Source organism: Rhinolophus sinicus, chromosome 18, assembly GCF_057876585.1.
Source record: "Rhinolophus sinicus isolate RSI-liver-muscle chromosome 18, RSI-T2T, whole genome shotgun sequence".
Classification (NCBI taxonomy): Eukaryota; Metazoa; Chordata; class Mammalia; order Chiroptera; family Rhinolophidae; genus Rhinolophus; species Rhinolophus sinicus.
In genome coordinates, this window is record NC_142518.1 from 78,440,655 (window position 1) to 78,570,628 (window position 129,974).

The 129,974-nt window shown below is 38.0% G+C and overlaps 1 protein-coding gene and 1 pseudogene across 1 annotated transcript; both read right to left on the reverse strand.

The window, feature by feature from the left end:
* Nucleotides 1-9,099: 9,099 nt before the first annotated feature.
* Nucleotides 9,100-11,703, reverse strand: LOC109438300 (eukaryotic translation initiation factor 3 subunit M pseudogene; annotated as a pseudogene).
* A 40,072-nt stretch (nucleotides 11,704-51,775) lies between these two features.
* Nucleotides 51,776-121,539, reverse strand: IL13RA2 (interleukin 13 receptor subunit alpha 2). Its single transcript, XM_019718095.2, has 10 exons — nucleotides 121,444-121,539; nucleotides 68,186-68,312; nucleotides 66,259-66,410; nucleotides 64,695-64,848; nucleotides 64,036-64,156; nucleotides 60,492-60,676; nucleotides 58,854-58,996; nucleotides 57,322-57,466; nucleotides 53,319-53,434; nucleotides 51,776-51,917 (listed from the first exon to the last, which is right to left on the reverse strand). The coding sequence occupies exons 2-10, from the start codon at nucleotides 68,277-68,279 to the stop codon at nucleotides 51,867-51,869; spliced, it is 1,161 nt and encodes a 386-aa protein (XP_019573654.1). The 5' UTR covers nucleotides 68,280-68,312; nucleotides 121,444-121,539; the 3' UTR covers nucleotides 51,776-51,866.
* Nucleotides 121,540-129,974: the final 8,435 nt, after the last annotated feature.

The window sequence follows — 129,974 nt, forward strand, 5'->3', positions numbered from 1 at the left end:
GCCTTCTCACACCTTCCAATAATCCAGTGCCTCATATTGGCCCAACCTGCTCAGAAAGGAAAGAACAAAGATACCTAGTAAAGATTGTTTTGACATAGACTATAGCAAGGAAATGAATTCTACAGCATATAGGCAATTGACCAACACACAGACCAGGGTAAATACTCCAATTAATGAATAGTTGTACCCAAATATGGAGTGGAGAAGTCATCAAACTTTTCTATAATGTGATTAGTTATCATTTAATGTTTATAGATCAATATTCTACTTTATTGATTTGACTTTAGAAATTCTTGATACCAGGAAGATAGTGTCCCAGGGAGCAATCATAGATTTTCCTGTATTGGCAAGCTCTCCTAACAATTGAGTATTAATAAATTGCCATTAGAATGTTAAGTGAGAAAACAGTAACTGAGAAAAGAAGAGAGGAAAAGAAAGAGTAGAAAAGAAATTATTGCAGCATAATTGTCACAGAAGAATTTATCTTTTGGCTAAATACTTTAGTAAATTATTCTGGTGCTCAAATTACCATATTTCCAAATATAAACTCACACCACCTCCTAAAAAGGAATGATTGTAACTGAGGATGACGCTCCCTGAGGCCTCTGGTTTAGATGGGCTTGTCTTATGTGTTTGTACTTGCCAAAGCTGTTTGGCATATGTATTGTCTGGAGAATAGTTAGATAGACAACTCATCAGTGTTTATCATCTGGCATTGAGTTGGTTAGGAACTTGCCTGAACAGTATTTTATTTTCTTGGCTCTATGCTACAACATCCTTCTCAGCACAAAGACATTTTTTTCCTCATGACATTATCTACAATTTTATATGATTGTTGAATGACAGAAAATGATATCCAGTCTGATAATACTGATCACAATTCAGGATTTAAATTCCACATGTCTTTCTGATTTTAGTTGGAGGACTGAGTTATTTCTTTGTTATGTGGACAGATACACCATTATGGAGGCATCGATGGATGTTCAGTTCATATGTGTGGAAGGAATTACATAGTTTCATCTTTTATCCAATAAGAATCTTGTGGCAATATAAGCAAACTGCATGCTCCATCAAACTTCTCCTAGCCATTAGGTAATGGCAATGAGGGAACCAATTAAAATGCAGTAAATCTCAAATACCTGTCTGCAAACCTGTGCTGGATGAGTGGTCTCATAATTACCAGGGGAATTTGTTATACATACATATATACATGCATACATACATACATACATACATACATACATACATACATACACAAAAAGGCAAACTAAATTCCTGGGTCACACCCAAATCACTCCCCCAGGAGATAACCATTTACTAGGTCTGTGTTGGACCCAGGGATTTGTGTTTCAAAAGAAGAGGGAAAAGGGGTTCAAATATATGGTGATGGAAAGAGAACTGACTCTGGGTTGTGAACACACAATACAAGGTATAGATGAAGTATTATAGAAATGTATACTTGAAACCTATATACATTTACTAACCAATGTCGACCTAATAAATTTAATAAATTAAAAAAATATATAAAAAAGAAAAAAACTCGGGGCGGCCTGGTGGCTAAGGCGGTTAGAGCTCCATGCTCCTAACTCCAAAGGCTGCCGGTTCGATTCACACATGGGCCAGTGGGCTCTCAACCACAAGGTTGCCAGTTCAATTCCTCAAGTCCCGCAAGGGATGGTGGGCAGTGCCCCCTGCAACTAAGATTGAACACGGCACCTTGAGCTGAGCTGCCGATGAGCTCCCGAATGGCTCAGTTGGTTGGAGCGTGTCCTCTCAACCACAAGGTTGCAGGTTCGACTCCCGCAAGGGATGGTGGGCTGCGCCCCCTGCAACTAGTAATGGCAACTGGACCTGGAGCTGAGCTGCGCCCTCCACAACTAAGACTGAAAGGACAACAACTTGAAGCTGAATGGCACCCTCCGCAACTAAGATTGAAAGGACAGCAACTTGACTTGGAAAAAAGTTCTGGAAGTACACACTGTTCCCCAATAAAGTCCTGTTCCCCTTGCCCAATAAAATCTTAAAAAAAAAAAGAAAAAGGAAAAAACTCTCCTCATATTTCTGATAATCTGCCAAACTTGGAAAGTAATGTTCCAGAGTATCTCATACAGCCTATAAAGGTACTCAGAATGTGCTTGTTTAGTTACAAGACATTACCAGTATCAAAAGAAAGGTAAATTTTCTGCACATATGCAGAAAATTTTTTCCAACCACATCTAAATTGTCACAGCCAAGAGGAGATTAAGGAGACATGGTGACTAAATGTAATGTGGTATTCTTGATAAGATCCTGGAACACAAAAAGCATACTAGGTAAAACTACAGAAATCTGAATGAAGTATGGACTTTAATAATAATATATCAATATTGGTTCATTATAACTAATGTATTATACTGATGTGAGATGCTAATAATAAGGGAAACTGGGTATGAGTATATTGGAACACTGTACCGTGTTTGTAATTTTTCTATAAATTCAAAACTGTTGTAAAATTTAAAAGTTTATTTTTAAAAATACATCTATATATATCATAATGTACAGATTACAACGTGTCTAAACCTACATTATGCATTTTTAATTCCCAAAATCTTAAAAGATGTATGGGACTGTTAACATTCCCATTTTACAAATGAGAAAAGTAAAGTAAAGATTTAAAAAATTAAAGGACCTGCTTAATAGCATAGCTAGTAAATACCAGAGTAAAGACTCATGTCTACAAGGATTTTACAAACTCCCATCCAGTTTATTATTATAATCTCAAGTCAGTATGGTACATTTGTTACAATTAATCAATCAATACTGTCACATAATTGTTAACTAAAGGCTGTACTTTATTCAGATTTCCTTAGTTTTTACATAATATCCTTTACCTTTTCCAGGATCCCATCGAGAATACCACATTACATTTAGTCATCATGTCTGTTATGGGATGAATTGTGTCCCTCCAACATACATATGTGGAAGCCCTAATTCCCAGTTCCTCTGAATGTGACTGTATATGGAGATAGGGCATTTAAAGAACTGGTTAAGTTCCAATGAGGCTGTCAAGGCGGGCCCTAATCCAATCTGACTGGTGTCCTTATAAGAAGAGGAAATTTGGACACACAAAAGACATCAGAGATGAACAGAGACAGAGAGAGAGAGAGAGAGAGAGAGAGAGAGAGAGAGAGAGAGGAACACACAGAGGAAAGTCTATATGAGGACATAGCTGAGGGCCAAGAAGAGAGGCCTCAGAAGAAACCAAACCTGCCTACATCTGGACCTTTGATGTCTAGCCTCTAGAACTGTGAGAAAATAAATTTCTGTTGTTTAAGCCACCCAGTCTGTGGTATTTTGTTATGGCAGCCTTAGCAAACTAATACAATGTCTTACTTTAAAAAATTCACGTGTGTACACTTTTTAATATTAACATTGCAATGTTCCTACCCATTTTTAGATTCAGTATGTGTTGTGGTGGTGATTAAGAATCTGCATTTCTTTTGTTTTTTTGTTTTGTTTTGTTTTGTTTTGTGGTTGGATGATATTTTATTTTATTATTTTTCATTTATTTTTTAAAATTTATTGGGTGACAATTGTTAGTAAAATTACATAGATTTCACCTGTACAGTTCTGTATTACATCATCTATAAATCCCATTGTGTGTTAACCACCCAGAGTCAGTTCTCCTTCCATCACCATATATTTGATCCCCCTTACCCTCATCTCCCACCCCCCACCCCCCATTACCTTCTGGTAACCACTAAACTATTGTCTGTGTCTATGAGTTTTACTTTCTCATTTGTTTCTCTTGTTCTTTTGTTGTTTTTGGTTTATATACCATATATCAGTGAAATCACATGAGTCTCTGATTTTTCTCTCTGACTTATTTCGCTCAGCATTACACTCTCAAGATCCATCCATGTTGTCACAAATGTTCCTATATCATCTTTTCTTACCGCCGAATAGTATTCCATTGTGTATATATACCACAACTTCTTTATCCATTCATCTATCAAAGGACATTTTGGTTGTTTCCATGTCTTGCTCACCATAAACAAAGCTGCAATGAACATTGGAGCACACGTGTCTTTATGTATAATTCTTTTCAGATTTTTTGGGTAGATACCAGGAGAGGGATTGGTGGGTCATATGGTAATTCTATTCGTAATTTTTTGAGGAACCCCCACACTGCCTTCCATAACGGCTGCACCAGGTCTGCATTCCCACCAACAGTAGAAATAAGGCCATTTTAACTATGTTGATTCTTCCAATCCATGAGCACGGAATGTCTTTCCATTTCTTTGTGTCTTCTTCAATTTCTTTCAAAAATGTCTTACATTTATCAGCATATAGGTCTTTCACATCCTTGGTTGTTTATTCCTAGGTATTTTATTCTTTTTGCTGCAATTGCAAAAGGAGTTGTTTTTTGTATTTCTTTTTCTGAGATTTCATTGTTAGTATATAGGAATGCAATTGACTTTTGTACGTTGATTTTGTAGCCAGCGACTTTAATGTATTCATTGATTGTTTCTAATAGCTTTTTGGTGGAGTCTTTAGGGTTTTCTATATATAACATCATGTCATCTGCAAAGAGTGATAATTTAACTTCTTCATTCTCAATTTGGATGCCTTTTATTTCTTTCTCTTGCCTGATTGCTCTGGCAAGGACTTCCAACACTATGTTGAAAAGCAGAGGTAATAGGGGCCAGCCCTGTTGTGTTCCTGAACATAGAGCAAAGGGCTTCAGTTTTTCACCATTAATTATGAGATTAGCAGAGGCCTTGTCATGTATGGCCTTTATTATCTTAAGGTATTTTCCTTCTATACCCATTTTATTAAGTGTTTTAATCATAAATGGATGTTGTATCTTGTCAAATGCTTTTTCTGCATCAATTGATATAATCATATGATTTTTGTCCTTCCTTTTGTTTATGTGATGTATCACATTGATGGATTTGCGGATGTTGAACCATCCTTGTGCCCCTGGGAAGAACACAACTTGGTCGTGATAAATAATCATTTTAATGCATTGTTGTATTCGATTTGCTAGAATTTTATTTAGGATTTTTGCATCGCTATCCATGAGAAATATTGGTCTGCAGTTTTCTTTTTTTGTGCTGTCCACACCAGGTTTTGGTATCAGGGTAATGTTGGCCTCATAAAATAAGTTAGGGAGTATTGTCCCTTCTTCAATTTTTTGGAAGAGTTTGAGCAGGATTGGTATTAGATCCTCTTTGAAGGTTTGGTAGAATTCACTAGTGAAGCCATCTGGTCCCGGACTTTTGCTTTTGGGAAGGTTTTGGATGACTGATTCAATTTCGTTACTGGTGATCGGTCTGTTTAGATTTTCCAGTTCTTCATGGTTCAGCCTTGGAAAGCTATATGTTTCTAAGAACTTGTCCATTTCTTCTAGGTTATTGCATTTGGTGGCATATAGTCCTTCATAGTAGTCTTGGATGATCCTTTGTATTTCTGTGGTGTCCGTGATGACTTTCCCTTTTCCATTTCTAATTTTGTTTATTAGTGTCTTCTCTCTTTTTATCTTAGTGAGTCTAGCCAAGGGTTTCTCAATTTTGTTAATCATTTCAAAGACCCGCTCTTTGTCACATTACTTTTTTCTATTGTCTTTTTGTTCTCTATTTCATTTAGTTCTGCTCTAATTTTTGTTATTTCCTTTCTTCTGCTGACCTTGGGTTTTACTTGTTCTTCTTTTTCTAGTTTTTAAGGTGTAACATGAGGCTATTTATTTGGGAGTTTTCTTGTTTCTTGAGATAAGCCTGTAATGAGATAAATTTCCCTCTTAAAACTGCTTTCGCTGCATCCCAAAAGTTTTGGTAGGATGTATTTTCATGGTCATTTGTTTCTATGTATCTTTTGATCTCTCCTCTAACTTCTTCTTTGACCCAGTCATTCTTTAAAAGAATGTTGTTTAATCTCCATATATTTGTTTTTTTCCCCCTTTCTTTTTGCAGTTGATATCCAATTTCAAAGCCTTGTGATCAGAGAATATGCTTGGTATGATTTCAATCTTCTTAAATTTGCTGAGGCTGATTTTATGTCCCAATATTTGGTCTATCCTTGAGAATGTTCCATGTACACTAGAAAAGAATGTATAGTCTGATGTTTTAGGATGAAGTGCTCTATAAATGTCAATTATGTCCATTTCATCTAATGTGTCATTTAGGGCTGCTATTTCGCTATTTATTTTCTGTTTGGATGATCTATCCATAGCTGTCAATGATGTATTTAAGTCCCCTAGTATAATTGTGTTTTGGTCAATTTCTCCCTTTAGTTCTGTTAGTAGTTGCTTGATATATTTCGGTGCTCCCTGATTGGGGGCATAAATATTGATGACTGTTATGTCTTCTTGTTGTACAGTCCCCTTCACCATTATGAAATGTCCATCTTTGTCTCTTGTTATCTTTTTCACCTTGAAGTCTGTTTCATCTGATATCATTATGGCTACACCTGATTTTCTCTGGGTACCATTTGCTTGGAGTGTCAATTTCCACCCTTTTCCTTTCAGTCTATGCTTGTCCTTGTAGCTGAGATGTGTCTCTTGGAGACAGCATATGGTTGGGTTTAGTTTTTTGATCCAATCTGCTACTCTGTGACTTTTTATTGGTGAGTTCAGTCCATTTACATTTAGGGTGATTATTGGTATGTGGGGATTTCCTGTCATTCTATCTTTAGTTTTCTGGTAAGGCCGTGTCTCCATTGTTTCTTTGCCTTTTTGTTGTCTATTATTTCTGTGTGGTGGTATTCTATGATGTTTCCCTCTGTTTCTTCTTTTATTACAGTATATATTTCAGTTCTGTATTTTTTTTAAGTGCTTACCCTTAACTTTATGTAAAAGAAAGTTTGATATTTAAAGTATTCCATTTTCTGCATCACGCTTACTTTCTCCATTCCCGTATTCCGGTTCAGGCCTTTACTCTCCCCCTTTTTGAGTTTTGGTTGCCACAAAATGTCCCTGTTGATGGTGGTCGAATAGCCTCCTTTAGTATTTCTTGTAGTGCAGGTCGTGTACTAGAAAATTCCCTCAGCCTCTGCATGTCTGGAAAGGTCTTTATTCCTCCTTCATATCTAAAGGATATCTTTGCTGTATATATTATTCTTGGCTCATGATTTCTCTCTTTCAATAGTTTCAATATTTGGTTCCACTCTTCCTGGCTTGTAGAGTTTCTGCTGAAAAATCTGATGATAATCTAATGGGCTTTCCTTTGTAAGTTACCGTCTTCTTTTCCCTGGCTGCCTTGAGGATTCTTTCTTTGTCGTTGATTTTAAACAGCTTCAATACAATGTGCTTTGGAGAAGGTCCGTTGGGATTGAGGTAACTAGGTGTTCTATTTGCTTCTTGGATTCGAGGATCCAGTTCTGTCCACAAGTTTGGGAAGTTCTCATCGACAATTTGTTTGAATATATTCTCTGTTCCCTTCTCCTTCTGGTATGCCCATTATTCTTATGTTGCTCTTTCTGATGGAGTCAGAAAGTTCTTGTAGAGTTCTTCATTGCTTTCAAGTCTCAAGTCTCTTTCTTCTTCCATCCGTGTCATTTCCAGGTTTCTATCTTCGATATCACTGATTTTTTCCTCCATCTGGTGAACTCTATTACCTACGCTGGCTATTTTATTCTTAATTTCTTCTATTGAGTTCTTAATCTCTAGAAATTCTATTTGGTTCTTTTTAAAATTTCAATCTCTTTCGTAAAATGCTCATGTTGTTCTTTCATTGTGTTTCTGAGTTCATTTAACTGCCTATCTGTGTTTTCTTGCATCTCGTTGAGTTTTTTCAGAACTGCAATCTTGAATGCTCTGTCATCTAAGTCACATATTTCCATATCTTTAATTTCCTTTTCTGGAGCCTTTTCACTTTCTTTCTGAGCATCTTGTTGCCTTGGTTATTCATGGCAATTGCTGATGTATTATTTCTCTCCCTACACATCTACAGGAGTGGCTTTTGCCACAGGTTGATAGGAAGAGGTTTTTCTTTTGTTTTCCATACTTCTTGGTAGAATGTTTTACTTTCTTTCCGACTGCAACCTTTTTTTCTCTGTCACATTGTAGTCTTACATTTTTTCTGCACTATTCCTCCTTCTCACACAATGGGGGAATTCCCTGGACGGCGGGCGTCTCCTCTGTGAAGATTTTGCCTGGGCCATAGGGTGGCACGTCCGTGTGGTGATGCAGAGAGTTTTTGAGTTCCAATGTCCTTTGTGCAACAGATTCAGAGCCCGTGTGTTTCAGCAGTTCTGTTTACTCTTACATGGATCCACCCAGATAGGTGGGGACAGGGGTAGGGTTGGTTGTCATAAGTGGCCCAGAGCAATGGCAGCGACCACGAACACAGCCAGTCTTGCTTCCTTAGCTCCCTCCCCTTTGCCAGAACTAGTTGGGCTGTGAATCTGTTTCTGTGGACCACAGTTCTTAGAACTGCAAATATTTTGTTCTTTTTATCTGACACTGCTATTTTTCCACTTGTAGCACTGGTCTGGTGGGGCAGGGCAAGGTCTGGGAGGGTAAGAAGGGAGCAGCTAGTCTCAGTGCCTAAGGCTTCTGTTCTCTGCTGGGCAGTGAGGGCTTAAACCACTATTTTCAGCCTTCTTCCCTCAGTCTTTTCTCTGAGGTCTCTGCTATGAGCGTTGGATTCAGCCATGTTATATGCTGCCCCCTCAGCCCTGTAGGCCATAAGCGGAGCCCTAGCACTCCGAGTTCTTTTGTCTCCCACAGCTGCGGTAGTTCCGAGATGCAGTGAGCTCAGAACACTTAGCTAGGGCTCTGTCCTCCACCCGCGCATCCTCAGCTCCACACTTCTCCCTTCCCTCCTCCCCTGCTCATGCAATTTGCCCACCTTTAGGTGAATTCAGTAGTTATCCTCTTCGTCTGTCTGTCTGCTGTGCAGGGAGTCCTTTGTGGAGTTATAGTTGTTCAATTTTTTGTAAATTCCAGGGGAGATTTCGAGAGGCTTGCCTCATGCCGCAATTTTGATGACGTCTCTAGGATTTTCTTTCAACTCTTTTGTTGATGAGTGTTTAGAACGCGAGTTATAATTTCAGTAGTAAAACAAATTTGGTCTTTCGTAGGTGAAAACAAAGCCTCTGAAATAAAAAGTCTACCACAAAGCCATTTTCAAGTATCTTTAATCACGATTAAAGTTACTACTGATTTAGCTGTGCATTTTACTGGTGAGGATGACTGGCAGAGCCTGATACCAAATGAAATAAACAAAATTGAAAAGTTCCTAACTCAGAAAATAACAACCAACCTAAATAAAGAAAAGCAGAAGAGATGTTGAAATAGACAACAGATTTAAATAATGCTTTCAGTGGTGAACTGAAATATTGTTGTGGTTTTGACCAAAGCAAAATGACTGTTACATCTAAAGTTTTACAGACGTACTCACTTTCCCAACTTTTTCTGATGTGATGAAATTGTATTACTATTATGTTTCTGCCCAACAAGTGTTTCATTTAAGATTACTCACATTGCAAAGTTTTCTGTTAGCATCCAATTCCCCTTAAAATTGTCTTTCCTCCATATATCCTATCATCAAATCTTTTGTTGCACCTTCAAAACCCTTCCTTACAGAACACAACTTATGTATTATACAAGATAGACACAGTGACACTTTGTAATTTATTACTTTGTACCCTCTGAAGACTGTGATTTCTTTTATTTTTTTTTTAATTTTAGACAACAAATGTTCAGACTATAGTCAAATTTTGGGTTATAATGTTTTAGTATGATTTAGTATCTTTCCTGAAAAAAATAAAACTATATTTATAGCATAACAAATGAGGTATCAGAAACACTCAAAAGGCTGTCTGTCATTTTATTCAAATTTTGTTTCCAGCCATTAAGTGTGTCATACAGTTTTTGCTATTGCTGTTTTCCAAATGTCCAATATGTGCTATGACTGACAACTACTTTTTTCTGGGTGTGATCAATTTTTAAATAGACCATTTTTGTTTTCACTGTACCAATAACAAATGCTTTAACATCGTCAGCTCCAATCTGAAGTTCTTGTTGCATTGTATCAAAAGAAATTTCCTTATTTTCCACTGCCATTCCTATAAAAGTAAGTAGTCTCATTTTTGCCCTCTTTCGTTCATGTAATAGTCCTAGTGAATCTATGAAATATTTATTATTCTGATAAAACTTGACATCTGATGCCAATTCAGCCCTCACAAAAATGTTTAAGAGATCACGAATAAGCTTCCAGAAACTTTACAGGATTTAAAGTAAGAAGATGAATTAAAAGAAATGCATTTGAATCTTTCAGCGCTCCTACAATACACCTGTGAGCATCAACTCAAGCCTGGGAAGCATTGTCCCCCATGTAACATCCTAGCAATTCACCCTTTACTTTTGAAGCAGCATCACTTTTCTTAAAATCCAAAAGTGCCTCACAAAGTAGCCTTGAAAGGGTGTATTTTTTTTCCAGTGGTGAGATTCTAGTCATAAATCCATTTTCTAACTAGATCCAGATCAGCTGGAATATACTGGATGGCCCCACAAGATGCTGCCACTTTAATGAGCCTGAAATATATTTTATATCTTACAGTAGTGTTCTTATCCAACACATGGAAAAGGTTGCTTTTTAACTGTTGTCTCAGAGATGGGTATTCACCTTCCCAAAATTTGACCAGCTTTTCCCTGGCCCTTTCTTTTTTTTTTTTTTTTTTATTAGTTTCAGGTGTAATAGTTAGACATTTACACCCCTCACAAAGTGATAATCTCCTCTCCCAATCTACTACCCCTTTGATATTGTATATAGATGTTACAATTCCACTGACAACTATTCCCTATGCTGTACTCCACATCCCATATATATATATATATGATATTCCATATTATTCAGCTTCAGCTTCAGGTGTACAGCACAGTAGTCAGATATCTACATAGTCCATGAAGTGGTCTCCCTAATAAGACAAGTGCCCATCTAACCCCCTACAAAATCTTTACAACATTAATGATTATATTCCCCAAACTGTGTCTCATATCCCTATGGTTATATTGTGATTAATAATTTGTACTTTCTAATCCATTTACCTTCTTCCCCATCCCCAGCGCCCTCCCACTTAGCAACCCTCAGTTTTTTCCCCCTATATCTCTGTGTCTATTTCTGTTGTTTGTTAATTTATTCTGTTCTTTAGATTCCGCATATAAGTGAGATCGTATGGTATTCATCTTTCTCTGTCTGACTTATTTCACTTAGTATAATATTCTCTAGGTTCATCCATGCCAAAATATATGCACCCCTATGTTTATTGCAGTGCTATTCACAATAGCCAACATATGGAAACAACCAAAATGCCCATCAATAAATGACTGGATAAAGAAACTATGGTATATTTATACAATGGAGTATTACACAGCCATAAAGAATGAAATATTACCATTTCCCTGAACTTTTGATTCGGAGATTCTTGCTTATCCTGTTCCACGATCAATAGGAGGGATACTAAGTTGTTCATCACACTTTCAAAATCTTTATCATCTTCTTTCACACATTCATCACAGGTTTTAATAACTTGGGCTAAATCTACACAAAGTACACCTTCTGAGTTCTCCTCTGAAATTTTAGCTTTAAATTTCAGATAAGCTCGAAGCTCAGTAGCCTGATCATCCTCACTAATGTCAATGAAGGCCAGGACGCTCACGGTGAAGGCCAGGGAGCAGCGGACCCTCCACTGGAAAACCACGTTTGCTGGAAAAGTCCAAATTAATTATTTTTTATTGTTTTATTAAGGGGGATTGTACAAGAGGGCAAATTAATTTTTCAACAAATATTTTTAATATCATAGAAGCATTTAAATAATAACATATTGAAAGCAAAACACTTTATTCATTTAACATGCAATATTGAAATTCACTGTTAGGGAGAAATATGTTGAAAAGCTATTGGGGTGAATCTAAAAATGTACTTGCTGAAGTACAAAAATTGGTCCATTAAAGGGTCTTCTAAGATGAGTGGGTCCAGATAAAAATGAGCACCTGGATGAGCTTCTACAAAGATGTTTATGATATAACAAAGAATAAAGTAACTGAAGGCGATATGGGTATACTTAGTCCAAGAAAGATAGGAGCAAGAAACTTCCCAATATGTAAAGAATTAAAAAATACAGAATCCAATACCAAGACGGCATGGTAGGTAAACTCTGTGCTTACCTTCTCTCACAACCACATCAAAATTACAACTAATCTACAGAATAACCATCATTGAGAATCACCTAACATCTTAACTGAAGCCCTTCAACTAAGGATGCACAGAAGAAGGCACCTCAAATCTGGTAAGAAGGGCAGAGATGCGGAAGAGGCTGGTCCCACACCTGTGCATGACCATTAAAGATTGGGAGGGATATTTCAGCTATAGGTTACCCCCTCCAACCTCCCAGAGGAGTAAGACATCCCAGCCACACCCCAACCCAGGGTTCAAGTGCCGGGGAGAAAAGTCCCCATAATTTCTGGCTTTGAAAACAGCAGAAATTGTGTCTGCATGAGACTGAGAGGGGCTGCACTCCCAGGCAAGCCTCTTAAAGGGACTGTGCACGGACTTACCCACCAATAGAATCACTTGCTCTGAGCTCCAACACTGGGACAGAAGCTGGAAAGGCAGCAGGAACATATGGTGGGAAACTGAGTTGTCTGGCTTGGGATGGGGGTTGCAGAAGTGGCTTTCTCCTGGACAAGAAGCTGATGGAGGCCATTGTTTCTTTGTTGAGCCCTCTCCCTTCCCCACATGCAGACACAGGCAGCCTCCATATCTGAATCTCCATTGTTCTTTCGCCATGCCCTGGTGATTTGAGACCCCACCCCCCCAACTTACAGACACACCCAAACTGCTTCCAGTGGCTTTTTCATACAAACCGCCTGCCTTGGCTCATGCTGCAGACTTTCCTAGGGTCTCTCAAAGGTTTTTGGAACCCAGACAAGGAGCATCTGGTTTGAGTGTGTCCTGTACCTCTGGCTGAGCAGCCCTAAGTGTGGTACTACTAGCAGCCAGCCTTGGTTCATGGCTTGGCCTCTTAAGGAACCTCCCAGCATGGCACAGGTGGCAGCCATCCACAGATTTCTTTGTGGCTCCTGCTGGGTGGCCCCAGGTGGGGCACAGGCTATAGATGAATTTGACGTACAGTGGATCTTTTCCAAGGTGTCCCGGTACTGGCATCCCCAGTGGCCAGCTTCAAAACGAGCTGGAGCATCACCCAGCCACCTCCAAGAACAATACATGCAAGGGGAAGACTGGGCAAGCATGAGAGTCCTGCTGAGGCAGATCCTGCTCTGTAGGATCAGCCTCTGCACAGGAACTCTTCCACTGTAGTCAAGGCCAGTCCTCACAACCAGTGAGCCCAAGGGTCAGTACCTCCCATTTATGTGCAATTATCAACCAAGGCTCAACTACAAGAGGAGGGCACACACACTTGGAGTGTGTGGCTCAGGTGACCAGAAAGATGGTGCCACTGACTGCACAGCACACCTACTACATAAGGCCACTCTACTAAGTCTGGAAGACATAGCACCCCTACCTAATACATAGCACAAACACAGGGAGGCAGCCAAGATGGGGAGACAAAGAAACATGTCCCAAATAAAAGAATAGAACAAAGCTGCAGAAAAAGAGCTAAATGAAATGGAGATAAGCAATCTATCAGGCACAGAGTTCCAAACACTGGTTAAAAAGATACTCAATGATCTCTGAGAGAACTTCAACAGAGAGATAGGAAGCATAAAAATTGAGATGGAAAACATGAAAAAGAACGAGTCAGAAATAAAGGATGCAATAATGGAAATGAAGAACATATTACAGGGAATCAACGGTAGTAAGATGAAGCAGAGGATCCAACCAGCGATGTAGAAAATAAGGTAGCAAAAAACACCCAACCAGAACAGCAAAAAGAAAAAATAACCCAAAAAATTGAGGAGGGTTGAAGGGACCTCCAGGACAATATCAAGTGTACCAACATTTGCATTATAGGGGTACCAGAAGGAGAAGAGAGAGCACAAGGAATTGAACATCTGTTTGAAGAAATAATGACAGAAAACTTCTCTAACTGGGTGAAGGAAATAGACACAAGCCCCGGGAGCACAGAGAGTCCCACATCAAGACACATCATAATTAAAATGCCAAAGTTTAAAGACAAAGAGAGAATCTTAAAAACAGCAAGAGAAAAGCAGTTAGTTACCTAACAGGGAGCCCCCAGACTGTCAACTGATTTCTTAGCAGAAACTTTGCAGGCAAAAAAGGATTAGCAGGAAATATTCCAAGTGACGAAAACCAATGACTTACAACCAAGATTACTCTACACTGCAAAGCTAACATTTAGAATTGAAGGACAGATAAGGAGTATCCCAGACAACAAAAAGCTGTAGGTATTCATCACCAGCAAACCAGTATTACAAAGAATCTTAGAGGGACATTTTTAAGATAGGAGGGGTGTTAAGGATGGGTAAAAGGGAAGGGATTAAGAAGTACAAATTGGTTGTTAAATAGTAGTCATTGGCTGTTATACAGTAGTCACGGTATAAGGAATATAGTCTATAATATTATAATAACTAGGTATGGTGCCAGATAGGTACTAGATCTATCAGGGTGATAGATGGGAATAGGGTTGGGGGCAGGGTGAAAAAGCTGAAGGCATTAGGAAATATAAATTGGTAGTTAATACAGTATGGGGTATATAATCAACAATGTTGTAAAGATCATGTAAGTTGCCAGATGGGCACTGGACTTATCAGAGGGATCATGTCATAGACTGTGTAGATGCCTGACCAATGTGCTATACTCCTGAAGAGCTGAAGTAGATCAATATTGAATTTCAACCATAACTAAATATATAGGCATATATAGTCACAGGACGTGAAGTACACGTAGGGAAGATAGTCAATGGTATTGTAACAGCTATATAAGATGTCAGAGGGGTAGTAGCTTGGGGGGTGGGTGTCATGCAGGGAGTCACGTGGGTTCTCTGGTCCTGCTCCCCACATAAGAACGCAGGATATGGTGAGGCCAAAAAGGAACACCCACGGAGCCATAGATGGGGGAGTCACACCACTATATTCTCGCTGGCGGCATCTGCCTCTCTGCAATCCACTCTTGCTAGCTCAGCCACCATCTTCTTGCTAGGCCACATTTTCTGCTAGCGTAGCCATGGCAGTTATATTTGTGGCCAATGGCTCACTGGTTACAGCTGACGGCCAACTAGCCACAGCTGATAGCCATTTGATCACAGTTGATGGCTATTTACTACCTGAGTCAGCACCTTTCCACATGAGGCTGAGAGCCTGGAAACTGCATTCCTGGCTCTGTCCCCACACTCCACCCCTACAGGGTCTCGCCTCACAATCTGTGCAACAAGCGTCTTCTGCGAGGGGCCCTGTGCAAGGAGCCTGAAGGTGAATGCAATATCCTGGACACAGCCAGGGTTTATCAGGGCACCACCAGTCCTTCTGGGCACAGCCAGACTTCCTGGACTCAGCCAGGGCTCTCAGGGCACTGCCACTCTCTCTGGGCACAGCCAGACTTCCTGGACTCAGCCAGGGCTCTCAGGGCACTGCCACTCTCTCTGGGCACAGCCAGACTTCTTGGACTCAGACAGGGCTCTCAAGGCACTGCCACTCTCTCTTGGCACAGCCAGACTTCCTGGGCACAGCCAGTCTTTCTCACATATTCTCCATGGCGGCTGGTCGAGACACAAAAGCAAACATATGCCAGTTCCACTACGTGGTGGTATGTTCCTAAACAGACAGTCAAGCAGTCCATTAAATTAGGGATGAAAGACAATTCCCCATAGTCCATAGTCATTCGCCAGGGCTGTCCTGGATGTGAGGGATGACCTTGACCTCACCCTCATCTCCCACGGAGGACTCAGCAAGCCTTTCCTCCTGGGACAAGTCCCGCATCCAGGCTGCCTCAGCAAGAACTTCCCAGCCCACAGGGCTGCAACAACCTTCACTTTCTCCAGCCTATGCTGGTTGGGGAACCATCCACGTCTTTCCACCCCTACCTGGGGGTCCAGCTCTCAGGCAGCTGCTCCTCCTGGTCTTCCTGAGACTGAGTGTTCATACACACAAACTACTCCACCGCCCTTCAGAGAGCATTGGCCGGCACCGTACCCTGCTCGCTGCGCCATTTGTCATGCAGGAACTCATGCAGGGTCTCAGGTCCCTCTCCCCACATAAAAACGCAGGATATGGTGAGGCCAAAAAGGAACACTCACAGAGTCATAGATGGGGGAGTCATACCACTATATTCTCACTGGCAGCACCACCTCTCTGCAATTCGCTCTTGCTAGCTCAGCCATCATCTTCTTGCTTGCCCCCATTTTCTGCTAGTGTAGCCACGGCGGTTATATTCATGGCCAATGGCTCACTGGTTACAGCTGACAGCCAACTAGCCACAGCTGATGGCCATTTGATCACAGTTCATGGCCATTTACTACCTGAGCCAGCACCTTTCCACGTGAGGCTGAGAGCCTGGAAACTGTCTGTCCCCACAGTGGGTTATCACATTATGAGGAGTTTAAAAGTCTAACTATTATGTTGCTTTGTACACCAGAAACTAATAAAAAAAAATTAAATTTTAAAACAGTACAGAATTTTATAGGCAGCTTGGCCAAGAAAGATCTTTGAAAAAATAAAATGTCTAATATGAGTTTTTAGTGGATTGCTGTATGCCCTCCTCAAACTTCCGCAAAAATAAATACTACCGACATAAATCACAATATGCTCAGCATACTTGAACTTGTGAATATCAGCACTGAGGCCAAGCTATATATCCTGATAGATATGTCGCTGAAATAGTATAAGAACACTGAGACTGAAAAACAGTTGAAAACTGGGATACAATACTTACAATTACTAAACTACTAGGGAATATTCCACTTCACATACTATCTTGATATTTTGGCAACTTACTTGGCTGCTTCACAGAACTTGTCAGACCTGGACTATATAAGGTGAAGTCCATATTTGTCTAAATATGGTGGAGGTAAAAATTTTAAGTTATCTGCAGTCCATTAATCAAAGATAATAAGACAAATCATTTCTTTCTTGGTAAACAGTATCTTTTCAAGTCTTTGTCACTGTTTTATAATTGGCCTCAAATGCATCAAGTTTCACCATCTTTTTTTGAAAACATCAGCCAAGAAAGAAAATTTTACCATGTCTCATGAAAATAGCACTTGCAAATTCAGTCTCAACATTTCTCACATTAGGAATTAAATCTCCCATTATCATGACAACTTATTCTGTCATTATTGTCTTCAATCCCACCACAAATCCTTGCCTCAATCCAAAAGTATTCTGCTGAACTCTATTTAAAAACAAAATCTCATGATTTTGGCAGCATGAGGTGAGCCCTTTGAAACCGCCCCTGGAATTTACAACAAATTGAGCTGCTATAATCCTACAAAGGACTCCCTGTGCAGCAGACAGGCAACACTAAGAGGCATACAATGGAAATCATCTAAACTTGGGAAAATTGGGCAAGTGGGGGAGGCGAGGAGTAAGTGTGGAGATGCGGACACTGCAAGGGCCACAGACTGCAAACTGGAGTTCAGAGTTCCAAGATCCCTGCACTCTGGAGCTACAGCAGTCATGAGAGAGGGAAGAATTCAGACTCCTAGCACTGCCCTTATGGCCCATAGTCCCACTTGAGGGATCAGCATATAACACGGCTAAACCCAACATTCACGACAGAGACCACAGAGCAAAGACTGCAGAAAGAAGGGTGAGAATGGTGGTTTAGGCCCTCACTGCCAAGCAGAGGACAGAAGACATAGGCACAGAGTCTAGCTGAACTCTCCCTACCCTCCAGGAATTCCCCCACTTTGACCCTACCAGTGCTAGAAGCAGACCGATAGCAGTGTCAGATTAAAAGAGCAGAATATTTGCAGTTCTGACGACTGTGGCCTGCAAGCACAGACTCAAGGCTAAACTAGTTCCAGTGAAAGGGAGGGAGCCTCGAATGCAGGATAGGCTGTGCTGGTGGTCGCTGCAATAGCTCAAAGCAACCTCTCACAATCCACCCCACCCCTGCACCCAACTATCTGAGCAGATACCTACACGAGTAAACAGAGCTGCTGAAACATACAGGCCATGAATCTGATGCAGGAAGAGCTTTGGAACTTTAGAAACTCTTCACATCCCCCCAACAGAGGTACCCTGAGTACCCTGAGACACAGGTGACATGCTCACAGAAGAGAAGACTACCTTCCAGGGAACCCAACAATTGTGTGAGAAGTCGGAACAGTGCAGAGAAAATATAACACTACAGCATGAGAGAGAAAAAAAGGCTGCAGTGTGGGTGAAAATAAAACATTCTATCAACACCTACTGGAAAGCAAAAGAAAGACCTTTTCCAATCAATCTGCTACAGAACCCACGCCTGTAGATGCATAGGAAGACAAATAATAATTCATTAGTTGCCATGAATAAACAAGATAACAAGGCAGCTCAGAAAGAAAATGAAAATTCTCCAGAAAATGAACTTAAAGATATGGAAATATGTGACTTCAATGACAGAGAAGTCAAGATTGCAGTTCTGAAAAAAAAACTCAATGACATGAAAGAAAACACAGAGAGGCACTTTAATGAACTCAGAAACACAATTTAAAAAATTAACAATTTACCAAAGAGTTTGAAGTTTCTAAAAAGAACAAAACAGAAATCTGGAAATGAAGTTCTCAATAAAAGCAGTGAAGAATGAAATAGCCAGCTTAGGTAATAGAGCTGACCAGATGGAGGAGAGAATTAGTGATATCAAAGATAGAAATCTGAAAATGACACAGACAGAAGTGAGAGACTTGAGAGACAAAAGAAATGAAAGAACTCTACAAGAACTTTCTGACTCCATCAGAAAGAACAATATAAGAATAATGGGCACACCAGAAGGAGAAGAAAGGGAGAAGGAAACAGAGAGTATATTCAAACAAAGAATCAATGAGAACTTACTAAACTTGTGGAAAGAACTAGCTCCTCGAATCCAAGAAGCAAATAGAACACCTAATCACCTCAATCCTAACAGGTCTTTTCCAAGGCACATTGTATTGAAGCTATCAAAAAATAATGACAAAGACAGGATTCTCAAGGCTGCAAGGGGATAAAAAAGCAGTAACCTATAAGAGAAAGCCCATTAGACTATCATCAAAATTTTCAGCAGAAACTCTACAAACCAGAAAGGAGTGGAAACAAACATTAAAACTATTGAAAGAGAAAAATTATTAGCCAAGAATAATATTTGAAGCAAAGGTATCTTTTAGATATGAAGGAGGAATAAAGATCTTTCCAGACATACAGAAGCTGAGGGAATATTCTAACACATGACCTGTACTAACAGACATACTGAAGAAAGGTATTTGACCTGAACACAGAAAACCAAAAGAATACAAAATCATGAGCAATACTACCAAGAGACAGACAGAAGCAGGAAAGAGCAAACCCTACACAAAACAGGGCACTATACACTTAAAAATAACACAAAGGGAGAAGCTCATCAAAAGCGAGGTGAGGTGATCCTCTGTAAAGCTCCCCTGGAATTTACAACTAATTGAAAAACAATAAATTCACAAAGGACTCCCTGCACAGCACACAGGAAACACGAAGAGGCCCACTACTAAATTCACCAAAAGGTGGATGAATCGCGCGAGGAGGGGAGGAGGGAAGGGAAAAATGTGGAGACGGAGCCGCGGGGGCGCAGGATGCAGATCCAGCTCAGTGCTCAGAGCTCACTGCATCCCGGAACTACTACACCTGCAGGAGAGGGAAGAACTCGGACTGCTAGGAAAACAGGACTGATGGACAACAGGGCTGAGGGGGAAGCATATAACACAGCTGAACCCAAAGCTCATGGCAGAGACCTCAGAAAAAAGACTGTGGGAAGAGGGTGAAAACGGTGGTTTAAGCCCTCACTGCCAAGCAGAGAACAGAAGCCTTAGGCAGTGAGACTAGCTGCCCCCTCCCTACTCTCCCAGAGCTCGCCCCGCACCCACCTGCCCGGTGCTAGAAGCAGAACAGTGGCAGTGTCAGATCAAAAGAACAGAACATTTGCTGTTCTGAGAACTGTGGACCGCAGACACAGATTAGCAGCCCAACTAGTTCCAGCAAAGGGGAGGGAACAGTGGAAGCAGGACCGGCTGTGATGCTGGACACCACCATTGCTCTGGGCCACCTCTCACAACTCACTCCGCCCCTGACCCAACTTATCTGGGTGGATCCCTGCAGCAGTAACCAGAACTGCTGAAACATACGGGCTCTGAATCTGGTGCAAGAGGAGCTTTGGAACTGCAAAAGCTCTCCGCATACCCACCGGGACACTGCACACTGTGACCCAGGCAAACTATTAACAGAGGAGAAACCCACCTCCCAGGGAATCCCCCCATTGTGTGATAAGCTGCAATGGTGCAGAGAAAACATAGCACTGCTATGTGAGAGAGGAAAATAAAGGCTTCAGTTGGAGAGAAAATAAGACATTCTACCGAGAAGTACTGGAAAACAAAAGAAAGACCTCTTCCTATCAACCTGTTGTAGTAGCCACTCCTGTAGATGTCTAGGAAGAGAAACAATAAATCAGTAATCGCCATGAATAATCAAGGCAACAAGATAGCTCAGAAAGAAAGTGAAAAATCTCAAGAAAAGGAACTTAAAGATACTGAAATATGTGATTTAATTCACAGAGAATTCAAGATTGCAGTTCTGAAAAAACTCAATGAGATGCAAGAAAACACAGAAAGGCGGTTTAATCAATGCAGAAATACAATAAAAGAACAACATGAGCATTTTCTGAAAGAGATTGAAATTTTAAAAAGAACCAAATAGAATTTCTGGACATTAAGAACACAATAGAAGAAGTTAAGAATGAAATAACCAGCTTAGGTAGTAGAGTCGAACAGATGGAGGAAAGAATCAGTGACATCGAAGATAGCAACCTGGAAATTTCACAGATGGAAGAACAAAGAGACTTGAGACATAAAAGAAATGAACGAACTCTACAAGAACTTTCTGACTCCATCAGAAAGAGCAATATAAGAATAATGGACATACCAGAAGGAGAAGAAAGAGAGAAGGGAATAGAGAATATATTCAAACAAATCGCCGATGAGAAATTCCCAAACTTGTGGACAAAACTGGATCCGCGAATCCAAGAAGCAAATAAAATACCTAATTACCTCAATCACAATAGGCCTTCTCCAAGGCACATTGTATTGAAGCTGTTTAAAATCAACGACAAAGAAAATATCCTCAAGGAAGCCAAGGAAAAGAGGACGGTAATTTACAAATGAAAGCTCATTAGATTATCATCAGATTTTTCAGCAGAAACTCTACAAGCCAGGAGGGAGAGCAACCAAATATTCAAATTATTGAAAGAGAGAAATCACGAGCCAAGAATAATATATCCAGCAAAGCTATCCTTTAGATATGAAGGAGGAATAAAGACCTTCCCAGACATAGAGAAGCTGAAGGAATTTTCTAATACACGACCTGCACTACAAGAAATACTAAAGGAGGCTATTCGACCACCATCAACAGGGACGATTTGTGGCAACCAAAACTCAAAAAGGGGGGGAGTAAATGCCTGAACTGGAATACGGGAATGGAGAAAGTAAGCGTGCTGAAGAAAATGGAATACTCTAAATATCAAACTTCCTTTTACATAAACTTAAGGGTAACCACTCAAAAAAAAAAAAAAAAACACGAACTGAAATATATACTGTAATAAAAGAAGAAACAGAGGGAAACATCATAGAATACCACCACACAGAAATCATAGACAACAACAAAAAGGCGAAGAAGCAATAGAGACACGGCCTTACCAGAAAACTAAAGATAGAATGAAAGGAAATCGTCACATATCAATAATCACCCTAAATGTAAATGGACTGAACTCAGCAATAAAAAGGCACAGAGTAGCAGACTGGATCAAAAACCTAAACCCAACTATATGCTGTCTCCAAGAGACACATCTCAGCTACAAGGAAAAGCATAGACTCAAAGTGAAAGGGTGAATATTGACACTCCAAGCAAATGGTATCCAGAGAAAATCAGGTGTAGCCATGATGACACCAGATGAAACAGACTTCAAGGTGAAAAAGATAACAAGAGACAAAGATGGACATTTCATAAAGGTGCAGGGGACTGTACAACAAGAAGACATAACAGTCATCAATATTTTTTGCCCCCAATCAGGGAGCACCGAACTATACCAAGCAACTACTAACAGAACTAAAGGGAGAAATTAACCAAAACACAATTCTACTAGGGGACTTAAATACATCATTGACAGCTATGGATAGATCATCCAAACAGAAAATAAATAACGCAATAGCAGCCCTAAATGACACATTAGATGAAATGGACATAATTGACATTTATAGAGCACTTCATCCTAAAACATCAGACTATACATTCTTTTCTAGTGTACATGGAACATTCTCAAGGATAGACCATATATTGGGACATAAAATCAGCCTCAGCAAATTTAAGAAGATTGAAATCATACCAAGCATATCCTCTGATCACAGGGCTTTTAAATTAGATATCAACTGCAAAAAGAAAGCAGGAAAACCCACAAATACATGGAGATTAAACAACATACTTTTAAAGAACGACTGGGTCAAAGAAGAAGTTAGAGGAGAGATCAAATATACATAGAAACAAATGGCAATGAAAATACATCCTACCAAAACTTTTGGGATGCAGCGAAAGCACTTTTTAGAGGGAAATTTATCTCATTACAGGCCTATCTCAAGAAACAAGAAAACTCCCAAATAAATAACCTCATGTTACACCTTAGAGAACCAGAAAAAGAAGAACAAGTAAAACCCAAGGTCAGCAGAAGAAAGGAAATAACAAAAATTAGAGCAGAACTAAATGAAATAGAGAACAAAAAGACAATAGAAAAAACTAATGCAACAAAGAGCTGGTTCTTTGAAAAGATTAACAAAATTGACAAACCCTTGGCTAAACTCACTAAGATAAAAAGAGAGAAGACACTAATTAACAAAATCAGAAACGAAAACGGGGAAGTTATCACGGACACCACAGAAATACAAAGGATCATCCAAGACTACTATGAAGGACTATATGCCACCAAATGCAATAACCTAGAAGAAATGGACAAGTTCTTAGAAACATATAGCCTTCCAAGGCTGAACCATGAAGAACTGGAAAATCTACACAGACCGATCACCAGTAAGGAAGTTGAATCACTCATCCAAAACCTTCCCAAAAGCAAAAGTCCAGGACGAGATGGCTTCACTAGTGAGTTCTACCTAACCTTCAAAGAGAATCTAATACCAATCCTGCTCAAACTCTTCCAAAATATTGAAGAAGAGACAATACTCCCTAACTCATTTTATGAGGCCAACATTACCCTGATACCAAAACCTGGTAAGGACAACACAATAAAAGAAAACTACAGACCAATATCTCTGATGAATACCGATGCAAAAATCCTAAATAAAATTCTAGCAAATCGAATACAACAATGCATTAAAAAGATTATTCATCACGACCAAGTGGGATTCATCCCCGGGGCAAAAGGATGGTTCAACATCCGCAAATCCATCAATGTGATACATCACATAAACAAAATAAAGGACAAAAATCATATGATTATATCAATTGATGCAGAAAAAGCATTTGACAAGATACAACATCCATTTATGATTAAAACACTTAATAAAATAGGTATAGAAGGAAAATACCTTAACATAATGAAGGCCATATATGACAAGCCCTCTGCTAATCTCATAATTAATGGTGAAAAACTGAAGTCCTTTGCTCTACGTTCAGGAACACGACAGGGCTGTCCCCTATCACCTCTGCTTTTCAACATACTGTTGGAAGTCCTTGCGAGAGGAATCAGGAAAGAGAAAGAAATAAAAGGCACCCAAATTGGGAATGAAGAAGTTAAATTATCACTCTTTGCAGATGACATGATGCTATATATAGAAAACCCTAAAGACTCCACCAAAAAGCTATTAGAAACAATCAACAAATACAGTAAAGTTGCTGGCTACAAAATCAACGTACAAATGTCCACTGCTTTCCTATATACTAGCAATGAAATCTCAGAAAAAGAAATACAAAAAACAACTCCTTTTGCAATTGCATCAAAAAGAATAAAATACCTAGGAATAAACTTAACCAAGGATGTGAAAGACCTATATGCTAAAAACTGTAAGACATTTTTGAAGGAAATTGAAGAAGACACAAAGAAATGGAAAGACATTCCGTGCTCATGGATTGGAAGAATCAACATAGTTAAAATGGCCATATTACCCAAAGCAATATACAGATTTAATGCAATCCCCATCAAAATCCCAATGGCATATTTTAAAGAAGTAGAACAAAAAATCATCAGATTTGTTTGGAACCACAAAAGACCCCGAATAGCCAATGCAGTCTTAAGAAAAAAGAACAAGCCTCTTCAATAAATGGTGCTGGGAGAATTGGATAGCCACGTGCAAAAGAATGAAACTGGACTGCTATTTGTCACCATGTACCAAAGTTAATTCAAAATGGATCAAAGACTTAAGCATAAGACCTGACACAATAAACTGCATAGAAGAAAACATAGGTACTAAACTTATGGACCTTGGGTTCAAAGAGCATTTTATGAACTTGACTCCAAAGGCAATGGAAATAAAAGCTAAAATAAACGAATGGGACTGTATGAAACTTAAAAGCTTCTGCACAGCAAAAGAAACCATCTACAAAATAAAGAGGCAACCAACTGAATGGGAGAAGATTTTTGCAAACAGTGCCTCCGAAAGGGGCTATGTCCAGAATATACAAGGAACTCATGCAACTCAACAACAAAAAAACAAACAACCCAATTGAAAAATGGGCAGAGGACTTGAAGAGACATTTCTCCAAAGAGGACATACAAATGGCAAATAGACATATGAAAAAATGCTCATATGCTCAACATCACTAATCATCAAAGAAATGCAAATAAAAACCACAATGAGATATCACCCCACCCCAATCAGAATGGCTATCATCAACAAGACAAATAGTAAGAAGTGTTGGAGAGGCTGTGGAGAAAATGGAACCCTTCATACACTGTTGGTGTGAATGCAGACTGGTGCAGCCGTTATGGAAGGCATTGTGGAGGTTCCTCAAAAAATTACGAATAGTATTGCCGTATGACGCATCAATCCCTCTCCTGGGTATCTACCAAAAAATTCTGAAAACATTAATAGATAAAGAGACATGTGCTCCAATGTTCATTGCAGCTTTGTTTACGATGGCCAAGACATGGAAACAACCAAAATGTCCTTCGATAGATGAATGGATAAAGAAGTTGTGGTATATATACACAATGGAATACTATTCGGCGGTAAGAAAAGATGATATAGGAACATTTGTGACAACATGGATGGATCTTGAGAGTGTAATGCTGAGCGAAATAAGTCAGACAGAAAAAGCAGAAAACCATGTGATTTCACTGATATGTGGTATATAAACCAAAAACAACAAAAGAACAAGACAAACAAATGAGAAACAGAAACTCATAGACACAGACAATAGTTTAGTGGTTACCAGAGGGTAAGGGGGGTGGGGGTGGGAGATGAGGGTAAGGGGGATCAAATATATGGTGATGGAAGGAGAACTGACTCTGGGTGGTGAACACACAATGGGATTTATAGATGATGTAATACAGAATTGTACACCTGAAATCTATGTAATTTTCCTAACAATTGTCACCCCAATAAATTTAAAAAATAAATTAAGAAAAAAAAAGAAAAGTAATCAAGAAGATCCAAGTAAATGGAGAAATACATATTTGAGGATCAAAGTCTTGGCATAAATATATCAATCCTATCAAAATTCAAATACAGTTTTAATGATATTCAAATAAAGCCCTCCACAGAGGTTTTCAAAGAGCTTTACAAGCTAATTCTAAAAATAAAATGTATTGTAACAGCAAAAGGCTAAAAATATCTAACATGTCCCTAAATAAAAACAAAGAGGAAGTGAAGGAGGAGGGGGAGAAGGTAGAAAAAGACGAGGGACAAGACAAGGGAGATATAGAGGAGGAGGCTGGGGTATATGGTATGAAAGCTTGCCCTAGCTGATCTCAAGACTGATTATTAAGCTATAGAAATGAAGACAGTGTGGTTTTCCCAGAGAAATGGCCAAATTAATCAATAGAACAGAAAAGGGAGACCAGATATACTCATTCACGTGTAGAAACAATATGTGTCTGAGCACACTGTAAATCAGTGGGACAGAAGAAATGGTTCAATAAGATTTACTGAAATAAATTGTTTACCCACTTGGAAATAATGAAGTTGATGCCCTGTGTAACACTATTCACAACACTTAATCCAAGATGGATTAAATACTTAAATGTGAAAGAGAAAACTTTAAAACTTCTCAAAGGAAATACAAAAAGAATATGTATCATGACCTTAGAATGGGAATGACTTCTTAAACAAGGAAACAAAGGGACATCCCCATAGCACCCGGTCCTTATTTCCAAAATTCTATTGTATCTAATTTTACATAAGATTGTAATTGCTTACTTGATTGTCTACTCAATTGAACTTAACAATTACTTGAGGATAGGGACTATATCCTATTAGTTTTATCTTCCCCCTCACCCTGGCATGTGTTAGTTGTGTCCCTGACACGAGAAGAGAAAGTTTCAAGGAGAGTAAGCTTTACTTTTCCCTTGATTTGGTACCCCAGTGCTTTTCTTTCTTTTTTTTAATTAAAATGTATTGGGGTGACAATTGTTAGTAAAGTTACATAAATTTCAGGTATACAATCCAGTGCTTTTCTTTCCCTGACAATTACCCGTTTTTCTTTCCCTGTTAGACATATGAAGTGACACTAACACATCTATAACATCATCATCCTCATCCAAACCATGTTTTTCATTGTCCACTCTCAATCATCTACCCCATTTGTAAATTTTTGGTCCAAGATTCCATTTTTCATGGCCTGAATTTATGGACTTTCACAGGGAACAATTAAGTAAAGAATAAAGCTCTATTAAAGATTAAAGGAAACAAATCCATAGGAGACCATTATGAAGTATTATTTGTTCAGTTCTAAATTGCATCTCTGGAGGCTAACCTGCAAAAAAGAGATTCTTAAGGTACAATTACAATTCAGAATGAGAGGGTTATATCACTGCAGACCGGTCCTACATCTGGAAGAAACCTTCCCGAGGTAATCTGGTCTAATTCCGCTTCCAATGTGAGAATTTCTTCTTTCACATTTCTGACATTTCATGAACTTGCTCAGCTATAGTGCTTCAAACAGAACAGTTCTGGTGACAAGAAGCTCACTCTTTCAGACGGAAATCTGTTCCATTTTGTATTTTCCTAGCTTATCATTCTAAATCTAGAAAAAGGAACACACAGCTCTCAGGCAATAAAAGCTCATATGCGTTGTCACAATTTCCATATTTCAACAGGTGGTTTCCTGAGATATTTTCTCCAGAAAGTTTTTCAACATGACCCTCTAGATTGCATAACAAATAACAAACACAGAATGCCCCAAAGCCTCTTGTGTGTAGAAAAGCAACTAGTTGAAGCTAGTCACCATCCTCTAAATTCTGCATTCCAGAAATGTCAAGTCATTCAAAAATGCACAAGACATTGAATCATGAAAATCATACACCAGCAGCTCCATAGGGTGTGTCAATAATCAGATTATCAATGAATCAGAGATGAATGGTTAAAGCTACTTTGGAAAAGAGTCTAAACAAGACATAGAGGCCGAGTATCTATCAATTTTATTAAAAGAATCAAAATGTGCCAGAATAGGAAAGGCCCCAAGAGATCATTTAGTCCAGTTGTATTGTGAAGAACGTAAGTTCTACAAAAGATTCTGAATCAGAAGGATTTCGTGGTTAACACTTTCTAAAACAACAACAACAACAAGCACTTCATATAAACATTCTCTCAAGATTAGCATGTTACAGAATCTTGATGATTGAAAGAATCCTATTTAACGTTGCTTAACTTAGCGTATGTCAAATACATCTAGCTGTAACCAACCTTTTTTTACTAACACCTGGCAAAATATTAGTGCACCTCAAATACACTCCAGGAAACGCTAACCTAGTTGAATTTTTTTCATTTTTTTAAATTTTATTAAATTTATTGGGGTGACAATTGTTAGGAAAATTACATAGATTTCAGGTGTACAATTCTGTATTACATCATCTATAAATCCCATTGTGTGTTCAACACCCAGAGTCAGTTCTCCTTCCATCACCATATATTTGATCCCCCTTACCTTCATCTCCCACCCCCCACCCCCACCCCCCTTACCCTCTGGCAACCACTAAACTATTGTCTGTGTCTATGAGTTTCTGTTTCTCATTTGTTTGTCTTGTTCTTTTGTTGTTTTTGGTTTATGAGTGGATAAAGAAGTTGTGGTATATATACACAATGGAATACTATTCGGCGGTAAGAAAAGATGATATAGGAACATTTGTGACAACATGGATGGATCTTGAGAGTGTAATGCTGAACGAAATAAGTCAGACAGAAAAAGCAGAGAACCATGTGATTTCACTGATATGTGGTATATAAACCACAGAATTTTTTTCATTTTAAAAATGAGGAAAGAAAGTCCCAGAAAAGTTTTCTAAATGCATCAATCAATGAAACTACTTATTTGCATAGCCAGAGTTACCATTCAGGTATATGCCTGAATTTGTAAATGTGGGGCATTCTTCTCTTCTGCCTTTAGTGTCTTCAAATCCTCAGGGAAGGATGACATTCCAGACATAACCACAAACTGGTTTCCTGGTCCTCTCCTCAATCCATTTTTAAGGAAAATTTTATACCTATAGCAGTGATTTGCAATCATATGAGTGGGGTGTTAAGGGAGATCAGAAAGGATTATTGACAGAATCTGTAGAGCAAGGAGAGGTATATTTTTAAAGCATATTAAATGATAAAGTATACTTTTTATTTAGAAAAAAGAACTCCTAATAATGTTTAATATTTTAAATTTAAAAGAATATGACATTATTGATTACCTAAAGTGCATATGGATGTTAAAAGTCTACATGACACTGACAGTAAGAACATAAATGAAGGGAACATAACCTCACCTTACATAAGGCTTTCTGGAAGAAATGGCATTTAATCTCACAAAGAACAAGTAGTGGTCAGCCAGCCAAACCAAATCAAGAGTGGGTGAAGGATGTTTCAGACAGAAAGGGTACTAAATTTTAAGGACTGGAGGCAAAAGGGATGGTGCCACGACTAAGGAACTGCAAATAGTTCAGTGTGGCTGAAAGAGAGAGTAGGCAGCTGGGGGAGGGAGGAGGAACAAAGGGAGTGGGGTTGGTGAGAAAAGGTATGCACTCAGATATAAGCAACATAGTAAAGAACTAATGAGGGGCCAGATCATTAACAGCCTTGTAACCCATGCCATGGAATTGATCTTTATCATGACAGCAATAGCAAAACATTGAATAGCAAAACAAGAGTTATATAATCAGGTATGAATTACAGAAAAGTCATTCTGAAAAAGTCCACACTTTATCATAGAAGGAAGTTTTTATTGTGTTCAAAATTTTCTGGAGCTTAATTTCCATTTTCTTAACCAGATTGGGCTTTGTTCTGAGCGCTGAATAATTACTCTACATGGCCTAAGGAGAAATTTTGACAATCTAAAGTAATCAGAGATTGAGGTGCAAGAGTCAGCTCATCAAAAGGGCACTGCTGATTCATAAGCAGTAACAAATTGCCCAAGTCGATAAGTATTATAGTTGGAGTCACCAAGAGTATAGTTAGTTCACAAGGAAACTCACACCTGTCATTTCCCTAAGATAGTAGATTCAATGGGAACACTTTACTTTTATGTTGTGTCAAAGTTTATAATATTCTAATGGAAGAAACTAGATTTTTGAATTTTCTTTCATAATTTACTCTAACTTATCATTGTCTTGGAATCAATTGTCCATCAAGAAATTGTCTCACAAGCAAATGAGAAACAAAAACTCAGAGACACAGATAATAGTTTAGTGGTTACCAGAGAGTAAGGGGGAAGGAGCGTGGTAGATGAGGGTAAAGGAGATCAAATATATGGTGATGGAAGGAGAACTGACTCTGAGTGGTGAACACACAATGTGATTTATAGAGGATGTAATACAGAATTATATACCTGAAATCTATGTAATTTTACTAACAATTGTCACCCCAATAAATTTAATAAAAATAAAAAAATTGTCTCAACCACCCTCATTCCAGGACTTACATTGAAGAAGCTCGTAAGCACATTTTTGAAGTTCCTACAGTAGCTGCAATGAAGTGATCCTCATGAACAATTTACCTGAACTACATTGATTTCACAAGGAATTACATCAAGGAAGGTGGCCAACTACATTAGGGCCCCATCCCACTTAATTGTCTTAAGACCTATATAATTCCAATGCTATCCAGCAACTCTTTGTGCTTTAAATTCTTTGTCATCTCTAAGACCCTATAGAAGCACAAATAATAATTATGCTAGAAGCATAAATAATAATCGAAACAAAAAATACTGATAATGCAGTACGTTCTATACACTAGTCACCGTGCTAGACACCACGTGCACTATCTCATACATGTACAAAATCCTTTACAAAATTCCATGAGTTAGATACTGTTAATATCCCAATTTGACAGGTGAGGAAACATCCTTAGAGAGATGAACTAAACTGCCCATGGTCATGCAGCTTGATCAAAATCAATAATTTTTTGTAAAGATTTTATTGGGGAAGGGGGAACAGGACTTTATTGGGGAACAGTGTGTACTTCCAGGCCTTTTTATTCCAAGTCAAGTTGTTGTCCTTTCAATCTTAGTTGTGGAGGGTGCTGTTCAGCTTCAAGATGTTGTCCTTTCAGTCTTAGTTGTGCGCAGCTCAGCTCCAGGTCCAGCTGCCATTGCTAGTCGCAGCCCACCATCCCTTGCAGGAGTCGAACCATCAACCTTTAGGTTGAGAGCCCACGCTCCAACCAACAACTGAGCCATCCGGGAGGCAGCTCAGCTCAAGGTGCCCTGTTCAATCTTAGTTGCAGGGGGCAGAGCCCACCATCCCTTGCGGGACTCGAGGAATTGAACTGGCAACCTTGTGGTTGAGAGCCCACTGGCCCAAGTGGGAATCAAACCATCAGCCTTCGGAGTTAGGAGCATGGAGCTCCAACCGCCTGAGCCACCAGGCTGGCCCCCAAAATCAAGAATTTAAATCAAGTTCTATATGACTGCAAAACCTAACTCTTAACTCTATACTTTCTTTCTATTATAGTATTTCTAGTTACTTGTTATCTAGCACTCACTATATCCTTAGAACTGTTCCAGTCAATTCATAAGCACTATATTATTTAACCTTCAAACTAACCTACCAAAAGGTAACATTATCTATATTGTACAGATTAAGAAACCGAAGCTCAGAAATTTTATTTAAATAACCAATGGTCATACCGGTAGAAAAAAGTAAAGGCAGGATTCATACCTAGATTTGTCTGATTCTAAATCTGTGTGTTTCACCACAATGTATGCCATTAAAGTATGATAACTTAAACCAGTAGTTTCCAGCTATTTCCCACATAGAACTCCATGGCTCTGAGGGGAGGAGTTGGGGGGGGGCAGAAGAGAGGCTGAGAGGATATGCCCCATTCCCACTTCTCGTATAATTCAACTGGTGCAACTTCACTTTTTTCTGTTTTATATTTTAGATTTCAAAATTTTAAAAAAAGAAAGCATTTCACTATTTTTAAAAGGTAGAATTCCATTGCTTCAAGTTTTTACCCACTAACAATTAAACAGAGATTGGTTGATGGTCATCTGAGAACTGAGGATATAGAACTCCAGAATAACACTGGGATGAGAACAGCTTTGAAGACCAGGTACAGAATGCAGCAGGGAAATCTAGGGAATGGAAGTCTTACATGAAGCACAGGATCCCTTTTCTCCCTTCTCTCCTCCTGGGATGCTTCCAGTCTCTCATTCCAAGAATATAGAAAGAAAAATGAGGCAACCTAAAGCAAACAGCTGCAACATCAATTTTCCTGCCTCCTAAAGTCTCAGTGGGCCTCAGACTCCAAACTATGAAAGCCTGCCCTGGACCAATCTTGTGGATTATAAAGTCACATTTCTTCTGTTCTGCCCAGAAGCATGGGGATGGGCCTCTTGAAAATAAATGTCATTTATTCTGCCGCAAAATGCTTACAGATATACAGCTCAAATAGAATCACATATAATGTTTCCTAAATATAATCCATGGAGCTCATAAGATACGCCTTGAAAAATAAAGTTCCCATGGACAAGTAAATGTTGGAAATGCTGCATAAATTCTGTCTCAAAGATAAGGTGACCTGTAATTAGTCATCCAAACTAGGCCACTTCTGAATGCCAAAGGGGAGCTTATTAATAATTACATTGAGACAAGCACATACTGGAAATGTCCTGTACAAATTGGGACCTATGGTTAGTCTGCTCTTTAACTCAGAACTTTCCAAATTTACTTGGCCACAGAACATTTCTTTTTTTACTTGTAACACTTGTTAACCTCATGAGAGACAATTATTCCACAAAACATACTTTGGAGAATATACTAAAGTTAGAGGTTTTACCAAAATTTTCATGAAATGCAATAGACCAATGCTTCCCAACCATTTCCTTTTTTTTTTTTTTTTAAGATTTTATTGGGGAAGAGGAACAGGATTTTATTGGGGAAGAGTGTGTACTTCCAGGCCTTTTTTCCAAGTCAAGATGTTGTCCTTTCAATCTTAGTTGTGGAGGGCACAGTTCAGCTCCAGGTCCAGTTGCCATTTCTAGTTGCAGGGGTAACAGCCCACCATCCCTTGTGGGACTCGAGGAATTGAACTGGCAACCTTGTGGTTGAGAGCCTGTGCTCCAACCAACTGAGCCATCCAGGAGGCAACTCAGCTCAAGGTGCCGTGTTCAATCTTAGTTGCAGGGGGCGGAGCCCACCATCCCTTGTGGGACGCGAGGAATTGAACTGGCAACCTTGTGGTTGAGAGCCCACTGGCCCATGTGGGAATCGAACCAGCAGCCTTCGGAGTTAGGAGCATGGAACTCTAACCGCCTGAGCCACTGGGCCGGCCCCCCAACCATTTCTTGTCAATGCATACCTAGGAAGGAATTACTAACTGTTACAAAAAGGTAAATGGATGAGGCTCCCTGTAGTCAGAAAGGATTGGTCAGGGGAATGGGTTGTTTGAGGGGATTACTATCTCAGCATTCCTGTAATCCTGTAATACATATGGAGATCAGGCATATACATCAGGAATCTGTGAATAGACCAAAACACACCCACAAATGACCTCCATGCTTTTCTCTTCCTTGAAGACCAATTGCAGATGATTAAATTAAATGAAGGCAATGAAGGACTTATAAAAAGATTTTTACACTTTTAGCCTTCTCGTGGCCTCTTTTGTTGCTTAGGATTTGGGTCAGCGTCAAAAATCTTAAGTATTATGGGAAATGCAACAAATCTGACTCAATCTATTCATCAAGACACTGAAAATAAAATCCCACTTACATAGAAAGACAGAAACTATATTAGGGATTTCAACATAGAGTCTAATACAAAGAGTTGGTTAAATAGGCAGTAGATAATTGAAAAAGCAAAAATGGAACACTGAGGCAACACAGAGGCTTAGCTCAGGCCTTAGACATTTGAGGAGGAGACACTGCCTAAGTGATTCTGGCACATCAGAGGGGCTCAGTGAGGCTGATTCTGGAGTGCAAAACGAAGGTGGAGACTTGGTTTATTCATAGCCTCCTGACCAATCAAACAGTTGCAAATGATTCCAGTCACTCAATTGTGAAAGCATTTGGAAGGCAGAAGATTCTGCCTTTTCAGGAACTGGATTTAATACAGATGCTCCCTACCAGAGACTCGTGTCATTGAATTGAGGACTGAGGTCTCAGGTAGCTCTTGATAAGTATGGGTTTACTTAGCTCAATAACCCCACAGAAAGCATCTTGGAGAGGAATTCAACTTAAATGAGAATTTGAAGCATTGAAGGTTTATCAATTTGCTTTGAAATTTTCATTGAAGAAGTGGGAGGCAAACAGGGGAGGGAGGGAAGAGAGGGACTTGACAGAAAAAAGTGGGAAGTGTTCCCACATTTTTAACTCAAAAGGGAAAATAAACCATTTAAAAAGTATTTTAAGTAAGGAAACAGCATTTGAAAGTTAGTCTCCTGCCATATGCTTTAAATTGTTTTATTTATTTCATGATGATCATTTTGCCCAGTTCAGCTCTTCAACTGAAAATCAGAAGCTATACACTTGACAAGGAGCCCTCCAAAATGTATTCCAGAGAAAGTCAGACTCTGCTTACCTTCCTCAAAGCTGCTGTGGAAGGAGGAAAGGCTTGGATATTCCCTAAACCTTAGTCAAGGAGAATGCATTGTAGTCCTCCAATGAGCCAGAAAAATATGATGGACCATAGATTAAAGGTTATTGTCTGAGATTATAAACTGATAAAAACATTTAAAACTAACATATTCAGAGACATAGTCTATTTTAAAGGCTAAGATTGTAGGTACTCAGATATTATAGAACAGGGATTAAATCTTGGCTCCTTCATTACCTAGCTATTGATGTTAAACAAGTTTCTTAACCTCACTAAGCCTCAGTTTATTTTTTTTGTGGAATAATATAATACATATGTTGGTAGTATTTACATACATCTCTTTTGCCCCTGCACCACCTGTAAAACAGGATTGAGAATTTCTTTGCATTCTTCATAAAGAAGCCCTTTGCATCAAGTATATATCATACTGAAGATTTCAAAGGCAAGTTGGAATATATTTACGAACAAAATAATTTTCTCCAAAAATCCCTATTTAGTGTCTCCTTCCAACTCCTACTTCCCAAAGCCATTAGGTCTCCTTTTCTACCCTCTCTTCTATTACGCTTAGCCCTCCAAGTTTTGGCCTCTCCCTTTCAGCATCATTATCCTCCTCTTTCTAACCCTTTCTTACTCAAAGTGAGTTGTCTGTCTAGGGACTTCAAAACTCACATACCCATACTCAAACCTACTCAGGAAACAAAGGGGTGTTAGTTCACCTGCCCTTCTTAAATGACAGCAAAAGATTATAAATAAGATGAGATATAGGAATGGCAGCAGTGAGGCAGACTTTTTGAGTTCTCCTCCAGATCTTATCACAAACGGGACATCTATAACCCATCAAAGGACTCTGCAAATCACGCAGAACAGCTAAGAGACTTGTGCAAGGATTCCTTGAAGGTGGGCAAATTGGGTGAGCAAGGGAAGAGGGAAGGGAGCAGAGTGGAAACGCAGCCACAGCCGCAGCCGCATTTGTGGCTGAGGAGACGTGGCCCGCATTTGCAGCGGTGGAATCCCGGCCGACATCCGCAGCTACAGAGAAGCAGGGGATACCAGGATGAAACAAAGAACACAAAAGCCAGGAGGTGGGCATTTTCCCTGCGTCCCACAGAGGATCTCTCCCACCAAGGGGGCAGCATATCCAGCATTTGAGGCAATGACCTCAGCTGATACCTGCAGTTAAGCCCTAGACCGGACAAAGGACACAAACTCCATACCTGGGCCCCCCTCCCCCTGCTCTTCCAATCTTACCCCTACCCATTCAGAGACTTGAACTGGCCCCTGAACTGAGGAGTGATGTCAGATTATAGAGGCGCCTTGGTGCTCGGGCTCTGGGAAGACTGGCAGGCGGCTCTGGCCCAAGGAGGAGGTTGGGAGGAGTGTGGTTTTTGCTGGGCTGGGAGAGAAGAGACTCCTCCACCCCCAGCCACCACCTTTTCTGGCCTACAGGAAGAGTGTGACACAGCTGGGCTGGGAAAGAGAAGACCCCTCCATCCACAGCTCCCACTCTTTCTGGCCTGCCTAGGGCGGAGCAATTACATCTGCAGAGGCACTCCCAGGAATCAGTAGTAAGCCACAGACGCAGCTCCCGGCTTTCAGCACCTCAGAAATCTCCCGCCCGCCACAAACACACACGCACGTGCGCGGTCGCGGAAGAAGTGACCTAAGACTCAGGGAAACTGGACACACAGCTGGTGGTGCTACTCTCAGTGTGCATGTGTGCAGGCAAGGGCAGAAACTGCACTGGCTTTGTAAAAACTACCGTCTAGAACCCTCAGCCTCATGCATCTAAATCTGCAGTCCCAACATCATTCTAGGTACCTGGTGACTGGCTCTACCTGCACAATACGCAGGGGACTCTTAGGTACAGCAGAGGACAACCTGGAGATTACTTGGTGGCCTTAAGCCAAGACTGGTGCTGCTTTCTATTTTGTTTTGTTTTGTCTTTATATCTTTGATATCTTTGCCTGTGTTGAGTGGGGGTTGTTGGTTGCTTTTACATGTGAATGTATTTGATTATTTCTTTGATGTTGTTGTGCTTGGTGATTTGCTTCGTTCTGAAATTGCCCTACCAGGGCCCAGCTTAAGAGGCACAAGATTCAACATACCCAGAGGCCAACTGCAGACCAAAACAGAGTACTACCGGACTTGACCTAAAAGTGACAAACCCAGAGGGAATTCTTTACAGGCACAAGAGCCCATAAAGGCCAAACCACATTTAAGCGGTCAACCCTCACGCAGCAGAACACCCTGCAGTGGGCAGAGCCAAGTCTCACAACTAATCAGCCTAGGAGTTAACCCCACCTACTCACAAGTGAAAAACAATTAAAGATCTTCTTTAACAGGACAATATACACAACACAAGAGTCACCTTTGGAGCACATGCAGAGGAGAACCAAGTAGTGCAAGTCAAATACAAAAAACACATACTACATAAGATAACCCAGCAACAACTAAGAACTCTAGGATATCTACCTAATACATGGAAGCAAACACAGAGAGTCACCCAGAATGGGGAAACAAAGAAACATGTCCCAAATCAAAGAACAGAAGAAACCTCCAGAAATGGAACCAAATGAAACAGAGGTAACCAACTTATCAGAGACAGAGTTCAGAACACTGATGATAAGAATGTTTAAGGAGCATAGCGACGACATCAAGAAGGATGGAGAAATCATAACGAACAACCAGTTAGAATTAAAGAACATAATTACCGAAATAAAGAACTCACTTGAAGGAATTAACAGCAGGCTAGATGAAGCAGAGGATTGAATCAGCGACTTAGGAGACAAGTTAGCAGAGATCACCCAAACAGAATAACAGAAAGAAAAAGAATAAAAAACAATGAAGACGGTTTAAGAGACCTCTGGGTTAACATCAAGTGCAACAACATGCGCATCATAGGAATACCAGAAGGTGAAGAGAGGAAGCAAGGGATTGAAAACGTATTTGAAGTAATAATGTCCGAAAACTTCCCTAACCTGATGAAGGAAACCAACATACAAGCCGAGGAAGTGCAGAGAGTTCCAAACAGGATAAACCCAAACAGGTCTACACCAAGACACATTATAGTTAAAATGGCAAAGGTTAAAGACAAAGAGAGAATCCTAAAAGCAGCAAGAGAAAGACAAAGGGTTACATATAAGGGAACTCCCATAAGACTATCAAATGGCTTTTCTACAGAAACATTGCAGGCCAGGATGGAGTGGCAGGAGATACTCAAAGTGATGGAAAACAAAGGCCTACAACCAAGATTGATTTATCCAGCAAGGTATCATTTAAAATTGAAGGAGAGATAAAGAGCTATCCAGAAAAGAAAAAGCTAAAGGAATTTATTACCACCAAGCCAGCATTGCAGGAAATATTAAAAGGGCTTCTGTAAACAGAAGAAAGATGAAGACAATCTAATTGCAAATATAAAAAATGGCAATAACTATGTACCAATCAATAATCACTTTAAATGTAAACGGATTAAATGCTCCAATCAAAAGACATAGGGTGGCTGAGTGGACACGAAAGCAAGACCCTTGTAAATGCTGTATAGAAGAGACTTGCCTCAGATCGAAAGATACACATATACAGGCTGAAAGTGAAGGGTTGGAGTAAGATATTTCATGCAAATGGAAATGAGAAAAACCTGGAGTTGCAATACTTATATCTGACAAAATAGACTTTAAAATGAAGAACACATTAAAAGACAAAGATGGGCACTATATAATAATAAAGAGATCGATCCGACAAGAGGACATAACCCTAGTAAACATCTATGCACCCAACATTGGAGTACCTAAATATATAAAACAGATATTGACTGACATAAAGACAGAGATCAACAGTAACACTATCATAGTAGGGGACTTCAACACAACTCTGACAACAAGGGACAGGTCTTCCAGACAGAAAATCAATATGGAAACAACAGCCTTAAATGATACATTGGACCACTTGGATTTAATCGATATTTTCAGAGCATTTCACCCCAATGATGCAGAATACACGTTCTTCTCAAGCGCACATGGAACATTTTCCAAGATAGACAATGTGTTAGGCCACAAAACAAGTCTTGATAAATTTAAGAAAATTGAAATCATACCAATTGTCTTCTCTGACCACAGTGCTATGAAATTAGAAATGAACTACAGGAAAAAAACTGGAAGGCACACCAATTCATGGAGGCTGAATAATATGTTACTAAATAATGAAAGGGTCAAGCAGGAGATCAAGGAAGAAATCAAAAGATATCACGAGACAAACGAAAATGAAAACACGATGACCAAACTCTATGGGATGACATGAAAGCAGTCCTATTAGGGAAATTCATAGCATTGCAGGCCAACCTAAAGAAACAAGAAACATCGCTAATCAACAGTTTATCTTCACAATTAAGGGATTTGGAAAAAGAACAGCAAAATAAGCCCCAAGGGATTACAAGGAAGGAGATAATAAAGATCAGAGCAGAAATAAATGAAATAGAAACCAGAAAAACACTACAAAAGATCAATGAATCCAAGAGTTGATTCTTAGAGAAGATAAACAAAATTGACAAACCTTTAGCTAGACTCATTTAAAAAAAAAAGAGAGAGGACCCAAATTAATAAAATCAGTAATGAAAGAGGAGAAGTGACAACAGACATTGCAGAAATACAAAAAAATTAAAGAAATTACTATGAGCAACCATATGCCAACAAATTTGACAATCTGGAAGAAGTGGACAATTTTCTAGAGGCGTACAACCTTCCAAGGTTAGCTCAAGAAGAAACAGAACACCTGAATAGACTGATCACCAGCAGGGAAATTGAATCAGTAATCAACAATCTCCCAACAAACAAAAGCCCTGGACCAGATGGCTTTACAAGCGAATTTTACAAAACGTTCAAAAAAGAATTATCACCTATTCTCCTCAAGCTCTTCCAAAAAATCCAGTAGGAGGGAAGGCTCCGAAACACTTTTTATGAAGCCACTATCACCCTGATCCCAAAATGTGACAAAGACACCACAAAAAAAGAAAACTGCAGGCCGATATCTCTAATGAACATAGATGCAAAAATCCTCAACAAAATATTAGCAAACAGAATTCATTAAAAAGATTATACACCATGATCAAGTGGGATATATCCCTGGTATGCAAGGGTGGTTCAACATCTGCAAATCAATTAATGTGATACACCACATTAACAAAATGAAAAATAAAAATCACATGATCACATCAATAGATGCAGAAAAAGCATTAGATAAAATCCAGCAGCCATTTATGATAAAAACCCTTAAGAAAGTGGGAATAGAGGGATCATATCTCAACATAATAAAGGCCATATATGATAAACCCAGAGCTAACATCATACTCAATGGGGAAAAGTTAAAACCAGTCCCCTTAAGATCCGGAACAAGGCAAGGTTGCCCACTTTCTCCACTTCTATTCAACATAGTGCTGGAAGTTCTAGCCACAGAAGTCAGACAAGAAAAAGTAATAAAAGGCATCCAAATCGGTAAGGAGTAAGTAAAATTGTCATTGTATGCAGATGACATGATACAATATATAGAGATCCCCAAAGACGCCACCAAGAAGCTATTAGAGCTGATAGATGAATTTAGTTAAGCAGCAGGATGCAAAATTAATATTCAGAAATCAGTTGCATTTGTATATACCAATAATAACACATCAGAAGAAGAAATTAAAAAAACAATCCCATTTACAATTGCTCGAAGGCTATAAAATACCTGGGAATAAATTTAACCGAAGAAGCAAAAGATTTGTACTCAGAAAATTATAAGACACTGAAGAAAGAAATGAAAGAAGATACAAATAGATGGAAACACATACCATGTTCATGGATAGGAAGAATTAATATCGTTAAAGTGTCCATACTGCCTAAGGCAATATACATATTCAATGCAATTCCTATCAAACTACCAACAACGTTTTTCAGAAAAGTAGAACACACAATCCTAAAATTTATATGGGACCATAAAAGACTCCAGATAGCCTCAGTAATCTGGAGAAATAAGAATAAAGTGGGAGGTATAACGATACCTGACATCAAATTATACTCCAAGGATACAGTAATCAAAACAGCATGGTACTGGCATAAAACCAGACACATAGATCAATGGAACAGAATAGAGTCCAGAAATAAATCCATGCCTATATGGCCATTTAATCTACGACAATGGAAGCAAGAATGTAAGGTGGGGTAAAGACAGTCTATTCAATAAATGGTGCTGGGAAACCTGGACAGACACATGCAAAAAAATGAAGCTGAACCAACTACTTACACCATACACAAAAATAAATTCAAAATGGTTTAAAGACTTAAACATAACATCTGAAACCATAAAATTCCTAGAAGAAAATATAGGAAGAAAATTCACAGACATTACCCGGAGTAAGATTTTTACTGATATATCCCTTAGTGTGAGGGAAGTAAGATAAAAAATAAACATGTGGGATTACATCAAACTAAAAAGTTTTTTCACAGCAAAGGAAACCGTCAATAAAACATAAAAGGATCCTACTGAATGGGAAAAGATATTTGCCAATGATATATTTGATAAGGGGTTAATATCACATATTTATTAAAAAAAAACTCACTCAACTCCACTCCAAAAAAACAAACAACCCAATTAAAAAAGTGGGCAGAGGACATGAAGAACCATTTTTCTAAAAAGGACATACAGATGGGAAACAGACATATGAAAAAATGCTCAATCTCACTAACCATCAGAGAAATGCAAATAAAAACCACAATGAGATACCACCTCACCGCAGTCAAATGGCTATCATCAATAAATCAACAAGCAACAAGTGCTGGCGAGGATGTGGAGAAAAGGGAACGCTTGTGCACTGTTGGTGGGATTACAGATTGGTGCAGCCACTATGGAAAACAGTATGGAGGAATCTCAAAAATCTGAAAATGGAACTACCTTATGATCCAGCAACTCCACTCCTAGGTATCTATCCGGAGAAATCTAAAACTCTAATTCAAAAAAATTTATGCACTCCTATGTTTATTGCAGCACTATACACAATAGCCAAGACATGGAAACAACCGAAATGCCCATCGTTAGATGACTGGATTAAGAAACTGGGGTACATTTAAACGATGGAGTATTACACAGCCATAAAGAATGAAATCTTACCATTTGCAACAATATGGATGGACCTAGAGAACACTATGCTATGTGAAATAAGTCAGACAGCGAAAGACAAATACCATATGATCTCACTTATATGTGGAATCTAAAGAAAAGGATAAATGAATGAACTAATCAGAAACAGTCTCGGAGACATAGAGGAAAAAAAGAGGGTTGCTAGATGGGAGGGGAATGGGGATAAGGGCGAAAGTGAGGGGATTAGAAATCACAGTTGGTAACGACAAGATTGCCACAGGTATGCGAAATTCAATTTGGAGAATGTAATCAATAATGTTGTGAAGATTTTGTAGAGTATCTGCTGGACACTTGTCTCATTAAGGGAGACCACCTCAGGGATGATGTAGATGCCTGATCACTTCACTGTACACCTGAAGTTAAAACTGAACAATAATGAATGTCAACTACAATTTTATATATATGTATAAGTGGAGTATAGCATTAGGAATAGAGGCAGTGGAAATGTAATGGCTGTGTGAGATGTCAGAGGGTAGTAGATGGGGGGAGGGGGTTATCACTGTGTGAGGGATATAAGTGATAAATGTCTAGCTATTACATTGTTTTGTACACCTGAAACTAATAAAAAAATACTAGCATTTCCCCATTCCAGGTACTTTGTATTTGCTAGTCCCTCTGCGTCGTACCTTTTCCCTACCATTCCTTCCATGGCTCAGTCCTTTTCATTTTTCATATTTTGTCAAAGAGACCTTTTCTGAGCAGTCTATTCAAAATACTACTAAACACAAACAACCACATATACATTGTCATATCACGCTACTTCACTCAAAATACTTTTCTGTATAATCTGTATCTTATTTCTTTCATTATTTAAGTTTCTCTGTCTCACTAAAATGCAAACTCTGTGGAACAGGTCCTGTTTATTTCTGGTCACACTGGAACTCATTACGTGTTGAAAAAGAGAATGAATAAATGGTATGGTCCAACTTTGTGCAGGGGAAGCACAAAGCCTAATTTAGTAATATTCAGTTTTCCTTTACACAGAGTATCTTCTCTGCTCTCTTGAGAGGTTGCCATAACACTGGTGAGGCTAATTGGGAATACAAGATCCCAGACAAGGGTGTAATTTTCTTTTGTATTTTTATCTCATTATGATTAATCCTACATACCACATAGGTTATTGTGAGAAACAATTAGGGGCAAGGTTATAAACATACTGTGAAATGCATAGGCACACACAACAGTGCCCAGCAGTACCACCATCATTGTTATCACAGTGTTGTTTTGCCAATACACAGAATAAACAGCCTGATGCAGTCAGATTTATGAGGGTTTTAAATTTTTATGCAACAAATACAAAAATTCCAGTCAACAGTTACATATTATAAGGATCCTTGGCATGTGGGGGACAAGTGCTTAGTGAACAAATAGACCTGGAATCTTTATTATCTGAAGCAAAGGGGATTTCATAATTGAACACTAAAATCATGGAGCGAAACCACATTATTTCAAGGCCACAGCCCAGAAGGAATAATGGGTATCATTTTCTTTCATTACGAGGCTTTCAGAGTGCCAGCCAAGCACATTCTTGCAGCAAGCTTATGATAGATAAGGTTACCCCAAGGATTGAGGCTTGATTTGCAATTCATTTATTTTTATTTTTTAATTAAATTTATTGGAGTGACAATAGTTAATAAAATCACATAAGTTTCAAGTGTACATTTCTATAATACATCGTCTATATATCACATTGTGTGCTCACCAGATTTGGAATTTACATGACATTCTATTTCTCATTTTTATGTCACCCCCCCACCTCCATCTACAATTCTCAGACACTCAATGTCCTCATGCTGCTTCCTGGCTGCCTAGGATCTGAATAGTGTCTCAGACTTTCTCTATCTTCTGGAAGAAATAAAATGTGTGAAGTAGTATAAATAATGGAGTAGGCCATGTGCCATGGGAACAAGACGTCAGTGCTTCGAAACTGCTTTACAGACTCTTTCAAAGCCCTGAAGTGTACGGCTTGCAAGGAGAATGGTCTTCAGAGCTGTGCTGGGTTAGGGAAGCTGCTACCCAGGGAAAGCCTCATTTTATTAACTGAAGGCAATAATTTGATTTATACTTTTAAAAAAAAATTGTCATGTTTGTGGATTAATCAATAAACTTTATTATAAAATAATAATAATAATAATAATGGAGTAGGAATCCAGAGATTTGGGTCTAGTTCCAAGTACTTTTATGGACTAGGTGAACTTGGACTGATTTCTTTTCAATTTCAGAGTCTAAGTTTTTCCATCCATAATATAAAGGAATTGGGCTGAAATAGAATCACTGAAGTGTCTTTGAACTCTGATATTGGTGATTGTATGTGATTCTAGGAAACATGTGCTGGCCTGTTTTATTCCTCTATTACCCTTCTCTCTGCTATGTGACAATATCTGATACCAGGTTATTTATGAGATAAATCAGTATCTATCAACATACTGCTAGCTACTGCATTACTCCTACCAGAGAACAGAGAACAAAATGCATGTCTCATTAATGAGGCCTTTCTCTTGAGGAAAAGACCTAAGGGTAAAGATTTCAAAGGTTTTGACGTTCTGATGGGAGACTTCAAATTAGATGGCCTTACTTTTCACAAAGTAAATAAGCACTTATGGATTGACTAGAAGGGACAGCAATGGTCTAAATCTAATCTGAGTGTAATGTCACCTCAAAATATGAGCATATGAAAACCAATAGTCTCTATTACTCTCAGACAATATAAGTGATTTAATGTCCAGCTTGTATTGTTATTATTGTAAGAGAAAAACAAAGATAGTTCCCCATTTCTTGACTTTCTGGCCCTAGATTTCCATGAGGACAAGCAATCCCTGTGGCCTGCTATGTAGCAGGTTCCCTGCCTACAGATCTGGGAAGATTTATGGATTGGAACTATTAATTTGTACTTTTGTGTAATTGGATGGAGCTGTTAGCAAATTTATCCTTTAAGCTGCCATCAGTCACCTGTATCTTTATATGCATTTATTTGTTAAGAAGTGTTTTGTTTAAAGTCATTTTGTTCAAAATGTATAGTGAAGGTATCCTAATTCTCCTTCTAAACATCACTCCCTTTATAAGCATAGGACCCACACACCACCTCCTAAATATCCAGAAACACCCAATCTGGTTCTCCACTAGAGCCTACACATACTATATATTTTTTTCAGTCTTTTCACTTAAAACCTAATATCATTGAATCTAAAGTATGTCTCCTATAGATAACATATAGTTGAGTCTTAGTTTTTTTATCCACTCTCAAATTGTCTGCTTTTTTTTAGATTGTTTAATTCAGTCATGTTTTATTTCATTATTCATATGATTGGATTTATGAGTGCCATTTTACTTTTTTTTCTATGACTCATGTCCTTTTGTCCTTCTTTTCCTCTTTACTGCCTTCATTTGTAAGTGAATATTTTTAATGTACCATTTGAATTACTTTAATAATGGTTCACTAACACACAATGTGATATATAATGTATTACAGAATTGTACACCCGAAATCTATGTAATTTTACTAACAATTGTCACCCAAATAAACTTTAAAAAAATTTATTTTCTTAGTAGTTACACTAGGCCTTTCAGCGTACATATCTACTTCAGATTGATACTAACTGAAATGTCAGTGAAATATAGAAATGTTACTCCTATATAGCTCTATTTTCTACCTTTTTGTATTATGTTTGCTCACTAGCAAAATATACATTTTTTTCACAGCATCCCTAGAATTGAACTTCCTCAGTCTCTACTCCGAATAAGATCAATCCATTTAGGGAGAGCTACAGAGCTCTCTGTTCTTATGGCCTCTCTCCCAATGCAGAACCACTGTACTACTGCTTTAAAGATGGGGTAAGAACTCTTATTCTTACAGTGCTACCCCTTACAAGTAAAACTCTGGCCTGGGGGGAACTAAAGGCGGAAAGCATCACTGGTCTTCTTGGTTTGTCCCTCCCAGCATGGAACCTCTGCCCTACAAAGGACCTGGGATAGAGATTATTGTAGGCCAGTATTCTCAGCTTCCTGTTCCTGCGGTAGACTTTCTGTCCTATGAATGGGAACGGGGTGGAGGAAGGGAGCCTCAGATCTCTGTTGTCTGGAATCACTGAACTGGGAAGGATGAGGAATGCTAGTGGCCAATCCCTCCTGGAGAGAAATCAGTCTTATTGCGATGTGGAAAAAGAGGAGTCTTATGTTATTAGCTACACCCCCCTGGAATAGTTTCCATTGCACTGAACTGGGAAAAGGTGGGAGAACATTTCATGGCTCAAATCCCACAGACTAGCTGATCTTACAAGATTTACTATATTTTCTGGGATAAATGTTACTTTATTTGCTGTAGGCTTTTAGGGCAATTTCCACATAGTTTAGATATTTATTTTTTTTAAATAAATTTCACCAGTTACGGTTGTTTTGCTGACCATGAGGGACAATGAAGCTCCTCATACCACCATTCTTAAAGTACATTTTCAAATAACTTTATTTTCGAGTGAATGAACCTGGAACTGTTGAGCAATGGAAATAATAATGAATTCCTATAATAGTTCTGACACTTTAGACGTATTATGTAACCTAAGTTTTTCCCTTTTTTCATTTATAATATAGGCACTTTATATGTCTCTCAGATTGTGATGAGGATTGAAAGATTATTGAAATAGTGTTATATAAAGCATCTAGCATTGAAGTTGACTCATAGTAGACACTCAATAAACATTACCCCTCTCCCCTTCAAGACTGTCTCCCTTCGAGGCTGGATAGCTGTATCTTTAGTGACTATCACAGTGTCTGGCATATGGTACGTGTGCAATAAATATTGAACTGGATTGAAGGATGGATGAATGGATAGATGGGTGGATGGTGAATGATTTCTAAGGTTCTACTAATTGATTTACCAATGTAAAAAACCAAAGGGTAATGTTCAAAATGTTTTAATGGTATAGCCTAAGCAGATTAATCAGAACTGATGCTAGCTATCAGGAGTAACTACATAATTAACAGAGCACAGTGAGGAATGAAATATAAGGCTCCTTCCTCAAAAATTAAGAATTTCAAGATAGTTACAGGAGATCACTAAATGATTTTTGAGGCCCTTCCTCTTATTCAAGGATAAGGCACTGTGTAATTGCACAGGACATACCCGTGAAGGAATTTTCACTGTTTTTCTAGAGTAGAATCTTGGGGGAAACCTGCTGTGAAAAGTATTATTCCTTAGTTGCTGGGAGGTCCTAGAGGAGTGGGTTCAAAGTGAAGGCCTAGGGCATCCCTAGGTAACAGAAGACAGATGGATAAGAGAGGCACTGTGACTTAGGGCACTGCCTGTGTACCAAGTATCTGAGAAACATTCAATACTTTAAAACTCTATTATAAGGCAAAAATAAAAAATAAGAGTTCAGAAAATTTAATTTCAGAAAATTTGAGGCCACATTATTGAAAGGTTAATAGACCTAAACAGCTAGCAAACCAGTTCTATAGGTCCTTTTGCAAAGTCCAAATCTGTTCAGATTTGATACCACTTGGTTGTCATATCTGCTTATTGGGACAATTTTCTCAATGCAGAACCAGCTCAAACTGGTCCTTATCCTGCTTCTAACAAGACCGGGAACCAAAGTTTAAACCTTGGGTATACCACTTATAAGTAACACTTGCAAACAGCACTCACAGGTAACACCTATGAACCCTTAACTGTTTCCCCCACTTGAAACCAAAGGACCAGGAACATGACCAGAACCTGAATGCCAGAACCCTTTCAAAAGCAAAGGTTCCATTGTCTAGGACAGGGGTGTCAAAATTGCGGCCCGCAGGCCAACTGCGGTCCGCAATCCATTGTTAATAGGCCCGCAGCAAATCCCAAAAATATATTTAGTTTACTTAAACCAGGTGAGGCAATTCGTACTTCACTTCAAGTGAGTGGCCCGAATATTTGTGTATTTTACCGCATATGGCCCTTGGTAAAAAACATTGAAAAAAGTTTGGACACCCCTGGTCTAGGAAGATCTGGTGCTTAAGCTCCTTAAATATTGCCCCAAACCCTGGATCAGAGAGACAGATTTGAGCCTTAGATCCTGCCTCCTGGCTGGTCAACCTCACAATAAAAATTTTTGTTCTTCTCAAAAGCCAATGCCATAGCATTGGCTTCTATGCGCATTGGGCAGTGAGTCCTTGCTAGGTAACACTTCTGGTAGGGACTTCTAGGTTTATTGCAGGGATTCCAGAAGTCCATTAATCAGTAGAGATTGTTATGCATGTTCCAAACAAGGGAATTGGAATACAAGGTCTCCAAGACCCATTCAGCCTCCGAGGATGGGGTTGCCTGCCATTTCCCTGCCTAGCCTTGACCTCTCCCCTCTACTTTACTCCTTCTTCCCCAACACCCTTCAATATACTAAGAACAACTTTAGCAAGCTCTGGCTTGAGAGCAATTGCCAATCTTTTGTATTTCAATTCATATTAATGTGGGAAATTTAATGTTTAACAAGGATAGATCTACTTAGGGAAATGATGGTGCATCCTAAGATTGATTACAAGTGATAGTAAAGGATTGTGGACCCCAAGAACAATGATTCATTTGATGTTAACCACAAGAATGAATTTTATCTGCTGAGTGTTAAGCACAGCCAGAGGAATGAGTCGTGGGAGACCAAAATTGGTCTATTAGAGTTTATTTGGCATATTTGAGCTGTGGGAGGTCAGGCTAGAAAAGACCATAACCTCTCCGAGCAAAAAGGGGTATGGAGTTTTATAGGAGGGGATAAATGAGGTTGTTCCCCTTTCAATGCTTCAGGGGGTTTTAGTTGCATTGTCTCTAGCAACAAAGGGTTTTGGGGCATGACCAAGCCCTCCGGCTCCACACCCTGGCTCCCAGGCCTCCAGCTGGCCCACCCAGGCCCACCCAGACCCACTGAGCACAAGCCCCTAGGAGACAAAAAAGGTCCAAAGCAAGACAGGATAAGATGGTTTCTACATTCCAGGCAGCTTCTCCAGGCCTAGGGCAAACACAAGGCAGTAGGTACAAGGTATAAATTAAGACAAGATGGCTTTTAAAATAAGAAGGTTCCTGTTCCTGGCCTAAGTATGGCCTAACACTGAGATGGTATTAGACAGAAAGAATAAGGCCGTGGGCAGAGAGGGAAACAAAGAGAAGGAGGAAGTGTGGAGAGACCAGGGAGGGAAGAGATGAAATAATCCTCAAGAAAAAGTGCAGCTATCAGACTGGCCAGAACTAGATTTTGGTGGCCAAGAGCAGATCCAGGGCACCATCTTGCCCTTCAACATGAATTTTAGCTAATTATAATGGATTATAATATTATTAGCATTGTGGTTAGAGAAAATGTCCACCCCGTGTTGCCATGACAGTTGCGACAGAGCCAAATAAGGACAAAAATCCCTCCTCCTGATGGGAAGGAGTGGTCAGCAAGGACCCACCTAGGAACGCCTATAACACCACCCCTAAGTCTTGAATATTTCACACTTTCATTTTTAGTGAAATAAATTCCCAAGTCTCATTGTTCTTTGGGACAGCTGCTCTTCTCTGGGCCTGCCTGCTTTCACCATTTTCAGAGTGTACTATCCTTTTAATAAATCTGCTGCTACTTGCTTGGTTTATTCCGTGTGTCTTTGAATTCTTTTCTGTGGCAGACACAAAGAACGTATTTTCTGGCAACAATGTTATTCCCCATAGTCAACCAAGGGCCCAAATTTTATGAATAATCAGAGTCTAGAAGCCATTTGCTGACAGGAGCTCCTCACTTACTCTGTATATCAGGAAGAACCTCAGATTGAACCCAGCTTCCCACACTGTGCCCTCCTTATTTATTATCACTGCAGGGAAGTCCTGTTTCCTCTTTCTACTAAGAGACTGAGACCTGCTCTATCCAATCAGAACTACACAAATTGTATCCTCATTTGCATCTATACCGACCAATCAGAACTACACAATTTGGAAACCTCATTTGCTTAAAAATGGGAACTTGCTCTATAAAAGATGGCTTCCCCCTTTGTCTCAGGGGAGCACAATTTAGGTTGCTACCTGAATCTGTGTCTCTCAAGCTACAGCTTTTTTTGCTCAAATAAATGTTTTATTCTTTATTACAATCTAAAATTAATTTTGGTTTACAGTATTCTAGTTTGCACTGGACGAGGAGCAGAATTTGCCACCTCAAAAGATGCTTCTTTAGCATAAGGCTGATTATTTTAAAGAATTAGCAGACATAGGGAAAGCTCTGAAATCTGAGTAGACAGTTGTCCTTTTGCAAGAGAAATTTACATTTATAAGGGAAATTTCCACTTGTAAGAGTGTCTCCCTCTCTGCACCATGAAGAGGAAGATGACTAAATCTCTAGAGATTCTTATCAATGGAAAAGACACTGACTAACCTCTGAATAACAACCATACTCTTGTTTACTGTGCTTTTTCTGGTAACTTCCCATAATTGGCCTGCCACTATGCCCAACATCTCCTTTTGTCTTTAGCTGGAGATGGTATTTAAGCTGGTGGCTTGGGCCATTTTGGAGACTCATTCAGTTTTTCTGAGTCTCTCCCATGTATACAGGAGGTATACATATTATAAAATTTCTGTTTGCTTTTCTCCTGTTAATATGTCTTTTATTACAGGGAGGGTTTCTTGTCTCAGCCAAGAACCTAGAATAGTAGAGAAAAAATTATTTTTTCCTCCCCTACACACCAAAGTTTTAGCTGTTTTTCCCCTCTTAGTGACAATGACAGTCAAAGCTGGAGTTACCCACCCATAGACTTGCTTCTCCATTATATTATTTTAGTCCTTTCCATTCTAAAATAGGGCTATACAGTCAGTTCTCACTAAATGTCATTAATAGGTTCTTTGAAAGTGTGATTTAAGTAAAATGACATAAGGAAACCAATTTTACCATAGATTAATTGATATGAACAAGAGTTAAGTTCCACGGCATATTGCTGGTAACAAAAACATCACCAAACTTCTAAAGACCCACAACAGTTCTAATATTAAATATTGAAATAGATGAGAACTATATATGCATAGTTTTCATGAAAGATTAATTTAAAAAGCATTATTTTCCAACCTGGTTTTTCCAGTTCAAAGTTGTGGGTGATCAAAGCCTGTACCAGCAGCTCAGAGCATAAGGAGAGAACCTGTTCTGGACAGGACACCCTTCCATTGCAGGGCCATTCACACACACACTTACTCGCTCAGACTGAGACAATTTAGACACGTCAGTCAATTCACCTAATGTGCACATCTGTGGAATGTGGAAGGAAACTGGAGTACATGGAGAAAACCCACACAGACACAGAGAGAACATGCAGACTCCACACAGACAGTAGCAAGAAGTGGAAAACAATTTTTTTGTCATTAAGTTTATAATGAAAACACATTATTCTAGGACCTGCTGTATATCTGCTTCTAATTTAATTTGCAAATGAATCACCTGGGGACATTATTAAAATGCAGATTGTTAATTGAGTAGGTCTGGGTTGGGGGGTTCTGAGCTTCTCCATTTCTAATAGGCCCCCAGTTAATGCTCACTCTATAGATGTGTGAACCAGAATAGAACCACTCTGAATAATATTAAACAGAAATTCGTCCAAATTAAAACTTGGCTCTTGGTTTTAATCAGTATGTCATTCATTATGTCCTAAATTTTAAAGCAACTGTCTACCCCTAGGTTGCCACATTGTCTCCTAGAAGTCAATTGTCAATTAGTCTGAAGGTTGGATGTGCTTTTAAAAATCTTCTTACTGATTTCAGAGACTTGTGTGTTTTGGTCTCTGAACTGAAAAAAACAAATCACATCATCAAAATATAGGAAATGTTGCCTGCCAACTAGTATAGGAAACTCCCAAATTTTTATTGTGTGGTTTGTAACATCCGCAATTTTCAAATATGATTTCTAGTCATTTCATTATTTTCAGCCTTTTAGGCACTGCATTCCTCCCACTTCTTTCATTAAATGTGAAGCACACTTTTTTACTATGAATGTATCTAAAACTTCCTATTAATCCTCTCTACAGGTTATTTTAAAAGTCAAACAGCCTATTCATGGTGAATACTTTCATCACAAATACATTTTTTTTAAGTTAGACTCTCACTTTCCAAGATTCAACAATATCTCTATGGTTTAGCGCAGTTGAGAAATCACATTGTTTTATTACTACATCACTGAATTAGAATCTGACCCATCCCTTGACTTCTGTATGTGCAGCATGCTCACCATAAATTATGAGGAAGAAACCTGTTAATAGAATCCAGAAAATTTACTACTAGTTGAGGGTTTGAGTACTCTAAAGCCTACTAAAATACAACAATGTTTTTTTAAAATAGGTTTTATTCAGTATTTGGAGGGGAAAAAAATCAGTTTAATAAGACCCATATTTAACATTTGGCCATAAGACAAAATTATTGAGTCAAAAGACTGTCTCTTGATGAGAAAAGACTTCTTTTTCTGTATGAAAAACCTGAAATTAAGAAAAAGCTCCAATCAAATATATGGTGATGGAAGGAGAACTGACTCTGGGTGGTGAACACACAATGGGATTTATAGATGATGTAATACAGAATTGTACACCTGAAATCTGTGTAATTTTACTAACAATTGTCACCCCAGTAAATTTAAAAAATAAATTTTTTTAAAAAAAAGCTCCATTATCAACAAATAGTCATTAATAGCACAAACTATTTCACTTAGATAACTAACTCAGAGGAATAGAAAAAAAGCGTTCAGCAGAGAAATGAAGTGAAATGTTTCATACACCTTCATATTTCTCTTTATCTTCAAAAGACTTGGCATTAAGACATTTTCCTCCAAGTCACAATTCCTCCTTAAAGCCCACCAACCTGTAGTAATCCATCCATCTTCTGAAATTCTATAACATTACTGTGTTTCCCCGAAAATAAGACCTAGCTGGACAATCAGCTCTAATGTGTCTTTTGGAGCAAAAATTAATATAAGGCCCTGTATTGTATTGTATTTGTATTTGTATTTGTATTTGTATTTGTATTTGTATTTGTATTTGTATTTGTATTTGTATTTGTATTTGTATTTGTATTTGTATTTGTATTTGTATTTGTATTTGTATTGTATTGTATTGTATTGTATTGTATTATTGTATTGTATTGTATTATTGTATTGTATTGTACTGTACTGTACTGTACTGTACTGTACTGTATTGTATTGTATTGTATTGTATTATTGTATTGTATTGTACTGTACTGTACTGTACTGTACTGTATTGTATTGTATTATATGATACCCAGTCTTATAGTAAAATAAGACCGGGTCTTATATTTATGTTTGCTCCAAAAGACGCATTAGAGCTGATTGTCTGGCTAGGTCTTATTTTCAGGGAAACACAGTTTCTGTACAACTCAAATAACAATTATCTAAAATCAACTCATAATGTAGATTTTATTTTCTGTATGAATTTTATCTCCCCTAACTAGAGTGTGAGCTCTTGGAGAGTAGGGACCATGGTTTTTAATTTTTGTGATCTTCTGTCTGTGGCACACTAGTAATATATTTCAGCTTATATCCATTCTAAGTCACTCTATCCTTTTCCCCAATCCTGCTTTTTCCTGTAACTCTTTCCTTATATTTTTCCCTAATCTAAAGGTAGTGTTTCATGTTCTAAAGCTTTATTCTTTTACTTCAACAAAAGTAACTCCACCCCAAAATGTAGATTTTTAGGGTTAATTTTTAAACTGCTATATTTTTTTAAGACATCAATATCCATACAACATCAATTATATACCCACAGTGTGCAGGCAAAATTATAAAATGTAGGTCCATCAGTCCTAAATGCAGAACTTTTTTGTTATCTACTGTCTTAAGTTAAACACTATAATATTATACAGCTTACCATTTTCAGTAAAGCCTTTTGATTATACAAAAGCAGACAAGTTATTAACAAAACAAATAATGACACAAAAGCAAATGGTATCAAGAAAAATAACAAGGTTTCCTTCCGAATGTCACCTAGGTGAAAAAAAATATGAAAAGGGGAAAGATTAGATGTTTACAATTATTTTTTAAACTGAATTATTTTATAAATAATCTAGTAAGTGGTGACGAACTGAGTTTAACTCAGAAACATCTGCCATTTTTTGCCAATGCATAGATACCACAGTTCTACCACAATGCATAGAACTACCTTACTGAACTGTGACATCTCTTCATTTCACTGAGAAAAATAATGCCCCAAAGCCCAATTCTTATTTTCTGCTTTGATTAAAATTTGACCTTGTGAATTTTTCATAGGAACAAATGACAAAACATTAACCAAGTGATTAGATAAACATATCTTGTATATTTCTTAACTGTCATTAAGTCAAATGTTTATATTACATAATGCTGTAGTGAGCAAGAGATGGTCTTCAATAAAAGTCCCTGTGTAAATAATGGAATTAGTCTTTAAAAGTCATGTTTTGAAAGTTGTCTCATCTCACATTTTAGTGACTAAAGAGGTGAGGTTTTTCTCTTCTTTCAGGGATTAAGTTTTAATAGTTCTGCATAGCAAGAAATAAGCAATCACTAGACAAACTTAAAAAATAGACAAAGCCTGTCCTTCCAAAACTAGTATCTCTCACTTGTTTTGAAGTAATACTACAGAGCATCTTGAATCCTAGGCCCATACGTACACTTAAACCTATCCCCAACCCCACCTTTTGCTTTGTGTTAGTCCCTTAGGGTCTTATTTTCTACTAAGTCAAAATTTTGTGGTCAGTTCAGTTAAGATTTGCAAGAATATAATCCAGAGAAATGACTAATAATTTAAATCTTTGGCATGCAAAATTAACAGTAAGAAAGCAGACTTCTTTCCTGAGGTTCCAGTTGCTTTCCCTATACATAAAGTCAATTATGAAGAAGACATATTTTTATTTCCAAAAAGAAAAATATCGCCCTATTTTTCTAAACCTTGAAACATCCAATAATAAATATCTTAAAGAACTAAGAACACACACATCTCAGGAAATTATTTGTTCCTAATCTCAAAGTTATTAAAATTTTATCAAGAGGTACCCATCAGGGAAAAAGAAATCTCAATCATCAATATCATGTTAACACTATATGTAAACTACATAAAAAGATGTACAAGGTATGATCAAACAATACGGTGAATGTTTCAATTTAAAAAAATTATTAGAATAAAAGACACATTGCCATTAATCCCCCTCAAAATACTCCCCCTCGCTTTGAACACACTTATCCCACCATTCTTGCCACTTTCTGAAGCAGTTCTGGAAGTCCTCTTTCGTGAATGTCTTTAGTTGTGCTGTCACTGCTGCCTCAATGTCCTGAATCAATTAAAAACATTTAACTTTCACAGTTATTTTGACTTTGGGGAAGAGCCAGAAGTCACACGGTGTCAGATCCGGTGAATAAGGTGGATGAGGACACACCATAATGTTTTTATTTGACAGAAATTGCCGTACCAGAAGCGATGCGTGATATGGAGACTTTCCGTTGCGATCACAAAATATGGTAGATGCTGTTGCCGAGTGCCATCCCATGGAAAGGCAGGGATCTTCAATAGGGAATCAGCGCGTCGAAACTTAGTAACAGTGTGTGACAAGTTTCAAGTTGTTGGGTGCAGTCAGTTTGGTGTGAGCTAAGGTTGAGAGAAAGTGTGTTTTAAAGTGTGCCATAAATCATGGACCGTGAACAGTGCTTTAACATGAAATGGGCAAACGGTTTCATTCTCCATCATGGCAATGCTCCATGTCACACATCACTTCTGGTATAAGGCAATTTTTGTCAAATAAAAACATTACGGTGTGTCCTCATCCACCTTATTCACCAGATTTGGCACCATGTGACTTCTGGCTCTTCCCCAAAGTCAAAGTGATTCAGGACATCGAGGTAGCCATGACAGCACAACTAAAGACACTCACGAAAGAGGACTTCCAGAGCTGCTTCAGAAAGTGGCAAGAACCATGGGTTAAGTGTGTTCAAAGTGAGGGGGATTAATGTGCCTTTTACTGTAATAATTTTTTTATTTATTTAAACATTCACCGCATGTTTTGGTCATATCTCGTGTATCTTGAGGATGTGGCTAACAACTCACCGTATCCACTTTAAACTATGCATTGACAAATGACAAGATATAATTCAGGACATGAGTTGTCAGATTTCTAACAGCAGTGGTAAAATGAAAAACGTAGAAACAATAAGTGTTCATTCTGATTCCATATATCTCTTGGTTAATTGAGTTCTCCCTCTGCCTATTTTTTCTGCATAGCCTTTAGTGAGTACATTATATATTTGGCTTCTTTGTTTATTATCTATCTTTACTCAACTTGGGAATAAAATATAAATTTTGTGAGGATATGGGTTGTTTTACTGCTATATCTCCCATGCCTTAAAAAGTCTGATATATAGTAAGTGCTTAATAAATACTTGATGAGTGAAAGAAAACAATGATACCACATAGAGAGATAATAGTAAAATAGTAACTCTATTACAATGGAACAGCATGAAAGATGAATGAATGATAGAAATGCCATTATCTGTCTGTATCTGTATCTGTATATGTATATACATATCTATATACCTAAAAGAGCAATGCTGAGTTAATTGACTTCAATTTCAAACAATTATTCATCATTTCTATCGATAAAGCTAGTATATTGTGAAGCATAATAATATTTTGCCTCACTGTCAAGGCTTTTTAGTAATTTATGTTTCTATTTAAATATGTCTTTTATCATAAGTCATTTTAAATCAGTGTTGGAAGTGAATGGAATGAAAAATGCGTCATAAAATATACATTTTACTAATGATGACATATATATTAGAAACATATTCATTAGGAACAGTACTAGACACTCGAAAACAAGTTTATGCTGACCGATCCTTGCTTTAAGATTTCTGCTCAACTGGTGCAGCCACTATGGAAGGCAGTGTGGAGGTTCCTCAAAAAATTACGAGTAGAATTACCGTATGACCAGCAATCCCTCTCCTGTGTATCTACCCAAAAAATCTGAAAACATTTATCCATAAAGACACGTGTGCTCCAATGTTCATTGCAGCTTTATTTGCGGTGGCCGGGACATGGAAACAACCAAAATGTCCTTCGATAGATAAATGGATAAAGAAGTTGTGGTATATATACACAATGGAATACTATTCGGCAGTTAGAAAAGATGAAATAGGACCATTTGTGACAACATGGATGGATCTTGAGATTATAATGCTAAGCGAAATAAGCCAGACAAAAAAAGCAGAGAACCATATGATTTCACTGATATGTGGTATATAAACCAAAAACAAAAAAAGAACAAGACAAACAAGTGAGAAACAAAAACTCATAGACACAGACAATAGTTTAGTGGTTGCCAGAGGGTAAGGAGGGAGAGGGGTGGTAGATGAGGGTAGATGGTGATGGAAGGAGAATTGACTGGGTGGTGAACACACAATGGGATTTATAGATGATGTAATACAGAATTGTACACCTGAAATCTATGTAACTTTACTAACAATTGTCACCCCAATAAACTTTAATTAAAAAAAAAAGATTTCTTCTCGCTTAAAAATTAAAAGCATAAGAAAATATTGTTAAAATGGGCTCCCCCAAAAAAGAACTAGCATGTGCTTTTTACTGAAAGAAAAACAAGAATATTGATAATAGAACTATAACACGACTTTTAGTTAATCTAGTTTAACTACGCCTAGATAAAACTGAATGTTAGTTTCTCCATAAATCTATGTTCGACTGAGGTACTTACTAATTTATCTTCTCTGATTTTAGACTATATGAAAGAGCACTGTGATTTCCATAATTATTATACAAAATACACTGGAAGAAAATTAATTTTGCTAACAAATAGCTCCAGTTGTTTAGTTACTGTTCTTTTACCTCATACCTTTCCAGCATTGTTTATCACTCCACTCACTCCAAATTCCATCATCTGAGCAATAAATATTCACTTTGTTTCTCACTAAAAAGCATAATTGTTGGCTTTTATTTGATGTTCTTGTGATGTACATTTCATTTTCAAAAGTGGTAGTCTGAAAGCCAAGGAAAAAATAAGATGGTATTATTTGATCTAATTGCAGCTAGACCAATCCCATTTTGTTAGTCTCTTTCAAAGTGGGTTTTGTTACATAAAATATATGCATCAAATGACTAAAAAGATATATACCAAAACCCTAATAATGATTATCTCTCTGTATAGTGAGTTACTTTTCTCTTTTCATTTTTTCTTCCCTTATCTATATTTTTAAAATTTTCCATAGTGATAATGGATCACTTGTAATAAAGCACATGTGTGACAGGACAAAATTCCTAAGTAGATTTAGTGTTTATGACAGCCAGTATTTGGATTAGTGTCAAATTTCCCAGATTCCATGAACTGTAAAATGTTACATACACTGAGTTAGCAGAAAGAGCCATCATGTAAATGTTGCTTCTATGGAAACTAGAAATCATACTCATATACATAAATCTTTGTTTTTCCCTATTCTTATTTTGATTAATTGCCCTAAGATCTGTGCAGCAGTGCTCAGGGGTTGGCATGAAACTACCCTTTCAGATATGAAAATACAACAAGGCTGGATGATCTCAAAGGAAAAAAAAAATCACTGAAGCGATTACTTCAATTCTACATTTCAGGGAGCTGAAGGGTGTTTCTCATCCAAAGCAACAGTTTTTCTTTTGTTGTAACTTTTCTTGGAAATCAGCATAGTGTAATATAGATTAAAGTGGACTGGGAATAAGATCTGGATTCTAGTTCTAGCTGTGTAATTGGACTGTAAGTCAATTCACTTCCTTGGGACTTGTCAATCAATTCAACGCCATTTTCTCATCAGTTTATGAAATGAATTGATTAGAGCTAATGCCTTACCTACTTATCTCCATCACTCTCTGAGTTGGAAACCAATGAATAAAATTAACATATAACAATGTGGGGCTAAAGGCATCACACATTGTTGGTGCTGGGGAATAATTAGTCTTGCAACCATCGCCTACTTTCCCAATTAGCCCTTTTCCCTAATACAAGCCATTCTTGGTTAACCCTGCCACATTCTTACTTTGACCTGATGGTTGTTCCTCAAAAAGTTTTATGTTTATTTGTTTTTTGTTGTGTTCTGAGGCCTCTTCTTAATCCATGTTATGCATGCCCGTGGCAACTTTAATTTATTGACACAATATTAGAAACAAGTTCCTAGATTATCTCCAAGGTCCTACATAGCTTTAAAATCGGTATGATTATGCTTTCCAATGGCAAAAATCTTTCTTTTGTCTACTAGATTATTTGATTTTCTGGAAATTAAACTGAGGTAAACATATCATGTTCTATTTCTCATGTGGCTAGCAATTGATTGATTCTCATGTTTGCTATTTTATTTAAAAAGCTATGTTTATGATTTTGCCAAATAAACGTAATGTTCATACCACCCAGGTACTATCATCTTCTGTGAACGCAATTTCATAAATGAAACACTTCGCTGGAATGGGTCCTGTAGGCATGCTCCATTTCAGGTTAATTTCCTCTGACTTCACAGTAATACTAAGATAGTCTGGTGGCGAAGGTTTAACTGAAAAGCAAAAGGAAATCATTCAACATGGAGGTTACTGAAGTTGAGCAGTAGCCCTTATCAAAAGCTAGGGAAACCTAGTAACACAAGCCTCCAGGACACATCAGGTGGCTCAAGAGTGTCCTCTGTAATGTGAATTAAAATTTGCTTACCAACCAAGTTCAGTTTATTAAGAAACTTGGTTATTTTGGAAACTAATTTTTGTAAGTCACATATTGACAAATATTTAAGCTCAAAAGAAAAGTTAGAAGGTCCAAATCATTACAGTTGTTTCTTCATTTTGCAGTGAAGAGAAGCAGAATAGACCACCCCAAAATGTGCCACTTTGGCATGTGGATTATTTTAAGCTGAAGACAACCAAGACTCAGGAAGAGTTTTCTTTCTTTCTTTTTTCCTTTTCTTTTTTACCTCCCCTTAACTGACTAAAAGAATTTAAATGGAGGGTCTGGTCCAGGAAGAAAGCTATCACCAGAGATTAATACAAAGAGTATGGGCCAGGTGTGGTAGGCTGGAAGGAGTTGGCAGGGCTTGTTTAAATTTCTTCATGTCCCATTGCCTCTGCATGGCATGGCATGGCAACCATTTGTTTACCAAGCATTTGCTCTTCTCATCTTCCTTCCCTTTGAAGTCCCAGACTCCTACTCCCTTGTCCTTAGCTCAGGATGGCATATAAGCCTCAATTGCTTGATTGTCTTTTGTCTTCTCATGTCTATGTGAGGCTCCCATACAGACATAATTAAATTTTCTTCTGTTATCTGTCTTATGTCAATTTAATTATTAGACCAGCCAAAAGAACTCAGAAGGGTAGAGGAAATGTTTTCATCCCCTACAGTAGCATTAGAGACAACTACCACAATAATACCTACTACTATTTTTATTAATAGTTAACACTTATTTAGAGCTTATGATGTGTCAGGCATTGAACCAGGGATGTTACACCATAAATACATTCACATCTCACAATAAATCTATAAGGTGGTCCTTTATTATCTTCATTTTACTGATGAGGAAATTGAAACAGATGTTAAAAGTAACTTGCCCAAAGTTATGCAGCTAGAAAGTAGTAAATCCAAGTTTCAATCGACCCAGGTATGACTGACTCTAGAATCTGTCAGTGTTGTAATTGTTAAAACAGAGAACCCAGACTCAGAAAATATCCAACCATTTGCCTGTTGAGGCCTGGAAGTAAGTGATTCCATAATTACTCTATCACTAACACTAGACAATAATACTGTATAGCAGACCAACTCTTTGAAGCTGGGAAATAGATTGTAAGTTCTAAATGAAAATAACACTTTACCCTTCATTCAATCCCTCATCTTCCATACTTTTATATTTAATAAGAGCTTCCTCATATGCTCTATTGGCCCTCATTTTTCTGGCTTTGCATTTCAGTAGGTACCTCTATATCTCATCTCTATATCTATCTCTGCTCTTTCATATGGTTGTAAATAGCTTAAACTAGAAACATTTTGAAGTTGTTTGTTTACCTCACCTATATTTTGAAGCTGAAAAATGAAATAACTAGGTCTGATAAGCTGGGATTTTGACGATCCATTAACACAGATGTAGAAATCTTTATAGTCTGGTGACTCCAAATAGGGAAACCTGCATCCAATATTTTTTCCATTACCCTTGATATAATCAACACACTGTAATGCATGGTCCAAGTCCTCATACCTGTAAAAAGAAGTTTTGTAAAAATTGTTTTACCAATATCTTCTAGTATCATGGTGTCCAAATTTCAATTATCTTAAGATACCAAGTGAATTAAAAATCATTTAATAACATGCAAATTTATCAAGTACCAACTATGTGCCAGAGCCTATGACAAGTGTTAGAGATATCACAGCAAGGAAGCTTACAATCTGATGGGAGCCTTTACGAATCTGGAATTTACAATCTGATAGGAGCTGTTACGAAATCTCAAAGATAAGGTAAGGTTATGCTAACTCACCAACAGGATTTGTGAATCAAAGAATAAGATTCCTATTAAGAAAACCAGGGATTTATATACATAATTCTGAATAACACTGCCTTTTTTTCCTATTTTGTTATTATTAAAGTACAGTTGGCTCACAATATTATATTACAACAAATGTACAACACAGATGTACAACACAGATTCAACACAGATGTACACAGATGTACAGATGTACAGATTCAACACAGATTGTACACAGATGTACAACACACATTCAACATTTGTATATCTTACAAAGTGATCATCACGATAAGTCTAGTAATCATCCGTCACTGTGAAAAGTTATTACAATATTATTGACTATATTCCCCGTGCTATACACTACATTTCCATGGCTTATTTATTTTATAACTGGAAGTTTGTACCTATTCCCTTTCACCCATTCCCCCAGGACCCTGTCCTCTGGCAACCCTCGTGCACTGTTGGTGAGATTATAAATTGGTGCAGTCACTATGGAAAACAGCGTGGAGGTTCCTCAAAAAATTAAATATAGAACTACCATATGACCCATCAATTCTACTTCTGGGTATTTATACAAAGAAAATGAAAACATTAATTCAAAAAGATATGTGTACCCCTATATTCATTGCAGCATTATTTACAATAGCCAAGATATGGAAGTCACTTAGGTATCTACAGATAGATGAATAAATAAAGAATATGTCATATAGATAGGTAGATAGATATAGATATAGATATAGATATAGATATAGATATAGATATAGATATAGGTATAGATATATACAGAGGGTGCCAAAAAATTGTATACACATTTTAAGAAATGAAAAAACTGTATTAAAATTACATGGATGGTAACAATTTTGAGCACCTCTTGTAATTGCAGAAGTCAAACGTGACTTGTATTTATCTTTTGTTATCAGTATATATTATTACAATTTTAATACAATTTTTTCCTTACTTAAAATATGTATACATTTTTGGCATCCTTTGTATGTGTGTGTACACACACTCACACACACACACACACACACACAATGGAATATTACTGAGCAACATAAAAGAATGAAATCTTGTCATTTGCAACAAGTATTACTTATACTAAGTGATACTTCCTTTTTTATATTATATTGGAGAACTTATATAGAAAACATATTTAAAAGCAGACACAAAATATTGTTATGTTTATTTCTTTGCCTTGTTACTTTGTTGCTTTCAGTAGTTAAAAAAATGTTATGTTTCATAAAATAAAATAAAATTATCTGAGGACACAATTTATATCGAGATAAACCTCAGATAAGCCAACGGGGGGTCAAAAAGAAAAGGAGGAACTATTTGGCAAGTAAATATCTAATTTCTCATTCTCCTAGACAAGAAATGTTGCCATATCATTGAAAGTTAACCTTTTTCCAGTAATAAAGCTAATGGGAATTAGGGGGAATTTCCCTATTGATTTCCAAAGCAACAAATGCCTGGTTTATTTTCCTTAAAGAAAAGCTTGCAATGCAAAATGTAACATTATCTGTAAAAGCAACCAAAATCCTTTCTGAAATAAGGCCAATCTAGCATCTGGTAAGATGCTGGTACACGCATCTGGATTCTACAGAATCCACTTTATGCCAAGTATTTACTTTAGGCAGAGTTTGCAAAATTGTAGTCTCTTGGTTAGTTCAACTGATTAGAGTTTGAGAGACTTGAGTTCTAGGCTTGACTTTATACAGATTTACTTTGTGCCTATGGGAAGCTTTGTGGTACCCTTATTTTCCATTCTCTATAATGTTAATATTTATCCCTCACTACTCTACTAAGATGAGGATAAAGTTATGTTAAACATGAAATGCAGTGCTCAAGAGAGCAGGGACTTTGTCTGATTCACACTTTTGTCCTTTTTATCTAGAACAGTGCTTGGCATTTAATGATTGCTTAATATTTGTTGACTTAATGAACAAAAAGTCAGACCTTAGAAATTGACACATCCAGTTTCAGATGAGAGAGCTGAGGCCCCAAAAAGGGAAATTACTTGCCCAACACCACCAAGTGAAATGGGCATAGCACAGCAGAAGCAGTCAAGAGAAATGTGAGGAACAGTTTATGCCTACCAATCTCTTAAAAATTTAAGAGACTATATATATATATAAATTTAAATGTCATCTGGAAAATAAGTAGTAGTTCAGAGAAAAACTAAACAGAAGAATGATGTGATCAGTAAAGGGTTAAGGAAATTTAATGCTAGATGGGCCTTACAGGATGGGTAAGAGTTGGTGAAAGAGAGAGCCAGAGGGCATTCCAGATAGCAGTGCCCACAAAGGCATAAAAGAGCATAACATTGATGAGAAAAAAAACTAGAGATAAGTCTAAATGGAGTGGAACATTCACAGTGGTGATAATAGAAGGTAATGTTGGAAAGGCAGTAACACAGTGAGGCAGAGACTTGAATGGCAGCCTAGATTTTATCATGGAGAAAATGAGTAGCCACTGGAAGTTTTTGAACAAAAGAGTGACATGTGAATATAGCAGTATAGGAAGATAAATCTGACTACAGTTTGTAGAACAAATGGGAAGGGGAGAGACTGCAAGCAGAGAACATCTTTCGGGAGGCTAGGGCAATCATCCAGATGTGGTATGAGGTGAACTTAAAGTAGAGTTCAATGTTATCACGGAACAATTAAAGAATGAAGAAGACAGGAGATTCAAGATGACTGAAGTTTAAAAGCTTCATTGAGAGCTACCAAAGGAAGGAAAGTCAGAAATAAAAGGATCCAGTTTTAATAGGTACCTGCTTTTAAAAGACAAGAATATAAAATACGCCAAATTTTTCAGGTTATAATTCAACTCCATCTACCTAAGGATACAAATTTAATCTTGTATAGAAACAGTGGTTGCATTCCTTATATCACCCATAGAGTGCCTTCTAGTAGCTACACCCTAAACCTACTTACTCCCATTGAAAACCCCAAATAATTGTAAACAACCTTCATCATAAATGCAACTTTGAAAAATATAATGAATTTAATTAAGTGAAAATACAGTTATGCATACTATGGATTAATTTTGATAGGTAGTTTCCTAATACGAATTCTTATTATAAAATACTTACCAGTAAAACAAGTTGTAATCAGTATCAAAATGGACACCTATGCCAAGTTTCCAAGAGCAGAGTAAATATTGCCAATTGTAATATGTACAATCCATATCCCGAATTTTAGTTTCCAGATTTCCTAAGGAAGGAATGAACTGTGAATGCTTGAAAGGCATGGTGATGAATCATTTGGGAAATCACTATGTAACTTTATTTCATTTCATTTGACCTCTCCATTTCATTTAGAAATCAACACAATCGGGAATATTCCAAAAGGAAGTTGTTGGAAATCACTTCACTGTAAGTGGGGTATGCAAAATCAAAAACCTTTGAGCGTTCATTTACTAGAGTAAGTACTAGTGTAAGCATATGCAAAAGTACTAAATTAATAATTCCACGATGCTCTAAACAGTTGAGCAAATGCTCACATATATATTTATTAATATGACCTCAAAACTGGGAACTATATTAAATGCCTAATAAGATACAGCTACAGATACAAATGTCTCTGCTGATTTAAAGAATTCAAAAAGGCCAGTCACCCACTCCTACAAAGGATTCTATTTTGTGCCACACTCTCAATTGTACCTATAATCTCATGTATAAGAGTTGTAGAATTTATTCCAATATGGATTATTCTGACAGTATTAAATATGAAATGAGAACTTTGTTTTAACCTTGTGGTGATATTGAATAAGTAGCTTCTGACCATGAACTTTGAACTGTAGATCCGTTTGTGCACTGGCCTTGCAAAAGTGTGTGTATCTTTGCTTCAACGCCTTTGTTAAGATCAAACCCGTCTTTGTAACATAGGTTCTTAGTAATGATGGTCTGTTTGATAAAAAAGATGAGACAAAATCAAGTTTAGAAACAGTGATGACATCGTGCGCCACATTAATAAAGTAAGAAGTCATAATACCCCAATATCTAAGAAATTCCTCGGGCTGGCCCAGTGACTCAGGTGGTTGGAGCTCTGTGCTCCTAACGCTGAAGGCTGCCAGTTCAATTCCCACATGGGCCAGTGGGCTCTCAACCACAAGGTTGCCAGTTTGACTCCTCAACTCCCGTAAGGGATGGTGGGCTGTGCCTCCTGCAACTAACAATGGCAACTGGACCTGGAGCTGAACTGCGCCCTCCACAACTAGGATTGGAGAGACAACAGCTTGACTTGGAGAAGGTCCTGGAAGTGCACACAGTTCAATAGAGTCCTGTTCCTCTTCCCCAATAAAATCTTATAAACAAACAAACAAACAAACAAACAAATAAATAAATAAATGTTGTGAAGTTTAAAAAAAAGAAAGAAATTCCTCATGATACAATGTCCCAGATATATTTCTGATAGAACTCACTTCTGTATATTGTATCATTTGATGAGGTCATTTGAATCTTAACACCTCATTCAAAAAAACCCAAAAAATTCTGGAACAGAAAAAAGGCTCTATGGCAGGACTTGAGCCATAACCAACTTGAAATCAAGAGATAATTTTCACATACCATGTGCAAATTACATGACAAATGATTTGTCACCTTTCAAATGCCATATGAATTCCTCAGGAATCATATAAAGTAAAATCTTGGTGGTAACTGGAGAAAGCCGGACAAATTGTGAGCTTCTAGAAGACTAAAATCATGTATCATTTATCCTTGTACTCCTGATACCTAGCAGAGTGCCTAGCACAAAAAGTTGCTCAATAAATGTTTGATTTGAATTGTCCCTTGAAATTACCTAGCTGAATTAGGAAGGTAACTGAATTCTTGTACAACAGAAATCTTTGAATGAACGTGCTTGTTGACTATGTAAATAGTTAATAATTCAATAAATTTTCATTGAGCATTTACTACAATATATGCAAGAAAACATGTTGTGTTCTGTGGGGAAAATACTAAGGTAAATAAGCTTGATTCCTACAGAGAAACAACTCACAGTCCAATAACATAGATAAGACTCATATACCGGTATATAAGTAACTATAAAATATGGTAAAATGTATAAGTACTCTTCAAGTCCATTATCCATGGGACCCAGTAATTTTTTCCTGTACTTCCAATGGTAGTCTTAATACTGGGTGGGGTGAAAATAGATGTGGCAGAAAGTACAGAGAAGAGAACAGCAGTCATGGCAGCTTGTTATATCTTAATTAATAGCTATTGAAATGTGGAAATTAGAGTGGATGCTGACATCAGGAATCATAAGAAAAAGCTAATAATCACTCTGATATCACAAATGCATGCTTTACTTACCTTCCAGTTTTCACTATCAATGTTTCGGTATTTTAATTCATATTCTACAGTGCATTCCTTGAAATTTTCCAGAGACAATGAAGGTTGCCATTGCAAATAGAGATAGCCTAAATATCCAGGATCCACTATCTCAAAATCCTGAGGAGGATTAACTGGAATAAAATCAAAATATTTTTACTTTTTTCCTGTATTTTATGACAAAGATTGCTAAATCCAGATTACTACCATATGTTCATCAACTGATGAATGGATGGATAAAGTCTAATATTTCCATACAATGGAATATTATTCAGCCATAAGAAAGAATTAAGTACTGATACATGCTACAACATGAAGAACCTTGAAAACACTAATCTAGGTGAAAGAAACCAGTCACAAAGGACCACATATTGCATGATTCCATTTATATGAGATGTCCAGAATAGGCAAATCCTTTGAGACAGAAAGTAAATTAGTAATTGCCAGGGGCTGGAGGAAGGGGAGAATGACACATGACTGCTGAATGGATATGGGTTTTTTTGGGGGGGTTGATGTAAATATTCCGGAATTTTCGATAGTCGTTGCTGTTATACAACTTTGTGAATATACTAAAAAATCACTGAACAGTGTACTTTAAAAGGGTGAGTTTTATATTGTATAAATTGTATCCAATAAAGCCATTTAAAAAGATGGATTACTACTGTATAGTTATCCCCTCTTTAAGAAATCACATATGCAAAATGTGATTTTGCCTAGCTAGGTACTAAGTTTTCACAGAAACAAGAAATTCAACATGGAGTTATCTCTGTGGTCCTATAGACCATAATTTGGTTTAGGATGGGAACATTTTATTACACAAATCTCTCTAAAAGCAAGAGCTAAACAGTTATTAATTCAGTGTTTACTATATTCATATACCATCATGGCACACACACACAAAGGGATAGAAAATGTAAAATATAACTACTATGGATAAGTGCCTTAAGAATTAGGGGAACAAGCAGATCTTGTTGGTCTATTCTGGTTAATTAAGTCCTCTTGTAAACTCAAGTTCAGAGCTATCCCTAGAGTATGGCAAACCAGGGCCATTCTTTGGAATGATTCAAGAAGTGGCAGGCAACTGAGTAGAGTGACATCAGGATAAAGCCCCTCTTATTTTGGAGTTGGAGGCAGTGAGAGGCAATGGCTTCTCCATCTGGTAACTTAAAAAGCAACAAAAACCAACAAAGAAACAATTCTATAAACTTTCCTACAAGCAAATCTAGTAGTACTATGCTATTACCCTCATGTTGCCATTCTGCTAATAATTTCCTCTCATTTTTGCCCTGTTGTTCATTTTACTACTTTATAACACTTACTGAGGTGAGGAAAAGAATCCACAGGAATAAATTGTGGCACAAATTATAATTTGATGTGAGACCTCCATGTACCAATAGAGAAGGTCTCCACTGAGGAAGAAATAACAATTCTGTTGTTTCAAATTTTATGGTTATAAATATTTTTCAAATGCATTACTCTGATTGCCTGTGGTAATAATAATAGCTCATTAGACATGATTTAATGATTCTGTAATTATTTTTTTATTTTAAGTTTTACTTTAAACCTTTGTTTATTTTTCCTTATTTATCTAATTGTCTTAAAAGTTAAGGATAGCAATTATGGAAATATATAGTTAGTTAGATTTCAGGCAGTGAGGTTTCAGATAATTAACCTATTCTTAGATAAGACTATACAAAACATGGAAAGTGTCTTTTAGTTTGACTTTTATCCCACAAAATGTTTATTATCATCAGTTATATTATACATGAAGCTGACTAAGAATGTATCTTTTGTGCATGGACTTCCTGAATTACTTCCAATAACAATGCATCTACTTGTCATTTTCTTACGGTAGGTTGAAAGGACAGTAAATATCCATAATTTGAAAACTACCCCATCGTTGGTTTACCTTTTATTTCAGCGTTTGAAGACAAAGTAGAGCCAAATGCTGTGCAAATAAGAATGGCATATAAGCATCTGATATCCAAATGAATGAAAGCCATTTCTTTAAGATTTAGTACTTTGAAATTTCCACTCTAAGAAAAAAAACACACAACATTTTAACTTTATCTTACTTCAAATAACCAAATGACTAAATGTGATTGAAAATACATTGGGGAATTATCTGCATGCTTTTACCAAGAATTGGGAAAAACGTGCCCCTCTGAACCATGGACACAGAAAAAAATCAAGTTTGGAACTGATATAATTGGAAAGGGAGGATTCTAGTCTCATCCTTCTTACAAAAGTAAGAATAAAGCGAAACAAACAAAAACCTGTATTGCTTCACCCACCCCCCCATCCTCCCACTTTCACACTTTTCTATACATCACACTCTGTGGTCAGGATGGGATGACTTCAAATAGCCTTCAGCCTGAACACTGAGCCAGACCCACCAGAATGTTCTTATTGGGTCTGGCAACAAAGAAATCACACTGATATATACTCTATTCTGAAATAAAAGTATTTGAAATTTATCTGACTACTGAGAATGCTCAGAACCTACACCAAAGCCTTGATCTCTCAGAACTTTGCTCCATTTCTTCATAAATACCAAATCATCATCTCCTGCTTTCATATCTGTTCCACTCCTCCCTGTTTCCTTTATCAGTAAATGGCATCATCTTCCCAGTTGCTCAAACCAGAGACGGGGAAGTCTTCAACTTCTTCTGTCATCCAATCTTTCACTTACCACTATAGCAAGGATCATGTTCCTAAATGGCAAATCTGAACTAATTTATTAACCCTTTCTTAAAACAGCACTTCACCACCACAGAATACAATTTAATCATCTTTTTATCCTTGAAAAATATTGGTTTTATGATCAAAACTTAAAGGATTCATATCTCTACACACCTACTCAGTCAAAAAACACTCTCCCATCAAAGAAAAATCACTACTCCGAGTTCTACACTTCTGAGTCTATATCCCTGGAATCAACAATTTCACAGGAAGTTAAGGATTAAAGGTCACTTATCACAACATTCAGGGGCAACCATTTTTTCTCCTACATAAATTAATTAAGCAGGGATAGACCCTCTTTCCCTGTCCACCCCCTTCATCCTACCTGGTCCATCTGTAATGTTCTAATGTTGGTAGGCTTCAACTATTACATAATAGAATTTTGGGATCAAACTGTTGGAGCCAGTAGGTATATTGGAGACAATGCTAGTCAAATCCTCCTTTATATATTGGAAAACAAAACTCAAACTTGCCCAAAGTTGCACAGTAAGTTAGTAATAGAACTGGGAATAGAAGATATATATATATATATATATATATATATATATATATATATATATATATATATATGAAATTCCCAGTCCAGTATATTTCCATCCTACTATGCTGGATCCCACGCATTTGACTCAGGATTACGAAAGCTTTTCCTCTGGGACTCCACTATTTAAATTTTCCTTCAATTAGCTATCCAGACTGAATCAACACTATGCTATTATTTTTCTGTCTCATAAAATTGTAAGAGGATGCCATTTCTCTTACTGAGGTCCAATAAATCTCTCCTCAATTCCTCCCTCCTCATTTGCCAGCCCATTGCTGCCCTCTAAAGCATCTGTAAGTAGTGGGTAGGTTTGGTCAACAGAAAGCCACAGATATTTCACAGAGCTGCTATCATAGATTGAGATGAACACACCGATTACGTTTGGATCCAAAGCAATAGATTTGACAAAGAGGAATCCTTCTATATTACTTGTCAAGACAATGGCAATTAGGCTTCCCTTCTAATGCTCTCAGAGAGACCTTAAAGTTCTCTTTCGCCTATCAATCTGTCCTCAAATATTTCATAGCCCTGTTTCATGTATAGCATGAATGCTAAGTAAAGAGTTAAAGATCACTTGCTTCTGTTCTGTTTATTGGCTACTGAAATTTGACTCAGGCTATCAAACAGCATTTCCTGTATCAGCCCAATACATTTAAGCAAAGGTAGGAAAATGGATAGCTGGCTTCCTGACTCACTTATCTATAAACCCATGAAAGGAGCTCCTGAATTACACCTAGGGTCCCCCCTAGACTTTCTTACCCAAAGGAACACAAAGGCAATTATTTCCATGGTTTCTGGGTTACAGAATGATCATTAGTGCAATGAGGTGCTTTATATATTAGTTGGTTACCAGGAAGGACAGAGGTTTCACAAGGAGGTAGATAGAGGACCTGAAGACAAAGGGAAGATGGGGGATGGAAATGCAGACATACAAGATTTAAAACAGTTTCTGATACACTCCCCACCCCAACCCACAGTTAAAAACCACTTGTCTGATCTTAACTCCTTATTTTTAAAAATGAAATACCCAGAGAGGAAGGTGAGTTGTCCAAGCTCACATAACTTATTGGTGGCAGAGATAGAACTGAGAAACACTCTCCTGAGCCCTTTCTACTGACTAGCAAATAAATGTTCTCATTATAAGGAGTCTGTCCTGCACATATTTTATCAGAAGCCTCACCTCAAACCTTCCTCAACCTACTGTCACCACCCAAACCATCAAGCCCACCAGTTTTATCATCATGACATTTTTGGAAGAGTAATAATTCAATAAACCTTCATTGAGCACCTATTTTTTGCCAGATACTATTCCAGATAAATCTAGTCTAATATGCAAGGTGCAAGTGACAACAGTCATAATGTCTGTAATAATAATAATAATATGTCCTACTATTTACTCACCATTCACAGTATCCCAGGCACTGCCCTGCGCTAAGCACTTTATATACATTATCTCATGTAATACTCACAGTCAACTTTGGATGTATGTACTATTTTAATTCCCATGTTAAAGACCAGAAGCTGAGACATAGAGAGATTAAACTACTTCTGCCAGTCACACAGACCATACATGGTGAAACTTAGAATTGAATCTAGTCTCATACCAGAGCCCTTGACGATAACCACTACACTTAGGCATTTTCCATACCTAAGATCAATGTGGAAGGCAATTTCCTGTTTCTACACACTCAGTTTCATACAACACTATTGCTTAGACAGTTTCCCACTGAGAATCTCCTTGGGAATGGCAAGCCTAAAGCTATTTCCTGTTTTCAGCTTCACTTCCCCACCTCTTCAAAGCCATGCTAAATAATCCTCTAGTTCTAAGAGTTGGCTGGGATAATCCTTGCATTATTGGAGAAACTCCAGGTACTTACCAGTAATATGGTTTCTCAAGAAATAAAATATCATAGGCAATTATCACAAGCCCTCTTTTTTTCTCCTTTCCACTTTAGAAATATTAATTAGAATCTCTAACATTTCCCTTCCTGTCTGATAATCAAGCACACTGAAAAAAATTATACAGGTGTTCCTGAAACAGCGGGTAGCCAGGATACAGCTTCCACAAGTCACAGGATAGGGGAGGTTATAGGTGAGGCTAAAAGCCATCTACAGCAAATTTAGAATCACAGCAAGGTGGTGTAAAAGCTGACAAGGCTAATTAATCTTTGGATAAACTAATAGATATAACTGAGGAGCTTGTTATAATAAAAGGCACAAAGGTATATACAGACCTGGATTTCAGCCCTGTCTCAACCATTAATGTGCTTAGAGGCAAACTGTCATTCAATTTCCATCTATAAAATGGAGGTAATGACGCCAGCTTGGAAGATTTGTGTTGAAGATTAAATGAGATAATGCATGTGAAAGTGCTATGAGAATAGTAAATTGCTTTATATACTTGAGAGGGATTTGCTTCTGAGCACCTTGCCACTAAACCAAAACCTCAAAATAACTTTCTCCAACCTACACATTTGCCCCTACTAATTCAGCAAATCTGATCTGACAGTTGATAACTAGGCACTTAATATTAAACTCCAACTTCTAATACCCTTGTTGATCCATTATCTGCCTTTACTGATCTTTGTCTTAATAATAATAATTTCTTACATTTGTCTAGATTTTATAGTTTACAAAAATTTATTGAATTATTTTAACAGATCTTCAGGTGTATAACATTGGTATTGCATATTTACAATCAGTAAAACTGGGGCTGAGAGGAGTGATGTGATTTGTACAAGATTCCCACAGCTAGTATAATCCATACTAAAAGTTAAAAGATGAAAGGGACAGAAAAATGTTGCAAGGTGAATAATCCAGTCACCAACATAATATGGTTTTGTAGTAAACTTCCTCCTCTGTCTTGACAAAGGGAAAAAAAAAATTCTTCCCAAGTACCTGAAATGACCACAAGTTCTTGTTTCATTTATAAAAGCAGTGACCAAGTTGCAAAGACAGATCATTATGTATTAGAAAATGAGAAATGGGTTTTTTCAATGTCACTAAAGTGTCTACTGCAACAACTACCTAAAAGTATGGGCATGTTATTTCTGTTGCCATTGTGTTAGAAAAAAATCAGTGTTATAAAGTTTGATACTTTTCATTCACATTACTAAAAATATCACCCAAAGCGATTAGAATAGGGCTTAGAGATAATGAAAAAATGGGAAAATAAAGAAGTAGAGCTTGAGGAGAGAAAAATGAAGTAGCGTGATTAAAGGCTTAAATGTCATCTATGAGAGAAATGATAAATTTATACGGCCTTACATGAGAAAGCATTGACTAGGAGGTCTGGGCTCTAGCACCAACTTTGTCAGGCATTTATATAATAATAATAATAATAACAATAATAATGACTATAGTTTGTTAAGCTTTTACCGGGTATCAAGCTCTGTGCCAGATGCTTGATATTCATTAGCTCATTTAAGTCTCACCAACATTGATAGTTACTATTAAGATTTATCCCAATATTACAAATGAGTGGTTTGAGGTTCAAAAAGTTTAAGTAAATTACTCAAGCTCATAAAACTTAAGCAAGAAAAGATGTGTATACCTGATTGTAAAGAGTGTGCTCATTTTAACATATAATACTATCTTTCAACGAATTTCACTTTAGTGAAGTTCAATTTCCTCTCATATAATTGTCCCTGGGATATCATTTTGTTTCATCAGTTAATCTGCTGTGTATCTATCCACAGTTTCAGGATGTGACTCAAAAGCACTGGCTTCCTAAATAACTAATCTTGTTTCAAGGAGACCAACCAACATGTACAAATGTCTATGCAGTTTCTGTAGTATGACCATGACTCAGCATCATAATCAGCACCTCTGGAACCTGCCAGACCTTAAGACCTGGCGACATGTTGAGATCAATACATGGCTCAGTAACATTACAATCAGCTTATGACCTGGTGGTGAGTCAATCTATTTTAGATAATAACTAGCAAATATTACGTCCTGCAGTAGAGCAGTTTGGAAAAAAATATGAAGATGACTTTGTGTACTTTCAAACACAAAAAGGACTTAGAATCAGACAGATGCATCACGCTCACCACTAGTCAAGTGGTATAAGTCATTTCCCACAAAAATACACAAAGTTAAGCCATAATGAATGACGAAAATCACTGTAGACAAGTGAAATACAGGTAGGATCTCTTTTTAACAAATATCACTGTAACCTCCAGTTATGTATAACACGATTATGTTTGTGTCCCTGCCAACATTACATACTATTGTTTATTGATATTTATAAAATATGTTCAATACATCTTGTAAAACATAGTCATCTTATTCCTTAATTCTTTTTTAGATGATTGCCTGTATGACGTCCTGAGTTCATCCAGCTAATGAATTTCCTAAAGCACGGTCAAAGCTAGAGAATTCCGTTTTGAGCCACTATAGCAACTGCCAGATTAACAGTGTTAATTCATGAAGCAGTTTACACATCTCAGAATCTGACCGTAATCTGAGCAGATCGGAGCTTTATTTTTAATAATCCCATCCAACATACCACCAACAGGCTTTTACAGCCCATTAAAAAAAATCTCCCTAGGTCATCAATTTCTTAACACAGGTCAAATTATGATTAAATATGCCTTATGTTCTATTCAAATACAGTCACAGATTAAGAGCAATGCAGTATCTTGAAAGACTCCACTACTCTGGAACTAACAAAACAATCTTTTTTGTTCAACACCCTTCTCCCCACTCCCAGATGCTCTTAAATACTTTTTAGCAAGCAAACACTGTGTACCCAAAACATTCACTTCGCATAACAACTTCATAAGTAAATAATAGAGTGCCCCACCCCCTCCATACTAAGAACAGAATACAAAATATACAGCAGAACGTTTTACATTACTTTAGGATTATACTACCAACATGCTCTTTCATGACCATATTGTATAGATTGGAAATACATGAAAATATGGTATTATATCACATATAGTACCATCAGTTGTGGAAAAGAATGCTAACAAAAACATATTAATATTTCTATCATGTATTCATTATTCAACTTTTTTTTTTTTTGGAAGCCCGGCACTGAAGATACATCAGTGAACAAGACAAAGAACTTACCCTCTTGAAATTAACTTTCTGGTGTGGGAGACAGACAATAACCATATCAGATAATTATAAGTTCTAAAGAAAAATAAAGCAGAATAATATGAAAGAAACTAATGGGGGTTCATTTTAGATTGGGTAGTCAGTGAATGCCTCTCCAAGAAAGTGACATTCAGGCCCTCAATGAAGTGAGGGAATAAGCCAGGTGATGATAGAGGAAGAATTTTCCATACAGAAGGAATAGCACATTCAAAAGCCCTGAGGTGGGAATCAGCTTAGTAGTTCTAGAAATAGCAAGATCAATACAATAGGAAATAGAAAAGGTTATATGATCTCACAGATAAGCACAGGGTAGAGCATGTGCCTATTTATTTTACTATTTATTTTTAGTAAAAAACAAGCAGTTGGAAATTTGTAAGCTTAGTGACATGATGTAACTTCCATTTTAAAAGGCTACTCTGTATGGAAAGGGTAGAGGCAATAATCCAGGCTAGAGGTGACGGTGACTTGGACCAAGCTGATAGCAGTGGAAATGCTGATAGGATTTACTGAGTGTGGAGTATCAGAGGATGATGCCTCTATTTTTCTCATGAGCAACCGTGTAATTGTGTAAGGTGCCTGAGGACGAGGGAAAAGAGTTCAGTTTTGGATGGTTCAGTTTGAGCTTACAGACTAAACATCCAAGGGTAGAAAATGAGTTGGCAGTTGCCTATTTGATCCTGGAGATTAGAGGCAAGACCAGACCTATAAGATATGTATTTGAGAGTTATCAGCATATACATAGTATTTAAAGCCATGGGATCCATTGAATTCACCTAGAGTATAATGGAGATGATATTTAAAAAGAAAAAAGGGACCAAGGACTGAGATCTGGGAGCTTCCAATATATAGCAGAGGTCAAAGAGATGAGGAGGTAACAACAAAGGAGACTAAGGAGAGGCTAGGAAGGTAAGAGGAAAACCCAGAGTCTGCGGTGTCCCAGAAACCAAGTGGACAAAATGTTTCAAGGACAAACTGATAATGTCAAAAGCTGTTGATAGGCCCAGTAAAATGAGGTCTGGTGGAAACGCGGCCTGCAAAAGCAGCTGCAGAGAGGAAGGGGATCCCAGGACGGAACAGAGAACCAGGAGCTGGGCTCTTTCCCTGCGTCCCACAGCTTATCTCTCCCACCAAGAGGGCAGCATATCCAGCATTTGAGGCAATCACCTCAGCTGAGACCTTAAGCTAGGCCCTAGATCAGACAAAGGACACAAACTCCATAACTGGGCCCCTCCCCCCACTATTTCAATCCTATCCCCGCCCTTCCAGAGACTTAATCTGGCCCCTGAACTGAGGAGTAGTGTCAGATTACAGAGGAGCCTTAGAGCTCAGGCTCTGGGAAGACCAGCATGCAGCTCTGATCCAGGGAAGAGGCTGGGAAGAGTGTGATTTTTGCTGGGCTAGGAGAAAAGAGAATCCTCCACCCCCAGCCACCACTTTTTCTGGCCTGCAGGAAGAGTGTGACACTGCTGGGCTGGAAGAGAGAAGACCCTTCCATTCCCAGCCCCCACCCTTTCTGGCCTGCCTAGGGCAGGGCAATTACAAATGTGGAGGCACTCCCAGGGATCAGCAGTAGGCCACAGACAGAGCTATAGGCTTTCAGCAGCTCAGAAATCTCCCGCCCACCACACACATACACACACACACACACACACACACACACACACACACACACGGAAGAAGTGCCCTAAGACTCACGAGAACTGGGCACAGGGCTGGTGGTGCTACTCTCAGTGCACATATGTGCAGGCAAGGGCATAAACGGCACTGATTTGTAGAAACTACCATCCAGACCCCTTAGCCCCACTCATCTAAATCTGCAGTCCCAAGGTCAGTCTGGGCACCAGGTGACGGGCTCTGCCTGCACAATACACAGAGGACTCTTTGGTACAGCAGAGGACAACCTGGAGATTATTTGGTGGGCTTAAGCCAAGATTGGTGCTGCTTTTTGTTTTGTTTTGTTTTGTCTTTATATCTTTGATATCTTTGCCTGTGTTGAGTGTGAGTTGTCAGTTGTTTTTACATGTGAAAGTATTTTATTTTTTCTTTATTGTTGTTGTTGTTGTTGTGCTTGGTGATTTGCTTTGTTCTGAAATTGCCCTACCAGGGCCCAGCTTAAGAGGCACAAGATTCAAAACACCCAGAGGCCAACTCAGAACCAAACCAGAGTTCTACCAGGTTTGACCCACAAGTGACACACCCAGAGGGAATTCTTTTCAGGCACAAGAGCCCACAGAGGCCAAACCATATTTAACTGGTCAACCCTCACGCAGCAGAACACCCTGTGGTGGGCAGAGCCAAGTCTCACAACTAGTCAGTCTACAAGTTAATCCCACCTATTCACAAGCAAAAAGTGTTTAAAGATCTTCTTTAACAGGACAATATACACAACACAAGAATCACCTTTGGAGCACATGCAGAGGAGAAGAAGGAAGTAGTACAAATCAAATATAAAGGACATATACTGCATGAGATAACCCAGCAAGAACTAAGAACTCTAGGAGATCTACCTAATACATCAAAGCAAACACAGAGAGTTAGTCAGAATGGGGAAACAAAGAAACATGTCCCAAATCAAAGAACAGAACAAACCTCCAGAAATGGACCAAATGAAACAGAGGTAACCAACCTATCAGAGACAGAGTTCAGAACACTGATGATAAGAATGTTTAAGGAGCTTAGAGATGAACTAAAGAAGGACATAAAAATCATAATGAATAACCAGTTAGAACTAAAGAACACAACTACTGAAATAAAAAACTCACTTGAAGGAATTAACAGCAGGTTAGATGAAGCAGAGGATCGAATCAGCGACTTAGAAAACAAGTTAGCAGAGATCACCCAAACAGGACAACAGAAAGAAAAAAGAATAAAAAAACAATGAAGACGGTTTAAGAGACCTCTGAGGTAACATCAAGTGCAACAACATGCGCATCATAGGAATACCAGAAGGTGAAGAGGAAGCAAGGGATTGAGAACGTATTTGAAGTAATAATGTCCGAAAACTTTCCTATCCTGATGAAGGAAACCAGCATACAAGCCCAGACGTGCAGAGAGTTCCAACCAGGATAAACCCAAACAGGTCCACACCAAGACACATTATAGTTAAAATAGCAAAGGTTAAAGACAAAGAGAGAATCCTAAAAGCAGCAAGAGAAAGACAGAGGATTACGAACAAGGGAACTCCCATAAGACTATCAAATCACTTTTCTACAGAATCATTGCAGGCCAGGAGGGAGTGGCAGGAGATACTCAAAGTGATGGAAAACAAAGGCCTACAACCAAGATTGATTTATCCAGCAAGGTATCATTTAAAATTGAAGGAGAGATAAAGAGCTATCCAGAAAAGAAAAAGCTAAAGGAATTTATTACCACCAAGCCAGCATTGCAGGAAATATTAAATGGGCTTCTGTAAACAAAAGAAAGATGAAAACAATCTAACAACAAATTTAAAAATTGGCAACAACTATGTACCTATCAATAATCGCTTTAAATTTCAATGGATTAAATGCTCCAATCAAGAGACATAGGGTGGCTGAGTGGATAAGAAAGCAACACCCTTGTATATGCTGTATACAAGAGACTCACCTCAGATCAAAAGACACACACAGGCTGAAAGTGAAGGGTTGGACTAACATATTTCATGCAAAGGGAAATGAGAAAAAAGCTGGAGTTGCAATAATTATATCTGACAAAATGGACTTTAAAATGAAGAACATATTAAAAGACAAAGATGGGCAATATATAATAATAAAGGGATCGATCCGACAAGAAGACATAACCCTAGTAAACATCTATGCACCCAACATAGGAGCACCTAAATATATAAAACAGATATTGGCTGACATAAAGACAGAGATCAACAGTAACACTATCATAGTAGGGGACTTCAACACACTTCTGACAACAAGGGACAGGTCTTCCAGACAGAAAATCAATATGGAAACAATGGCCTTAAATGACACATTGCACTACTTAGATTTAATTGATATTTTCAGAGCATTTCACCCCAAAGCTGCAGAATACATGTTCTTCTCAAGCACACATGGAACATTTTCCAAGATAGACTATATGTTAGGCCACAAAACAAGTTTTGATAAATTTAAGAAAATTGAAATAATACCAATTGTCTTCTCTAACCACAGTGCTATAAAATTAGAAATGAACTACAGGAAAAAAACTGGAAGACACACCAATTCATGGAGGCTGAATAAGATGTTACTAAATAATGAATGGGTCAACCAGGAGATCAAGGAAAAAATCAAAAGATATCTCGAGAAAAACAAAAATGAAAACACGATGACCCAAAATCTATGGGATGCAGCGAAAGGAGTTCTAAGAGGGAAATTCATAGCATTGCAGGCCTACCTAAGGAACAAGAAACATCACTAATCAACAGTTTATCTTCACACTTAAGGGATCTCGAAAAAGAACAGCAAAATTAGCCCAAAGAGAGTCCAAGGAAGGAGATAATAAAGATCAAAGTGGAAATAAATGAAATAGAAACCAGAAAAACAATACAAAAGATCAATGAATCCAACAGTTGGTTCTTAGAGAAGATAAACAAGATCGACAAACTTTTAGCCAGACTCATTAAAAAAAAAGAGAGGACCCAAATTAATAAAATCTGAAATGAAAGAGGAGAAGTGACAACAGACACCACAGAAATACAAAATTTTAAGGAATTGCTATGAGCAACTATGTGCCAACAAATTTGACAATATGGAATAAATGGACAATTTTCTAGAAGCATAAAACCTTCCAAGGCTAACTCAAGAAGAAACAGAAAACCTGAATAGACTGATCACCACCAGGGAAATTGAATCAGTAATCAACAATCTCCCAACAAACAAAAGCCCTGGACCAGATGGCTTTACAGGTGAATTTTACAAAACGTTCAAAAAAGAATTATCACCGATTTTCCTCAAGCTCTTCCAAAAAATCTAGAAGGGCGGAAGACTCCCAAACACTTTTTATGAAGCCACTATCACCCTGATCCCAAAATCAGACAAAGACACCACTAAAAAAGAAAACTACAGGCCAATATCTCTAATGAACATAGATGCAAAAATCCTCAACAAAATATTAGCGAACAGAATCAGCAATACATTAAAAAGATCATACACCATGATCAAGTGGGATTCATCCCTGGTATGCAAGGGTGGTTCAACATCCGCAAATCAATTAATGTGATACACCACATTAACAAAATGAAAAATAAAAATCACATGATCATAACAATAGATGCAGAAAAAGCACTTGATAAAATCCAGCAGCCATTTATGATAAAAACCCTTAAGAAAGTGGGAATAGAGGGATCATATCTCAACACAATAAAGGCCATATATGATAAACCCACAGCTAACATCATACTCAATGGGGAAAAGCTAAAACCATTCCCCTTAAGATCAGGAACAAGGCAAGGTTGCCCACTTTCTCCACTTCTATTCAACATAGTGCTGGAAGTTCTAGCCACAGCAATCAGACAAGAAAAAGAAATAAAAGGCATCCAAATCGGTAAGGAGGAAGCAAAATTGTCATTATATGCAGATGACATGATACTATATATCGAGAACGCTAAAGACTCCACCAAGAAGCTATTAGAGCTGATAGATGAATTTAGTAAAGTAGCAGGATACAAAATTAATATTCATAAATTAGTTACATTTGTATACACCAATAATAAAATATCAGGAAAAGAAATTAAGAAAACAATCCCATTTACAATTGCTTCAAAGAGTATAACCTGGGAATAAAATTAACCAAAGAACTAGAAGATCTGTACTCAGAAAATTATAAGACACTGAAGAGAGAAATTAAAGAAGATACAAATAGATGGAAACATATACCATGCTCATGGATACGAAGAACTAACATCGTTAAAATGTCCATACCGCCTAAGACAATATACAGATTCAATGCAATTCCTATCAAACTACCAACGACGTTTTTCACAGAAATAGAACATATAATCCTAAAATTTATATGGGACCATAAAAGACCCTGGATAGCCTCAGCAATTTTGAGAAATAAGAACAAAGTGGGAGGTATGACGATACCTGACATCAAATTATACTACAAGGCTACAGTAATCAAAACAGCATGGTACTGGCATAAAAACAGACACATAGATCAATGGAACAGAATAGAGAGTCCAGAAATAAATCCATGCCTATATGTCCATTTAATCTACGACAATGGAAGCAAGAATGTCCGGTAGGGGTAAAGACAGTCTATTCAATAAATGGTGCTGGGAAACCTCGACATATACATGCAAAAAAGTGAAGCTGGACCACCTCTTTACACCATATACAAAAATAAATTCAAAATGGCTTAAAGACTTAAATGTAACATCTGAAACCATAATTCCTAGAAGAAAATATAGGAAGAAACTTCACAGACATTACCCGGAGTAAGATTTTTAGTGATATATCCCCTCGAGCAAGGGAAGTAAGAGAAAAAATAAACATGTAGGATTACATCAAACGAAAAAGTTTTTTCACAGCAAAGGAAATCATCAATAAAACAAAAAGGAATCCTATTGAATGGGAAAAGATATTTGCCAATGATATAACTGATAAGGGGTTAATAACACAAATTTATAAAAAACTCACTCAACTCAACTCCAAAAAAACAAACAACCCAATTAAAAAATGGACAGAGGACAAGAAGAGACATTTTTCTAAAAAAGACATACAGATGGGAAACAGACATATGAAAAAGTGCTCAACCTCACTAATCATCAGAGAATTGCAAATAAAAACCACAATGAGATACCACCTCACCCCAGTCAAAATGACTATCAATAAATCAACAGAAAACAAGTGCTGGCGGGGATGTGGAGAAATGGGAACCCTTGTGCGCTGTTTTTAGGATTGCAAATTGGTGCAGCCACTATGGAAAACAGTATGGACGTATCTCAAAAATCTGAAAATGGAACTACCTTATGATCCAGCAATCCCACTCCTAGGTATCTTTCCAGAGAAATCCAAAACTCTAATTCAAAAAACTTTATGGACTGCTATGTTTATTGCAGCACTATACACAATAGCCAAGACCTGGAAAAAACCAAAATCCCCATCGGTAGATGACTGGATTAAGAAACTCTGGTACATTTATACAATGGAGTATTACACAGCCATAAAGAAGAAAGAAATCTTACCATTTGCAACAATATGGATAGACCTAGAGAACATTATGTTAAGTGAAATAAGTCAGGCAGAGAAAGACAAATATCATATGTTCTCATTTATATGTTGAATCTAAAGAAAAGAATAAGTGAAGGAACTAATCAGAAACAGTTTTGGAGACAGAGGAAAAACTGAGGGTTCCTAGATGGGAGGGGGGGTGGGGATAAGGGGGAAAGTGAGGGGATTAGAAAACATTCAGTAACCACAAGATGGCCACGGAGTTTTGAAAATTAATTTGGGGAATGTAATCAATAATGTTGTAAAGATTTTGTAGGGTATCCGATGGACACTTGTCTCATTAGGGAGACCACCTCAGGGATGACGTAGATGCCTGATCACTGCATTGTACACCTGAAGCTGAAGCTGATCAATAATGAATGTCAACTACAAGTTTATGTATATATATATTCCTAATGCTGTACTCCGCTTCTTGTAAATATATACATAAACATGCATGTATGTATATATATATATATATATATATATATATATATATATATACACATATATATATGCATGTTTATGTATATACTTACAAGAAGCGGAGTACAGCATTAGGAATAGAGATGGTGGAAATGTAATGGCTCTGTGCGATGTCAGAGGGTTAGGGGATTGGGGAGGGGGGTTCACACAGTGTAACGGATATAAATGATAAACGTCTAAGTATTACTTTGTCTTGTGCATCTGAAACTAATAAAAAAAAAAATGAGGCCCGACAGTGACCTAATGGAATTAGCAAACTGGAGATAATTGGTGATATTGATAAGGTAATATGTAGAATTAAAGTGGATTCAGGAAAGACTGGAAGGGTAAAAATTGGAGATAATGAGTATGGATAACTCTCTTGACAAGTTTGCTATGAAGGGACATAAGGTGCTCTAAACAAAAGTAAATCACTCATTTCTTCCTTCTTGAAAAAACAATCACTTATTTCTTCATTCTTGAAAACATGAATAGAAAACATCTCACATAAAGCCTTGCTCCTGCTCTTAGATTTTTGCCAAACATGTTTAGTAACGGTGGGTGTTCTTATTTGAGGGACACAGATCAGAGTACTTTAGGGTTGTACTTATCAAAGGGTACCATACCAAGGCAGAACACTTTTCTGACACAATTAAAAACTACCAAAGTGGGCCGGCCTGGTGGCTCAGGCGGTTAGAGCTCCATGCTCCTAACTCCAAACGCTGCTGGTTCGATTCCCACATGGGCCAGTGGGCTCTCAACCACAAGGTTGCCAGTTCAATTCCTCGAGTCCCGCAAGGGATGGTGGGCTCTGCCCCCTGCAACTAAGATTGAACATGGCACCCTGAGCTGAGCTGCCTCCAGGATGGCTCAGTTGGTTGGAGCTCATCCTCTCAAACACAAGGTTGCCAGTTCGATTCCTTGAGTCCTGCAAGGGATGGTGGGCAGCGCCCCCTGCAACTAGCAACGGCAACTGGACCTGGAGCTGAGCTGCGCCCTCCACAACTAAGACTGAAAGGACAACAACGTGAAGCTGAACAGCACCCTCCACAACTTAGGTTGAAAGGACAACAACTTGACTTGGAAAAAAGTCCTGGAAGTACACACAATTTCCCCAGTAAAATCCTGTTAAAAAAAAAAAAAAAAAAAAAATCTGAACTGAATTTATAAAAAAAAAAAAAAAATACCAAAGTTTAGTTTCAGCAGTGACAACTTTAACAAATACTTTGTATCTGCTCAAAGCTATCTCTTTCTTGCATTTCTAATGAAATATTATTGTTAAAGCCTGCCAAATTTTCCAGACTGTAGCACATGTTTACTATCTATGTGCAATCTGAGATTTATTTTTCTTCTAAATTTGTTTTCTGCGGCAAAAGCTTTCAGAAGCAACTTTAACTATATTTTTATAAAGCACTTTGTATTCTGGCTAAATTAAGCAGCCTATTTGAAACTCAGACTATGGGGGGAGAAATTTCATCATTTCAGGCTCTTACTGTTGGGTTTTTCTCCCTATGACCCCTCTCTCTGGCACCTTCCTCTTCTTCTCTCTACTTTTCATTTTCCATTTTGTCTTTCTTACTGATGTTTCTCTTAACCAGTAAGTGGAAATTAATATATTTTTGGATCATTGGCTATACTTATTTTAAAAATACTGGAGCATTCTCTCTTCTCAATACACTTTCATTAATTCTTTGGCTTCAGTATATTTTCCATATATCACTTACAGATTAAACCAGTTTTGTAAACTTTTAAGCTTATTTTCAAACGTGCTTATGACAAAGTTATTTTTTATTTGTGTGTGAGCAGAGCTTTATTGTTTTTCAGTGGACTGATTGCCCTTCATAAAAATGAATTTCCTGCTTTAAGAAGACTGGTTCTTTATAATCATCTGCTTAAAACCTCTAAATCCACTTTATAATCTTAAGTGATAGGTCTGCCTATTCATCTACTTTCTCACTGTTTGGATAACTGCTTTTGAGCCTGGATTAGACAATATTTCCTAAGTGACATTAGAGTCGTCTCATCAAAATAGAAGCACAGAGTCTCTATTTTTTTAACCTGTGCCTTTGATTGCTGTATTGGTGCTGACACGGTCATAGGCATCCATCCAGATCTTCATTTCACAGATATTTCCTGAGCATCAATTTTGCACTCAAGGCTGCAGATATGAAAACAAGCAAGCAACGTTGTTCCTGCCCTCAAGTCTATTGAAGGAGCAGACAAAAAAAAGTTACTCACTACACACCTATTAAAGTGGCCAAAATCCAACACACTGACAACAAATATTGGTGAGAATGTGTAGCAACAGGAACTCTCATACTTTGCTGGTGGGAATGCAAAATGCTACAGACACTTTGGAAGACAGTTTGGTGGTTTCTTACAAAACTATACTCTTACCATATTGATATGGGCCAAGTGAGTAGTCCCCACCCCCACTAAAAACTTTAAGTTTTCTTTCCTATAGACATTTTAAATTTCCTTCATCTTAAGTTTTCTTTTCCCCAGTTTCTTAGCTCCCATCCCCCTGCTTCTTAATTATTTCATAAATTAGATTCTTAATTATAATAATTACCCTAAAACTTGTTATTTATACTTGTTGATTGTAATCACTGAAGCCTAATGTTCTTTCCAACCCATTCAGGCTGGGCCCAGCTCCTGGATAATTGATGCCACCTGAGTGACCGGCTCAATGGCCACAGGCTCCATAAGAGCTGATGGATTTTCCATCATGTAGCCACCCCACATTAATAGCGTTGAGCTCTGCTCTTTGAGATATTTATTAAATAAATTCTACTTTTTCCTCATTCAGGGGCCTTGGGGATACAGAGGATACCCCAGCAAGATTGCCAGTCCCAACTAAAGAAGCCAACTCAGTCTTCCAGGCAGATCTCAAGACCCCGTCCTCTCACCTAAGATTAGATAGGGCAAGAGTTCCATGAATCCCCCAGTAGGTAGGGAGAGCTCTACACTCTTGCCCAGCCTCTCAAGACGAAAACAAGGCAGACAGTCTGAGATAGGCATCTGGTCTCTGTATTCCCACACATCCAACACAACCTATAGAGTGCGACCACCCAAAAGACCTCCTCTCTCCACCCAAAACTTCCCCTTTTCATTGTAATTATCTACCCCTATGAGGAAACAAATGGGTACAAAATACCCAACTACATTAAACCAGTCACTCACATCTGTGCAGTAAGGCCACAACGACCTTCCTTTCACCTGGGACTCATTATACTATCATTATAATATCATGCATATGCCTGGAAGTTCATTAATATCATTATAACAGACTGAATTCTGGGAAGGAACATGAGCAGTCTAAAAAACGAGTTAATAGTCCCTTGTCAATCACAGGTGTCAATCAAGTGGTCCCATGCCTGGAAAGGAACAGCCCATTCTAGAGGAAAAAAGGATAAAAGCTCCAAGTCTTCACCGGTCAGTGCCTTTGAGCCTTTTGAGCCCATTCTTTTGCTCAGCCTGCTCCAAACTCTTTGGAGTGTACTTTCTCTTCTAATAATAGTCATTGAGCCACTGCTTTCTGCTAGGGCCAACTTCTACCTCTTTGAAGTGTACTTCTTCTTCTAATAAACTGCTCTTTCAGTACTTTACCTCGGTATCTCGTTCAGTTCTTTGCTCAAGAACCTAGACACCACACCGAGGAGAGCCGATCCTCCAGCAACCAAGTGGCTAAGATTCCCAGTTTTGCACAAGGGCAGGGTTCAAACCCCAGTCTGGGAATCTAGCCCAGGCTCCACTAGGTTTGACCCCTGGTGTGAGAGCCAAGCCTGGACATTGCTCCGAGAAGGGCCCGCACTCTGGTAACAATATGACCAAGCAATCATGCTCCTTGATATTTACCTCAAGGAGTTGAAAACTTATTTGTACAGAAAAACCTGCACATGGATGTTTACAGCAGCTTTATTCATAATTGCCAAAAGTTGGAAGCAATGAAGATGCCCTTCAGTAGGTGAATGGATAAGTAAGCTGTGGTCCATCCAGACAATAAAATATTATTCAGTGCTAAAAAGAAATGGGCTACCAAGCCACAAAAAGACATGGAGGAAATTTAAATGCACATTACTAAGTGAAAGAAGCTAATCTGAAAAGGTTACATACTATATGATTCCAACTATATGACATTCTGGGAAAGGCAAAATTATGGAGACAGTAAAAAAAAAAATAAAACTCGGGGTGGCCAGGGGTTGGAGTGAATGTGACAGATGAATAGGTGGAGCATGGAGGATTTTTAGGGCAATGAAAATACTCTGTATGGTACTATAATGTTGGATACATGTCATTATATATTTGTCAAAATCTATAGAATGTACAATACCCACACTAAGTTCAACTATGTGTCATCATTTGTAACAAATATACTCTCCGGTGGGGATGTTGATAATGGGGAAGGCTGTGCATGTGTGGGGAAAGGAGTATATAGAAAATCTCTCCTGTCAATTTTGCTATGAACCTAAAAGTGCTCTAAAAAACTGTTTTTAAAAATTAACATATATAAACTTACAGTTAAACAAATTATAGTACAAGCAAAATTAATAAAATGTGAGCCTTCTCTTAGTCTACTGGTAGAGACGTGAACTGTTACAATCCTTTTTGGAGGTGGTGAAGCTGAGATTACTAGCTGTCCCCTAATATTCATTCTTTTCTCCTTCAGTGGTAAAGGAATCCCGAAGTTTAAGCTGGGCACCGGGCCACATAAAATGAAGACTTCATTTCTGAATTGCCTTTCAGCTACAGTATATGTGACATCCAATTAAGTTCTGGCCTAAGAGATGTAAACGGAACTGTTATGTCCAATCTCTCTGGGTCATGCCTTTAAAGAGAATGGACCATTTGACGTCATCAAAATGGTGCCGTGACGTGAGCCTCTGTAAATCTCCCCTGGAATTTACAACGAATCGAACAACTATAACTCCACAAAGGACTCCCGGTGAAGCATACAGGCAACACGAAGAGGCTCACTACTGAATTCATCTAAAGGTGGGCAAATCGCGGGAAGAGGGGGAGGAGGGAAAGGAGAAGTGCAGAGATGGGGCCGCACAGGCCGAGGATGAAGAACTAGCTCAGTGCTCCAAGCTCACTGCATCATGGAACTACTGCGGCTGCAGAAGAGGGAAGAACTCGGACTGCTAGGGCTCCGCTTATGGCCCACAGGGCTGAGGGCATATAACACGGCTGAACCCCAACGCTCACAGCAGAGACTTCAGAGAAAAGACTGAGGGAAGAAGGCTGAAAACGGTGGTGGTTTAAGCTCTCACTGCCGAGCAGAGAATGGAAGCCTTAGGCACTGAGACTAGCCGCCCCCTCCATACCCTCCCAGAGCTCGCCCCGCCCCCACCTGCCCAGTGCTAGAAGTGGAAGAGTAGCAGTGTCAGATCAAAAGAACAGAAAATTTGCTGTTCTGAGAACTGGACCGCAGAAACGGACTCATAACACAACTAGCTCTGGCAAAGGACAGAGAGCTGTGGAAGCAGGACTGGCTGTGTGGTGGTCGCCGCCATTGCTCTGGGCAACCTCTTACAACTCACCCCGCCGTGGGCCCCACCTATCTGGGCAAAACCCTACAAAAGTAAACAGAACTGCTGAAACATACGGCTGTGAATCTGGTGCAGGAAGAGATTTGGAACTACAAAAGCTCTCCACATACCCACACAGGCACTGCGCCCTGTGACCCAGGCAAACTATTAACACAGGAAGAGCACATTTCCCAGGGAATCCCCCCGTTCTGTGAGAAGCTGGAATAGTGAGAGAAAACACAGCACTACCGTGTGAGAGAGAAAAAAAGGCTGCAGTCGGAGAGAAAATAAAACATTCTACCAACAAGTACTAGAAAACAAAAGAAAGACCGCTTCCTATCAACGTGTTGCAGAAGCCACTCCTGTAGATGTCTAAGAAGAGAAATAATAAATCAGTAATTGCCATGAATAACCAAGGCAAAAAGACAGCTCAGAAAGAAAGTGAAAAATCTCCAAAAAACGAATATAAAGATATGGAAATATGTGAGTTAAATGACAGAGAACTCAAGATTGCAGTTGTGAAAAAATTCAACGAGATGCAAGAAAACAGAAAGGCAGTTTAATGAACTCAGAAACACAATCAAAGAACACCATGAGCTTATTACAAAAGAGATTGAAATTTTAAAAAAGAACCACATAGAATTTTTGGAGGTTAAGAACTCAATAGAAGAAATTAAGAATGAAATAGCCAGCTTAAGTAGTAGAGTTGACCAGATGGAGGACAGAAACAGGGACATCGAAGATAGAAACCTGGAAATGACATGGATGGAAGAAGAAAGAGACTTGAGACTTAAAAGAAAAGAAAGAACTCTACAGTAACTTTCTAACTCCATCAGAAAGAGTAATATAAGAATAATGGGCATACCAGAAGGAGAAGAAAGAGAGAAGGGAACAGAGAATATATTCAAACAAACTGTTAATGAAAACTTCACAAACTTGGGGACAGAACTGGATCCTCGAATCCAAGAAGCAAATAGAACACCTAATTTCCTCAATCCCAACAGGCCTTCTCCAGGGCATATTGTACTGAAGCTGTCTAAAATCAATGACAAAGAAAGAATCCTCAAGGCAGCCAGGGAAAAGAAGACGGTAATCTACAAAGGAAGCCCATTAGATTATCAGCAGATTTCTCAGCAGAAATTCTACAAGCCAAGAGGGAATGGAGCCAAATATTCAAACTATTGAAAGAGAGAAATTATGAGCCAAGAATTATATATCCAGCAAAGATATCCTTTAAATATGAAGGAGGAATAAAGGCCTTTCCAGACATACAGAAGCTGAGGGAATTTTCTAATACACGACCTGCACTACAAGAAATATTAAAGGAGGCTATTCAACCACCATCAACAGGGACAATTTGTGGCAAACAAAACATAAAAAGGGTAGAGTAAAGGCCTGAACCGGAATATGGGAATGGAGAAAGTAAGCGTGCTGAAGAAAATGAAATACTCTAAATATCAAACTTTAGGGTAACCACTCAAAAAGAAATCCAGAACTGAAATATATACTGCAATGAAAGAACAAACAGAGGAAACATCATAGAATACCACCACACAGAAATAATAGACAACAACAAAAAGTCAAAGAAACAATGGAGACACAGCCTTACAAGAAAACTAAAGATAGAATGACAGGAAATCCTCACATATCAATAATCACCCTAAATGTAAATGGACTGAACTCACCAATAAAAAGTCACGGAGTAGCAGATTGCATCAAAAAACTAAACCCAACCATATGCTGTCTCCAAGAGACACATCTCAGCTACAAGGACAAGCATACACTCAAAGTACAAGGGTGGAAATTGACACTCCAAGCAAATGGTATCCAGAGAAAATCAGGTGTAGCCATACTGATATCAGATGAAACAGACTTCAGGGTGAAAAAGGTAACAAAACACAAAGATAGAAAGACACTAATAATGGCAAAGGGGACAATACAACAAGAAGACATAACAGTCATCAATATTTATGCCCCCAATCAGGGAGCACCAAAATACACCAAGCAACTACTAACAGAACTAAAGGGAGAAATTGGCAAAACATAATTATAATAGGGGACTTAAATACATCATTGAAAACTATGGATAGATCACCCAAACAGAAAATAAATAACGACATAGCAGCCCTAAATAACACATTATATGAAATGGACATAATTGACATATATACAGCACTTCATCCTAAAACATCAGACTACACATTTTTTGTAGTGTACATGGAACATTCTCAAAGATAGACCATACATTGGGACATAAAATCAGCCTCAGCAAATTTAAAAAGATTGAAATCATACCAAGCATATTCTCTGATCACAAAGCCTTGAAATTGGATATCAATTGCAAGAAGAAAGCAGGGAAAAACACAAATGCATGGAGATTAAACAACATACTTTTAAAGAATGACTGGGTCAAACAAGAAATTAGAGGGGAGATCAAAAGATATATAGAAACAAATGACAGTGAAAATACATCCTACCAAAATTTTTGGGATGCAGCGAAAGCAGTTTTAAGAGGGAAGTTTGTATCATTACAGGCCTATCTCAAGAAACAAGAAAAATCCCAAATAAATAACCTCATATTACACCTTAAAGAACTGGAAAAAGAACAAGCAAAACCCAAGGTCAGCAGAAGAAAGGAAATAAGAAAAATCAGAGCAGAAGTAAATGAAATAGAGAACAAAAGACAATAGACAAAATTAATGTGACAAAGAGCTGGTTCTTTGAGAAGATTAACAAAATTGACAAACCCTTGGCTAGACTCGCTAGACTCACTAACATAAAAAGAGAGAAGACACTAATTAACAAAATCAGAAGTGAAAATGGGGAAGTTATCATGGACACAACAGAAATACAAAGGATCATCCAAGAATACTATGAAGCCACCAAATTCAATAACCTAGAAGAAATGGACAAGTTTTTAGAAACATATAGCCTTCCTAGGATGAACCATGAAGAACTGGAAATTCTAAACAGACCGACACCAGGAACGAAATTGAATCAGTCATCCAAAACCTTTCCAAAAGCAAAAGTCTGGGACCAGATTGCTTCACTAGTGAGTTCTACCAAACCTTCAAAGAGGATCTAATACCAATCCTGCTCAAACTCTTCCAAAAAATTGAAGAAGAGACAGTAATCCCTAACTCATTTTATGAGGCCAACATTACCCTGATACCGAAACCTGGTAAGGACAACACTAAAAAAGAAAACTGCATGCCAATATCTCTGATGAATACAGATGGAAAAATCCTAAACAAAATTCTAGCAAATTCAATAAAACAATGCGTTAAAAAGATTATTCATCACGACCAAGTGAGTTTCATCCCCGGGGCAAAAGGATGGTTCAACATTCGCATATCCATCAATGTGATACATCACATAAAATAAAGGACAAAAATCATATGATTATATCAATTGATGCAGAAAAACATTTGACAAGATACAACATCCATTTATGATTAAAACACTTAATAAAATAGGTACACGAGGAAAATACCTTAACATAATGAAGGCCATATATGACAAACCCTCAGTTAATCTCAGAATTAATGGTCAAAAACTGAAGCCCTTTGCTCTATGTTCAGGAAGACAACAGGGCTGTCCCCTATCACCTCTGCTTTTCAACGTAGTGTTGGAAGTCCTTGCCAGAGCAATCAGGGAAAAAAATGAAATAAAAGGCATCCAAATTGGGAATCAAGAAGTTCAGTTTTCACTCTTTGCAGACAACTTGATGCTATATATATTGAAAACCCTAAAGACTCCACCAAAAAGTATTAGAAACAATCAATGAATACAGTAAACTTGCTGGCTATGAAATCAACGTACCAAAGTCCATTGCTTTCCTATATACTAACAATGAAATCTCAGAAAAAGAAATACAAAAAACAATTCCTTTGCAATTGCAGCAAAAAGAATAAAATACCTAGGAACAAACTTAACCAAGAATGTGAAAGACCTATATGCTGAAAACTATAAGACATTTTTGAAAGAAATTGAAGAAGACACAACGAAATGGAAAGACATTCCTTGTTCATGGATTGGAGGAATCAACATAGTTAAAATGGCCATATTACCCAAAGCAATATACAGGTTTAATGCAATCCCCACCAGAATCCCAATGCCATTTTTTAAAGAAATAGAACAATAAATCATCAGATTTGTTTGGAACCACAAAAGACCCCGAATAGCTCAAGCAATCTTAAGAAAAAAGAACAATACTGGAGGTATCACACTCCCTGACTTTAGCTTGTACTACAGGGCTACAATAATCAAAACAGCATGGTATTGGTAGAAAAACAGAGATATAGACCAGTGGAATAGAATTGAGAACCCAGAAATAAAACCACATAAATATGGACAGATAATTTTTGACAAAGAAGCCAAAAACATACAATGGAGAAAAGACAGCGTCTTCAATAAATGATGCTGGGACAATTGGATAGCCACGTGCAAAAGAACGAAACTGGACTGTTATTTGTCACCATGTACAAAATTAATTCAAAATGGAACAAAGACTTAAGCATGAGACCTGACACAATAAACTGCATAAAAGAAAACATAGGTACTAAACTTATGGATCTTGGGTTCAAAGAGCATTTTATGAATTTGACTCCAAAGGCAAGGGAAGTAAAAGCTAAAATAAACGAATGGGACTATATGAAACTTAAAAGCTTCTGCACAGCAAAAGAAACCATCGACAAAATAAAGTGGGGACCAACTGAATGGGAGAAGATTTTTGCAAACAGTGCCTTATATAAGGGGCTAATATCCAAAATATACAAGGAACTCATGGAACTCAACAAAAAAAAACCAAACAACCCAATTGACAAATGGGCAGAGTACCTGAAGAGACATTTCTCCAAAGAGGACATACAAATGGCAAATAGACATGAAAAAATGCTCAACATCACTAATCATCAGAGAAATGCAAATCAAAACCACAATGAGATATCACCTCACCCCAGTCAGAATGGCTATCATCAACAAGACAAATAGTAACAAATGTTGGAGAGGCTGTGGAGAAAAAGGAACCCTCATACACTGTTGGTGGGAATGCAGACTGGTGCAGCCGTTATGGAAGACAGTGTGGAGGTTCCTCAAAAAATTACGAATAGAATTGCCATATGACCCAGCAATCCCTCTCCTGGGTATCTACCCCAAAAAGCTGAAAACGTTTATCCATAAAGACACGTGTGTTCCAATGTTCATTGCAGCTTTGTTTACGGTGGCCAAGACATGGAAACAACCAAAATGTCCTTCGATAGATGAATGGATGAAGAAGTTGTGGTATATATACACAATGGAATACTATTCGGCAGTAAGAAAAGATGATATAGGTACATTTGTTACAACATGGATGGATCTTGAGAGTATAATGCTAAGCGAAATAAGTCAGACAGAAAAAGTAGAGAACCATGTGATTTCACTGATATTTGGTATATAAACCAAAAACAACAAAAGAACAAGACAAACAAATGAGAAACAAAAACTCATAGACACAGACAATAGTTTAGTGGTTACCAGAGGGTAAGGGGGGAGGGGGGTGGGAGATGAGGGTAAGGGGGTCAAATATATGGTGATGGAAGGAGAACTGACTCTGGGTGGTGAACACAGAATGGGATTTATAGATGATGTAATACAGAATTGTACACCTGAAATCTATGTAATTTTACTAACAATTGTCACCCCAATAAATTTTAAAAAAAAGGAAAAGTAAAAATGATAGAAAGAAACCAAAACATAGGAAAAAAAATAAAGAAAGAAAAAAAGAGAATGGACCTTTTTCTCCCCTTCCAGTTTCTCCCTTTCTCCATCCTGCTGCTTAGAATGTCGTCTTGATAGTTAGCCACCTTTGATCAATTAGATGAGGGAAACACCCTTGGTAGGGCAGAACAAGTTCAGAAGCCCAGGGCCCTTGACCTCATTCAATAAAACTGCATACTCTTCATACAGCCCTGGATTAGCTACCTCCAGTTATCTGAGAGCAAAATAAGTCATTTTCTTTTAAGCTAAACCTGTGACCTAATTAGAGGAATATTTAGCATTGCATATCAAAATCCTTTAAAAGTTCATAACATTTTAAGTCCAAATTTCCAAGTAATCAAAGAAGTATGTACTTACATAGTCCAACCCTTGTTTTTCTACATGGCCTTTGAGGCAGAAGCTCATTCCTGAGAGGGGCAGCATTTAAGCTATGTAGCACTTCAGGCTAAAGTCTCCAATCAAACATCTGGGAGTAAAAACACTTACTGAAGAACTTCACTCGCAAATATTATAACCACAAAATGCTGAAGTAGAGACTTCAGAGTCACAATACACAATGTGACAACACTTCAATGTCCCCCTTTAAGGCTTTCGAAATCCTTACTGCTGTAAACAAGAGGATATAAGTGCTGGAGGATCCTTTCTGGCTGTCTGAAGGTTCTGCTAATAGGAGCTGCTCTCAGGTACCACAGCACTTCTTCCACCATCACAAGCAGCCATCAGTTTTCTGAGTGATGCTTTGAAGCATTCTTTAATCCTAGGCTACTTCACCTTTTTTATGTTAACAGCTCACCCCACAAGCTTTGATTATTATCACAATGCCCTGGAGTTCAAGTTTCCTTCCAATTAATCAGTACTAACTCCATCAACAATATTCACTGTTTTTCCTGCAAAAGTGCCAGACAAATGAGGTGGCTGATTCCATAATTAGAGTCTAATTGCTGCTGCATGAGCAAAGTTAAATTTGCCTAGGGGAAACAGAATGACTTGCAGTACAGTCACACCGATTGATCATAGCTCTGTCTTCCTTTCATTGAGCATCCATGGGAGGGTTAGAATGACTAATGCCTCCTACCCTGCTTCATTCCTTAGAAGTGGGTGGGATGCTCTTCAGTAACTGCTAGGCCCTCCTGATCTCCTTTATACTTACTACCAAAAGACAATGAGATATATGTATAAATTTATACACACAAACACATAATTGGCTTTCACCATCTATTGCCATGGTTTATATACAGGTGAGAAAGCAGGACAGAGAAGTTAAATGATTTTCCCATAATCTCCTTTCATTCTAGTTTACATTTTTAAGTACTGCCACTGTGATCATTTTTCAGCTTTGCAAAGACTTGACTGTTTTATCCAAATTCATCAGCCAGACTTTGTCTTCTTGCTTTCATTATTCAATCCAGATTAACTTCCATACCACAAACTAAACCTGCCCCTCTGCCTTTCTGTCATAACTTCCTAACAAAATCCCAATCCTCAGGTTTCTCTGTGCGTGTACCTAAGCAGGTAAGTGTTGATGGAAGAAGTCCCACAACAGATTAGTTCCATGATAAATTCATAACATTCATTTTAAATAAACCCACAGTATTACTCAGAAAGACTACTACATGTCTCTGTTCAACTTCATTCCATTCCGGGCAACAATTACAAACTTTTTCTAATAGCTAATCTTCTCATCCCCTCCACCCCCCTCAGTGCATGACTTTGCCACTTTAAAAACAAAATTAAAGCTATCTGATGGAAATTCCCTCATCTTCCTGATTCCATTTTTTTCTCCCTTCCCTCCTACTGTAATTAAAGAGGTATATTTCCTACTTTCTAATGTAAGACTCCTCATGTGTGATTTGAATTCCAGCCCTGCTCACACTATCAGAAATCTTACTCTTAAATTTTATTTTTTCATGTATCTTCAATATACATAACATATATGTATGAATACATGTCTCAGCTGCATACATCACACTAACATTTAAACATGCTCATTTCTCCCCAAACTTAAAAAAAAACTACCTTGCCCATATTTTTGCCTCCTGCTACTACTCCAATACTTCCGTCTTCTTCACAAATTTCTAGAAAGAGTTATCTATACTTGGTATTTTCTTCACATCTTCCACTCAGTCTTCATCACTCCATTTCCTTCTGGCTTTGTCCTTCATCCCACAACTAATTCATGACTCTCCTGAAAGAGGTCCCGCTAGAATAACTAATGATCTTCATGTTATGGAATCCAATAGATATTGTTTATCCCAATCTTGTTTCTCTTAACAGCAGGCACCATCCTTCTTGAAATACTATTCCCATGGCTTTTCTGACACCATCTTCCCAGTTTACCTCTATTTCTCTGGTGACACTTTTCATTTCATTTTTGGCTTATCCTTTGCTTATTCTAATATTAAATGTCAGAATTCTTTGAGGTCCTCATCTCTTCTGATACTATGTTCTTCCTAGGTAATTTTATCTATTCTCACTACTTCCATTATCATTGATATACCAATGACTTTCAAACAAATATCTCTCACCTGAACTACTGTTCTAAGTTCTAAACTTGTTATTTAATTGCTTTCTCAAGATCTTCACTTGGAGGTCTCCAACACATCTCAAATACAAAATGTCAAACACCAACATCTGAAAATCTTCCATCTGAAAATGGGACCTCTTGCCAGAGGTGCAGTAGTTTCACCAGTCCCGTCTCACTGGTTGTCAGTGGTGTCCATTCAACAGTACAAGAAACCAAAGAGTCACATAAACCCCTGACAACTACATCTACCATGTCCTATTCATAATCAAATTTGATCCTTTTTTTCAAACATCCTTTGAAACTCCTTATTTTTATCTCCCCTCCCGTGCTAGTTCCAAATTACCATCATAATTTGCTTCAACTATTACAATAGCTTCTTTTTTTAATTAAAATTAGGTTTCAAGTATAGAATTCTGTAATATATCATCTATACATCACATTGTTTGTTCACTACCCAGAGTCAGTTCTCCTTCCATTGCTAGTATATATATTTGACCGCATTCTCCTCCTCCTCCTCCTCCTTCTTCTTTCTTCTTCTTCCATTCCTCTTCCTCCTCCTCTTCCTCTTCCTCCTTCCTCCTCCTCCTTCTGAAATTGGGGAACAGTATGTTTCTCCAGGGCCCATCAGCTCCAAGTCATTGTTCTTCAATCTAGTTGTGGAGGGCAGAGCTCAGCTCCAAGTCCAGTCGCCATTTTAAATCTTTAGTTGCAGGGGGCGCAGCCCACCATCCCATGGAGGAATTGAACTGGCAACCTTGTTGTTGAGAGCCCGTGCTCTAACCAACTGAGCCATCCGGCCACCCGCAATAGCTTCTTAATACATCTCCTTGAATTTACTCTAGCTCCACTCTTTTTCCATACTATAGGCACAGTGCCTTTTTTCTGTTTTCCAAATGCTCATCTGGTTACACAACTTCCCTGCTAGAAATTATCATGACTTCCCTTTTTTTGGTTTTTAAACTTTTATTTATTTTAAACATGTTTTTCCAGGACCCATCAGCTCCAAGTCAAGTAGTTGTTTCAATCTAGTTGTGGAGGGAGCAGCTCATGGTGGCCCATGTGGGGATCAAACCAGCAACCTCGTTGTTAAGAGCACCGCTCTCTAACCAACTGAGCTAACCGGCCACCCCTCATGACTTCCTTTTCATCTTGGGATAAAGATGAACAAATTTTCACTTGGTTCTCAAGGTCCTAAATATTGTGGCACCTGACAAGTTCTACAGACACTTTTTATGCATTCTCCCATTTTGTGCTCCACACTCTCACCATAAGGTATGTGCACATGCTGCTGCATCTGCCTGGAATATTATCATATTTCTCTCTAATCCCCTTGGACTAGTTAACTTCTACTCATATTATTATCTCCATTTTACACAAGAAACTGAGACACACAGAGGTTAAAAAACTGGCCAAGATTACACAGATAGCAAGCAGGAGGAAGCAGAATTCTAGCCCAGTCAGTCTGATTCTATTTGAGGTTATATTTTCACTCAACACAGATTTTTTTTTTTAAGGAGGGTGCAGCTCACAGTGGGCCATGTGGGGATCGAACTGACAACCTTGGTGTTATCAGCACCATGCTTTAACCAACTGAGCTAACCGGCCACCCCGTCAGTCTGATTCTAGAACCTATGCTTTTAACTCATAACATAGTGCCACTGGAAACATTCTTTCATAGTAGTTAGTATTTAAAATTATACATTTACCATTGTGATTATTTGAATGTCTACCACTTCTGGTTAATTATAAGGTCCATGAGATCAGGAACTGCTTCTGCTTTTTTGTTAGCATACCTGTCACCTAGTAGGCAATAAATGTTTGGTGAATAAATGAATGAACTGATATGACTTTAAGAGTATAAAGTAGTTATTTCCAGAGAGCCTCTCATTTTGGAAAGCTGACAGACGCCTGATCCAAAACAAATTTACCAGTGCTCTATCATATTACCTTGATAGTTCCACAACATCATTCACTGAAGGATTCTTCACAATAATATTTTTAAGCTGTGTAAATAACAAACCTGAACCTATCTAAGAAAGTCATGGAGTTTAAAGTTTATCATCCCTGGAACAGTGATAAATTCCACTTATGCAGATTACCTTAAAATATCCCAATAATCCTTCAACACATGGTTTCAAAACACTGATGGATGATGTAATTCAGTTTTCTCTGTTTCAAAGAACATGGATACACATAGGGATTATGAATAGTCAAAAAAATTAAGGCAACTTATCATCACCTTCCTTTCCTCTATTTCCAGTATCAAATCATAATATGACTTCCCAAACAGTGTCCTAAAACAGACACAGAGGAGTCATCCTAGAGTCTTTTCTCTCATTTGTCTTCAGTCACCATTTCATACACACCACACACACAATATCAGAAAGATTCCATTCTCTAAATACCTTTGGAATCCATCCACATCACTCCATCTTCACTTCCATGACCCTAATCCTAGCCATCACTATCTCTTGACTGACCAACTGCAATGACCTCCTGATGCACTTCCACCTTGCAATATGTCATATTCGGGCTATTTTCTCTTTTCTTAATTTTTAATTTAATTTTAATTATTTATTTATTTACTTACTTATTTTAAAGTTTTTTGGGGTGACAATTGTTACTAAAGTTACATAGATTTCAGGTGTACAACTCTGTAATACATCATCTATCTATCACATCATGTGTTCACCACCCAGAGTCAGTTCTCTTTCCATCACCATATATTTGATCCCCTTTACCCTCATCTACCACCCCCTACCCCCTTACCCTCTGGTAACCACTAAACTATTGTCTGTGAGGTTTTTTTCTTTGTCTTTTTCCGTGCTATAGTCAGTTTGACCTTTTCAAAATACATACATGTTCATTTAAGCTCCTTCACTAGCTTCCCACTGCTCTACAGAATAATTTAATAACAGCTCACAAATCAATGTGCTTACGGTATGCCAGTGCTTTTATAAGTACTTCACTGTATTAATTCACTTGATCCTCACCACAGCATTATTAGATACTGATGTCATCCCATTTTACCAATAAGGAAACTAACAAGCAGAGAAGCTAAATGATTATCCCAGACCTTATAACTAATAAGTGATGGAGTGGGATTCAAAAGCCAGGCAAGTGTCATTCCAGAGTCTGTTGCCTAACCTCTATGATGTAACTGCCTCTCATAAAACACAGTGCAAACTCTTTAGCATGACAGTCAACAATTTTCATTATCTGGACCTTACCAACACTTTCAGTCTCATCTCCTTTCTATAGATCTTGAAAAGTAGGGTCTTTTTTTGTCTCTAAGCTTTTGCCTATGCAGATAACCTCATACTAATCTTGCTTTACCTAGCCTAGTCCTTATTATCCTTAGTCATTGAGGTTTAGCTCAGGTAGCACTTCCTTCTAAGCTTTCTATACTCCTTTTCCCAGACTGGATTATGTGAGTCTCCTCTGTATTTTCTTTCTTTCTTTTTTTTTAAGATTTTTATTGGGGAAGGGGAACAGGACTTTATTGGGGAACAGTGAGTACTTCCAGGACTTTTTCCAAGTCAAGTTGTTGTCCTTTCAGTCTTAGTTGTGGAGGGTGCAGTTCAGCTCCAGGCCCAGTTGCCTTTGTTAGTTGCAGGGGGCGTAGCCCACCATCCCTTGCGGGAATGGAGGAGTTGAACTGACAACCTTGTGGTTGAGAGCCTGCGCTCCAACCAACTGAGCCATCTGGCCCATGTGGGAATCGAACCAGCAGCCTTTGGCGTTAAGAGCACGGAGCAACAACCGCCTGAGCCACCCGGCCGGCCCCTCCTCTGTATTTTCTACTGAAATTTTAGAGAATGAAAATTTGCAGTATCAAAAGGCACTCACAATTTAGGGAAAGGGAGAGTCTCATAAACAGACAACTATGTGGCAACATAATTTGAGATAATTATTTGTGTTTTGCTCTAATTTTATTTTCTTCTTGCTTCTCCTTCCCATTTCAAGAAAATAACCAGGGTTTTTTATTCTTCCTTACCTCACCCAAGGGGATTTCCTCCTCCTCTGTTGCTAGTATCAAAAGCAGAAGTTGTCCACAGAGACTTATTTTCCTGGCTATTGTATTCTCAGAACCCAATCTCATGGGAGAGAGTATGCTTGGGAATGTCAATGAGGGTCTCAAGAGGACAGAAGAAATTCCTTTTAGGGTATTGAGGAGAGAAAGGGACATATACTTTAGACAAAAAGAAGTCAAGAGTCTGGTAGAGGTTAGAGGTGGCAGGGAAAACAGCTCATTTGACGGCAGCAGCTTAGGAAGGGAGCAAAAGTTCAGAGGAGTTTTAGTGAGTATGCTGGGACCTAGACACAGGAAACACAATCTCAGCAGTGATCCAGCCCCCCAAGCATGTCATAGAAGCAGCATCAGCAAACCTAAAAGAACTATTCCACGTCGAGACAAATGGTATATTAGACACTGTATTAGAGAGCTGACAAAAAGATGAATGATGAATGACCAAAAAGGTCTGCATAGTATTTTGCTGTTGCCTAAGGTCTCAGAATATTTGCATAACTCAGTAGGAGATGCAAGTATTGACGGAAATTGCGTATCTTACTTACCTGGAAGAATGTTGACTACAAGATAAGATAAAGAATTTTATTTTAAACACTTAACAGAATGGGTATAGAAAGAAAATACCTTAACCTAATAAAGGATATATATGACAAAGCCTCAGCTAATATTAAAATTAATGGTGAAAAACCGAAGCTCTTTGCTCTATGTTCTATCACCTCTGCTTTTCAACATAGTATTGGAAGTCCTAGCCAGAGCAATCAGGCAAGAGAAAGAAATAAAAGGCATCCAAATTGGGAATGAAGAAGTTAAATTGTCACTTTTTGCAGATGACATGATGCTTTATATAGAAAACCCTAAAGACTCCACCAAAAAGTTAGAAACAATAAATGAATTGCCAGCTAAAAACATCAACGTATAAAAGACCATTACATTCCTATACACTAACAATGAAACCTCAAAAAAAAAAAAATTAGAAAACCAATTCTTTTCGCAATTTCAACAAAAAGAATAAAATAACTAGGAATAAACTTAACCAAGAATGTGAAACATTTATATACTGAAAACTATAAGATATTTTTAAAAGAAATTGAAGAAGACACAAAGAAATCGAAAGACAGTTTGTGTTCATGGGTTGAAAGAATCAACGGTTAAAATGGCCATATTACCCAAAGCAATATACAGATTTAATACAATTCCCATCAAAATCCCAATAGCATTTTTTTCAAGAAATAGAACAAGAAATCATCACATTTGTATGGAACCACAAAAGACCCCGAATAGCCAAAGCCATCTTAAGAAAAAAGAACAGTCCTGGAGGTATCACACTCCCTGACTTCAGCTTATACTGCAGGACAACAATAATCAAAACAGCATGGTATCGGCAGAAAAGCAGACAAACAGACCAATGGAATAGAATTGTGAACCCAGAAATAAACCCACATAAATATGGACAGACAAATTTCGACAAAGAAGCCAAAAACATACAATGGAGAAAAGACAGCCTCTTCAACAAGTGGTGCTGGGAGAATTGGAAAGCCGTGTGCAAAAGAATGAAACTGGACTGCTGTCTGTCACCGTGTACCAAAATCAACTCAAAATGGATCAAAGACCTAAACATAAGACCTGAAATATAAAACTGCATAGAAGAAAACAGAGGTACTAAACTTATGGACCTTGGGTTCAAAGAGCATTTTATGAAATTGACCTCAAAGGCAAGGGAAGTAAAAGCTAAAATAAATCAATGGGACTATATCAACCTACAAAGCTTCTGCACAGCAAAAGAAGTCATCGACAAAATAAAGAGGCAACCAACTGAATGGGAGAAGATTTTTGCAAATAGTGCTTCCGATAAGGGGCTAATATCCAAAATATACAAGGAACTCATGCAACTCAACAACAAAAAAACAAACAACCCAATTTGAAAAATGGTGATGGAAGGAGAACTGACTCTGGGTGATGAACACACAATGGGATTTATAGATGATGTAATACAGAATTGTACACGTGAAATCTATGTAATTTTACTAACAATTGTCACCCCAATAAATTTAATAAAAAAAAAAATTAAAAAAAGAAAAAAAAAAAAAAAAAAGAAAAATGGGCAGAGGACCTGAAGAGACATTTCTCCAAAGAGGACACACACATGGCAAACAGACATATGAAAAAATGCTCAACATCACTAATCATCAGAGAAATGCAAATAAAAACCACAATGAGATATCACTTCACCCCAGTCAGAATGGCTATCATCAACAAGACAAAAAGTAACAAGTGTTGGAGAGGCTGTGGAGAAAAAGGAACCCTCATCCACCGTTGGTGGGAATGCAGACTGGTGCAGCCGTTATGGAAGGCAGTGTGGGGGTTCCTCAAAAAATTAAGAATAGAATTACCCTATGACCCAGTAATCCCTCTCCTGGGTATCTACCCCAAAAATCTGAAAAGTTATCTCTGAAGATATATGTGCTCCAATGTGCTTTATAGAGAATGTAAAACAGAATTGTATACCTGAAATTTATATAACTTTACTAATAATTGTCACCCCAGTAAACTTTAACTAATATATATATATATATATATATATATATATATATATATATATATGCTGCAATGTTCATTGTAGCTTTATTTACAGTGCCCAAGGCATGGAAATAACCAAAGTGTCTTTGATAGATGATTGGATAAAGGAGTTGTAGTATATATACACAATGGAATACTATTCTGCCATAAGAAAAGATGAAATAGTACCATTTGCGACAACATGGATGGATCTTGAGATTATCATGCTGAGTGAACTAAGTCAGAAAAAGTCGAGCACCACATGATTTCACTGATATGTGTTATATAAAACTGAAAACAACGAAAAAACAAGACAAACAAATGAAGAAACAAAACTCATAGACACAGACAATAGCTTAGTGGTTACCAGAGGATAAGGGGGGCGGGGGTTGGTAGATAAGGGTAAAGAGGATCAAATATATGGTGCTAGAAAGAGAACTGACATTGTGTGGTAAACACTAAATGTGATATATAGATGATGTATTACAGAATTGTACACCTGAAATCTATGTAACTTTACTAACAATTGTCACCCCAATAAACTTTTTTTTAAAAATAGTCTTATTTTAAATGTGACATTTCTTGCATACCCAACTCTGTGGGTTAATTTCATACCAATTTCAATTATAATAAAATGTGTTAAGTTCCAAAAGAGAGAGACAAGTGCTTAGAAGCACCCAGGATAGGGACCTAACCTGATCTTGGGAGTAGTGGTGGTCAAGTAAGATTCGTTAGCGGACGTAGTACCTAAAGTATCTCCTAAATAAAGAGTAGGTTTTTGCCAAGGGGCGAGGGGAAATTGGGAGGGGGGAGGATTTCTCCTGAGTTGTAATTGATTAAGCAGAAGCAGGGAAGTGAGAATGCTTAATTAATTCAGGGATCTACCAGTGTTTACTTTGGCTGCAGAGTAAGATGTACATAGGCATGGTTTCTGAGCTATGTGAAAAAGTCTTTGTACTTAATCCTGAGGGTAATAAATGGTACTGATAGGAGGGAATAGTATAATGGAAACTGATAAAGCAGAAGAATTCAAGGAAAAAGTATTCAAAGGCTAAGTGCCTCACATGACTAAAAAGGGAAGATGTGGGGAAAAGTAAGACAAGAACTGAAATGTGCCTGTTGTACTTGGAAATAAGAAGTAATTGGTGACTTTGGTAAAGGCAGTTATATGTGTGGACCACTTTTTATTGAAGCTGGGTTGTATAGGTTATACAGGTCTTGGTTGTACAGGACAGGGTCAAGAAAATATGTCTTTTCCTTTGCTGACAAAAGAACTCATAGAGGGGAAGAGGTTGAAAACACCTCTTTTAACCTCTGAAAGGTTAAAAGGGATAATTTTGGAAAAGACAAGGGATAATTATACAAAGAGATCCCTGAAAAAGCAAGAGGATGGTATGGAATCTAAAACAAAGTTAAAGAGATTGAATTTGGACTGATGGAGGGCTAGTTTTTCCTCTGAAACAAAACAAAAGCATGAATGAAGATGCAAATTAATGTGTGTATAAAAGATGGTGAGGTGGGTGGATCAGAGGCATACCTGATGGCTTTTATTTTCAATGTGAAATAGAAAGCAAAGTTACCTTCTGAGAATAAATATGTAATAGCTGAGTAGGAGGCTTAAAAACAGAGGAGAAAGTCTGCAACAGCCACCAAAGAGCATGTAAAAGAGCAAAGGGAAATCCAGACGAATCTGAATAAGCACATGTAAAAGGATGAGCTGGTTAGCGCCTATTCATTTGTCAAATATTAGCTCAAATGTCACTTGCTCAGAGAAGCTGAAGCGAAACCTCTGTTACATGCTTTTAGAGCACTGACGATCTTTCATGTAGACTTACAATTGTTTTAATCCTATATTAATTTGTAGGATTACCTGATGAATTTATACTCCATTAGACAATAAACTCAGTGAGGCCAGAGATAATATTTACTTTGCTCACCATTGCATCATTTAAACCTTAGTTTCCCATCTTTAAAATGTGAAGAATATTAAACATTCTCTACATGACTAGGATGTGGACATAGTTAGGCTAGCATCAAACTAGAACTTGAAATATAAGAAAGCAGGAATTTCAAATTGTTCACTGTTGTATCCCTAGTGCCTAGCACAGTGCATGATACATAGTAGATGCTCAATACATAGTAGATGCTCACAGTAGATGCCTGGATGAATGAAACCAATACAGCAGGGCACCAATTCTCTTGACTTCCATTCCAGTGTTCTTCCCAATCTACCATAACTACCCATACAGATGTTCAACATGTTATAGTTATTATAATAAGGGCCTGTGCATATGCATTATTATCCCTGCTTTACTCAAAAAAAGTGAAGCTTGGAAAGGTGAAGTATCTCATGCAATTTAAATAGCTGGGATGTGATGGAATCAGAATTAAATTCCAGGTCTTCCTGGTTCCACAATCTGAGCTCTTTCTCCAATTCCATGATGCCTGTTAGGGTATTAATTCATAAAATATTTAATGCATAAATGCTCTTAGGGGTATGTGCATTTGAAAGTCCTCTCAACCTGCCTGCTGTCAAAGACAAACAAAAGAAACAAAGTAATGATTTTAGCGGTAAAAGCTCAGGCAAAGTGACAAGTCAACGACTATAATATTTGTAGGCAGCCACCTGTCAGCTGCCTCCCAAATCATAAGTTGCTTGCCAACTTATTCTATGACCATGTACATTACCTGTCTCCAGCAAAAGTCTTGATCCCACAGGGAACGGAAGACATAATTCCAAAGAGCTTATCTTCTCAGTATGGCCTAAGCATGAGAGTAGAAGCAGCATGGAATAATGGAAAAAGCATGACCATTGCAGCTACACAGATCTGGGCAAGACACTTTAGCTCTCTGTACCTCAATTTTCTTATCTAAAAAAATTAAGGCAATGATACTTGGGGTTTAGGAAATGATTAAATGGGATAGTACATATAAAATGTCTGCAGCATAGTGGGCACATAACTCAATTGTTATTAGTTGCCTACTGCTTCTCCCATATCCAGAATACACCACCTATCAATTCTTTGAAGACTCTCTGAAAAATACATCAAAAGGAGCAAGCAATGCACCATACTCCCCACTCCAGTCAAGATGTCAGAGTAAATAAACACTGTGCTCACCTTCTTTCAGGACCACATCCACTACAACTACACTGCAGAGCAACCATCACTGGAAATCACTTGAAGTCTAGCTGAACCAAAGCACTACAACTACATACATAAGAAGACCTAGAGATTGGTAGGAGGAGCAGAGACACAGAATGGGCTGGTTGCACACCTGCGTGTGACCATTAAAAATAGGGAGGGTGGACTTCCGGAAAAATGGCGGAGTGAGGTGAGCCTCTGTAAAGCTCCCCTGGAATTTACAACAAATCGAACAACAAAAACTCCACAAAGGACTCCCTGCACAGCAGACAGGCAACACGAAGAGGCCCACTACCGACTGAAATCACCTACAGGTGGGAGATTCGCGCGAGTGGAGGGAGGAGGAAAGGGAGAAGCGCGCGGAGACGGAGCTGCGCGAGCGCAGGACGCAGACCTAGCTCAGTGCGCCGAGCTCGCTGCTTCCCGGAACTACCGCAGCTGCAGGAGATCGGACTGCTAGGGCTCCGCCAGGGCTCCACAGGGCTGAGGGGGCAGCATATAACACGGCTGAACCCAACGCTCACGGCAGAGACCTCGGAGAAAAGACTGAGGGAAAAAGGCTGAAAACGGTGGTTTAAGCCCGCACTGCCTAGCAGAGACCGGAGCCTTAGGCACTGAGACTAGCCGCCCCCTGCCCCCCCTTCCAGAGCTCGCCCCGCCCCCACCTGCCCGGTGCTAGGAGCGAAACAGTAGCAGTGTCAGAACAAAACAACAGAAAATTTGCTGTTTTGAGAACTGTGGGCCGCAAACACAAATTCACAGCCCAACTAGTTCCAGCAAAGGGGAGGGAGCTGTGGAAGCAGGACCGGCTGTGGTGGTGGTCGCCGCCATTGCTCTGGGCCACCTCTCACAACTCACCCCGCCCCTGACCCCACCTATCTGGGCGGATCCCTGCAGGAGTAAACAGAACTGCTGAAATATACGGGCTCTGAATCAGGAGCTGGAAGAGCTTTGGAACATCAAAAGCTCTCCGCATACCCACCGGGACACTGCGCCCTGTGACCTAGACGAACTATTAACAGAGGAGAAGCCCGTCTCCCAGGGAATCCCCCCATTGTGTGAGAAGTTGGAATAGTGCAGAGAAAACATAGCACTACTGTGTGGGAGAAGAAAAATAAGTTGCAGTTGGAGAAACAATAAAACATTCGACCAACAAGTACTGGCAAACAAAAGAAAGTCCGCTTTCTATCAACCTGTTGCAGAAGTCACTCCTGTAGATGTCTAGGAAGAGAAATAGTAAACCAGTAATCGCCATGAATAACCAAGGCAACAAGATAGCTCAGAAAGAAAGTGAAAAATCTCCAGAGAAGGCACTTAAAGATACAGAAATATGTGACTTAAATGACAGAGAATTCAAGATTGCAGTTCTGAAAAAACTCAATGAGATACAAGAAAACACAGATAGGCAGTTAAAGGAACTCAGAAACTCAATCAAAGAACAGCATGAGCATTTTACGAAAGAGATTGAAATCTTAAAAAAGAACCAAATAGAATTTCTGGACATTAAGAACTCAATAGAAGAAATTAAGAATGAAATAACCAGCTTAGGTAGTAGAGTTGACCAGATGGAGGAAAGAATCAGTGACATCGAAGATAGAAACCTGGAAATGACACAAATAGAAGAAGAAAGAGACTTGAGACTCAAAAGAAATGAAAAAACTCTACAAGAACTTTCTGACTCCATCAGAAAGAGCAATATAAGAATAATGGGCATACCAGAAGGAGAAGAAAGAGAGAAGGGAACAGAGAATATATTCAAACAAATTGTTGATGAGAACTTCCCAAATTTGTGGACAGAACTGGACCCTCGAATCCAAGAAGCAAATAGAACACCTAGTTACCTCAATCCCAACAGGCCTTCTCCAAGGCACATTGTATTGAAGCTGTCTAAAATCAACGACAAAGAAAGAATCCTCAAGGCAGCCAGGGAAAAGAAGACGGTAACTTACAAAGGAAAGCCCATTAGATTATCATCAGATTTTTCAGCAGAAACTCTACAAGCCAGGAGGGAGTGGAACCAAATATTCAAACTATTGAAAGAGAGAAACCATGAGCCAAGAATAATATATCCAGCAAAGATATCCTTTAGATATGAAGGAGGAATAAAGACCTTTCCAGACATACAGAAGCTGAGGGAATTTTCTAATACACGACCTGCACTACAAGAAATACTAAAGGAGGCTATTCGACCACCATCAACAGGGACAGTTTGTGGCAACCACAACTCAAAAAGGGGGAGAGTAAAGGCCTGAACCGGAATCTGGGAATGGAGAAAGTAAGCGTGCTGAAGAAAATGGAATACTCTAAATATCAAACTTTCTTTTACATAAACTTAAGGGTAACCACTCAAAATAAATCCAGAATTGAAATATATACTGAAATAAAAGAAGAAACAGAGGGAAACATCATAGAATACCACCACACAGAAATAATAGACAACAACAAAAAGGCAAAGAAACAATGGAGACACATTACCAGAAAACTAAGGATAGAATGACAGGAAATCCTCACATATCAATAATCACCCTAAATGTAAATGGACTGAACTCACCAATAAAAAGGCACAGAGTAGCAGATTGGATCAAAAAACTAAACCCAACCATATGCTGTCTCCAAGAGACACATCTCAGCTACAAGGACAAGCATAGACTCAAAGTGAAAGGGTGGAAATTGACACTCCAAGCAAATGGTGCCCAGAGAAAATCAGGTGTAGCCATAATGATATCAGATGAAACAGACTTCAAGGTGAAAAAGATAACAAGAGACAAAGATAGACATTTCATAATGGTGAAGGGGACTGTACAACAAGAAGACATAACAGTCATCAATATTTATGCCCCCAATCAGGGAGCACCGAAATACACCAAGCAACTACTAACAGAACTAAAGGGAGAAATTGACCAAAATACAATTATACTAGGGGACTTAAATACATCATTGACAGCTATGGATAGATCATCCAAACAGAAAATAAATAACGAAATAGTAGCCCTAAATGACACATTAGAAGAAATGGACATAATTGACATTTATAGAGCACTTCATCCTAAAACATCAGACTATACATTCTTTTCTAGTGTACATGGAACATTCTCAAGGATAGACCATATATTGGGACATAAAATCAGTCTCAACAAATTTAAGAAGATTGAAATCATAGCATGCATATTCTCTGATCACAAGGCTTTGAAATTGGATATCAACTGTAAAAAGAAAGCGGGGAAAAACACAAATACATGGAGACTAAACAACATACTTTTAAAGAAGGACTGGGTCAAAGAAGAAATTAGAGGAGAGATCAAAAGATACATAGAAACAAATGACAATGAAAATACATCCTACCAAAATTTTTGGGATGCAGCGAAACACTTTTAAGAGGGAAATTTATCTCATTACAGGCCTATCTCAAGAAACAAGAAAACTCCCAAATAAATAACCTCATGTTACACCTTAAAGAACTACAAAAAGAAGAACAAGTAAAACCCAAGGTCAGCAGAAGAAAGGAAATAACAAAAATTAGAGCAGAACTAAATGAAATAGAGAACAAAAAGACAATAGAAAAAATTAATATGACAAAGAGCTGGTTCTTTGAAAAGATTAACAAAATTGACAAACCCTTGGCTAGACTTACTAAGATAAAAAGAGAGAAGACACTGATTAACAAAATCAGAAACGTAAAAGGGGAAGTTATCACGGACACCACAGAAATACAAAGGATCATCCAAGAATACTATGAAGGACTATATGCCACCAAATTCAACAACATAGAAGAAATGGACAAGTTCTTAGAAACATATAGCCTTCCAAGGCTGAACCATGAAGAACTGGAAAATCTAAACAGACCGATCACCAGTAACGAAATTGAATCAGTCATCCAAAACCTTCCCAAAAGCAAAAGTCCGGGACCAGATGGCTTCACTAGTGAATTCTACCAAACCTTCAAAGAGGATCTAATACCAATCCTGCACAAACTCTTCCAAAAAATTGAAGAAGAGACAGTACTCCCTAACTCATTTTATGAGGCCAACATTACCCTGATACCAAAACCTGGTAAGGACAGCACAAAAAAAGAAAACTACAGACCAATATCTCTAATGAATACCGATGCAAAAATCCTAAATAAAATTCTAGCAAATCGAATACAACAATGCATTAAAAAGATTATTCATCACGACCAAGTGGGGTTCATCCCCGGGGCACAAGGATGGTTCAACATACGCAAATCCATCAATGTGATACATCACATAAACAAAATAAAGGACAAAAATCATATGATTATATCAATTGATGCAGAAAAAGCATTTGACAAGATACAACATCCATTTATGATTAAAACACTTAATAAAATGGGTATAGAAGGAAAATACCTTAACATAATAAAGGCCATATATGACAAACCCTCTGCTAATCTCATAATTAATGGAGAAAAACTGAAGCCCTTTGCTCTACATTCAGGAACACGACAGGGATGTCCCCTATCACCTCTGCTTTTCAACATAGTGTTGGAAGTCCTTGCCAGAGCAATCAGGCAAGAGAAAGAAATAAAAGGCATCCAAATTGGGAATGAAGAAGTTAAATTATCACTCTTTGCAGATGACATGATGCTATATATAGAAAACCCTAAAGACTCCACCAAAAAGCTATTAGAAACAATCAACGAATACAGTAAAGTTGCCGGCTACAAAATCAACGCACAAAAGTCCATTGCCTTCCTATATACTAACAATGAAATCTCAGAAAAAGAAATACAAAAAACAATTCCTTTTGCAATTGCAGCCAAAAGAATAAAATACCTAGGAATAAACTTAACCAAGGATGTGAAAGACCTATATGCTGAAAACTATAAGACATTTTTGAAAGAAATTGAAGAAGACACAAAGAAATGGAAAGACATTGTGTGCTCATGGATTGGAAGAATCAACATAGTTAAAATGGCCATATTACCCAAAGCAATATACAGATTCAATGCAATCCCCATCAAAATCCCAATGGCATATTTTAAAGAAATAGAACAAAAAATCATCAGATTTGTTTGGAACCACAAAAGACCCCGAATAGCCAAAACAATCTTAAGGAAAAAGAACTATAATGGAGGTATTACACTTCCTGACTTTGGCTTGTACTAAAGGGCTACAATAATCAAAACAGCATGGTATTGGCAGAAGAACAGACACATAGACCAATGGAATAGAATTGAGAACCCAGAAATAAAACCACATAAATATGGACAGATAATTTTTGACAAAGAAGCTAAAAACATACAATGGAGCAAAGACAGCCTCTTCAATAAATGGTGCTGGGAGAATTGGATAGCCACGTGCAAAAGAATGAAACTGGACTGCTATTTGTCACCATGTACCAAAGTTAATTCAAAATGGATCAAAGACTTAAGCATAAGACCTTTAACAATAAACTGCATAGAAGAAAACATAGGTACTAAACTTATGGACCTTGGGTTCAAAGAGCATTTTATGAACTTGACTCCAAAGGCAATGGAAGTAAAAGCTAAAATAAACAAATGGGACTATATGAAACTTAAAAGCTTCTGCACAGCAAAAGAAACCATTGACAAAATAAAGAGGCCACCAACTAAATGGGAGAAGATTTTTGCAAACAGTGCCTCCGATAAGGGGCTAGTATCCAGAATATACAAGGAACTCATGCAACTGAACAACAACAAAACAAACAACCCAATTGAAAAATGGGCAGAGGACTTGAAGAGACATTTCTCCAAAGAGGACATACAAATGGCAAATAGACATATGAAAAAATGCTCAACATCACTAATCATCAGAGAAATGCAAATCAAAACCACAATGAGATATCACCTCACCCCAGTCAGAATGGCTATCATCAACAAGACAAATAATAACAAATGTTGGAGAGGCTGTGGAGAAAAAGGAACCCTCATACACTGTTGGTGGGAATGCAGACTGGTACAGCCGTTATGGAAGGCAGTGTGGAGGTTTCTCAAAGAATTACGAATAGAATTGCCATATGACCCAGCAATCCCTCTCCTGGGTATCTACCCAAAAAATCTGAAAACATTTAGAGATAAAGACACGTGTGCTCCAATGTTCATTGCAGCTTTGTTTACGGTGGCCAAGACATGGAAACAACCAAAATGTCCTTTGATAGATGAATGGATAAAGAAGTTGTGGTATATATACACAATGGAATACTATTCGGCGGTAAGAAAAGATGATATAGGAACATTTGTGACAACATGGATGGATCTTGAGAGAGTAATGCTGAGCGAAACAAGTCAGACAGAAAAAGCAGAGAACCATGTGATTTCACTGATATGTGGTATATAAACCAAAAACAACAAAAGAACAAGACAAACAAATGAGAAACAGAAACTCATAGACACAGACAATAGTTTAGTGGTTGCCAGAGGGTAACGGGGGCGGGGGGTGGGGGGTGGGAGATGAGGGTAAGGGGGATCGAATATATGGTGATGGAAGGAGAACTGATTCTGGGTGATGAACACACAATGGGATTTATAGATGATGTAATACAGAATTGTACACCTGAAATCTATGTAATTTTACTAACAATTGTCACCCCAATAAATTTAATAAAATAAAATTAAAAAAAAAAATAGGGAGGGTTCTCTTGGCTAGAAAGTTCCCCCCCCCCCTCTTCCTCGAGCAAGGGGTCCCAGCCCTACAGCAGGCTCCCCAGCCCAGGGTATCAGTGCTGGGAGAGAAGTCCCCATTACATCTGGTTGTGAAAACCAGTGGAGATTATGGCTCCAGTCCCAGGGGCTCCTCTTAAAAAGACCATGCATGGACTTACTCGCTGATGGACTCACTCACTCTGATCTCCAGTGTTGGGGCAGTGGCTCGAAAGGTGACAGGGACTTAAGGGGAGAAACTAAATTGTATGGCTTCAGGATGAGGGCTGGCAGGGCAGCTTTCTCCCGTACCGTGGAGCTGGCAGAAGCCATTGTTTCTTTGTTAAGCCCTCCCCACTCCCTGGGTTCAGACACAGGCAGATACCACATCTGAGTCTCCATCAACCTAGCTGTCACCTTTTTCTGCCCCACCCTAGTGATTCCCAGAGACCCCAACACACCAAACTTTTGGGCACACCCAAGCCACTTTCAGTGGCTTTTCCACACAAACAACTTGTCTTAGCCCACACTCCAGAAATTAATAAAATCCTTCAAATGTTCACAAAACCCAAACAAGCAATATCTGGCTTCAGCATGTCCCATACATCTTGTTGAGCAACCTTAAACCTGGCACTAGTGACAGCCAGGCTCAGTTTGCAGATTGGACTCATGAGACACCTGTAAACCCAGTGAGGGTGGCAAACATCTGCAAATTGCTTTGCAGCTCATTCCAGGTGGCCCCAGGCAGAGCACAGGCTACAGCTAAACTTGGCCTGCAGTGAGTTCTCTCTCAGGAGGCCCCAGGGCTGGCACACCTAGTGGCCAGCTTCCAACCAAGCCACAGCATCATGCTGTCACGTCCAAGGATGACACAACCAAAGGGCAGACTAGGCAGGCACCGGAGCACCACTAAGTGAGTTCTGCTTCTTAAGGGCAGCCCCTGAATGACAGCTCCTCCAATGTAGTCACAGCCAGTCCTCACAACCAATCGGCCGGAGGGTCAATCCCTCCCACTGAGATACCAGCAGCAATCAAGTTTCAACTACAAGAGGAGGACAAACACAACCCACACAAAAAACACAACTGGAACACCAAGCTCAGGTAGACAGGGAGACTGAACCACAGGGCACCACAGGACACCTACTACAAAAGGCCACTGTACTAAGACCAGGACACATAGCATCCCTACCTAGTACATAGAAACAAACACAGGGAGGCAGCCAAAATGTGGAGGTAAAGAAATATGTCCCAAATGAAAAAAAAGAACAAAGATCCAGAAAATAAAGTAAAACAAAACTAAACAAAATGGAGACAAGCAATCTACCAGATACAGAGTTCCAAACACTGGTTATAAGGATGCTCAATGATCTCAAGGAGAACTTCAACACAGAGAAAGGAAACATAAAAACTGAAATAGAAAACATTAAAAAGAACCAGTCAGAAATAAAGAATACAATAATGGAAATGAAGAATACATTAGGGGCCAGCCTGGTGGCTCAGGCGGTTAGAGCTCCATTCTCCTAACTCCGAAGGCTGCCGGTTCGATTCTGACATGGGCCAGTGGGCTCTCAACCACAAGGTTGTCAGTTCAATTCCTCGACTCCCACAAGGGATGGTGGGAAGCACCCCCTGCAACTAAGATTGAACACGGCACCTTGAGCTGAGCTGCCTCCCGGATGGCTCAGTTGGTTGGAGCGCGGGCTCTCATCCACAAGGTTGCCAGTTCAATTCCTCGAGTCCCACAAGGGATGGTGAGCAGCGCCCCCTGCAACTAAGATTGAACACAGCATCTTGAGCTGAGCTGCCGCTGAGCTCCCAGATGGCTCAGTTGGTTGGAGAACGTCCTCTCAACCACAAGGTTGCTGGTTCAACTCCCGCAAGGGATGGTGGCCTGCGCCCCCTGCAACTAGCAATGGCAACTGGACCTGGAGCTAAGCTGCACCCTTCACAACTAAGACTGAAAGGACAACAGCTTGAAGCTGAACGGCACCCTCCACAACTAAGATTGAAAGGACAACAACTTGAAGCTGATCGACACCCTCCACAACTAAGACTGAAAGGACAACAACTTGACTTGGAAAAAAGTCCTGGAAGTACACGCTGTTCCCCAATAAAGTCCTATTCCCCTTCCCCAATAATAAAAAAAAAAAATCTTTAAAAAGAAAAAAAAAGAATACATTAGAGGGAATCAACAGTAGATTAGATGAAGCAAACCAGCAATTTACAAGACAAGGTAGTAGAAAACACCCAACCAGAACAGCAAAAAGAAAAAAAATGCAAAAAATAAAAAATAAAAAAGGACAGTTAAAGAGGTGCCTGGGACAACATCAAGCATACCAATGTTTGCATAATAGGAGTACCAGAAGGAGGAGACAGAGAGAAAGGAATTGAAAACCTATTTGGAGCAATAATGATGAAAAACTTCCCTAACCTGGAGAAGGAAATAGACATACACTCTCAGAAAGTGCAGAGAGTCCCAAAAAAGATGAACCCAAAGAGGTCCACACCAAGACACATCATAATTAAAATACCAAAGGTTAAACACAAAAAGAGAATCTTTTTTTTTTTAAAGAGATTGTTTCTCTTTCTTTTTCTTTTCTTTCTTTTTCTTTTCTTTTCTTTTTCTTTTCTTTTTTTTTTTATAAATTGCATTAGAGAATACTGGGGAACAGTGTGTCTCTCCAGGGCCCATCAGCTCCAAGTCATTGGACCTCAATATAGTTGTGTAGGGTGCAGCTCAGGGGACCATGTGGGAATCGAACCGGCAACCCTGTCATTCAAAGTTCATGCTCTAACCAACTGAACTATCCGGCCACCCCAAAAAGAGAATCTTAAAAGCAGCAACAGAAAAGCAGTTATTTACCTACAAAGGACCTCCCATAAGACTATCAGCTGATTTCTCAAGAGAAACTCTCTGCAGGTCAGAAGGGATTGACAGGAAATATTCAAAGTGATGGAAAGCAAGTACCTACAAGACCTACAACCAAGATGACTCCATCCAGCAAAGCTATCATTTAGAATTGAAGGACAGATAATGAGCTTCCTAGACAAGAAAAAGCTAAAGGAGTTCATCATTACCAAACCAGTATTACAAGAAATCTTAAAGGGAAAATATTAGTGAACAGAATTCAACAATACATTAAGAAGATCATAAACCATGATCAAGTGGGATTCATTCCTGGTATGCAAGGGAGGTTCAACATCCGCAAATCAATTAATGTGGTACACCACATTAACAAAATGAAAAATAAAAATCATGATTATATCAACAGATGCAGTAAAAGCATTTGACAAAATCCAGCAGCCATTTATGATAAAAACTCTTAAGAAAGTGGGAATAGAGGGACCATATCTCAACATAATAAAGGCTGCATACGACAAACCCACAACTAACATCATACTCAATGGGGAAAAGCTAAAACCATTCCCCTTAAGATCAGGAACACTTTCTCCACTTCCATTCAATATAGTGCTGGAAGTTCTAGCCACAGCAATCGGACAAGAAAAAGAAATAAAAGGCATCCAAATTGGTAAGGAGGAAGTAAAATTGTCATTATATGCAAATGACATGATACTATATATAGAGAACCCTAAAGACTCCACCAAAAAAATATTAGAACTGATCAATGAATTAAGTAAAGTAGCAGGATACAAAATTAATATTCAGAAATTAGTTGCATTTGTATACACCAATAATAAAATATCAGGAAAAGAAATTAAGAAAACAATCCCATTTACAATTGCTTCAAAGACTATAACCTGGGAATAAATTTAACCAAAGAAGTAGAAGATCTGTACTCAGAAAATTATGACACTGAAGAGAGAAATTAAAGAAGATACAAATAGATGGAAAAATATACCATGCTCATGGATACGAAGAACTAACATCGTTAAAATGTCCATACCGCCTAAGACAATATACAGATTCAACGTACTTCCTATCAAACTACCAAGGACATTTTTCACAGAAATAGAACACAGAATCCTAAAATTTATATGGAATCATAAAAGACCCCAGATAGCCTCGGCAATCTTGAGAAATAAGAACAAAGTGAGAGGTATAACAACAATACCTGACATCAAATTATACTACAAGGCTACAGTAATCAAAACAGCATGGTACTGGCATAAAAACAGACACATACATCAATGGAACAGAATAGAGAGCCCAGAAATAAATCCATGCCTATATGGTCATTTAAACTACGACAATGGAAGGAAGAATTTACGGTGGAGTAAAGACAGCTTATTCAATAAATGGTGCTGGGAAACCAGGACAGACACATGCAAAAAAATGAAGCTGGACCACCTCCTTACACCATATACAAAAATAAATTCAAAATGGCTTAAAGACTTAAATGTAAGATGTGAAACCATAAAATTCCTATGAGACACTATAGGAAGAAACTTTACAGACATTACCTGGAGTAAAATTTTATTGATATATCCCCTCGGGCAAGGGAAGTAAGAGAAAAAAATAAACATATGGGATTACGTCAAACTAAAATGGTTCTTCACAGAAAAGGAAACATCAATAAAACAAAAAGGGACCCCACTGAATAGGAGAAGATATTTTACAATGATATATCCGATAAGGGGTTAATATTCAAAATTTATTAAAAACTCCAAATTAAAAAAAAAAAACACAATTAAAAAATAGGCAGAGGACATGAAGAGACATTTTTCTAAAAAAGACATACAGATGGGAAACAGACATAAGAAAAAATGCTCAACCTCACTAATCATTAGAGTAATGCAAATAAAAACCACAATGAGATACCACCTCACCCCAGTCAAAATGGCTATCATCAATAAATCAACAAACTACAAGTGCTGGTGAGGATGTGGAAAAACCTTGTGTACTGTTGGTGGGACTGCAGATTGGTGCAGCCGCTGTGGAAAACAGTATGGAGGAATCTCAAAAATCTGAAAATGGAACTACCTTATGATCCAGCAATTCCACTCCTAGGTATCTATCCGGAGAAATCCAAACCTCTAATAGAAAAAAATTTATGCATCCCTATGTTTATTGCAGCACTATACACAACAGCCAAGACATGGAAACAACCGAAATGCCCATCGGTAGATGACTGGATTAAGAAACTGGTACATTTATACAACAGAGTATTATGCAGCCATAAAGAAAAAGGAAATATTACCATTTGCAACAATATGGATGGACCTAGAGAACATTATGCTAAGTGAAATAAGTCAGACAGCGAAAGACAAATACCATATGATCTCACTTATATGTGGAATCTAAAGAAAAGAATAAATGTATGAACTAATCAGAAACAGTCTCAGAGACATAGAGGAAAAACTGAGGGTTGCTAGATGGGAGGGGGTTGGGGATAAGGGGGAAGGTGAGTGGGTTAGAAAGCACAGTCGGTAACCACAAGATTGCCACAGGGAAACAAAAGTCAGTTTGGGGAATGTAATCAATAATGTTGTAAAGATTTTGTAGGGTATCCGATGGACACTTGTCTCATTAGGGAGACCACCTCAGGGATGATGTAGATGCCTGATCACTGCACTGTACACCTGAAGATGAAGCTGAACAATAATGAATGTCAACTAAAAGTTTGTATATATATATATATACATATACATATGTGTGTGTGTGTATGTATGTACTTACAAGAAGCGGAGTACAGCATTAGGAATAGAGACAGTGGAAATGTAATGGCTCTGTGCGATTTCAGAGGGATAGTGGATGGGGGGGGGGTTCACACAGTGTGAGGGATATAAAAGATAAACGTCTAAGTATTACTTTGTCTTGTGCACCTGAAACTAAAAAAAAGTCAATTTGGGGAATGTAATCAATAATGTTGTAAAGATTTTGTAGGGTATCTGATGGACACTTGTCCCATTAGGGAGACCACCTCAGGGATGATGTAGATGCCTGATCACTGTACTGTACACCTGAAGTTGAATGATAATGAATGTCAGGTATAATTTTATATATGTTTATATATAGTTACAACTATATACATACAGTTACAAGAAGCGGAGTACAGCATTAGGAATAGAGACAGTGGAAATGTAATGGCTGTGTGTGATTTCAGAGGGATAGTGGATGGGGGGAAGGGGCTTGTCACTGTGTGAGGCATATAAATGATAAATGTCTAACTATTACATTGTTTTGCGCACCTGAAACTAATTTTAAAAAAATGGAAACAAACAAATAGAAAAAAAGAGAAATGTTAGAGGAACTTCTTTAAGAAGAAGAAAACAAAGATAAAAAATATGAATGATAAAATGGCAATAACTATGTATCTATCAATAAGTACTTGCTTTTTTTTACTTTGATACTTTTCATTTTCTTTTTTTAATTTACTTTTTAATTAAAATTTATTGGGGTGACAATGGTTAGTAAAATTACATAGGTTTCAAGTGTACAATTGTGCAATACACCATCTATACAGCACATTATGTGTTCACCACCCAGAGTCAGTTCTCCTTCCATCACCAAATATTTGATCCCATTAACCCTCTTCTACTATCCCCATCCCCCTTTACTTTCTGGTCATCACTAAGCTATTGTCTATGTCTATGAGTTTTTCTTTCTTTATTTGTTTGTCTTGCTCCTTTGTTGCTTTCAATTTTATATCCTTCATATCAGTGAAGTGATATGGTCCTCGACTTTTTCTGTCTGATTTATTTCGCTTAGCATAATAATCTCATGATCCATCCATGTTGTCACCAATGGCACTATTTCATCTTTCTTATGGTAGAGTAGTATTCTATTGTGTATATATACCACATCTTCTTTATCCAATCATCTATCAACAAATACTTTCGATGTAAATGGATTAAATGTTCCTTTCAAAAGATAGAGTTGCTGAATGGATAAGAGAACAAGTCCCATATATATGCTGCCTACAAGAGACTCACTTCAGATCAAAAGGCACACACAGACTGAAAGTAAAGAGTTGGGAAAAAGATGTTTCATGAAAATGAAAACAAAAAACAGATGAGATAGCAATACTTATATGAGACAAAAGACATTAAAACAAAAGCTGTAACAAGAGACAAAGAAGGACCCAGTAATTCTACTTCTGTGTTCTGAAGAAACCCAAAATGCTACTTCAAGGGGATGTGTGCAACCTTGTTTACAAGACAAAGATGTGGAGGTAGCCGTAGATGGATAAAGAGTAGGTAGTATACATATACAGTGGAATATTGCTCAGCCATGGGAGGGAATGGGTTTTTGCCATGTGCGGCAGCATGGATGAACCTGGAGGGTATTGTGCTGACTGGAGTATGTGCATCTGGAGTATGTCTACAGATGCAATGTGATTTCCCCTATATGTGGAATCTAAAGAACAAAATAAACAGAAACAAATTCATAGATACAGAGAACATTTTGACAGTTGCCAGATGGAAGGGTTTTGGGGGGTGAGTGAAAAAGGGGAAGGGATTAAGAAGTACAAATTGATTGTTACAAAGTAGTCAGGGGAATATAGGCTATAGCTTAAGAAATATAGTCAATAATATTATATGTATGGTGTCAGATGGGTACTAGATTTATTGGGGTGATAGATGGGAATGTGTTTGGGGGGCAGGGTGAAAAATGTGAAGGGATTAAGAAGTACAAGTTGGTAATTACAAAGTAGTTATGGGGATGTAAAGTAAAGCATAGGAAATATAGTAAACAATATGGTAATAACTACGTATAGTGCCAGTTACGGACTAGACTAGTCAGGGGGATCACTTCTCAAATTACATAAATGTCCAGCCACTATGCTGTACACCTGAAATTAATATAACATAATACTGAATGTCAAAATAAAGAGAAAAAATACCCTGAAAGCAGCTTTTCATTTACAGGTAAGATCTTAACACTAAAACAAAAAATAAAAATAATCTAATAGTTGTTCTGCCTCTCTTTTGTTTAATACTGCTGTTTAAATAATCACTTCTAATATTTATATTGCATTTCATAACATTAGGCAGAGTCAGGACATCTGACTTGTTTCACAGATGAAGAAATTAAGATGGAGAGGAGGTGGGATGTGCATCCCAAGGTCACAGCGCTCTATGAGGGAGGAGCTAGAACTGAAAACCAGGTCTCATAGTCCTTAGTTCATTCTTCTATAAGAATAATAACAATAACAGATCCATCAATATACTTAAGTCTCGAAGTCTCTAAAACGTTCTATATTTTAATAACATTTTGATTAAAAAACAGTCGATAAATCCTCTATTCACGTCCTGTTTTCATATACCCTTTTACATGTTAAAAAAAAAAGCTACTCTGGAAGCATCCAAAATGAGTGCAATGTGTAAAAGTGATATGTTTTTAAGTGTTAGATTTAAGTGTTAACTATGTATTCTTTCAGGGGAAAACAAGCATCCAATGTATAAGATGCTAGTTCATTTCACAGCAAAGGCAGTGAAAATTGGAATTACTATTTTAATAACCTTACTATATCTGTAACAATATACAAATAAGTGAAATCACCACATATAGAAGATATACATGTTCTATAAAGTCAGTCAAAACATCATATAAAGATAAATTGCATCATTAATTTTAGAGGAGCTCTATGGTTATTTCTGAGCTTAAGAGAGAAAAGTTACCGCAATGTGGAAGATTCTGATTCATAGAAAAAAAAAATCACATAGAGAATCTCAGAAAATCTCTTAACTCTAAAATGGAGCTTACCATTTCCTCTTACAAAACCTTGTAAGAGGTATGATTTTTTATAGAAAATAAAGGTTAGTAAGAAAACAATAAGAAACAAAAGCAATAGTGTTATTTTTGCTGATTATCCAGCACCTATGAATTAGCTTCATACAAAAAATGCAGTATTTTCCCAAATATATCAAATCAAAACAACTATTTTTTCCACAGAAAAATTTATGAGCCCATTTTTAAAAGGTGAAAAAAGTGGAACAATCATTATTCAAAACAAGTTACTTCTCATCCCCATACTATCTCCCCCAAATTTAAGTTCCACACTTACTATATAAGTGAATAATGTGTCCAGTTATAATCAAATCTTCTGTAATACCGCTGAAATCTGTCTCAGTGAACAGCTTCTTAGCTTAATGGATTTTAAATGACCTTAGAACTGAAGTCTTTATGTAGGAGGAGCTCTGCTTTATCCACCAAATTTACTGACTTGTCAGGAGAAAATTTGCATTCAAAGCAGTTCAGCATTCAAAGCTGCATTTGTCAAAAGATTCAGAGGAAATCACAAAGTTCATCTTAGTGATTTTCTTTCCCTTTTAATTAGTTCTTGATAAGCATTTCAGTATGCCAATGTTATTTTACTACATGACTCACCACACTGGGAATTAACAGATAATCCAAAGGTAAGTGTGCGATTGCCAGGTCTATGTTGTTTCCTCGGAGTACACTATACATAGTACTTCACTGTTTTGAGTTTCAAATACCTTTAAGTATGAAAAGAATCATAAATGGACAAAGAATTTGGAAACCTGGATTCTACTCTAGCCTCTCCCTCCCACAATCAGCTAGGTGACCTTGGGCAATTTCTTTAACATCTTTGGGCTTCAGTTTAAAATAATTTATTGAAAACACCCCAGAAGTCATCTAATACAACCTTCAATTCCAAACAAAAACTGCCTTTTCATTTACTTTAAGGTTTCTCTGATTTCTAAAATCCGTGGTGCTGTAATTAAAATTCAGTGTCATACATCTTTTTCTCCCATTGAAAGCTTACCAAATATTTTTTACATAACCAAACAAGATTTTATTTCAGCCCAGATATAATTAAATAAAATAACTCAGATCACCATCAAATTGTCCTTCATCCTTCAAGTCTCCACAGAGTTTTTATCCACCCCTCATTTAATCTCCATGCCCAGGAGCTATGCAAAGTCATAAGAAGCCAGACTACTTTGAGGCTTTTCTAAAGTAGATGAAATGATGTCAGTGATTTATTCCAAAACTGGAATGAATTTAGATCTGATCCAGTCTACACACTACCTAATGATCTAAAGGATAAAAAGTATCTTCCTTGTTTTGGAACACAGGTTCAAACTTGGTAACTTCTCTCAGATACCAAAGATATAGTTTACACAACATATGTGAATAAACAAATAAAAAGCAAGGAGTGTGAATGAAGAGGGGATTGTGGATACAGTCTTCTCTTCATTACTAACTTTATGTTTTATCTTAAGAGCTTTTTTGTTTTTTATTCATTTGCATAGTTAATGCTTCACCCTAAATTGAAGTTGGAAGGTAGGAAGAAACTGAAAATTGTTTAGGAGTTTAGTATCTGTTTTTCAGATGTCAGCTAGTTTGGCTCTTTCACAATCATCTTTGTCAGAAATCAATTATCAGGCCTATGTGAGGTATTTAATAATCAGAATTTGCTGACATGATGGTAAAAAAGGAGACCTAGATTTAAACGTTTCCTTTTCCTGTGATTGCAATTCCAATTAACTAATTTATCTTCTATTAAAAGAAAAAAAAACTCTCCAAGAAGTTTTCTTCAAGCTTCCTGTTTCCTCCAAAATTTCTGGCCCTTGCAAATATTTCATTATATTATACATTATAGTAAAATAGAAAAGTATAACTCGAAGAAATATAATTATAATATCTTGAAATGGTACATTTATTTGTAAACAGGCAAACCATAAGTAAATATAGTTAATAAAATGCATTTAGAAACAATAATGTACCATACCTCAGATGTTAAAGTTGATTAAGTATGAACTTCCACACTGATTTGATAGCTTAATCAGTGAAAGGATAGGCTGAACTTTGCTTCTTGGTGTGAAGATAAAGACACTAAAAAGATAACTCATTTTAATATACTAAAAGTCCTATTTGATCATTTTCCAGTGACATCAATAGAAGTTGCCAATAATACTTGTGTGCTTGTACCTTATACTTATTACTCTGCCCCAGATACAAGGCATGTTGCAACTCCTAAGAAAAAGAAAATTGGGGAATAAACCTGATTGGTGCAGAGAAAGGAGGCTGGATGAGACTAGAGTAGTCCTTCCCTAGCTGGAAGCTGGTCTACACCAAAATCAAGAAAAGGTGTAAACCCACATATAAAGCAGGCCAGGATCAGTGTCACCCAAGGGGTGTAGAAAAAAGAGGTATACCCAAGCCTCCGGGTGGGAAAGTTCTTCAGGATAGTTGGAATACATGGTGCTGAGAGCAGTCTACAGTCAATCCCTGGAAGGTGGCCAGCAGAAACTAGGCAAAAAGATTTAAGCCTGGGCCCCAATTTCAACAGAGACACGGAGGAAGAATTGAGCTTCCAGATCAGAGCCAAAGTCCAATTAAACAACCAAAAGCAGATGGCAGGGTAAGAGATAAAAGTGAAAGCCAGTGGATGGAAAAGGGGCCACATATTAAACCTGACAAGCTCAGGAGACTGAAAATAACCACATGAGAGGGCGTGATCATAAAAAAATTTCATAACTAAGTGAGCCATGGTGGGAAGTCACATCTTCAGCTTCCTTCCTAAAGTTAATCTGTGTCTTTAAGTGGGCCTGTCTGTGGTCTTTTTGCACCTAAAACAACATCCTTGGAATGTCAGTAATCCCTTTTTCCGGACCAGAGCAGGAAAGTACAGAATCCCTCATTATTATTCTTGTCCCTTGATTAACATCTCTATGAGAACTATTAACTGTCCTGTACCCACCTATGCGGAAAGAAGTACCTGTCACTCCAATCCCAGAGATTTCCCTGCTTTGCTTTCTCCCACCCCCTTAATCTATCACCAATGGATGTCATGTAACCTTCCTCCTTTGATTTTATGTATAAAATAAGCTGCAAACCACCATTTCGGGGAGCATTTTCTCAGTCCGTTGAGATTTTGTTTCCCAGCAATTGTCGTCAGTTTGGCTTAGATAAACTCTTACATGTTTTCTCTTAGGCTGGATGTTTTTCATTGATAAGCCTGATGCTTAGGAAGTCTCTCAGGATCCCAAATCAATTCCAGAGGCAAAACACACACTAGACTATTCCCAGACTTCTATCTACTAGAATACAATGGTTCTTATTGAGCCAGGGCTCAGTCAGAACTGAGACTTCCTAGGCTGACACCATGGAGTGAGGCTAGGATGGGCCTCGGATAGACAAGTATTATCCCTGGCCTCTCTAGCAGGAATAGATAGATAGATAGATAGATAGATAGATAGATAGATAGATAGATAGATAGATAGATAGATTTACTTTATTTTATCCATTATCCCCCTGAGATAGCTAAGGAGATACTATTTCAGTTTTACAAATGGATATCACTCAATTTTCAATAGGTTAAGTTACTTTCCAAAAGTCAAAAATTCAGGAGAAATAAAACCTAGATGGACCTGACACCTAGTCTAGTGTTTTTCCTGCAGACTCACATTACTGTTGGAATTCTTCCTGATACCTCAGTAGCTGAAATAGTTGACTAGCAGTGATCATGATATTTATTTCATTGTGTAAAGCTCTATAACTCTGAAGGGAACCAAAGTTTTGCCACCCTGAAGCTGTCTTTTTGGGATATTGATTTTAAGCTGTTTCTTAAGAAACAAAAGACTCAGAAGCAACCTTCGACCCTCCCCCCTTTCCTGCCCAAGAGATTCAGACAGAAAGAACTGCTTCAGGAGGCAAATCTTAGGATGTTGCCTCAGCCTGATTTGAATTAAGTTTGGAAAATAGGAGGGCTTCAGGCAGGGGCCTGTCACCTAGGTACTCCCTGTGTCCCATTGTTTCTGAGTTGCTCAGCAAGAATTTTCCTGCCACCTATGTTCCACTCTTCCTCAACTACCTGTAAATCACCCATTCTCACTTCTGAAATCTAAGACATCATTCCCCACTTTTTTCCTTTTTCCAAAATGTCATATATTTACACTATGTTGCCTCACTGTATTTGGAATTTTCATGCATATGTGAATTCCCCATAAACATGTATTAAACTTTTATTTTCTCCAGTTAATCTGTCTTTATTCATTTGATTATCAGCCCAGCTAGAAGAACTTAGAAGGTGGGAGGGAAAGTATTATTTTTTTAGCCCCCCGAAGTCCCTTTCTGTTGACCATCAAAACAGGAAATGAGTATTCCTGAACTGCTTTTCAAATGAGGCAGTCAGCAAAAGCAGTATTTAATGTCCCAAAGTGTTATTTCCTTTGTAAGGTTAAAGGACATCAAAGAACCTAAAACAAGAAAAATAAACATAAAAAATAAAGAAATGACAATTGGCTGTATACGTAGTTTATATGTATACACACACGGTTCTTAACAAAATTCTCTGGATTTAAGAACAACTTTAAACATTTAGGCATACGTCAAACTTCTAAAGTTCTTAAGTTTCTTGTTCTGTTTTGTTTTCTATCACAACACCCCCAGAAAACTGATTTGAAAAGCTATTTGGTAGAGGTGGCATATTATACAGAAAAGCAGTGTCCTGTAAGGATCACACTCTGTGATACAGAGGACATCTAGACTGCCTGCTTTTCCTGAAATCCAATTTTCATTATTCTGAAACCAATTAATTTATGAACTCTGAATTACCCTCCAGACAACCACAGATTCAACCCCAGGGCACCAGAGCTGGGAGTCTCAGGAAACCCACATGAGCTGGGAAATACAGTTAGCAACATCATGATCCAGTGCCCAGAATTAACACCAAACAGGCTTAAACACAGACCCACCAATGGCAGAGGTCAGCAGTGCCAGACTCTGGTTTTTATTCGCTCACATTCATTCAACAGTTTACAGAGCAACAATGTGCCAAGCATTGCTCTAGATGCTGGGGGTACAAAGGTGAGTTAGATATGTGAATGGAAAAAGGGCCACAGGTTAAATGTGACAAACTCAGGAAACTGAAAATAACCACATAAGATGATATGAATATTTAAAAAAAAAATCATAACTAAGGTGGGCCATAGCGGGAAGTCACATCTTTAGCCTGAAGCTACCTTCCTAGTCAATCTTCACCTTAAGTGAGCCTGTCTATTAGTCTTTTTGCACATAAGATGACATCCTTGGAATGTCAGTAATCCCTCCCCCACACACACACCAGAGCAGGAAACTATAGAATCCCTCATTATTATTCTTGTCCCCTGATTAAAAGTGAACTATTAACTATCCTGTATCCACCTATATAAAAGAAGTACCTGTTTCTCCAATTAACTTTTATCCAATCCCAGAGATTTCCCCACTTTGCTTTCTCCCACTCCCTTAATCACCACCAATGGATTTCATGTAACCCTCCTCCTTTGATTGTAATGTATAAAATAAGTTGCAAAATGGCCATTTTCCGGAGCATTTGCTCAATCTGTTGAGACTTTGCTTCCCGGCAATTGTTGTCAGTTTGGCTCAAATAAACTCATACGCTTTCTCATAGGCTGGATGTTTTTTCATCGACAGATACTACCTCATGTAGCTCCCCTTCTAGTTAGACGGATAAAACTAGAAACTATTGAATAATTATAATACAGCATGACAAGAACAGTATACAGTATATTATGATAAAATCATTGGCAGCTAAGGGAACTCAAAGGAGAGTTGTGGTGAAAAGTTCAGGCAGAGATGGTTTGGGGGTGGCCACTCATGCTCCTAATAATAAATTGTGGTATAGTAAAAAAAATACATATATTTGGTCTTTGTTTCCAGTTATGGGCACAGAGGTCCTAAAACCCTTGGAATTTCTTGAGCTATAGGAGTGTCTTTTGTTATTTGTAATGAGTCCCTTTCAACCATACCTGAGTTTATACGAATGACGTAACTTACTGGTGAGCCCCGAGATAGCTTCAGGACAAGGGCTGGTTGCCAGAGGAACCAACCAGCTGACCTCCAGGAAGGAGAGAGGGGCTGGAATTTGAGTTCAATCAGCAATAGCCAATGATTTAATCAATCATGCCTATGTAATGAGACTTCCATAAAAACCCCTAAACTGTGTGCAGAGAGCTTTCATACTGGTGAACACATCAAAGTACTGGGAAGACGACATGCCTGGGAAGAGAATGGAAGCTCTCTGTACTGCAATACACCCCCACGCCGATGCCCAATACCTTGCCCTATGTATCTTTTCCATTTGGTTGTTCCTGAGTTGTAGCCTTCAAAATAAACCAGTAATAGTGATATAGGAATCCGCTGTCTGGTGTGTTCCCAGGATTTGTGGTCTCACGTACTTGAAGAATGAGAATGCAGACTGGAGAGGCAAGGGTTAAGCAGTACAGTTTTATTGTAAAGTTCAAGAGAAAAAGCTCTCAGGAGAGAGGGGGGATTTGAAAATGGAATGTTCCTGGAAGAGGGGTATGCTAGGAACTATAAAGTCTCTGAGTCAGAGCTGATTGGTCTCCTGTACTTGGGCAGTTAACTCTGGTGGGCTATGTAAGCTGATTCGCTCCTTGCCCTCCCCCCACCCCCTTACACCTGGGCAGATAGTTTTGGCTGGCTCTGCAGCTTGAATGGCTTTGTTAGCTATTAAAGTTATTTCCTCTGGCTTTGTTATGGTCTCCGCCTTAATCCCCTCCACCGTGGCCATGTCCCTGACTGCCTATGATTTTTCTATCTCAATAGTAAGAAAAATGTTCACCTAAGTTCTTTGAGTTGGTCTAGCAAATTATCAAGCCTGAATTGGGTAATGGAAACTCCTGAATTTATAGCTGGTTGGTCAGAAATACTGAAACCTTCAACCAGCATGTGAAGTCAGGACAGTTTTGTGGGACAGAGCCCTTAATCTGTGGGGTCTTCGTTAACTACAGATACTTAGTGTCAGAATTTAATTGAATGGTAGGATAACCAGTTAGTGTCAGAGATTCTGAGACCAGATAATTGGTTGATATCAGCAAATACCTCAGACAAGTCAACCTTCTTTATAACAGTTTCTTTATCACATAGCCCACTCATTTGGAAAGGCCTAGGTCTTTCAGAAAATTTATCGAAATAAAGTCATCTGTTAGGAGGGTGGGAGATGAGGGTAAGGGGGATCAAATATATGGTGATGGAAGGAGAACTGACTCTGGGTGATGAACACACAATGGGATTTATAGATGATGTAATACAGAATTGTACACCTGAAATCTATGTAATTTTACTAACAATTGTCACCCCAATAAACTTTAAAAAAAAGTAATCTGTTAAACTATGGCAGACACTGCTAAGTGTTTCTCAGTATCCATTCTCCTACCCTTCCTTTTAGTAATAGAAACTCATGAGTTCTAGCTGTATCCATGGCCTGCAGACTTCTTTGCAGTTTGGTATAAAGATATAATGACATTTTAGACAATGATATGTAAGCAGCAGTGATGTGTGCAACCTTTGGATCATGTTTTGACAAGAAAATCTCTTGTCCTCTTTCTTTCCCCTCACTCATCCAGCACAGACATGATAGTGGGAGCCATATTTGACCACACAGACAAAGTCAACATACTAGGAGATGGCAAAGCAATAGGTAGAAGGACAATGGGCCTTGGATGACTTTGTGCAGTACTGCTGCCTGCTCACCTTTAGTTTGTTGCTTGAGCCATAATATTTTGAGGTCTCTTAATTATAGTAAATTACCTTGTTGCTATATATCCTAAATAATAGAGAAATAAATCTTCATTAAAGTGCAGTTCATATTACTTAATACATTACTCTTCCCAAAGACATTTGCACATGGATTCCAAATCAAAGAATGTATAAAGTTCAAAGGAAAAATATGCTAACGGTGTTTCAGACCTAGTGACAGGACAGAGGTTTTTGTTTTGTTTATACCTCCCTTAAATTTCAGCATACCATACCAGCAATTGGCTATTCTGTCACTCTTTTAAGTTCCGCCCTGACTCTAAGCTCTCACATGTCCGTTTCTCCCCTTAGTACAGTAGTCCTCCCTTATCCACGGGGAATATATTCCAAGACCCCACAGTGGCTGCCTGGAATCTTGGATCATATCAAACCCTATATATACTATGTTCTTTCCTATACATACATACATACATACCTATGATACAGTTTAATTTATAAATTAGGTACAGTCAGAGATTAACAATAACCAATAATAAAATAGAATAATTATAACAACATACTGTAATAAAAGTTACGTGAATGTGGTCTCTCTGTCTCTCTCTCCACTACATTTTATAGTTTTCAGTCTAAACATATTCCTGAATCTGTGTAACTATCCCTTACTTGTAGCAAATGGCTTGGTGTCACACACTTCAGGGGATCCCTTGCTGAAGCCTCAATGCTTTCTGGTGCAACATGTTGCCATCATCAGAACACATTTTCTGTTCATGTCTTCCATCTACAAATGTAATGCCTTTTCCATCTTAACTGAGCACTTCTCCTGCACTGTGGCCATAACTTTTGCAGCTTGAGCTGGCACAGAAAACTAGCAGAAATTTACTTGTCCTTCTTCACAGTTTCATGGATAGAAGAGTAATTCTTGTCATAGATCTTAGCAACCTCAGCATACAGATTCTTTTTTCTTTCCTTATCAGGTTGAGAACTTTCACTTATTCACTTAAAGGAAGTCCTTTAGGGCTTCTCTTTGGCATATCCAAATTGCCAGCATCACTACTCTTGTGTTTTGGG

Excerpts from the sequence above, each read along its gene's own strand:
- IL13RA2 (XM_019718095.2), bottom strand. The coding sequence starts at position 68,279 with ATGGCTTTCATTCATTTGGATATCAGATGCTTATATGCCATTCTTATT. Across the intron at positions 64,157-64,694 it reads TTATTCAATATCACCACAAG|GAAATCTGGAAACTAAAATT; the intron begins GTTAAAACAAAG and ends TTCCTTCCTTAG. Across the intron at positions 51,918-53,318 it reads AAAAGGCTTTACTGAAAATG|GTTTTTCATACAGAAAAAGA; the intron begins GTAAGCTGTATA and ends TCTTAATTTCAG.